General features: G+C 41.9%; 3 protein-coding genes across 3 annotated transcripts in view; 2 read left to right on the forward strand and 1 right to left on the reverse strand.

Moving 5' to 3' along the window:
* Positions 1-4596, forward strand: part of NDP (norrin cystine knot growth factor NDP) — a 7358-nt gene extending 2762 nt beyond the window's left edge. The window contains exon 2 of the mRNA XM_074157720.1: positions 4369-4596. Coding sequence (XP_074013821.1) covers positions 4369-4596 — 228 coding nt within the window. The remainder of the gene's footprint in view (positions 1-4368) is intronic.
* Positions 4597-34638: 30042 nt separating this feature from the next.
* Positions 34639-92181, forward strand: MAOB (monoamine oxidase B). The gene is made up of 16 exons (XM_074159006.1): positions 34639-34746; positions 53667-53761; positions 54677-54814; positions 70411-70515; positions 71250-71341; positions 74233-74374; positions 75579-75728; positions 76372-76531; positions 77948-78044; positions 78832-78885; positions 83044-83101; positions 84095-84192; positions 85290-85401; positions 87088-87150; positions 87577-87737; positions 90685-92181. The coding sequence occupies exons 1-15, from the start codon at positions 34701-34703 to the stop codon at positions 87730-87732; spliced, it is 1566 nt and encodes a 521-aa protein (XP_074015107.1). The 5' UTR covers positions 34639-34700; the 3' UTR covers positions 87733-87737; positions 90685-92181.
* Positions 92182-100582: 8401 nt separating this feature from the next.
* Positions 100583-140243, reverse strand: LOC141471894 (amine oxidase [flavin-containing] A-like). The gene is made up of 15 exons (XM_074158629.1): positions 140098-140243; positions 128111-128205; positions 125287-125424; positions 117997-118101; positions 116642-116733; positions 113492-113633; positions 111515-111664; positions 110046-110205; positions 108709-108805; positions 107072-107125; positions 106091-106148; positions 105564-105661; positions 103976-104087; positions 102444-102506; positions 100583-101947 (listed from the first exon to the last, which is right to left on the reverse strand). Exons 1-15 carry the CDS (start codon positions 140174-140176, stop codon positions 101792-101794), a joined length of 1599 nt encoding a protein of 532 aa, XP_074014730.1. The 5' UTR covers positions 140177-140243; the 3' UTR covers positions 100583-101791.
* Between the last annotated feature and the right edge of the window lie 3936 nt (positions 140244-144179).

Consider the following 144179-nt stretch of genomic DNA (forward strand, 5'->3'; position numbering starts at 1 on the left):
TTTTTTGGCATGATATATTGGTTCCACCAAGCCATCCTTTTTCACTCTGTATATTTTCCCTTTTAGCGCAGCATAGAATTACAGAAGTTAAAAACAGTTTCAGAAATTGCAAGACATATTGCGTTTGCTGTCCGTCTTGGTTAAAAAAGGATTATGTCCACCGTGCTTCTCTGTGGAGGCTGCCAATTGTACCCACATGGGAAGTAGTTTTGTTACATTTGGAAATATCCACCCAATATAGTTTAAGCATTAAAATCCCTCTCGCTTGTGACCTCAGGCAGATGTTGAAAACAGGTTTCCAAAGTCTTCAGAAACATATTCCATTATAGTAACAGAATGTATAACGGAGACACAAAGGAGGGATGGAAGAGGGTAATTTCTTCCTGAAAAACAGTGTTTTCCTTTGACTTCAAGGAAATGTTTGTGTCAGCTCATAAGGTATTGCCTTTCTGACCATACTGGATTCTGCCTGACCTCTGTCATGGAGACCCACTGGTCTTCCATGCGCTGGACCTCCTTGCCCCTGCAATCAGAGCCTCCTAAAATATGGTATTGGAAGTCACAAGTGCTTCCTCCAGATGTGCCCGAAGTGTGCTACCACTGACAGTTTCACACTGAAGAATCCAGCCCAGAGAGACACAGATCAGATGAAGAAAGATATAGCAAGTGTTTGAAGGCATTTGCTCCCAAGGTAGCTCAGGAGATTTTCAGTAATGTCTGCGTGCAGCCAGGCCACAGATACTGTGTGAAAGTCTGTTCCCATGAATCTCAGCCCATCTGCTTTTGGGCCTCAGCTTGTTGCTGAGGAGGACTACAAACACTGCTAATATCAAACCAGTTCACAACTGCTGATTTTCCAGAATATAGCTCAAATGATCAGAGTCAAATATTGCCGCAGATTCAGGTTGCTCTCTTTTGTGGCCGTCCAGATACCCGTGAGACTGCTGACTTAAAGTAAGAAAACCTATTTTTCCCTAGCTGCTCATACACATGGGACTCCCCGTGCTTCCCCCATTGTAGTGTGCCGTGCTTCCGGATCCAGCATCACAAGGTGACAGGCACAGGCTCACATGTGTGGGGGACAAGGGGAGCCAAGAGGCACACATATCAGGTTATAAAGTACCCACACGTTTTTACTATATATACACCCACTGTATTACTGTGCTATGCCATCATAGCATTACTAATTATTTAGGCGATAATCTCTATTGCACTATAGTATACAATGCAATAAGCAGCTGGTGTGATTGATTAAATGGCAAAGCAAAGCTTTTGAAGTACGTGCTATTTCCAGCTCATTTGCACACCTGCCAAAACCCACTGGTGCTGTTCTAGATTTATGAGGAGGAGGAGATTAAATTTTGCTGAGGACTTCAGGTTAGTCCAGAAGTTTAGAAAGCTATCAAAATGGGAAATCTGAATTGTTTTTATCCTGTAAGCTTGACTTGATACCCATGGTACAGTGCCAATTGTAAAAAAATTACACTGTAATGCAAAACTAGAACAAACCCAACACTCTGTGTAATTTTACATGATATGAATACTGACCGTACTCTTACGAAAACTAAGTTGCCAGCAATATTGAAGATTAAAATTAGAGTCTCCACAGAATAAAACATGTTTTTAAAGACAGGGCTTCCTAAGCAATTATAAATGCAGTTGCACATTGAAGAAATACCAACTGCTTTTGCTTTAGAAGGCTCATAAGAAAGGTTCATAAGAAATGTATTCAGACACAGATATTGGCACATCAGATAATTCTGCTCTATAATTACACTTTGCAACTCTTAATCCTTAATCCTGTTCCTTGGGGGTTCGTTTGTTTTTTCCTGGCATTTCTGAAAGTGCCTGCAGATACAAGAGCAGATGCTTGCCATAATAATTCCTTAAGGTAACAGTACCAGAGCAACTATCTGTTCCAGCTCCAGAATCATCAACTGTTAGAAGTCACCCCTATCATACAGCGATGTGTGCTGTCATATTTGGGCTGAAATCACAGAAGCATAGAAATGTTGGTTGGAAGGGACTCTGGAGGTCCTCTGAACCTCCAAAAAAGCAATTTGTGGACATTGCATGTCCCCTGTTGCCACTCCTGAGGAGTGTTTCACTCTGTGGTCTTTGCAACTCCCTTTTGAGCAGTTGCCAGCTGCCGTTGGATTGTTCCTCACCTTTCCCTTCAGCCAAACATATGGGAATAGCCTGTGACAGAGCATGCTCACAGTCCGGTGAACTTGGTCAAAGTCAGGGACCTAGCAAGAGCTGCCAAGATGCTGGGAAGGAAACTAAGTTTTTAAAATGTCCCAATCTACTGTCTTTCCTTTGCAATATAGGCAGGATTAGATAACCTGTGTAGCTCTTCACCAGCTCCCTGCTTGTCAGTATGGGAAGTGAGTTTTTTTTACCAGGGAAAAAAAGTGGATCTTTATCTGTCAGCAACAGAGTGCTAGCACTGTAATAACTGTCCGTTTCCCTGTTCTTGTATAGGCTAAAGCCACTAGTACTAAGGAGCTTGACATAGCTGATACATCTAAAGCTGGGTTGTAGCACAACATTACACTGAAATTTTCTTCCCGCCATATTACTGCTAACAGCTGAAGTGACTTTGCCTATGAATAAGCAGCATCGCAGAAAGGGGACCATAAATTTATACTACAAATCATGAAAGACGGTAAAATTTTTGGAAAGCCACAAGAACTCAAGTTTTAATTAAACCAAGGAAAAAGATGGCACCAACCCCAGACCATCAGCTTGTGAAGACATCTTCCTTGTGATCTGTGTTGACTGAATTGTACTTCTTAATATATTAATACATTTTCAAGCAAAACATTTAGCATGCAAGTATCCTTGGAAGATCCGTTTTTAAGCACTCTACAAAAGATGATCTTTATGGATGATCAGTGCTTTTCCCATGAACACAGGCAGTGTTGGTATTTACTACTTTATACCAGGAATATTCTCTCCGTCTTTCTCTCTCATCTTTCCTCATGACTCTGACTAAAGAGAAAATTAAACATTAGGCATACCTGCTTGAAAGACTTAGAGATTTGCAGCCAATTGATCATGTGTAGTGAAAGAAGCTCAGAAGTGTTTAATGTTGTAAAATATTTGCTGTCACATTTGTAGTTATCCTCTTAGATTGTCTGGAAAAACCAAGATATGTGCAGCATGGTTAAAACATAATTTTCTTCCTTGGATATAGCATAGAGTTATGACTGTTTTACTGCCTATTTTTTCACCTCTGTCACATTTTGACCTTGTTTGGATGATACAATAAGTTCGTTCTGAAGTTTATGTTGGTTAATGAGAATTAGCTGATCTGGACTTAAATAATATTTCATTCCCCATGAAGGTAGAAGAGTTTGTTTAAACTTCTCCAACACTTATCCCTTATCAAGGTGGTAACAGTTGTTTCTGACCACATGATTTCCTGAGCTATAGAAGATCCTTTCCATGTCTTCTGTAGAGCTTAGGAGACTCTATCTCTCTCCTCTGCTCAACAGTGGGTTGTTGGGAAGGGGAGTCGATGACTGCCCATGGACTTTCCTTCCTTAGTGACTCTTGTTGTGCAAGTTACCTTGCTCTGGTCACAACTCGGTGAACTCAGGAGAAGAACCATGGAGCCTGCACTGCTTTTGGAAAAGCTCACAAGTGAACCCTCATGTTTGGCAAGGAGTTCATCTTGTTTGCATTTTCACTGCCTTACACTATGCAGTGCATTTTATACAGATACAGCTGATTAAATTATATATATACACACACATATAATTGCAAATACATATTCAATGTGATCCTTGTAAAGGGAGGGAGCTAGAAACTTGCTTCTTGAGAAGCAATAAACTGAGCATCTTCCTTATATTTCTACTTTATAAGTTTATATATCTAATCATTTGAGACATTCACTGGCCCCAAGAACCAGTTTTGCTGATCACTAGTATATACACTGATAATGCTGGAAAATATCCAACCAAAGTATCAGCCTGGCTAATGATTTAAGGGATTTGGCTGCCACAAATTTGGGGTCAGCAAGTCACAGTTGCAGTCACCATGCCTTGAAAGCAGGGCTGGCTGGGATTGTTTAGAGCCCCAAGGTCAGCTTTCAGAAAACCAGTCCCCATAGTTCTTATGGTGTCAGTGCCTGGGACTCCAGGAGGAGACCCTCTTTTCCTCCCACCTGCGTTACCTCCTCTGCTCTCTCAGATACAGCTTGGAGACAATGCACTGTGTGGGGCTCAGTGCTCTTGCTCAGGTGGCGAGATGCAGTAAGTGAAGAAAGACCAGCCAGACTGTAGGGAGGTGCCCATCTGCCACTGCTATCTGCACTGTCAGCCACAGGGGCATGTTTCCTAACCCATCTCTTTTCCTTCGCAGATGGTGCTGCTGGCTCGCTGCGAAGGGCGCTGCAGCCAGACGTCGCGCTCGGAGCCCATGGTTTCTTTCAGCACTGTCCTGAAGCAGCCCTTCCGCTCCACCTGCCACTGCTGCCGGCCCCAGACCTCCAAGCTGAAGGCCATGCGGTTGCGATGCTCGGGGGGCATGCGGCTCACTGCCACCTACCGCTACATCCTCTCCTGCCACTGCGAGGAGTGCAACTCCTAGAGATGTACCTACTACAGCAGCGAAGGGACTGGGATGCTGCTGTCAGGGAAGGCTCCCAAGAAGTCACCCGAGGTGACACTGATGCTCCCAGCTTATGATTGCAGCGAGGACAGGACTAACCAGGCTGGATTGGATCTGAGGGCTGAAGCATAAAATATCCTGGATGGTGCTGGTACTGAAGTGTGGGCTGTGACAAACGCAAAAGCACAAAGACTTGTTTTTACGAAGCCTTTCTTTTTTCTGAAAGGATATTTTTGTGAGTTACTTCTTTTTCAGGCTCAGCTCTGACTATAGAGAGGTGCTCTTACTTTAAGCCGAGGGCAGCAGGGGAAAAGAGAGGAAGGTCAGCTGGATGACAGCACTGCTCTCTGGGAGTTGGCATTCCGACAGAGGATGGGCATCAGTTCCCACATACGACCTCTTAACCTATCAATTTATTCTCAGTCTCCTAGTTATACTGGCCTTCAAAGCAAACTGTGTTGTTGGCAAGGGTTATCTGTTACTGATCTAGCAGCCAAGTGCTGGATAACTTAAACTGGTTTAGCAGAAATTACAAATAAATCATTGAAAAGTGAACTGGATATGAAATGTAGAGCTGGGGTCACCCAGCCCTAGGCAGCTGAAGTGATTATTTGCAGCATGCAGCTTCACAGTTCAGTGGCTGAGCAACTCCTGAAAAGTGAAAGGTCATGAGACATTATTCCCTTCTAAAAGCCTGGAAATGTGACACATCACATCTGTCACAAAAGCCATTATTCAAACATTAAAAACTAATCAAAGATTAAAATGACATGTACTAAATGGAATCTTTTCTTAACTTGGGTAGACCTGTTGATCTACAGAGCAAAGCCACCAGAATAATGACCAAACCTAGGACTTATTTATATTTATATGGCTCTGAGGCCATCGAGTGAGTACCATTTTGCCTTTTAAAGACAAGCAATCCCAGGCAATCACAGGGGAGTCACACTGACCTGTGGCTGTCTTGGTTGACTCACCATCCAGCTTGGCAGCTGCTTGGAGAATCGTACAACTCTTGGCTGGGCTGTATGCCCATGCATCCTTTGTGCACACACACAAGGATGAAGGAGGCTGTAGCAGGGTTAGCACAAGCTCAGACTTCACCTGCAGGTGAAATTGTCCCACAGCCAAGGCATCAGAGCTGCTGGGTCCTGAAGAGCAGGGGTATCCAGTGCTTCTCTGTAAAAAGCAATTGTGGCCATTATCTGCTTTTCCCTGTAGGACCATTACAGAAAGAAATGCCCTGATGAGCTGAATGATTTTCGGTCATTGTTAGGGTGAACAGATGTATAGATGTCAAAATAACAAAGGCATCCAGCATTTGTTCCATCTATTCAGCGCCATCCAGTCTGCAGCAAATGCCATAAGCAGCAGCTCGGGGAAGCACACTGAGGTTGCAGGGTATCCCCAAGGTCTGCCAGGGAGGGCGGTTGTCCCATGGTCTACACAGGAGTTACTGTGGCTGCTCAGGCAAAGCCGGATTCCTTTGCCACTGCCTCCTTGCGGGGAATATGTATGGGATGTGAAGGCAGGTGACAGACACTGGCCTTGCAAGTGAAATCATGGAGCTAGATGGTTGTGGAAAGCAACAGGGGACAAGTACATCCACAGACACTGGTTGGAGAGGTTTGTGGTACATGGGAAGGACTGTCTCTGTCTTCCAGAGAAGACTTGGAGATGGCCAGTTTTAAACAACACAGAGCTGTGGGCAAAGAAAAGGGTAAATCAAACTGTTAGAAGCTGACGGGCTCAGATTAAAATGTCAAAACCGGGAGTGATGAGCCCCAGTGAGCTCATTAGACTCCACTCGTTGTTTCAGTGCTGTCAGTCATTCTTCTCACATCTGATGCATGGTCTGAACATCAAAGGGTGAGCAATGGGAGCGTGAGCCAGGCATTATCACCAGACTACTTTATATGAAAGATCATATGTGCGTCTTTTTTCCAATCTCTTTCAACCTCCAGCATCTAAAAATCCCATTATCCAAAAAAGCACCACCCCCACTGTTAATTATATGTAGAGAATTCCAGTCCTTATCCAAAACATCAGCAATACCTTTGATAACCAAATAACTATACCACAAAATATGCGTGACCTCTAAGCGTGGGTATAGAGACTGCTGCACACAAGCAATGCTATGCTGTTATTTAAGGAATGGGGAATATTTTAAGGGTAACTGCTATATCCAGCATGTCCCGTCCCCCCGCCCTGGGTTGTGCTGTCACTGGCCTTTTCTGCTGGTGCAAAATGGGATGCTGGGGGACTGTGACACGAAATTTGGGTGACCATTTTCAGCGCTTCTGCATGGCTGTGGGATGTGGCAGAGCAGCATGGACCTGATCACAGTCCTCTGGTGAGGAGAGAGGAGGGCTTTGAGCAGAGACCATGCCTGAGCCAATTTAGAAAAAGAGAATATTTATAGTAAGAGAAGAGCTTGGCTGATATTTATTCCCACATCCCCTCGCTATCATAGTGCCAGAGCTATAATTGCTCAAATCAGTCTCACAGAAGATATTCGTGTTTCAACAAAAGCTTTTTTTTTTTCCCCTCTCACACCCCACATTCCTTCCACTTTTGCTCCATTCCTCTAATGAAATCATTGCCTTGTGACCACAAAGGCTGTTGCCAGGCATAAATGTTGAGGTGAATTTAACATTATCTAATTTAACTGTTGAGTCAAAAAAATGCATGGAAGGAATATAACAGAAATTATGACTGACAAGACAAAACATACTTGTAAATAGCTAGTACTGGATATTAAACAATGAATCAAACTTTCAAATTCTCCTTTTGGCTTTGTCAGGCAATCTTCATATTACCATTTAAAAAAAGGAGGAACTATTCTTCAAAACCAAATGCCCCAAAGTAATTTATAAATCCATATTTTGATACTTTTTAATTGGTATTTTAAGTAAATAAGTGCTGAATGAAGCACACATGAAGTGCTACCCGTGTCAAAATCCAAGAGGTGTATTGAAGCAAAAGAAAATAAGACTTCAGGTGAAAACTAGAGGAGAGTAGTGAGAAAGAGTCCAAATGATGCTTAGAGATGAAATGGCTTCCTGATATCTTAGCCTGACACCACTCTGAATACTTAAGCTTCGTTTTTCAAGTCAGACTAATGTGTAAGTGCTTAAATTGAACAACAAGGAGGGCAATGTCCAGTTGTCCAGATAATGTTGTGGGGCTTTGCCTTTGCTAAAGCACCCTGAGAAGGTATTCTCCTTTTTCCCCCTCACTGCACCTCACCCTTCAGGCACCATCTTCCCTCACAGAAAGGCTGGTTCAGCTGTGACCATCCTGTGGTTTGCTCAAGATGAGATATGATACAGGCTTTCGATACAGGCTTTCATACAGGCTGTCACCACCGTACGCCTGCTTTTTTTTTTTTTTTAATTAAGTTTCTGAGTCCAGTTTGGCTTGCTTTTGAAAGCCATCAGTCCCAGCAGTGGTGGTGTTATATTTGAGCTAGAGGGATTGCACTCATGGAGACCAGGAGGAAACACTAGACCTTTGCTAGTACTCTTTGCTTGTAAGAAAAGCCTTATAATGCGTTTTGTGTCTGTCAGAAATAATCTGTGATTTTCCAGAGTGAAAGAGCCCATGACCTAGCAAATTTTAATTATTCTGCTCCCAGGTACAGTGGGTCTGCTAAGCACTTAAAACTGCATAGATATAAAAATGGTTTGTGGGCTCAAGCCTTATATGAATCACTAAACTGAAGAACTCACTGCTTTCTTGGAGATGTTCCCACTGACTTTCCTTAAATCTCACCTTGTCCTCTGAGCTTGGAGAACTTCTACCAGACAACTGATCCTGAGCCTGACTGTCTCCTGGTGGCCTTTATCAGGACTTTTGTAAGCTACCGTCACAGTGCTCATGGCAATAATGGAGAGGTGAAGTTCACTGATGTCCATGGTACACAACAGCCTGCACTGGGCCTTCACGTGAGCCTTAGTTGAGACCTATTCAGCAAGTCCTTGCAGATCTACCATGAAGCCCTGAAACTCAAACAGGAATGTGTAGATTGCAGCCAGCATATTTTTGTGAAAAAGGAGAAAAATAAAAGATGGGAGCTTACTGTCTCATAGGAATAGCCCTGTGCTCTGTTGCTTTGTGTCTCTCACGTCAGTTTTTAGGTTCTGATATGAGAAAAGAGATGTTCCTGAGCTCCCTTCGGTGGATGAGTGGCTTTTTAGTGCCTAGTCCTACATGTTTAAAGACAGTGGTTTCTTACTGTCTTTGTCTGAAACAGTATTAAACCCTCTAGGAAACACTGTTCTGTTTAGCAAGGAATTTTTCCTCTGACTTGGGCCATAGGTATTTTTGAAAAATCCAAATGCCATTAAAAAGGTCAGGGAGGGTGTGTCTGCCTTTCTTTGACTCGGTAGTTATTTAAAATACAAGGGCTGTGGAAAAAGAAGAAAAGATGATATCCAGGGTAAAAAGTGACTGGCAGCCTTCTGAAACATATTGCATTATAGCTAACAGGTATTGAGACAGATACTCTTTTAGAAAAGTGCAGCAGGCTGTGTGGGAAAGTAGCAGCCCGGTGAGTTTGCTGTGTTGCACATGTACAGTAAGCTGGTTGGAAATCCAAATAGTGATTCTATTGCTTCTTTTGCAAGCAAGGGGTCACAATCTTTATTTATGGTTCAAAAGAGAGAGGACGGGTAATCACTTGTCTGCAAACTATATTAGCCAGCAGGCTAATGCAGTGAAAATGGTCCTTAGTGCTTCTATGATGTGAAGAAGACTTTTTATGTACATCAAGATACAAAAGATCAGATTTCACTAGTGAGAATAAGTAATCTTGTTTGGCCTGCACCAAGAATGCATATTTCAAAATGATTTGATTTGCCTTTTTTTTTTTTTTTAATAGACCATTTGGAAGAGGTGTAGGAATTAAAAACATGTATGAAAAGACAAAGGGACATCTATCATTTGTTCAAGTCAGAATTAATACTTTCTTTAAATGCCAATCAACAGTACAGCCCACAGAAACAAAATTTTAAAGGCAGTTGATCACATTCCCAAGTAATCTACATAAATAGATAAACATAAAGAGGGTGCCTCTTCCATCCAAGGGGACGACTTGAAAAAAAACAACAAGAAAAAAGCTAAAATAAGAGTGTTAGCTTTGTGTTAGTAATATTAGTATTAGCTATATTTAATTTAGAAGGAGAATGGGCAGGTGTCCCTGCCCATGGCAGGGGGGGTTGGAACTCTATGATCTTTAAGGTCCCTTCCAACTCTAACCATTCTACGATTCTATGATTCTATGATAAATTTATCTCATCTTTTTTTTTCTAGGAAGAATTAAAGAGCCAGTCCTAAGTTAGAGCTGTTTTCATTCAAATGCACAACTGCTATGCCAAGCTCTACATGGATCTCAAGACTTCCTAACACAAAAACTAATGGAGGTTAGCACTGATGTTGTGAAGTGTAGACAATCACTGTATAAAAATGAAGATTAATCCAGTGAACAGCAGTAAGTGGTGTGCAAGGATTCATCTCCCCCAGCTCCTTACCCTAAGCACTAGAGACTTCATCTTACTGGCTCTAGTTCTGCATCCAAAATGATTGATACTCAGGAGGAGAGGCAGAAGGCCTGCTCCCCTGAAAGCATCGACTGATGCTACCAGCTCTGTAACAGATGGTGATCAAATCCCCTGTTTGAGCAGAGGAAGGTCTGTAATCCGTCTCCAGTGTCTCGGGTGAGCATGCTGCCATGTAGGAGCTGTGCAAAAGGGAGGTGGCGCAATCACCAAAGCGGTTGTCACTGAATGCAATGCAGTCCAAGTGAGCTAAACACGCTCTGAGCATTGGCAGAAAAATCAGGCTGCTCTTTGGACTTGAGTTTTTTGTATGCCAAGTGACTTTACGCAAATGCAAGTTCCAGGTAGTCCCTGTATAAAAGGCAGAGGTAACCTCTGCTGGTCACAGAGGCTTCTGTCTGAAACTCTGAGGCTGAAAATGTCCCAGGCAGGTGTCCGAGTATATTAGAAATTAGATTTGCAGAATTCACACTGATAATATTGAAAATTCAGTTATGCTCATTTGCTTCATCCCTTTCACCTGCCCTGCTCCTCCTCACCCACCCTACACCTCTAACACGTGGAAACAATTGTGCTGCTGGGATCTTGCTGCTAATGTCAGACACATCTCCACATTGTCACATACAGAGCCTGTCTAAACATTCCCAGCAACTGGGGATGGGATGCTGGAAGAAGAAACCCATGACCTACTGCAGCAAGACTGTGCAGACTTAACCGATTCTAATTTTATATGAGCTAGATTATGTTCAAATATTACCACTCCAGGGACTAGAGTTTCTACTGCCGTGCATATTTTATTCCCTTTGAAGTGCAAGAGAGTCCCTACACTGCCAGAACCCATCCCTGTGCTTCCTAATTTCTAGCATGTTGTTTCTTTGTTTATATTTGCTGCTGCCTTTAATGCCTTGAGCAATGAGGAGCCAGTAGTCCACCTCTCTTCCTCCGTACTCTCCAATTTGGAAACAGCCTCGGGGGGAAATACATGCATCATCCTCCTCTATATTGAAGACTTCTTTCCTCTTTTGCATCTTGTTTCAAAGATTGAATGATGTGCTAATTCTGTTTTTTCATCTGCAGGCACCGTAGAGTTTAGGACACTGGGTCTACCTATTTTGTGACCTAGTGTTGGAAACTCACTGATGACTACTTTGTGATTTTTTCCCCTTAAACTGTAATGATAGATACAGGTAGATGTGTATGTGTACACACACATGCATGCACAGAGAGAGAGACACAGGGAGGGTAGACTGTATTTACTCTAGAATGGGAAAAGCTATAGTTTGTAGCCTTGACTTGGATAATCACAGCTTTGTGGGAAATGATTTATGTTACAGTCATAGAATCATAGAATCATAGAATGGTTAGAGTTGGAAGGGACCTTAAAGATCATCCAGTTCCAACCCCCCTGCCATGGGCAGGGACACCTCCACTAGACCAGGTTGCTCAAAGCCCCATCCAGCCTGGCCTTAAACACTTCCAGGGATGGGGCATCCACAACTTTCCTGCGCAACCTGTTCCAGTGCTTCACCACCCTCACAGGAAAGAATTTCTTTCTGCTATCTAATCTAAATCTCCCCTCTTCCAATTTAAAACCATTACCCCTTGTCCTGTCACTACATTTCCTGACAAAAAGTCCCTCTCCGGCTCTCCTGTAGGCTCCCTTCAGATATTGGAAGGCTGCTATGAGGTCTCCCCGGAGCCTTCTCTTCTCCAGGCTGAACAACCCCAGCTCTCTCAGCCTGTCTTCATAAGAGAGGTGCTCCAGGCCTCTGATCGTCTTCGTGGCCCTCCGCTGGACCCATTCCAACAGGTCCATGTCCTTTCTGTGTTGAGGACTCCAAAGCTGGACACAGTATTCCAGGTGGGGTCTCACAAGCGCAGAGTAGAGGGGTAGAATCACCTCCCACGACCTGCTGGCCATGCTTCTCTTGATGCAGCCCAGGATGTGGTTGGCTTTCTGGGCTGCCAGTGCACACTGCTGGCTCATGTTGAGCTTCTCATCCACCAACACCCACAAGTACCTCTCCTCAGGGCTGGTCTCTAGCCATTCTCCACCCAACCTGTATTTGTGCCTGGGATTGCCATGTCCCAGGTGCAGGACCCTGCACTTGGCCTGGTTGAACTTGATGCGATTTGCATGAAATGAAATCTAAAAATATTAAAATATTAAAAATATATAAAAATATAAAAATCGTTCTTTCAATGAAATATAAAAAAACAATCATACAGAGACATACGCAAATCTACTTTTCTATATTCATAAATATATTTTGATGAGTTTAAACCTCAATAGTGCCATTGCTGTCAGACAAAATAACTGCATGAATGACCTTGAATGCAATAACGTAAAAGGTGATAAACACAAAATGATGCTAGGTCAGCAGCACACCTGGCTGCAACGGAGGCAAAGGGCATTATTGATTCTGCTCCTACATTTTGCTGAGTAACCTATGCTTTTCCCTGGAGGCGGAGCACAGCGTGAGGCTCAGGCATGATTAAATCCCTGCGGATCCCCCCTCCTTTCCTGGGAGAGAGCAGGGGCTGGGGGTGAGCCTTTAGGTGGAGCTCACGTACCGCCGCTCCCGGGAAGAGCAGCGCTGCAGGTCCTGCGGGACACGGCAAGGAAGGAGAAGAGCCAGGAAATCAGAGCTGGTCTTCCGATTTTCACAGCTCGGGTTGATAGCCAGGCTCCTCACAAGCTGAAAAATGGTTTCTTTTGAAAGCTATTTGAAAACGACTTTTGTCCTGCAAAAAGTGTTGAATAGTGCACACAGGACATAAGGCTGCTAGTGGTCCACCTTGGCTAGACTACAATACCAGGGCTGGAGGTGTTGTGTGCACCTGGCTACGAGTGCAGGATGAGTACGATATCAGAGACTCGTTGTGTAGGTCCACACAGCCAGGGAAGCTCCCTTCAGGTCTACCTCGCATCCCAGTCTAAAAGCATCCCACGGACCTTCAGCTCCAGAATGAGCCACAGTATGGCCCAGGAGGAGCACAGGACAGTGGATGCACCTGGCACCTTTTGCTGCATGGCTGCAGTTGGGTTGTGGGATGAGGAGAGCAATGCGGGGGCTGTGTAATTGGGAGGAGGGCCATCGCACAAGGGAAGTGCAGCAGAAAGCATGAAGAAGCAGGCTTCCGGGCAAGTTTTGTGGTAAGGAAGGGAAATTTGGCAGGCTTGCACCTACTGAGAAGGGTGTCCTTCTCAATTTTTCCTATCCCTTCTGTGAGATCTGGCAGGCTGGAGAATGGGCAGAAATAAGTGGAAGAAAGCTTTATCCTAGCAGCAAACCCCGAATAATTGGACTGCAATTAAGTCATATGTGAGGGCTTGCAATTTTCTCTAACAAAGCCAGTCTTGTTAAAGCTGTATTAATTTCACACTGTAAAGGTCACACCAGGCTTGACAAGCAGGGCTTGTGTCAGCTCAGGAGGATGAAGAACCTGGGCATCCTGGAGAGCACCAGGGGATAGCTCCACACAACAGAAGGGGACAGGAGTGGTTCTTAAACCTACAAAACATGAAAAGGCAAAATAACAGCACTCCACTTTTCTTATTACACCTAAAGCTGACAGTAATATCACACCATCCTCACAGAAGAGCTTGACATAATCTCAAATCTTGCATACTATGTTTTTACATTCCCAAGCCTACTGGGATGAACAGATGTTTGGGACAGCAAACTTTTTAAAAAGCAACTTTACACTGAAACTGGCCAGCTGCCAGCTGTAGGATGGTGAAGGTCTTGCATGGATATCAAAGAGGGATCAAAGATGCCAAATGCCCTGTTGAAGCCCTGGCAGCAAATGGAAAGGTTAAATTTACAACAGGTGCCCCCAGCTTGCTGCCCCAGGGCTGAACTAAAAAGTTTAGTGACTAGAGTGAGCCTGGGCTGCAGGGTCAGTGTGCAGATGGCCTGTCCCAACACTGCAGCTAGAGTGATGACGTGTGTTAACAGCAGAGTTGCTCTAACACTCTTGTCATTTCATGATATTTTATGAAATACCATGCCTATGAGCTCTTGCTCCTTCTTGCATTTAACATGAGTTGACATGAGGTTTGGCCAGGGACAAACAAGGTTGATATCACCAGTCTACAGCAACTTCATCCAGGAGAGTCACACACACAGAATCTTCTTGGTTGGAAGGGACCTTTGAGATCATCGAGTCCAACCAACAAAAAAAAACCAACCAAACAAACAAAACCACAACACCAAAACCAAACCAAAACAAACACCCACAACCCCACCCCACACCCACCCACAAACAGACGCAAAACAACAATCTCAGGCACTAGAGCATGCCCTGAAGTGCCATGTCTACATGTTTCTTAAATACCTCCAGGGATGGCGACTCCACCACCTCCCTGGCAGGCTGTTCCAGTGCCTGACCACTCTCTCAGTAAAGTAATTCTTCCTAATATCCAATCTAAACCTCCTCTGCCACAACTTCAAACCATTTCCTCTGGTCCTGTCATTATTCCTTTGGGAGAAGAGGCCAACACCCACCTCTCTACAACCTCCTTTCAGGTAGTTGTAGAGGGCAATGAGGTCCCCCTCAGCCTCCTCTTCTCCAAACTACACATGCCAAGTTCCCTCAGCCTCTCCTCATATGACTTGTTCATGACAAACATATCTGTCTTACAGCATCTGAGTTGATGCAGCTGGGGCAACTAAATGGGAGGCAAAGCTCAGATATTCAGTTGGCAGCCAAGGCTTTTGAAGAGCAGATTTTTATCATCCACCTTCCGCTTTATACTTAGATGATATTTAAGTTTTTACAGCTGAGAATCAGCGAAAGGTAGAAGAGAAGATGTAAAGGGATGCCTCCAAGGAAGAAGTGCCTGCAACCATGCCATAGACAAAGGAGAGTCCAGAAGGGCAAAAGGCATTTTGAAAAAAAACACACAAGAAAGCCTAAATATAATCTAGATCGGCTTTGCAATTCTGCAGCCTGCAGAGCTACTCTTATTTCTTACTTTATTTCAGTTGAATTCTCTCAAATCCCTTGTCTTTACCTGCACAAGAAAAAAAGCCGGATGGTTCTGGATATCTGTAAAATAGGAAATTGTTTGGTGAGCTGTTTTCCAGACAAAACTTCATCAGCTAAAACTACGTCTATACCAAAAATGCTTTGCCATTTTGCAGTCTCTCATACCAGTATCCAAACCTCCCTCTCGTGTATGTGATGAGAGGTTTTGAAAGGAAATCAAGTTACAAGGGAAACAAATTTTAACAGTGTTGCCGGTGCATGCTTCTCATTCTGCTATTACTTTATTTTCCTCCCCAGTCCTCTGTTTTTTCACAGGATAAAGCCCAATTACGATAAATGTATGCGACATAAGTAATTCAAGATAGGTCAGGGTTAGGAAGACTTACTATCCCTTTCACATGACAGATCACTACCCACTACTGTAAGAAGTTACTGAGATCAGCAATAACAAATTCCATTGTTGCAACATTAGTCCTATTTGCACTGTAAATAATACCCTTCTTGGTGGTTTTCTTCTGCATTCTGAAAATGTGTACCAAAACATGATTAGGATATACTGAATACAGCATATTATCCCATGTGTTACACGGAACTTAGCAGGCAGGATTTGGCTCACAGATCAAGGTACCCAGATTCAGGCCTATGTCTAACCTCTCACTGCAGTCGGTGGAGATCCGGTCGAGACTACCAAATCTCAAGTCAATTCACCTGACTAGTCATTAGTATACATCTCTGGGTGAGCTGAGCAGCCTTCTAGACTGAACTGATTGTCCTGACTAGATGTGCATGGATTATAACAGGTTAGATTATATGGATTATAACAGGTTAGACACCTATTGCATGGGTAGACATGTCCTCTCCAGTCTTAATCTGCAAGCTGAATCAACCTGCTATTTCTTTCATCAAAAAAACAAAGAGCAATTCCATTACTGTAATTCATTACTTCTACTATCATTCTTATTGCAGGAAGTCACAGGTACAGATCAATATACTGTACACACAAAAAAAGAAGGATGATTTTAACTCAAAGAACTCAGACCCAGATATAACTGCACAGCAGCTGTGGAGATCAATAGGAGTCACAAGGATGCTCTTAACATAGTCTCTCTAGTGATATCCTCACAAATGAAATGAGGAAACATGGTCTAGATGGAACTTCTGAGAGGTGAGTAAGCAACTACTTTCAGAGAATAGCTACTAGTAAACACCGTCAAAATGGGAGACTACATCAGCTGGGGCCCTTCATATTTTCACTGATGACTGAGATGATGGAATAGGGGAGGATGCTTACTGTATTTGCACATGGTATTAAGCAGGGGGGACTGCAAACACAAGCTAGTATTCAAAGAAATCCTGACAAATTGAAGGTACTGCCTAAAGTAAACAGAAGGGAGACCTGAAAGATGCAGCAGACAGGAAAGAGTAGTCAGCTGCATAAATATAAACCTTCACCGGGAGGAGATACTGGGGTTATGGTAGGTCACAGCAGAATGTAAGTCAATAACATCATGTTGTTATGAGAAAGCTAAATGCAATACTGGGAGGCACTCATGAGGTACCTGAAGCAATCCTTCCACTTTATTCAGTGTTAGTGAAGCTTCAGCTGGAATAGCGTGATCAGTCTAGAGCTCAAGAAAGCACGAAATGGAGAAAGTATAGACGAGAGAAATTCTAATAGTCAGAGGGCATGAAAACATAGCCTATAAGAAAGAATTGAAGGAAGTGTGTTGTATAACCTAGAGAAGAGAAAGCTGAGGGAAAATCTCCTGAAAATATTACAATATGCAAAAAGCAGCTGCAGGGATTAGATTCCTGATATCCATAATGAAAAAATATTCTTACACAGAAGACAATGCATGACTGGAAAGGTGGCAGTTGAGGCCTATCCTTAGGTGCATTTAAGAACAGCTTAGATAAATATTTAGGTATAGTCGATCCTAACTGCAAATGGTGCAGTGAATTAGATGATTTCCTCAGGTCTCTTTCCATGCCCCTGTGTGTAACAGTGCATCACAACCATTTTGTCATAATATCTTTCTCTTGAGTAAGTTAATGACGCTTGACTCCTGAGGAGAGGGTTAAAAAAATTGTGCCACTAAACTAAGTAGACGAGGTCAAGGCATGTGTCCTCATTGCAGGAGCTGCTGCAGAAAAATTATGTCAAAGAGATTCTTTGATCAGGAAGCAGAAGAGGAAGCTGCTGTTAAAACTGAGCTAAAACGACAGCAGAGCTGCAATGTTTTGAAAATGTAAATATACCATGAATTTGTTTCATATAACGGGGCAGCTTGCAGAGGCCTGGCAACATTTGGGTCATTAAAGTGTGGTCTAAAGTAGTGTCTTTGTCCTGACTGTTCTTTGGCAAGAGGAAATCTAGCATTACCTTGCAGCTGTGAGCATGAGCTCTCAGTGCCTGCTGCAGATGCCTCTAGAGCTGTGGTAGATTTAACCCAAAGTCTTAAAATCTGCCTTTACTCTTTTTTCCCCCCACTTTTTCTCTCCAACTGTGACTTGATTCTCTTTCTCCTGGTTTACATTTTTACTCCTGTTCTTGTTTATTCTCTGTGCTTTCCAAAGACCTTAAAATGCTTGTCACATACCCAGGAGGCTTGGAAATCTCTTTAGGCTTGAAGTCAGGTCCTTGACACAGTCAGTATCAACACTAATCCTTCCTCACTATAATGCTCCAGCAATAAACGATATGCTACTGGTTTACACTTCAGTGTCAAGACCATAAGAAAAAAGATATCTTGTTTTTGAATAAAGGAACAGAGGCTTAGGCTTTATAGATATGAAGGTATATAGGAAAGGGGATGTCCAAAAGGAAAGGTGTTTTGCAACCTCAGAAAACAGCCCAAGAGAAACTATTTTGAGTGGAGAAGGTGAGGCATAGGGATATGACATGTAACTACAATGCAAAAAAAGATGTAAATGCTGGTTCCATAGAGAATAGGCACACAGAGCTACGCTGACTATAAGGGCAGTCGTCTCCTGGGAGTCTCTGCTAACAGCAAAGAGCAAAGGTTAAGTGAAGATGTGTGAGGAACATCAGCCTTTCCCCAAGCGAGCTTTGCTGCACATATGCCTCTGCTAAAGCACTACAGTTCTGAGATCCCAATTCAGGAGGCTCCCGGGTAGCTTCTCCAACTTGTTGTAACGCAGTATCACCTTTTAATAACCTCATTTTTCACTAGAACTGATCAAAGCAAGTACTCCCACTTTGAAAAAGAGCTGATTATGCTTTCCTTCTCTTCTCCACCCCTACACACCCTTGAAAGTCCCAGCTGAAGAGGGAGTTATGTTTGCGTATTCCCTGCTTTCCTACCTACTTACCTGTGCTCCTGGAACAGCTTTCAACTGAACTTTCGACTGAAGCAACATTAAAATGCCGTCTCCCGAATTCAAAGGCAAGGTAGCAGGGAAACACCCAAACCACAAAACAAGACCTTCAGTTGCATCAGGAAGGAGTGAGGCCCAATTCCTCATCCTCTGGATTCAGCAGAATACCTCATCATACAATATAAAGATGTTCCACACCATGCTTTTTTCTGGTTTTAGGGTTTGTAAAGTTTCTTTCCCCTCTCTGCACTGACAAACAGCAGCAAGAGCCTGCTGGACACCAGCTCCTCTGCTGCCTTTCAACACCTGAGGCAATAAGCATCTCCATGTTGCCTGGTGTTTAGCACCATCCAGCTGTATTTTACAGGCAGGTTGGAGCATGAGAGGCAGCATGGAAACAGCATGATTGTGGGGAGCTCTTCTCTTTTTTGTACAAGTGTAAATCCTTCAGTCACAGAGACCACAGTTACGTAGACTGCTGGGGAACACAAATGCCTCTCACAGCTCATGAACCTGTGTGACCTGTGGACCATTTTGCCCAATAACTATGATGTGGAATATGACCAATGTCAACAAGGAGATCGGGTGACATTAGCATAGTTTATTTGAAGATTACTTCATCTATAATCTGTCTTGAAAATCACTAAGGTTATGAACTTTTTGGAGAAGTGTACACCAGCCAGTAGAATCCTTTGCCTCTATCTCATTTAGTTGCCATGGCCTTTTCAAATGGCAGCACTGAAAATTTTTCTCTACAGGACATGTGTTCAGGCTCTGAGGCTTCATAGGACTACAGTAATAACCAGAACATATTTTTTAATTGTATTCTGAGGTATGATTTTGATTTTACTGCATTATGAATCATTGCTGAGTATTAGACAAATCTACCAAAGCTCAACACGTAGAGGAAAAAATAACCTTGTTGTGGATAAAACTCGAGATTTTCCATTTTGTTACTTCATACATTTAAACCTGGTTGTTCCATCACTTTCATTATAAATAAAAACAGCTTCTCTGTCTCCTGGCAGGCAACATATGTGCTTCTCCCCTTCTTCCCTCTCCCTCAGGGACTGATACTTTGATGGGAGCACGATTAGACAGTGGAAAAAGAAGAGGAATCTTGCTAGAACACAACCAATGTCAGGAGAATGTAATAAAAGACCACACTGTTCACACGAAAGAGAACAAACAGATACTTCATAACATAGCTGAGACACATCACCTTTTTGCTTGCCTATTCAAAAGCAAAGAGTGACAAATACAGTTTGTCTTACATTGAACACAGATCAAAATGCTAAGATGAAATAACTATCAAATAATGAGGCCTGTGATAAAATTGTTAATTTTATGGTATTCCTCTTCAGTATTTATTTCTGTTACATATGTTTACAAAGATTTCCTTTTGTGGAGCACTAATAATGTTGAAATACAACTAAAATTGCTATGATCTATGACTAATAATAGTGTGGGATAGGACGGGACTAATGCGAACTACAGAATATATGCAGTGACAGCTCTCCTTTGAAATAAACTGTTTGATGCTGTGTGTGGCATGCTTGAATTTTAAGCTACAGCTTGCATCTGGAAGCGCTGGAAGAATTTCTTCACAGTAAGACATTCAAGTCTTACACTATTTCTAGTGGATAGAACTGAGGTATGCACTTCACATCAGCCAGAAAAGGAGAGACATTTATGAACAGAAAAGCCTTCTTTTTTTTTAAAACAGCTCTAATCATAATCAAAAAAATTCCTCTCAGAAAGAGTGTTGTTCTGTACTTAGGAATGAATGATATAATTTTATTTTTATGCTGTATCATTAAGCTGTGCCCAGACATTAATATTCATTTATATTTTATCTTCATTCCTCCATAACACCCAGAGGTTATGGAGTCTGGTGTTCTTTGCTTGGTGATCTCTGGATTTTTCATCCCTCCAGCCCATGTTAACCCTCAGAATTTCTGTAGGCAACTATGCATCTTCAGCACAGTTCTAATTGGAAATACTGTGAAGGTGATGTTAGCTCCATGATCATTTGCAGATCACTTGCCACAGTCTTGCAGAACACCATGGTTTGAAGTCAAACAGTTCTTCAGGATTCACTTACAGAGTACAATTCCTTACAATCCTTACAATTCCTTACAATTCCAGAGTACAATTCTTACAGAGTACAGAGTAATTTCCTTTAAAATTCAGAATGACATTATTTGGTGGCTAATAAGCAACAACATTATCTCTGGAACAGGTCCTTGTTCAGGAAGCGTTTTACAGTTTGGTGGAATGATGACGACCAGCAGGCTATGAATGTTGGAAACTGTTTTAAAGAAATTACATAGTTACTTCCCATGACATCATATTATCTAACCTCAGTCGTTTGGGGAGAGATTATGAAGGCACAGTGCCCCAGAGCCAGGTTCCAAAGTCCTCAAACCCAACAGTGAGTGCCCTGGCCACATATGTATATGTATGCCTGCAAGATTATCCAAAGAGGAACTGTGCTCTGGGTCTGCAGAATCCCTGTGCTTACCTTTATTAGAGTGTGTCCTATCCACAGGTGCGATATCTGTTTCTGCAGTCATTGGTCAATACTCATCTGGAGCTCAGGACGCCCTGCATAGGCTGTTAGCAGGAATATTTTCCAGAGGGGAGTGAAAACAAATTACAGCTATTCCTAATGAAGAAATCAATTAACATCAAACAGCTTTCAGAGTACCTGTGCAAATATTTGTGCTATCTTAATCTCTTGTCACCATTAAGTCCTTCATCTAAGCTTTACCTGCACTTCCCTGTGTACTGTTCACTGCCAAAGCCTTGCACATCTGCAACCTCTTTTCCCAGCATAGCAAACCACTGTGAAAGCAGGTATAGAGATGCTGCCTTATCACAACAAGATGAGAACTAGACACAAAATTTCACAATACAGTTTAAAAGACATGAGCACTGTTAACTTTATAAAGGCTTATGCAAAGGAAAACATGACATGGAAAATTCCAGGCATGCTCTTGGGAGAGAGAAACTCTAGGGCAGAGCTCCCTAGAAGGAGTCCGTTGTGGTTTAAAGCATGACTGCCATCTCCATTCCCATTCAGAGTGGCTGGAAAAACTGTTCAAGTGAACAGCAGCACTGCTTATTTTGCTGGGTTCCTCTACACCTTCTTAGGCCAAAGTATCACTATTTCCTCACATGGATTAGTAATGTGTTCAGTATCAGCACTGCCTGAAGTAGTATGGATTCAGCCACCATCCTGGCTTTAGGAGGCCTCTCTGTCCTTCCATCAACACAGAGCTCATGTGAAACCTGCGAGTTTACCTCTGACCTTTTGATCAACCTGAGTAAATACAGACACTACTGCCCAGTCCAGCTCTGCAACAATTTGCAGTAGCACTGAACCTAGAAGACAGTTTTATGCACAGTGTTCTCCTAGGGGCGTGAAAATGGTCCTGGCTTTCTCTGGGAGATGGCTCAAGGGTGGAATAGAGGGTCTTCAGGGTTTGACTCCCAGGTATATAATTCAGTGGCTACTGGCCAGCTTCTGCAAGATCTCTCACCACTCACCATGGGACCAAGTCTACAGAGCTGTGCAATGGAGCGCTAATCATCCATGCTGCACAACACCTTCTTGAGAGGAAAACCTATACCTGTTTCTCAAGGGAATGATATTTTGTAATGCAGTAAAAGCCAGTGTTCATTGGGATATGGATACTGAGTGCCAGTTTAAAAGATACAGGTACACCAGAGAATCTCACTTTAGAATACATTCCCTCATTAAGCAAGCCTCATGGTTATATAACGTTTACAATCCCAGAGTCTCCTATGCAAATGTCAGGATATTTTTTCAGAAATACCACATGTATTTGCTAATTAATCATAGTGTGTTTACTTTGCTTATCTCTACTGTTTTTATTGGTCAGTCAATCCCGGATGAAATGCTGACTATTCTAATGAGCTCAGGGCATTTGAAATCACTAACCAATATTCCAAAGGCCACTTCTATCTGGCATTGCCTATACATATTCTCCAAGTATGAAAGTATGCAAATATACTTGGTTTATCAAAATCTTACATCAGTGCTGAGGCATTTATTACTGCGAATTCATAAGGCCCGACTGACAGATTGCTTCAATTGCTTCACTTGACTGACATAACTTAAAAGTCACATTTATTTGCCAGAAGAATTACCAGATGAGATATTTCTTGTACCTTTGTCCAGGTATATCTGCACAGGTACCAGTTCCAGAAACCTGTGTGCCTTAGACAAAAGTCTGTCTAACTTCAGTGAACTGCTTGCACATGTTAATGTTCTTCTCATCTAAAATCACTCATGAAAAGCAAACCATTTTTTTCATACCCAGGAATTTTAGAATAGCAATAAAAAACATAAGACAGGCTCTCAGAAAACAGTCCCTGATACATGCATGAATCGCTCCACCGGCTCTGACAGTCACGGAACAAGATCACAAAATACATCGGTGATCAGCAATACCACCAAGCAAAAAAAATGTGGCAGAAATTGCAGATGGCTATAAACTAGCCCCTCACACCACAGCCTGCAATACTAAGAAAATCCAAACAATGAAACTTATTTTGTGACCTATCTCCAAACTGGAAGAGAGACATAGCAGATGAACCAACCTACAGGTGAACTAGCCATATGCACAATATAAACAAGAACAGCAAGCAGTGGTACTGTATTCAGAAAGACGCCATAGCAGTTTCTCTGACCACTACGCTTATACTGCAGATACATGCAAGTAACAGGAATAGACTGAGGAAGTTCAGGCTCACTCAGCCATGGTAGAGAATGACACCAGACAAGAATAATGTAAAAGAAGACAGACCAAAAGGATGTTAGAAAAGCAGGTACGGCTTCAAAAAGAATACAGGCTCAAATCAGTGCATGGTCTGATCCTAGGGCATCGTTTAGAATGTCCTAATAGAACATTCAAAATAAAAAGGATGCCTGTTTGAACAAGCAAAGCAGATGGAAATAGCTTGGCAGAATACCCTACTACAAGTGCCTGCATACAATGAGTTACAAACATCTGCCACCATGAGGTATCAACCATCCCCCAGAAGGGCATGAGAGAAAGCAATGGCCACTGCATAAGAAAAGAGGTAATCAGTCAAACGCACGTGACGGCTTAGGACCAAAATTTTAATCCCAACAGAGAAAATGCAGATGGATCCCCTTGATTTTCTCTGCCATCTGCTGTGAAATGATAAATGCCAGAAGAAGAAGGATCACTGTAGTTCTTCTCCCAAGCATGCAGACAGTAGGGTCAGGTATTTGAACACGACAAGCTTCTGTTTTCACACCACAACCTAGATGGTTGATGATATTCTAGATTCTAGATGATGTTCTGATTCAAGAATCTACTTCATGAAGATAGAGTCAGGACCAGATGAGGACTTTAGGTAAAATAGTTAAAGTTGCTCTCAGCCCTGGCAACTGCATTCAATGCAGTCGTCAGCAACAAGAAACTAAATTTCCTTGAACTGAGGAATGGGACAAGAGACAAGGTCCCCTGGTGCTGTCCAGCCGGTTGCTCATCTCTGTAAAATTAACAGCATTTTAAAATATCCTGTCTAGTACTGACCTCCTCTAAAATCTACTTTTTGTGAAAGACAAATCACAGTAACACTAACTACATGCTGGCTACTTCATGAAACCAAAATACTGATCGTGAGAAATGTGAGAGGAAATCAAATAATATTTTTATATGAAAACTATTGTTCAGTGTCTGTATATGACAGTAGTTAACATTGTGATGTACCTAAACTCAATACATTTTGATTTTATTAAAACTAGAAGATTGGCTTCTGTAGACCTGTAAACATAAAGTGAATGCAGCAGGCTCATTTTGCAGAAAACAGAGTTATGACTGATCCTAGCTGCTTTGTAGAGAAGTGCTAATATAAACAAAACATCTCTGCAAGTTAGGCTTATTAAAATAACCAAGCCTTTCAAAAGAAGCAGGCTATAAAATGGAAGAAAATAAGTGAAGACAGACCTAAATAGAGAGACAAAAAATAGCATGAAGACAACATGAAAAACCATACTTACTGTTAGATCCAGATTCTATGGATTTTAAACTATTGTACATCTTGTAAGTAGATACTTATATATTTTTTTAATTCTCTGGAGGAGGTTTGTCTTTTATGGAAATGAGTTAAAGGAAGCATACAAGGAAAAGTTGATGAGGAACTGGCCTGGGGAATTTATGGGGTAATTAAAGATTTTGGAGAAAGTTTAGGCCTGAAAAGAATGAAAAATGTGTATACAATAAAAAGGAAAAATAACAAGAGGTTATGGAAAATCTACCCCAAGCCTCAAAGATGAAGTCCTGACCCCAGAGGATTTAGCACAGAAAGACTTGGATTAAACTCAGAACTTCACAATGCCAAGATTTTGAAAGTTTAGAAAACACGGAGTGCAAAGGGCAATTATAAGATAAAAACTTGATTCTAGTCCAGCACACAGCTAATGCTGTTTGTGTCTGTGGGTGCCTAAAATCTGTGCTATGACGTTAATAGGCCCCAGTCTTCCTATGTAAAGGAGTTCTCCATGCCCATTCAGGAAGCTGTATCAGCTTTGCTTCAGGGCACTAAAGGGCACTAATGAAAGGCACGGAGGATAAGCAAGACAACACAGGCCTTTGCAGAGCAAGGAGCCAATTCATCTTGAAGTCAGAACCTCCTGCTGCTTCTCAGAAGCAAAGACAAGATCCTATAGTCTGTACAAAATAACCCAAAAGTGGTAAGTTTCCATGGAAGGTTTGTATTGACGCCTCCTTTTCTTCAAGGGTATGAGTATTAGTTAGCACTTCTGTCACCTTCACTGAAGAACTCTATGAGTAGCTCTTTGCTCCCTAACTACATACCTGGAGTTCTAATAATCGGAAAGTTTATCTAATTATTAAGCATCCTTGGAGAGAACTAATTATCTAATTATTATTGGAGATCTAATTATTATTAAGCATCCTTGGAGAGAACCAGCCATCTCAGGAGGAAGTGTGTCCCACCTCTCTTGACTAACTATTCTAGCGTAGTATAAATCAGTCTCTAGACCTACCTATCTCTTTCATTGCCCAAAGAAGGGAGCTTGTTGGCCAGTGCAGATAGTCAACACAAGATGAAATGAATCCTGCCTGTAAAAACTATAACCTCTTAACTTTCTCCTCTTTAAATTTATATTTTTCACTAGCAACCATGTTTCCCAATCTGTAAATTATTTTCAGGGCTCTTCATTGAAGCCACTTCAATTTATATAGGACCATCTTGGACTATAGAAGTGTGCACAGAAGTGTAAACACGTCCCCCTAGCAATCACAGCAGCATTACCACATACACCCATAGTAATACATAATGCATGCATTGTAGCTTCCTCAGTGATAATAACCTCCATATCAATATACGTTAGCCTCTTGTTCAGTATTTCAATGCTTTCCTAAGTTTGCACTGTAGGAGCTTGCAGAGTATCTTCCTGTATGTTTTTTCCTGCAGAAGAATATGAGGTTTTCTACTGAGGCTCGTCTATTTCACCACAGCTAACAATTAGGGAATGAGGCATTAGAAGAAACATGGGGGAAAAGACATAATTAGAGAATGAGGAACCAGAGGAATGCAAACCTAGGAACTCCTTTTGACTCCAGTTCAGGTGAAATAGGTTGGCAGTGAATTAATGAAGGCTAGCAGTGGCCAGTCTGAAAGGGAGCTATCTTTAAAGTGACAGATGGAGACAGTGTGCTGTGACTTCCATAGATGAGAAGCAGCAGGACCAGCATGATTAAGAAAAAATAAAAGGTCACCTGCCATTATTCACTAAGAAAACATTTGACATAAGTGAGAGGCATAACCTGCCTCTTCAGGAGCTTTTCAGATTAGGTTATTAGTGAAAGTCACGGCAGATATTTTTGTTAAAAGGATGAAAGTGTTTCATTTCCTCATGTGTTCTGAGGTATGCCAATGCATGTTACACAGGGCGCTGTCTGTTTAGAGGTATGAGAAGGAATTTCACTGCTATCATCTGCTTCGCATCTTTAGCCTTTGCTCAAGTAGTTCAAGAAAAAAAAAAAAAAAGAGCTCCAACAGACTCTAAACAAGAAAAAAAATATGTATTATATTGCAAACTGTTGTTTTTCAGTTCAGAGTGTATGCCTTCTGGTCACTGCTTGCAAAACACTGATTAGTTTTGGAGCAATACCCTTTGACTGCAAACTTAAGTCTGGCTCTGTCTGAAGCAGGAAGGTACTCATTTGGACTGCTCTCTGCCATTCCAGGTCATGTCCTGCCTGGTGGTCTCTTTTGTGGCATTTAGGATACAGGTGAACTGAAGGACTTGGGAGCACCTCATTCAGACTAGTTTTTCTACATGGACAATGGGGTAACCAGTGCTCCACCTTGCCATGGTGCACACATGGAGTTCAGTTAAGCTGCTGTTGTTGATATTTTTTTTCTTTTCCATTTTTTTTGCCTTCTAAGAGACTTTAATTTTTCTAACACCTTTACACGTACTTAAAATGGTTCTTTCCATTTTGTCATTATCCTTGTCTGTATGGGTCAGCTGTGGATCTGTCTGCTAGGACTTCTGCATGGTGGGAACTGGCATTGCCTGTGAATGAATGCAAAGGTTTTTTTTTAAATTGGTAGAAGTCCATGTCACGGATGCCAGTTGTCAGGCCACAGTACCACACACCTCTAACAGATAGCAGTACTAATACCAACACTATTACCAATAGTGAACATCACAGCAAACCTGACAGTGGATTTCTTTTGGAGGAAAATTTTGCAGAAGAAAAAAATAATAGGAAATGGCACAAATGTAAACTGTGGCTAATGGTCAAGAAGAGACTAGCATAGTACAAGGATGAGCCTGATGTTGGGAAAATAATTTATGCTAGTTTAATTTTTTCCCCCTCCTTTTTCTTTGTTGGCTATATTAGTAACTATGTATATACGTGTATTTTTACCATAATTGTTAGTAATCCTTGAATCAGAATGGTGGTTACATCAGTCACAGATTTGTAAAAGGGGGCTCATTAGGATAAAGAGTGGGAAAGAAAGCTAGAGACTATGAAGTAGGAGTAGCTGGAATAGTTTGAGACAACACATCAACTTTCCTCCACTCCTTCTTGGGGTTTCATTACACAAGCAGTCTTGATGGATGAGTTCTCCTTGATATCTAACGAGGAGACATGTGATCGATTCCTCATTGTGTTAGAGCCTAAGTGGCCTTCCTTCACTGAATAGGAGGCTGCCACTATACCCGTTACAGATGCTTTCAGCCAGGAGGATACTTAAGTCTAAAAAGACAAAGAGCTAATAAAAAGAAAGGCATAATTATTCGGTGGTAGAATGCTGTGGTCTAGAAACTTGTGCATTTGTATTTAATGATTATTGTATCAGCAGGGACCTAACTTTGCTGCTCTTTCTGACTAACCCAAAAATACGCAAAACAGTTTTCACTCGGCTTCAGGGTCCTGATGGCACCACCAGCCCAGACTGCCCCATGTCAGCCCCCTTGGCTCCCCCGACCTGCCCACGGCCGAGGACCCCATGTCAGCCCCCCAGGGCCATCATCCCCTACCCCAGCAACACCACAGCCAGGCTCGGCACCAGCTCCCCGCAGTCCTGCCCTGCCCAGCCATGGTCTCCCCCTGAGCTGGGCCCACCCACAGGCCCATGACCTTGCCTGGCCTCAGTTCATCCCCATCCTCAGGGATGTGCCCAGTGCCTGGGGCTGGGGCTGCCCCAGTGCCCCAGCCTGCTCTGGGATGGGACAGGTGCGGGCTGCCTGGGCATGCACTCCCATGCACTCCCATCTCCCATGGTGGGTCCTGTGATCCTGGCCTCAGGCAGCTGCCAGCCTGGCTGCACCATGGCACTTGTACCCTTGTTCTGTTCTTGCACTATGGTTCTGTGTGCTCAGGAGTAACGTGTTTACATTCACTCACCGCTTTTACTAATGGGCTACATCTTGTAGGTTTTACATTTAATGATCAGTCCTACTTTGAATGGAATCTGACGGATAAAATATTCATTTTTTGCTTATTAGCTCTGGATTAATGTCAGACTGTTGCATGTTGGATTGAAAATCTTGGCTATTAACATTTAGCCTCTCCAGTTAACATTTGCTGCTAATCAAGATACATTTCGGTCATAGCTGATGCTGCCGTAGGGTGAAGGGACAGACTAGACAACCTCCCAAGACTCCTTGCAGCAGTTTTCCTTTATTGGAAAGCCTGGCATGGAGCTTATGCTCATTTAGTTGTACAGTATTTAAAAAGCACTGACATGTGCTTTCAAAATTTCTGCACTGATTGCTTTAGAGAAATTGGAAATTATGTAAAATATATGTTTAAAAATGTATTTAAACCTGCCTGTCTTCTGTAACATCAGTATTCAGCCAACACAAAGATACTAACCAGAAGAACAGCATGACCTAGGTGAGCTGTGTTCACCCTACCTTCAAGGGATTCTCCACCACACACCAATAATGAAGTGCAAGCACCAAATTCGCTGGGTGCCTGAAAACATCAAGTCTCAAGTGTATGCTCATGGCTGATGGAAGATGCAATCTTGCTCTTCACAACCAATCTCTTTGTTATCTTTCTCTTCGCAGTTTCTTGGTGACAGCGATGTCCTAAGGCTGTGTCTAGACTTACCTGTGCCTGAATCTCTGACCATCAGCCTAAAACCTGTAAGGTCCTTGTGCCCTGACCCCAGTTACAAAGGTCTGGGACCCACTGTGGTGTGCCATGGTGTCAACCCAGCCTGTGTGACCTGTGTCCCTATGTGATAGGGGACGGTGGCTGTGGCAGGGAAGGGCTGGAGGCAGAATGAACACCCAGGGCTTGCTGTCATGGACCTGACACAGTGGGAGACTCAAAGAATTTTTCAAAGAATTTCAAAGAATTCCTGGTTCTGATCATATTGCTGTTGCTGAAGCATCCTAGCAATGCAGGTGCTAATATAGCTTGCAGGTAAGGGAGGAATCCATTCTGATGCTTTGATTAAAGGTGATGTCAACATGTATTACCTGCCAGCAGGAACTGTCAGCTATGAAAACTGGATTGTCCTGAAGCAGAGACTTTCCCACTGAATATGATGAAAAGAGACTGTAACACATAACCTCAATTGCAGGCAATATAACCCTCTGTTTCAAACACTCACATAAAAAAAAAAAAAAAAAGTGTTATTGTTTAGACCCACAGGAGGAAGAGAGGGACCAGAGGAATCCCAGGAATAAAGGTTACTTATTGACGACATTGGGAATCTGTGGCATTTGGCATTAAGTACATAGATGTAACTATAGCTACCCTTGCCAATAGCCCAAATAAAAGCACCCACTTCTGCTTTTGGAATACCCTCCCCTACCTTTCAGTGTTTCATATGGGGTTTGAAATAATCTCTAAAACTATTATTTCTGACAGCCATTTGATCACAGAATCACAGAATGATTAGAGTTGGAAGGGACCATAAAGACCAGGTAGTTCCAATCTCCCTGCCATAGGCAGGGACACCTTCCACTAGACCAGGTTACTCAAAGCTCTATCCAACCTGGCCCTGAACATCTCCAGAGAAGGGGCATGCACAGCTTCTCTGGGCAACCTGTTCCAGTGTCTCATCACCCTCACAGTAGAGATTTTTCTTCCTAATATCTCATCTAAATCTCCCTTCTTTCAGTTTAAAACCATTACGCTTCATCCTATCACTACACTCCCTCATAAAGAGTCCCTCCCCACCTTTCCTGTAGGCCTCCTTTAGGTACTAGAAGACTGCTATAAGGTGTCCCTGAAGAATTCTCCAGGCTGAACAGCCCCAACTGTCCCAGCCTGTCTTCATAGGAGAGCTGCTCCAGCCCTCTGATCATCTTCGTGGCCCTCCTCTGGACCTGCTCCAACAGGTCCACCTCCTTCTTATGTTGGGGGCCCCAAAGCTGGATGCAGCACTCCAGGTTGGGACTTACCAGAGTGGAGGAGCAGAATCACCTCCCTCAACGTGCTGGCCACACTTCTGATGCAGCCCAGGATGCGATTGGCTTTCTGGGCTGCAAGCTACATTGCTGGCTCATGTTGAGCTTCTCATCAACCAACATCTCTAAGTCATTTGCCTCAGGGCTGCTCTCAATCCATCCTTTGCCCAGCCCGTACTTGTGCTTGGGATTGCTGTAACCCATGTGCAGTACCTTATACTTGGCCTTGTTGAACTTCATGAGGTTTGCACGGGCCCACCTCTGAAGCCTGTCCAGTCCCTCTGGATGGCATCCCTTCCCTCCAGTGCCACACAGCTTGGTGTCATCAGCAAACTTGCTAAGGGTGCACTCAATCCTACTGTCCATGTCACTGACAAAGATGTTAAACAGCACCAGTCCCACTACTGACCCCTGAGGAATGCCACTCAGAGGTGTCTCTCAGTATGACAAGGTCTTGGAGTTTGATTTAATCATCCTTGAATCAGACAGATTCTTTTCATCAGAGTAAGAATATGTATTCCTGAGCAGAAGTTGAAAAAATGGCATCTTCTATTAATTCAGCCACACCAGTCTCCTGTAACTTTTTATTCAGGTTGTTTGGAGAGATCTCTTTCTCTCTTCTCCATTAACCACTTCTCTTAAAGATTAGGAATTTCTGCATGTAAATGGTCAATCATGTAGCATTGCTTCAGGCAGTGCAAGTATAACTCAGAAAAGCTGTTTTGGGAGGGAGATATTTACGACACTTTTAATGAGGCAAAGGTTCTTGTCTTCCATATCTTCCAGGTAGAAATGCAGTAATAAAAGTTAAAATGTAGATAGTCTCATTAGCCTGCTTTCTTTTGTAAGAAGCTGTGACGAAACGGGAAAAAGGACTTCGCTGAGAGGTTCAAATTAACAATTTATTTGGACTTCACTCCCAGGTCCAATATATCACTATTGCAAATTCTATGTGTACAATGGCGATTACACTATTGCAATTTAAAAGCAATTCGCGGAATACACTATTGCAACCTACAAGTGATCCCGAAAAGTAACAACACAAACCACAAGCGCGCTAGATATTAATACCTTAAAACAGTGCACAAATCATGATCTTAATAGCATGCCATATACCATACGTATGTTTCTTTATCACTTACCCTTTCTCTCTGGTAAGGTCGCTCAATCCCTGGGAAGTTACCCTGTACAGCGTCCTGGACAAGGGGGGGAGGAATCTCCTACAGGCCAGCTGTATCGTTGAAAGATTACCCCCATTTTCCTCCTCAAACCTTGCGGTTTATATTTCCTGATTCTGTGGGGGTGCAGGATTATGCCTGAGTGGATTACACTATCTGGGATATTTACCTCTGGTGGTGTGATGGCTAAGTCTCTGTTGCCAATTTTGTGATGTCTAGCACTCAAAGTCATGGGACTAGTAGTGGGATGGGACTCAGGGCATTTTATTTGTTAAGGGAGTTAAGGCTCCATTCTGTTTCGGTTCTTATTGTGATGCAATCTTGAGACAACCCCGGGCTGAGCCGTTTTTGCAGCTCCCCCCAGGTTATCTCTGCATAGACAAGGCAAGGCAGAGATGAAGCTGAGTCAGATGACAACTCCCTCCACCTCACCTATTGTGCTCTGAAACCGGCTTGGCTGGGTGCTCCCATACAGAAGCTGATATGTATATGGCCTTAATAAGGAAGAGATCACATCTAAAAGTACACAAAAAGGATAAGCAAGCAGCTAGGCAAAGATCTAGAGAACAGACCTTGGGTAAGGCATGAGAGCAATAGGGAAAAATGGGGTAGGGAGCAATATTTTTTTTCACAAATTTTCATCATTTTTTTTGAAGGAAAAGATCAATTTGATCAAAGCAGACTTCACCATTGCAAAATAGAATTGAATGTCTAAAATTATCTGGAACTGCAGTTCCAGATACAGCCCGCAACCACAGTTATGATATTCATAGCTACTACTAATACATACTACATTCATATGAGACCCAAATCTCATATACAATAAAATATCCTAGATGTTAAACACACTAGGTATGGCAATGCAGCTTGCTGCTGACCCCATCAAAAGCAATATATGTACTAGCTAACTGCTTCTTAGGACTAGCAACCTCAGAAAGAAATCCAGTTGAAGTTCTGGTTGATTTCTCACATTCAGAAAATTAGAGGGGAATGAAAAAAAATGTGCACAGACGAGGCAAATAAAAATTATGGCCACTGCCTTCTCCTCTTCCTCTTTTACTCCTTTTTCTTCTCCTTTTATCTAGCCTCCTCTCTCCTCTTACCAGCAACCAGCCTGAACTTCAGAGGTATAAATGAGAGAACTTCAGAGATGTAGCATTCTGCTAAGCATATAAAAAGAAACAGTACCACATGTCCCTTGCCTTGTAACGAATTTCCTCATTTATTCCAAGAGGTGACCTGGCCCCCCATATGATGGTTCAGTCCCTGGCACTCCGACATCCCTTGTCCCTCTGGCATGCTTTCTCCCAGCCAAAATAGAAATTACTGATGATCATGAAGGAATTGCATTCCCATGAAAGAGAACTGCTGCGTGTGTTTTCTGGATATGACTGCTGCAATTATTAATCTAATGGTCACAAAGTAATAAAGGTATCAGGTAAATCAAATGAAAAGTTCATACTTCAGATATGACAACTGTGATAAACTAGTTTCAGCTAGATATTGCTCTTTCTCTAGTTTTTTGTTTTGTTTTGTTTTGTTTTTTCAAATTTAATCTTTCCTTTTACCCAAACTTCCCCTTATGCTGAAATCATGGGGTTTAGTTCACTATTTCTTCAGGTTTTGGGGGCTTTCATCCTAAAGGCTGGACTTCATCTGTCAGTTGGCACACAGCTTGGAGAAAGAGTGGGTAAAATACAAGGAGAAGAGGTATTCAGGTGAAGAGGGCTAGAAAAGGGATCTAAAAAAGGGCGGAAGTATGGAGAGCGCATCTTTAGGGGATGATAGATGAAGCAGAGAGAGATGGGGAGGAAAATGAGGTGGAAGCATATGGAAATTTTTTTAAGGAAGGTGATGAGGGTAGTGAGACATGGGAACAGGTTGCCCAGAGAAGTTGTGGATGGCCCCATCATTGGAAGTGTTCGAGGCTGGGTTGGATGGGGCTTTAAGCAACCTGCTCTAGTGAAAGATGTCCCTGCCCGTGGCAGAGGTGATTGGACTAGATGATCTTCCAAGGTCCCTTATAACCCAAATCATTCTATGATTCTATGAAAAATATAAGGGAACAGAGAATGCTTGTTAGACAGCATACTTTGAAGATGGAGGGTATTTCATCCTGGAGTGTCATGAAGATGCTAGAGCCTTAGCACTGGACATTAAACTTAGTGCCCATGAACAAAGTGTCATTCACTGTGCATGAGATATGTTTGCACGCTTTGACCATCCCTGAACCCAGTTCTCCTGGTGCCACCCTTGTGGTAAAGTAGAAACCTGAGTGATGGAAAATCCTGCTGCGTGCGTAGGGAACCAGCCTAAAGGCTCCAGGTTAATTTGACGACACTGTTGCTTCTGAATGAGCCAGTCCTTTTCCCTGCAGGTGAGTCTGTTGGCGGGTCTCAGCAGATCACTCTCAGTGGGGAGGCCGATCTGGAGGTGCACTGATGCATGTCACCGTTGCACAGCACAAACTGCGGCTGGCACAAGGTGCTGCTCATTGTGAGGTGCTCTCAAAGAAAGCGCTAACTGGACTTCCAGAGTCCATACCACCAGCCTTGGCAGCCACGGGTCCCCTCTGGTGGCCCCGGGGACACAGCAGAGTGCAGAAGCAGACACCAACATTTCCATGGCCTTTGGAGAGCAGAGGGCAGCAAGCTCGGTGGGCTCCGCTCTTCAACCAGAGGTACGAATGGCTCTCTCCCCAAGCCCTCTGCGAGGTAGGAGAGAAAACATCAAGGCACGTGGCTCTCGCCGTGGGTGAGCGGGGCCGGTGCGAGTAGTCAGCCATCATCTGGAGGGTCAGCGGCCCCTCAGCAGGAGCCCTGCTCGCCTCCCCCTCACCGGCCGGCCCTGCGGTCTCCCTCACCGGGCGAGCCCCGGCACGGTCCCAGGGGACACGGCGGGGCGCGTCGCCGCCAGCCCTCGGCCTCACACGGGGCGGCAGGAGGCGGCGCCCATCGTCGGAGCGGAGCGGGGCGGGGCGAGGCGGTGTCCGCCCGGGGGACGGCAGAGCCGGGCCGGAGCCGCCGGTGCAGGGGCAGCGCCATGGCCGAGAGATACGACGTGGTGGTGGTCGGGGGCGGCATCTCAGGTGGGTCCGGCGGTCCGGGGCGAGGGGTTCCTGTCAGTCCCTGGGGAGCCCAGCCTGGGCGGGCGGTCGCCGGGCGGGGTAGCAGCGGCCGGAGCGCAGCCGGCTGGGGTCGCCCAGTGCCCCGCACGCCCGCCCGGCCAGCCGGGGGCAGGCAGCGGCGGTACCGACGGGCGGGCGGACGGACGGAGCATCGCGGCGGCGGGAGAGGCTGCGGTGGTGGCCTCCTCCTCGGCCTGAGCGGGTCTCCTCTGGCAAGCCCGAGGTGCGAGTGCATCCCGACCCTCTGGGGAAGGCTGGCTGAGCCGTCACCGTAGTTCAGGCTGAATGCTACAGGCTGTTATTACCTTTTATGCTATTACCTTTTCTGCTATTATTTTTCCATTATTTTTATTCCATTAATTTTTATTCCATTTTTTATTGTATTAATTTTAATTTTTTAATTATTTTTAATTTTATTATTCTTTTTACTCTTTATTTCATTCTTTATTTTTCATTTTATTATTTATTTTTCATTTTATTTTTCTGGTTCTTCCACTGTCCAACCCCAGCATCCCCCGAACCTGTGTAATTCTCACCAGAGCCCCTGGAAGTTTTGGGCAGGCAAGGCCATATGCGCTCTGCCTCCTCTTCACCGGGTCCAGGGGTGTTAGGCGAAGGCCCTCAGTCACAAGTGACTAATTTAAATCCTGTGGTTCCTTCGGTTTAGAGCAGGTAGAATCATAAAGGAAAAATGCTTGAAATCAGCTGGATCATTTAGTAAGTGTCTAGTTCCTCGTTCAGCACAGGGACGGATTTGAGAGCATGAGCAGTCTGGCAGACATGGGCAGCAGGCATGGAAGCCTTCTTGCGATGAGTGGCAATCTGCTGTTTCTAAACTAATCCTAGCTAGAAGACCTCTGTGCCTGCCCAGAGTGAATCTCTGTCACGCGTTTTGTTCTGAGATACTTGTGTCAAAAAAATTGTGTACATGCAGTAGGGTTTTGGTTTTGTTTTTGTGTTTTTTTTTTTTTTTTCCCTGTGCCTTTGATATATCAAACAGTTGCTTTTTGGCCTATTAGCAATGGAGGTATGCAGTGTGATAGATCCTGTGCTCTATGTCAGTCTCCTCGGTGCATAAAGAGTATGCATATGTCCACAGATCCAAGTAGTATCTTTTGCCAAATTGCAGACAAATTACTCAAGATGTGTTACAAAACATGATTGTAGTCATCCTTTTTTTACATGGCTTTTAATTTCCACTATTTATTTATATATAATTCTAGATGTCTGTTTAACCATTATATTAAGGTGTGCAGCATGCAATTTGAATGACATACAAAATGCAATGAACAAAAGCATTGGCACTATTTCCTAAGGGTGATTCTTTGATAACAAACTGCTGAATAATTATTGAAAGTTTCAAGTATGATTTTGCAATTAGCAAAAACCAACCATCGCTTTTCTGTAAAGCACAGTTCATTCTGAACACAATGTTATGGCTAATTTTTAACTTAACCCGTGTTTCACAGTGAAAGTTGATTACGGAAAATTAACCAGTGTTAACTATCTGCTCGTGCCTTCTAAACAAAAATGTTTCCAGTGGTGTGTTTTTGTACAGCAGTAGTGCTTACAGGTTCCCAGTGTTGAATGAGTCGGAGTGAAAGAGTTAGTGTAACAGGTTTTAATATACCCTTGTTTTTCATGGTTGCCATGGAAATATTCTCATGGCAGGCTTGCACAGCCCACATATGTTTTTCTGAAAGAGCAGTCCGAACAGAGCAGCAGTGCTGTGCCATGTTAAATTGTGTGCTTCACTCTTGGCTACTTGCAGCCAACAGCAAGTGGCGGGGGGGGGTGTAAGGAACCAGTTTTCTCTTTACTCCCTTTTACATCAAATCTTCACCAAAGCACTCTGGATTCGTGCTGTAGAAGCTTTTCTCCTCGCACAAAGGCTGGAAAAATATATATGCACAAAAATTACTAATGACTAAGCACCTCTCCTCAGTCACTTTCCTTTAGCTATGATGTACCACTCCTGATTGACCTCTGTCTTCTGCCCACACACTTCTCTGTAAATCATTGACCTTGCAGCCAGGTGATGAAACTATGGTTTTATATATCCTTGCTCTGATTGAAAATCCCTGCTGACGTGCCAAACTGCAGTAGAGGTCTCTTCTCCTGTCCACTGGAGTGGAGAATATGATTTTTAAAACGGGTTACTCCTTGGAGACCAGGTTTGTTGTTGCTCTGGATTTGATGTGCGTTCCTTCAGAAAGTCACTGTTTTTGAAGCTCAGCCGACTGAGACTCTACTGTTCCTGCCTCTAGGTGAGGAGGGCATCAGTCAGGGCACAACTGTAAAACAGCAGAAAACTCTCGTAACCTTCAGGTGTGCTTGAGTTAGCCGCTACAGCTGTAAGCAAAGCAGGTAATCACAGAAGAAAGAGTTGCTGTGCCCATCTGAGGATGTGAACAAACATGTTGCAGAGAGCACTGCACACTATTCATTTGCAGGGCTCTGACCCTCTTTGGCAGCAGTTCTGCCCATCTTTTTATCCAGATTTAATTAGTAGGGTCAAAAATTTGAAGAGTACAAAACCTGATAATGGAATAACAGTGCAGAGGCTTTCACAACCCTGTTCTCTGAAGGGGCCGATGTTTTATCTGAAGATACCAGTTCCTTTGCTGAATCATTTTCAGTGTCCTTCATTGCAGGTTTGTTGAAAAGCAAAGAATAAAACTAAAGAACTGGCTAATATAAGTGTTACGTAATTAAAATCTACTCAAAATTAATCTTCATTGATTTCTTTCAGGTCTAAAAAAATAGTCTGAGGCTTCTCTGAAGATTTCAGATCACCTCAATACAGCTGATGACAGCAAAGACCTTTAAAGAATAGGAGGGTTTACTAAGGAGTAGATTCTGTTTCATGGGTAAAACTTCTGCTGAAATCCTTGAAATTTTTGTGAATGGTGTAGGTGATAGAGGAATATTTTAAAAGAAAATTTCCCAACTTAAAAATGCATATATGAAGATGCTTAGCCGCACACTGTATATAGTATGCCTGGTACTAAAGAATATTTAGATCAGAAACATAAAAGGTCCTTATAGGTATCATGACAGGTTCTTCTGTTTGCTCAAAACTAGCTCTTTTTATTTGAAGGGCTCCTCAAGCACAGGAATGGAAATGACTATGAGAAAACTATGACATTGTGTCATCAAACTTGCTTATCTTCTTAATAGAGACACCGATGACAGAAATTTTCTTAAATCAAATCTTGGAATCTGTTCAGAGGTTTCATTTAAAAACTTCCTCCACATGTTTTCAAAAGTGCCTTCCTGTCCCTGCTTTTGCCAGGGGGACCTCTTTCCTTTTTTTGTTTTCAAATAAGTTACCAGATTTTATCCTAATGTTATGCCAGTTCTACTTAAGAAAATGCTTCTTCTAAATTTCTGGTGCACAGATTTTACAATCAAAGTGAGGTCAATTGTTTTTATTTTTTTTTCCCTGAAAGGTGAAGCCTTTTCTTAGTTATGTTGAATGTTATTTGAAGTATGCTTAGTGTTTTCCTGTTCACAAGCAGCCTGTCATGTTCCTATAAGTTTAGAACCAAAACCTACTGTAAGATAAAATATTTCTGTTGAAACATTAGGTTTTAAAAATATTTAGATACCTATGATTCTGTTACTGATTTATGACTGTGCTCTGTACTCTTCTTCTTAAGCCTTGCTTTGCATTTGTATGATGATCTAATACACTGTGTAATTACAGTAGCTCTCACTGCCATCTGTGGTGCCAGTTTCAAATTACTTAAAAAAACAAACCAAACCAACAAAAACCCCCCAAACCAGATCAGGTGTTTTGGGGGCTATTATCTGAAGATGTTCGATCTGTTTTAAAATAGACTGAAGCAGAGAAAAAAATTGTTTTTCAAAACAAAACTGGGACATGTTGTAAGAAAAGTATACATGAGACGCATAACTTCCACTAGTTACTTGATTCTTTTTGCTGTCTGGTAGTAATTTACAGTGTCATAATACTCCTCCTTTGAAAAGATAGTTTGCCAAAGGAGACACTATTTTTGGAGAACATTACTAGTCTAGCAGTCCTGTACGAGATGCCCATTTGGAGAGGAAAAACCCCAGACCAAAATGAAACATGAGCATGGATGAAATAGCTGTGCATGATGAAATAGAATGGATCCATCTGTGGGAAGACTGTGCCCCTCTCTGAAGAGTGTGACCACCCTCTCTGTGGTGCACTCGGGCAAAGGGAATCTGGGACATTTCCCTGTCAGTTGGCATGATGAAGCTCTCCATTCACGTTTTCAGTCATCTGTCTCTGTATCTGCCATCAGGGAGTTCTTCCTTTTGTATTCAACTACTCTCACGGCTACTGCAAAGGAGTATGAGACAGTTGGGTGGAGCCTGCCATTTGTCTTGTAGATTCTTCAGAAAAAAAACTTGGCAATGCACAGTAAACAGGACAGAAAGCAGCTGCATAATGTTGTGAAATAGTTTGGTAGCCTAGGCAGCAGGGATAGCACTTGTAATTCACTAACTGATACCTCCTCATTGGTCTGAAAGTTGATTTGATAAGAAGCTTTCCAGTCTACCTGCAGGAGCCATCTCATCTCCAAAGGCTCAGAGTGATGCTTCATTAAGGAAAGCTTTTCCATTAGCTTATTTAACTGTTATAAAAGGGTGGTATTAGGGAAAGTTCATTCAGTCTGTTCAGCAAAATGTGAAAAACACCCTGGAAGGGACAAAAAAGGTAAGTTAGGGTGCCAAAACTTTCGGCAAGGGGTTCCCAGGTAGCTATTATGGAAATAAATGGTAGAGAACCCAAGTTTGTGGGTACCAGTTGATATTAGGGTTACAAACTGTAAAGTCCACAGGATTTTCTTTTTTGTACTGCTGAATTTGTGTATTTTTTTGATAAACAAGATGAGACACAGGAGAGGCTGAAAGTTCTTTGTAAGAAAGTGCAGTGCATTGTTTACTTGGACAACCACCTGCAGTGGTGCTTTTAGTTCATTAGATTTGTCAGAGTCTAGTCTAGCACTTGACTAGAACCTAATCACACTGCAGGTGGTGGTAGGTATTCATCTGCATTAGTGTATTGGTTCGGATCAAGCGTGTACTCTGAGCTAATCTCCTGATTGACCCTACTTATTGCTCCACAGTGTGCAGGCTCAGAGCATATGCATTGGATTCCTTTTTGCATGACACCAAATGGGAAGATGTGTTCTAGGAACTCACCTTTTGAGGTCTAACCCCTAATGGAATGTTCAGCTTGTAGGACCATACAAGAGCTACTCTGAAATAAAGCCCCTTTCATGCATATAGTATGGATACTGGGTATTCAGGATACAACTGTTTTACTTTGCAGATCTTCTGCTGTTCTGCACTTTTTGCGAACATAGACATTGCAAGCTTCCTGTCTTGGGATACTTTTAGCTTTGCAGATCAAAGGTAGTAACGTGGGAAGAGTAAACATTTACATTTTGTGCTCATCTTCCATGAAGACATGGTTAAAAATTATTTACTTGGTCATCCTGACCACGGATGTGCATTTACATCCTCTGTCTCCATCCTTTATGTCTTCTTCTTTCCTACTTTTTTTCTGTCTTTAATTTTCTTGTAGCATCAAGAGATTGCCAAAAAGATCACATTCTGTCTACTTGTGGATTTGTATTTGCTCATTTTACTCCTTGGCACCATCAAGGACAGGAGTAATTTTAAAGACGTGATTCAGCACGCTTCCCCCCACTCTAGCAAGCGACCTTGGTGTCAGCCTCCAGCAAATAGCAAGATGTCAGTCGCCATGGGGATATGAGTCTGGGTCAGATGCTGGTGCCTGCAGTCCTAGAGGCTGTGAGGAGCAGTCCACTGCTCTGTCTCTATCCTGGGGGTTTTCAGGCTGTCTGACATCTCAGGAGTACGCGAGGACTTAAGGGCAACTGGTGAGTGGAGGTAGTCTTACGGAAAGGTGGAGAACTCAGGAAGAAAGCTAAGTAGGCATGTTTGTACTGCCTAAGTAGGCAATGCGGGCTTGCACAGCCCTGATAGTCCCAGAGGTAAACTTCCAGCGCTGCTTTTAGTATCAAAAACCAGCAGAGAATTTGCTCTATATTTATGTATCTTACACAGCAGCTAATGACAATGAATTAGGTCTTATGCATAATTTAGTCAATTGAGAAGGCTTTTCTTCAGAAGTTACTATTCAGTATGTAAACAATCTGGGTGATTTTGGCACATTTCCCACTGGCACAGTTTCCTTCTCTATAGCACAACTGACAGCTGTAGTTAAGTAGTTCTGTTACTTAAAGATAAAAAGCCATATTGTCTCACTGGCCCTTCCCAGAAGAGGATTCGCTTGCTTTTGTGTTTTGTCTCAGTTCCATAGCAGCTACTTCACAGAGTGCACTGATACAATGGTGAAATTTAGCATGGTTATAAAAGTTTGCTGAGCAATACCATAATGGATTGAAGATCTTCCTTTGGTTTTCCTTTACAGAGAATGTGTCTTGATGCACTTACAAAGCTCTCAGTTACATTTCTGAAATCAGTCATCATTCATAGAATCATAGAATAGTTGGGGTTGGAAGGGACCTATAAAGGTAATTTAGTTCATCCCCCCTGCAGTGAGCAGGGACATCTTCAACTAGATCAGCTTGCTCAGAGCCCTGTCCAGCCTGACCTTGGATGTGTTCAGGGATGGGGCATCTATTACCTCTCCGGGCAACCTGTTCCAGTGTTTCACCACCTTCATCGTGAAAAGCTTCTTCCTTATATCTAATCTATATCTACCCTCTTTTAGTTCAAAGCCATTAGCCCTTGTCCTATTGCAAGAGGCCCTGCTAAAAAGTTTGTCCCCATCTTTCTTAAAAGCCTCCTTTAAGTACTGAAAGGCCACAGTAAGGTCTCCCCGGAGCCTTGTCTTCTCCAGGCTGAACAACCCCAGCTCTCTCAGCCTGTCTTCACAGGAGAGATGCCCCAGCCCTCTGATTGTTTTTGTGGCCCTGCTCTGGACCCGCTCCAACAGTTCTATGTCTTTGCCATACTGAGGACTCCAGAGCTTTAGCTGGGCTTAAATTTCTTGAGGAGATTCCATTCATCTCATTACAGTTTCAATCATTTAATTTTTGTATAGCCATTTTTGAACTTAACATTATTTTCCTTCTGGGCTGATAACCTATTTCATTCTTGTAAACTTACGTCAGATATTAAGGTTCTTGCTGCCTTGTGAGGTGGTTTGTCAAAGTGTGATCGTTCATCTAATTGACTAGCTTTATTTCCCTACAGACTAATTTGTGTCTAAGGTTTATAATTTTGTAATGTTGTGTGATCCTTGTTTAAAGTTTTTTTCTGCTGATTTCAGTGGTCAATGAGAATGCAATACAGCATGTTGGCATTTAAACTGTGAATCTCTAGTGTTCTTTTAAATAACCTACCCACACACTTGGATTTTGCACAACCTTTCCTGTCCTGTTAGTTTTCTGTTCGAGCAGCTTGCTTAAAAGTAATGTCAGTGTGAAGTCCCTTAGAAACTTTATTTGCTCTACAATCCATTATTATGACCAGTATTTGGGGCTGGGGTGCTGTAGGGAACAGAAAGAGGAATGGGTGTCAATATCTCAGTTGTGGAGACCCTGAGTTAGCAAAATAGGAGATGCTGGTAAGTGCCTGTCAAGCCACAGAGGAGTTGCATTGACTTACTCAAGAAACAGTGATAATATTATTTATGGGAAGAGCAGGCTTCCAAGGAGAGAAAGAGTGAAATATTTTCAGGGACAAAGCTGCCCAAGGGAATTCAACCCATTTTTTAATTCTCTCCCCTCTCTTCCTCCATCCCCTATCCTCCTTTGTGCTGCCCTCACTGCTAGGCAGATGTTCCCTAGCAGATATGTGGGACTGCTGTACCCCTGCCACCCACAGCCCCACAGGACTCTTCTACCTGGACTTAGTGTTAGGAGGGATGCTCTTGGTGGCATCAGGAGAATTAGCAGCTATGGATAGAGAGCAGAGAATTGCTTAGGGAAAGACGGACATCAGGGTTTTTTTTGTGGGGGGACTGTGTGTGTGTAGAAGAAGGGAGGGCAAGGGACAGGATGGGGACACACAAAGTGCAGACAATCCCTGTAAGAAAGGGTAGTGCAGTCTAGAAAGTTTCAGACCTTGTGAGCTACTTCTGGTAACTGTTGTATATAGCAAAATACATCATAGATGCGCTGATTTTTAACACTGACGTAACACTGAGGAGTCTCTGTGTTCATTAGAGCCTCTGTCATCTTGTGGTTACAAGGATTAGGCTATGGTGGTGACCGCTGTTTGGCACTTCATGTTTCAGGTGGTTAAAGAGTTCCATGAAGTTTTTATTAATTTGAAACCTGTTCATCTTACAAATATGACTTTGTACTATACAAATTCTTCGCATTTTTCAGTTTCAACCATATAACTCAGCTGGGAGTGAGGGAGGTGGGGAGGAAAGATGCCTTTGTAGCCTCCTGCGTCCCAGCCAGCTGGTCTTTATCTTGATGGTATAATTCATATATAAAGCATTGAATGCAGTCTGTTTGGTTGACTGCACACGGCCACAGCTGATCAAACAGCCAGTTCATACTATGCATCATGATTATCTGGATAGCTTGCATATAAACTCGTGTCCTGTTTGCTTGAGTGATAGATCTGTGTTTGAATGCATTAAATACTGGAGCAAGACACCTCTTTTGTTCCAATATGAGTTATTTTTTTATGAGGCTAACTTGACCAGAGGCTGAATCAGTGACTTATGCTAAACAGTGAGCACAAATGGGGAAAGAGTGTAAATTCTTTTATTTTGCACCTTAGATAATTTTCTTTTCTTCTGTGCTTCCTTCACTGTTTTTTTTTTCCATGCATTATATCATAACGGTACAAAACTAATGGTAGCATTTTTTCTTTCATAACACTGATATTTTTATGAACTGTTTGGCTCAAACTTTCTCCTGCCTGCACTTAGAGATGGAGGGAAGACAGTCACTTGAAAATCTTATTCAGGGGTTCCCTTTTGGCCTTCTCTGGATAACATCTATGTTGTCAGCCTTTGGTGTCTCAGCCTGGTTCATCCTGAGCTGGCCATCAAGAAATGAAGTGGTCTTTTTGGGATATCAGCAAAGAGCTGACTGACATGTAAAGTGATTATACAGGATGCTGGGAAGTGGTGGGATTTGTCTTCATTTTTCAGTTATTCAAATAGATAAAATGTTTACAAATCCTTTTAAGCTTTACAAGTGAGTAGTATCTAGCCTGCGTGTTAATGTGTATGTACGCTTAACTATGTATATGTGTGCTATGATGATGATAGGAATTTCAGTGACCAGAGGGTCACTGGGGCATGACTTGGTGGATATTTAAAAGTGCACTGTGATATGCTCAATATAAACCCATAATTATTAAGTGCAACTGGGTAGAAATAGTTGGCTGAAGATCAAGGAAAACATGAAACAAGATGGATAGCCATGGAATGAGGGCATGGTGGCTCTGCTGGGGGCTTTTCTAGCCGCCACAAGAAGTGACCTTCTCTAGATAGATGCCTGTGAGTCACCAGATATTGAGAAATCTGGGAAATTACATGTTATTCTTTAATGTCAAGATGTGAGAATGATAGTCTGTTTATTTTTTAAGTTCACGTCTTCTATTTGATCGTGCATTTTGAGCATTTACTTTCAGGGGACTAAAAAAATGAGAATTCTTTCCTTGAGAACATGCAAGACTTAGCAAAATAGATAAGCTTTTCTCTTCAGAGGCAACTGCTGCATAATTTTGCAAAATTTTCCAGACGTAGCTTAGTCTTTTTTTCCCCACATTTCTGTGTATGGAAGGCAAAACTCTTCTTCAGAGTAAATCTGTCTGGCATTTTGTTTGCTTGTATATCTCTCTGTAATAATAATGCCTAAAAGGATGCTTTTAGTAAACTGCCTATATAGCCTCAGCCAGTTCATTGTGCTAAGCTTTGTTTGTTCCAATGCTACGGTGTTTGTTGTAGTTCTACCTTTTCTTTCAGTTCTCTGTATCTCCTCTACTTCTTCCCTCTGTCTGTTATGTTTTGAGGCAACCTAGGTTGTAAACTCGAAGAAAGGGGTGACCTAAGGCAAAGGAGGCCCTGAGACTGAAGCTGCGAGATAATATTACAGTACAGATGATAATAATAATGCAATTAACTTTAACTCTTCAGTATATCCCAGGGCCATAACAAAGGGCATGCAGAATGTGCATTGTTTGGTTTTTTTTTTACCTGACTGGAGCCTAGAAGCAGAATTCTGACTCTTTCTTTCAAAGTGAGGTGGGCATTGAATGGGGGTACCCTCCATGTGTAAGACATGACAGTGGAATGAACAGAATACTGAATAAATGATCGATACTAGACATGAAATGCTGGAGTGCCCAGTTTCATCAGTCCAAAGTTTAATTGGAAACTTCAATTGTAAAAATGCAGTGGAAACTAAAGAGAAGCCCTGGGCAAGAGCAGAACAGCTGTGGCTTCAGCGCTTGAGCCTGGGCGCCACCGCACTGAAGGTGTTGGATTTCCACCCAAACGCAACAAGCTTTCTTCATGCCATGCTTGGCCAGGCTTGAACTTAAGGTACCACCATTTTGCTCATCTCACTCACAACTGGCCAGACTCTATAGCACTTAACCAGGTGCAACGCCTATGGCAAATGTAGGCTGAATGTTTTTAATGTTGGTTTTAAGAACTCTGCTTTATAAATACTGCTCCCTGCACACTGGATGAATCATCTAGGAGCACTTTCAGGGAGAAGAGATCACAGAAAGTTGGGACTAGAGTTTATGCTCACGTAGAGTCGCATTAACTCATGGGGACACTCATACTGACCTCAGTGACAAGGTTACAGAACCAGTGATCAGACAGAGAAAACCTCATTGTCTAACCTTGTCTAGACAATGAAATGCTAACAGAAATAATTATATTTGCTTATAGAGTGCTGTATCCTAGCCAGAAATGTTATGTCCTTTGTACAAATATTTTAAGTAAATATGCATTTTAAGCAGATAGGCAGATTGATAATGTCTTTTTTTACTCCTTGGGGTTTCTGAAATTGTGATTTTATTATTTTTTTAAGTTCTCTGGTGTTGTGATATTCATTTTAGTGGCAATCATTGCTGCACAGTGATAAAGCTTAGGAAGAGAGAGCATCTCACCCCATGGTCAAAATACTTGCATCAAAAAAGAGTTGCTTTGATATGTTTAACTGTACTGTTCAGCAAATGAAAATAAGACATCGAGAATAACCAAGAGCAACAATTTACAGAGAACCAGCTCTACCATGTTTTTAGGTACTGAACGATAATTCTTGTATCTTTCTTCTATGAGATTGAGTCAGATATCTAAAGTACTTTTGTAAAGGTGGCCCAAATTTGAGAATTTAAAAGGTTACCTTCACCCTGAAAGCATATGGGTGTAGGTGACGGGCTAAATTAATAAAAGGTATTGTCGGATTGCGGTATCTTGTTGTCCTTGTAGCCCTTTGCTTTTCAGAAGTATGGTCACCTAGACAACTCTTGGAGCAATCTGATGCTATGTACCTTGTCTTGCAGAGAACTAAGAAAGCAGTGAAGTGGGAAAAGCGACTATTGTTCATGCTCAGCATTTTTGATAGCAATGTGTCAGCCTGATGTGAACTGAGTTTCAGGCAGTGTGCTCTTACCTATTGCTGCTGTAGTGCTCCCTTTACAATTCTGAGCATGTTCCTTGAATTTGTAAGGGGATAATACTCTTCACAAGAGCAAAATCCCTTGACCTTTCCGTAATGTGAGAAATGTTACAAAAATGCCTCTTTCACCTTAGCTCACCCAGACCCTGGCCAATACTGGCTTTGCTTTTTTTGTTGTTGTTGTTTTGTTTTTTATTTTGCTTACAATCCTTATCTATAATGCCTTTACAGGCATTATTGTCTCAAGCCATTATTTCAATTAAAACATTTTAGCTGGCTAATGATGAGTGACAGAGTTAAAGGTGAGCAGCGCCAGGTTCAATCTCTCAGTAGCAGACCAGTAATCGGATTGTGTTTATTAGAGCAGTCAACACAAACAAAACCAATGCTATTAAATTGCAGTTTCTAACACAGTAATGCAATAAAGAAACTGTGGAAGACTTGAAGGAGAAAACCCACTGGTGGAAAATGGCTGCTAGCTAAGCAGATAAGAACATGCCTTTTCTCTGGTTCTGCTCTCCATCCCTTCAGTATCGCAGCGGTACGCAAACTGTGTTATGCTAATGGCACTGAACTAGCAGAATGTTTTTGGGACATTTCTTAAATGGAGGTCAGAGAACCCTGAGTATAAACAAGAAGGGGTTTTATTTGAATTTTAGAGTAATTAGGCCTAAGCAACAGCAAACAGGATTCTTCCATTAACTGATCTAATTTTTAGATGCTAGGAACTTACCCAGAGGGTATTCCTGGTCAAAGGAGTGCTTTTCTGCTTTGCCCACAATTTACCTCAACTGCTTGGAGCATATTCCTCTTTATTTCTTCATATTGCCCTAGGTCAAACACTGCAACTCTGTGGACCAGTAACAATGGGGTTCTCCTCAAAATTTCTTCTGTAGTGTTAAGACAGCAGGATTTTGTTTCACTGGGTTCAGTGCACCAGTTTTGGCCAAACTCGTTTATCTGCTGTATGCATTTTGTATGTGTTTCTGAGCATCAGAGATGGTAGGTAAGGGTTACTAATAGTGAAAGTTGTGTTTCCTGTGTGTTCCCACAGCATTACCAGCTTATATAACTTTTTGTAGGCTTTGACTGATTTTCTGGTTTTACTTAGTGTTTCAGCTGCTTAAGGTTTTCTGATTTTTGTGAGACTCATCACTTCCATTAAGCAAAGAAATTAAATTCCTGGCCCCTCTAGTCAAAATGAGAAGTAGACTCAAAATCAAGGAGAAGAATACAAATCTTGAGATTTCTAAAATAACAGCTTCAAGATGTTAAATGTCCATGTCCAAAGGTGGTCTGACTAATATTTTTGAATACTTATGTTAAGAAATGCTTGAGTTCATTTACCCTATTGATCTTGAACTCCTTATTTGTTTATATATAATCGATTATGGTATGTTTCCCTTTCTTGCTATCAGTTTTGTGAAACATTTTTACATCCCACAATTTCTGCTTTAGCCCCAGGGCAGAGGACTGTGCTTGTTATGCCATTTCCGAGGTGCATTTTGTGACAGATCCTCATGTTGAGCCTCGTGCTGTGTTTGTTTACTGCCCTGGACCCCAATAAGGTGCTCAGGCTCCGGTGCTGCAGGCTGCTCTGCCCACTGGCTCCGGGTAAAGGAGCATCTGTTACCTGACATCTCTGCAGACAGTGATTTAGATGTGTCTTAACAGGGTGAGAGCAAGGAAAAAATCCTCAAGAAACTCATCGGTTTTGGCTTTATTTACAAGGTTTTTTACGGCAGCCGCTTCTCATCCAGATGTGCTTGAGCTTTCATCTGGCTGCCTGGAGGATGACTTGCAGTGCAGCTGCTGCACCTGCAAATACACTGGGAAAACCAGGTGTTAGCCCCTGTTTGAACAACACGATGTCAAGGGGGATGCTGTCAGCAGTTAACCGAGCTGGTGTAGGGCTTGTTCACACATGTATGTCCAAGTCATGGAGGCACAGCAAAGGTAAAAATCAGCTCCTTGCCTCTTTCAAGTGTTGGATGTTTCTAATCTACACGTACAGTCGATGTTTGGATGCAGAGTCCAAGTGTCTGGCATGTGTTACAAAAGCTAAAAATCCCCTGGGCAGTACTTTGTAAACATATCTTTGGTGTCAAAATAAATAAGAGGAGGAGAGAGAAATATCAGCAAATTTAATGAATCTGAGGAAATCCAGGTGTGAGACATCTAAGTTCTGCAGTAAGACCTGCAAGCAAGTACAGTACAAGTAGGATGGCAGCTTGTCTTCCTGCTCAACAACAATTTTAGTTGGAGAGAGAAATTTTTAAGGTTATAAAGTAAACATTTTTTTGACAGCCATTTTAGAGGCTATTAAATGAATGCCAGTGGCTTAGAGGCTCTTTCTTTGCTCCCTACATGAATTTAAATGTAGAACTTGTAGATGATACTTATAATTACATATATGAGAGAAGAGGTGAGTTTTATTTTTTGTATCTTAGAAGGGAGATAGTAAATATGGGGGAACACAATAAAGTAGTGAATAATACAGAGAAAGTACATTAAGAACTGCAGGAATGCCTTCAGAAATAAACTTTATTTACAGCTTTATAATCTATCCCCTTCCAAGTTATTTGCCCTGTCCCTTGTACACTACAAGGGAACTGGGTGTAGCCCGAGGGAGAAATAAAAGCTTGCTAATTCACTTGCTGTTGTGTATTGGTTGTCTAGCTGTCCAGAGAATGACAAAAGTATCCTATGAAAAAAAAAAAAAAACAACCCAAACTTAAATGGAAGAAGGCACAAGTATCATTTAGAGACACATCAGAGATGCAACTTCCAATCCTGTCCTTTCTAGTGAAATTTTTCTGGAAATGCTACGGTTAAAGGGGTATTTCAGTCAATTTGCTGATTCCAGGCAGAATCAAACTGGTGTCACAAAATTTCAACGAGTTTTTTAAAAATTTACTTTAAAATGTTATTTAGATAGTCAGATGTGTTTGACTGGAGGGCTTCATTGTAGTCCATAATACATGGGTTGAGATGAAAAATGTGAGTCTTGTCATATTTGTCAATTCAAATGTGAGTTTGGATTCTGCCCTAGCACAGAAATCTAAGATTTTCTCTTAAAAAAACCCCACACAACCAAAATCAAACAAAAACTGAACTAGTTGTTCTCTTAATATAAGAGAGATGTTAATGTTAGGAAGTAAGGTTGTAATGAAGCTGTGTAATCAAATGGTGCAATTTAAGATGTTTAGCAGGTACAGAGATATCAATCAGGAAAGAACTAAGTTGGAACTGAGGATGAAATAATTATTGTGATTAGTACACTTGAGTAAGATCTGTGTGAACACAGAGTGCTGCGTGATGGAGAAATGATTTTCCTGGCTTGAACTTGCATTATAAGAATCTGGGGGAGGCAATCTCTCACCAGTATCTCCGCGTGGCTGCGGTTGGGTACCGGGTTGCTATGGTAACGGATGAAGGCTTGGCTGGTTAAACATCCTCTAAGCACACTGGTATTTTCAGTCTGGGGCTTCAAATAAGACCTATCATCTTTGCTTCTTTGTTGTTTGCATTAATTATCTGCCTATCAATTCTCTGAGTGGAACTGCAGGTGAGGCTGCTTAACCATATGTTCTCTGCCATATATATATGTGGCTCTTTGTTGCCCCTTGAAGAAAGCTGACCTACTGGCCTCTGTGAAGCAGTGGCAAAAGTGATGGAGCCCTTATATTGCAACTCAGATCTGATGGTTTTGAAATGCTCCTGGGGAGGAGGGGAAGGTGCCACTGGGTGACAAAACATTGTGTGTGAAATAGGAATAATAACAGCATCAGTTATGTTTTTGGATGAACTTTACATTTGAATGTGGCTGTTTTCCTCACTTGTGAGGGGTGGGGGCAACGTTAAAGATCTGCCTTTTGTTGGTGATGTGCAAGAGAGTGAGAGGTAAGCCGGAGGCAGTGCTGAAATGTGAAACTTGTGAAGGGTTAAACTTCTCAAGAGGAGATCTTACATCACATATGAAGATTTTTCCAGGCTTTGCATTGCATGCTTTGTGTATGGTCTGTTTGTGGCAATTGGAGTATTAAGCACAAGAGAGGCCACTCTGACTCTTGCTCTGGAAAGAGGCTGTGGTTTGTAGGAGTTTCCTGCAGTAATTTCTATTTTCTGAAAAGCAAACCTCAACCTTGTTCTCCAATATTAATGTACTAGTATTCATATCCATTTTAATATGTTTTTGTTGCTGTTCCTGGTGCCTTATCTGTCCTTGTATCACTTTGGCATGGTGCTCTCCCTCTGCAGCATCCACTCCTCTCACTGTTATTATAGTAGTCCAAAAGCCCATCTGGGGTCTTGGGTCCATCTCAAAGGAACAGGTACGGGGTGATGTGGCAGTACTGTGATTTGAAGTGAGAGACTAAAAATAGCAACATTCCAGCCTGTTAATATTGCACTGTAATGTGGTATCTGTGACAGCAGTCTTGCCTTGTCCTGTACTGTGCTTGCTCTGAGACCTAACCTGGTCCTTCACTCTGACCCTCTTGAGCCCCTGCCTTCTCTTCTTCCACCTTTTTCCCTAGTTACACATTTGTGGTGAGGGAGAGGAAGAGCTAGAGACTGGCTGTGTTCCCCGCCTTTGACAGCAATTATCTGCATAATTTCTCTAGCAAACTTTGGACCAGAATAGAGGTGTTATGTAGGTGAGAGAAGTGTGCTTAGTTTGGGAACCCTGTAGACAGCAACTTCCACTATGGAGTCAAGCTCCAAGGACGCATCTCTCTCCTACAGAGATCTGATCTGCTGGAGGATGGTCATGGGGCAGTGAGATATTAAAGAGCCCGATCCTCCCCTCCACATTGGTTTTGATTTTTTTTTTTGTATTTGCATCATCAGGAAAGAGTAAACTGTTATCCATCTCTAACAGGTACATTTGTGGATGGATAGAGAAAAAAAAAAAGATGGCATCTGCCCCAAAATAAACAGTCGGGAGTTAATAGTAGGTAGGTGCAACAGGGTGGATGAAAGGTGCATAAGGAAACAGGGAGGTGGCATCTGGGCTGACCACTGCAAATTGGCTGCATTTTAATTGAATCTAGAGAGCTATCCTTTCACAAGCTTCTCCATCTATTCAGCTCTTGGGAATAAACTGCCTTTGTTCCCAGCTGTACTTAAATGTTTATTCATTAAATTTTAATAAAGAAAGTCAAATCTCATATTCCTTAATCAGTGTTGGTTACTGAATGTTATTAATTGATTAGTCAATGCCTGTTAGCATGATAAGCCAAAAGAAACCTGCAGTGACATCAGCCTTCAGATTATGTATTAATTCTGTAAATTATTAATAACTACTATTGATCCTCTCCCAACTGATGAAATATTTGTCTTTTTTGAAGAGCAACTTTTTTTTTCTTTAACTGATAAGCTATATTTATTTAGGAAGCTTGTTGCCTGTTTTTCCTTCCGGAGCCAATATCTTTTTGCAAGTTTTTTGAAGGGGTGGTCTGTGTTTGCATACCACGACTGTTTTCTACATTTTGTTCTTCCTTGGTATATTCAAATATTTGTGAGTGTAGTCAAGGCCACTGATCCAGCCAGATGTTTTTGCAATATAATTTCCTCAATAAGGAAGTATGGAGAGACCTTTATCAGTGTCATTACTGTTTTTCTCACAAGTACTTATGTGAAAACCCAAGATAAATAAGCCCATGAAGCTAGAAATAAAAGCAGGACAATATGATCTTTTAATGGAAACATCTGCTGCTTCTCTTCAGAAAATGTCAAATCGTTTAGATAGATAGGTCTACACCGTTGTCTCTTTTTTTTACAGATGGGGAAACAAAGGGCTTATGTGATTTAACCAGCACAGTGCGGCAGGTTCACTGCAGTGCTGGGAACAGGACATGGCTCTTACTCCCAAGCCGCTACTTGATGATGAGGATGTTCTGTAGCACCTTTAGTAGCTCTTATTAATATTCTTTCTCTATCCAGGGTTGCTATATTTTCTTCATTATATTTTCATTCAGTCCTGCTATGCTTGCTTTGGCCATCTGTTTTTCGCGCCAGCACTTTTGCCATTTCTTCCATGGCTGTCTTATGCTTGGAACAATCTGCTTGGATGACTCCTTATCAAAAACTACATGTACTAGGACACAGAGAGGAAACTGGTTGCCTTCTGATGGTGACAAGACAGAGAGCCAGGAAGGATTGCTAAATTGTGATGTATGAGTGTGGCTTCTAGCCTGGCCTGTGCTAAACTTTATTCAACACATCCTGTCAGTTCAAGAGGATGATGCAACCCTCTAGAATATAACTCTTGTCGTCCCACTACAAATTCACTCACATGTGGCCAAAGTGAAAACATGTGGCCTCAGTTTATACAAATCTCAGTTTGTGTGCTGAAGTAAAAGGCAGAGATGATCTTAAGAAGTTGAGAGGTTATGAGCTATATTTGCTCCATGTTGTGCACCCTTTCTAGTTCCCTTCATTCTATAGCGGCTTGACATGCTGCAGGGCCTGATGCTAGTATTTTCCTCAGCGGATTTATGAGGATTCATGACATCAGAACTAAAATGAGATGTTCCCTTCTGTATTCCCATTGTTCCCTCTCTTGTTGTCGCAGATTCAAGAATTGCAAGATGGAAATAAAAGTGTATGAAGAAAACGGATGAGGAATGAAGCAGTTTTTTGGGGTACCCTTACCCATATTTTTTCTTCTTGTTGCCACACACAAGCACACATTCTGTCTCTTCTGAGTCACACCATGTGTTCTGCAGGAGAAGAAACCTGTGACCTGACTGTGAGGGAACTTTGCTAATGTAGTTTAAAATATTCAGAGCTGCAAAGCGGACGCTTACAATAAGCTTCAGGAAAACTTTTGAAACTTAGGCCTAATAAAACTTCACTTCTTCCTTTTTTTGTTGGGGTTAGAAAAGATGACATGCTGGTGTTAGGAAACAGAAAGCTGTCCTCCCCAAGTTCTCTGCCTGGCTGGATGACTATCATAACAAGTGCTGGCTTGTGCATCAGAAGAGCTGATCATGTGGTGCTCAACACATGTAAAATTTGACCACAAACTGTTTTAATGTGGCTTCAGTTCCATTTCTTTTTTATTGTTTGGGTTTTTTTTAATTTCCATCTCACCACTCGGCAATGAATGAAAAATTCAGGACTTGGGTGGATAGCTATATGAGTGTTCACATGTCAAGTCACAAAAGCCATAAGGTGCATATACAGAAGTATTCTTTAATCGTTTTTCTTTTTATCTTTTAGGTCTCTCAGCAGCCAAACTGCTGACTGAGTCAGGCTTGAACGTCGTGTTGCTGGAAGCCAATGACAGGGTTGGTGGACGAACTTTCACCGTAAGGGTAATTATCTCCAAACCCATTTATACTACATATACATACATATATACTATACATCTGTATAATTATACAAGTGTATGTGTTTATATATGTATAATATACTATATGAATAGTGTATATAAATGTATTTACTTATCTTTCCTGCTAGAGGACCTATTTGAGGGAAAATTTCTGGAGCACTAGCAGGTGGGAAATTTCCTGATATTGTACCAGCAACTGTAGGGACAGAATATTTCTGTGTGATCTGCAGGCTCTTGAGTCATCAATCCTTTCCCTTGGGAAGGAAAACATGATTAGCTACGTTTCAAATCATTTTGCAGGGAGAGACACTGGAGAAGTCTCTATGAAAAAACAACCATAACAAGCTCCATGGGGAATCATGTAGGCTAGAGGACTGGTAGAAGTGGCTGGGAACTAGAACCACCATGTCTAGGCTAGAACCACTAGAACTAGAATTGCTCCTTTACCTTCTGCCCTACCTGGACCTGGGAGACTCCATCCCACACTACTCGTTAGAAAATCTTAGCTGTGCTACTTCCTAGGACAGTCTGTTTTGAACTAGTCATTGGCGAGATGCCTGACTGAGCAAGAACCTCACATATGTCTCTGACTGTCCTTCTCTCTCTGCCTGCCGGGCTTTTTCCTCTTGTGTTTGTTAAGGCTGTAGTGTAACAACAGGTCAGCTAAGCTGGTTATGAACTCCTTATCTGAGATCCTCAGTAACTGCCACACCAGAACTCTACCAAAGAATTTAAGTTTTCCATGGGGAGAGGAATCATAGCCAAAATACTCTGGGAGTGTTTCATTTAAAGAATTCTTTTGGATTGCTCTTTTAACTTGTATGCTATTTACAAAGGGCTTGTCTTTTTTTAATCCTTTTTTCCCCTCCCTTTTTTTGTGTTGTGTGTCATAAACTAGAATAAGCAAGTTAAATACGTGGACCTTGGAGGAGCTTATGTGGGGCCAACACAAAATCGTGTCCTGCGGTTATCTAAAGAGTTAGGAATAGAGACGTATAAAGTGAATGAAGTTGAGCACCTGATACACCATGTCAAGGTAAGATGCTCTCAAGCATGCTGCTGTAGACAGGCAAGTTGTAGTGATCTCCTTTCTCGTTGTTTTCCATCCATGCTACAGTGGAGTATACTTGTTTAAGTATGCATCATCTGAGTCTCTTGGAGAAAAATAAGTATCTTGGTAATGAAGAACTCATACACATTACTATATGCATGCATATCTACATGTGTAACCTGTAGATGCATCCTGCTAGCTGATGCCTTGGTTCAGGTCTGAGTTCTTAGTTAAAAGCTCTCAAAAAACTTCATTGTTTATGAACAGAACAACTGTGACTCTACGGTACAGGTCAGCTCTCATATACACTGCCCAAGGTATCTGAAAGTCACTTTGAGAAGTCCTAGAAGTATCTTCAATCAGGCTGAAAGTTTCTCAGGATGGGCTTACTAAACCAATGAAAATTATTATTCTGACTGAAAGAAATGTGAGAGGTTAAGTCTGATGTTGTTGACAGGGAAACTAACATGCAGAGTAGTAAAAGACATTGTAATAGTAATTACAGAAGGCCCTGGGAGTCAAATGTTCTTGTGGAGGCAGATCTAAATGATATGTTCATGATCTGAAACAGGACAACTATGGCAAAGCTGTTAAAAAGCCCACGTATTCTCAGTATTCATACTATGCTTTCTCCAAAAGAACATCCTTTCTCCTTTCCTGATATAGAGCAGTGTCGTACTCCCACATAAGAGAAACTTTCTATGTTAGTCCTGAGGAAATTAACATTGAGTTACGAAAACTTAATGGCTTATGAAAAGCCACTGTGCAATGACTGGCAAAATATTTGTAGATAGTAGTTAATGTCTGATCAAAGATTAAAGAAAACATTGACAGATTTAAAACAGCAATAGAGAAAAGGTGTTCTGCCATATGTTTTCCAATTTTTTTCCCACTCAATTGTTATAAAAAAGTGTGTTCTCATAGCGATTTGCTATGGTGACTGTCAACAATTACTTATGCTGTGGTAGAACTGATGGGTACATCCACACTGTTCTGTTTCATCTGCCTCTGGCATCACCCTCAAAGTCAAATTTTCTGCTTGTTCACGCTATTTAGCCTTTCAGAGTCTCTTCAATAGCAATAGGAGATCATGCCATGAGGGGAAAACTTAATGGTAGAAGACCAGGCTGGATGGGGCTGTGAGCAACCTGGTCACCTAGTGGGAGGTGTCCCTGCCCATGGCAGGGAAGTTGGAACTAGCTGATTTTTAAGGTTCCTTTCAACCTAAACCATTCTATGATTGACATGGACAGTCAGGATGACCAGCTCTCAAGACAACCTTGATGTCATAGCATGGGGACATTCCAAAATGCTGCCAGAAGTCACTGAAGCCAAACCTGAAGCTGACACGTGGGCCTGACTTATTGTCAGCTGCTTCTTTGGTAAGCCAAACCCTATTTTCTTTTAGGATCTCTAGGAACCAGCTCGTGGGGGTATATTGTTATTACTTAAGCTGGTTGAAATAGCCTTTTGTTTTCCAACAGGTTTTTAGAGTGAGGAAAACAGAGAATGGCACAAAAGCAGTTTAGACTCTTGCCAAGGACAATCTCTCTTTCTCTTGACCACAAGTGTCTTATCACATGAGTTGCCAGAGGTTGTGTGTAGCCTTTTACCATCATCTATGGATACCTCTTAGCCCAGTGTGGTGAGTGCTGGTGTGAGTCAAGGCTCTCGGCTTTCCTCCCTACTGAACGCTGATAGGACTTGCTGGCATTCAGGGATGTATCCCAGCCTGGCAGAGAGGGGCATGCCTTGGCTTTGTCTGTACGTTGGGTGTAGAAATGGCTTTGAATTGGGACACTAAGTCATTAGGACACAAGTCCAGGGAATCTATGCAGTATTGTGGCTTGTATCCAGAAGTCTAGAGGTGGGGGAAGCCACTCTGCTCCTGGAACGTTCAAGCCATCCAAGCCTGGAGATCTAGGGTGTTTGCTACTTTGGTTAATGCCTGCATTTGTGCAAACAGATCCTGGGGGGAGCTGTGAGGAAGGCTGAGGGCCTGGGCTTCCTCCAGCACTCATGTGTTTGTGTGAAGACCTACTGAGAGATGCTCATAGAGGACAGGTTATGCCCTTACATATGCCAGGGCGATGGAGCATCCATGGCAATTTGATGCAGGCAAGTGGCTCGGTCTGAATGCTGGCAAGCAAGTGTGAAACTGCACTATGCCTTACACCAAGACATAGAAAAAGCTGCCCTGGAAGGGATCCTTGGATGCTGGGATCCTCCAACCTGGGCTTGGAACAATGTCTGCATTGTAGTTAGGTCAGGTTGCTTGGGGCCATTCCCAGTCAAGTGTTTAAAGTCTCCAAGGAGAGACATCCCACGTGCTGGCTGAGGTGCTCCCAAGGCATGCTAAGAGCCCGCAGGTTGGATTCAGACAGTTTGTAGGCTCAGGCTCCCAATGTAGCTGCCTGTAGGAGAGCTCCTGAAGAGAGGAGGGAGAGAAGTGTGTGCCAGGACTCCCTGATAACCAAGCAGGTGGTAAAGAGAGAAGATATTCCACAGTCAGTAGCACCTTCTTTGAATCACCTAATTTCATTAATTTTAAATCTTTTATTTTCTTTTTGCTTTTGTGTTTATACAACTGTGGAAAAGTATTAACATAGTTGAAGAATTACTCACAGTTAAATAATTGGAACATGAGCACTATATAGTAGATGTATGCATTGTTGTGTGGCCAAATCAGTGTAATAATCTTCAGCCTTTTGCATTTCATATACCTGTAATATATTCCTTACAGGTTTGTCACTTTCAGCCACGTGGCTTGACCATGCTTGCCCTGCAAATGGACAATGCTCTTGTGTGCTCGCTGAAATCTAAGCAGGACTCTCAAGTCATAGCTTGCAAACTGGATTCCAAAATAGACAAAGGTCTGCCGCCCTGTGTGAATTTGAATTCACATGCTGACCCAAGCTTTGTGACTGTGGCCAAAAATAATTGAATTCTGGACCACAAAATTCTCTAAACCCAGAGAGGCAAGGAAACCTAAAGGTTTTAATTCTTCTCTTGCTACACAATCAGGCATCACAGTGCATCTTGTAAAATCAGCTGCTGTTTTTACATATACCCAAAGGCAAAATCAAGCCTTTCATAGTTAATTAAATTCATTTTAGAGGCTTTTTAATACAAGTAATATATGCAGCTTCTTTGTACTACAAAATGAAAAGAATGCATTTTGTTGATCTCTGGGTGGGTCTTTGCTAATTAGGCTTTACCAACTTGATTGGGTTGTGTGGTTTTTTCCCCCTTTAATCTTTTTTAATGTTAGGTTCTGTTGTGAGATTATTTTTGGTCTCGCTTATATTGTGTGTGATATCTTCACAGAAACTCAAAATTATATTTTTGCCCTACATTTTTTTTGTTCCTTCTACTTGTTCAGCAGCCTTTTCATGGTCTTTGAAAAGAGATTAGTGTGTTCTTTTCATTTGTGTAAATACTGGTTCATCAGCCTTAGTGAGAAAATTAGTATAGCTCTGCAAGTAGAATTTGGTAGGCAAATTGCTGCCTGAACACCATTGCTTTTCAATAGGGAAACTGAAGTTAGGTTCATAAATCCAGGTTTAAGAAGCAAAAGGAGGACTGAGAAGCCGTCATCTCCTAACAGTCTGCCCATTGGACTGGTAGGCAGATGTAAAACACTTCTTAAAATAAGATAACTTTTTCTTAGCTGCCCAAGAGAGGGTTCAGGGCCCTAACTTAGATAGGTAGGTTTGCAATTTTTGACTGGTGGTGTTTTCCTCACCAGAATGACAGCTTTTTTCATAGAAAAACAAACCAGAGTACATATAGTCCAGGCAATTTTTGCCTTTGCCATGTAACAGTCCCTGGAAAGAAGTGTTGAAATATGAAAACATGTCAATTATTGTAAGGGTTTAATTATCAACATATTTTTTTCATTAATTCAAATTGCACTTCACTTTTGTGCAGTCCCAATAGCCATGCAAACTTCCTGCATTTTAAAACACAAATTTACCGATGTTATCAAATGTAACACAGGTTCCTTTGCTAAGTAAGATAACTGTGGAGCTGGTTTACTCTGCTACCCTAAATCTGTGTAGAGAAATGTTTATTTGTATGACTGGTTTGCCAGATTAATCTTTTTTCGATCTTGATACCTTCATATACAGTAAGGATGATCTACTCTTTGTCCTGCTGTGGTGCCAGCTGAACATCTTCTGATCCCATTTTCGCTGACGGAGAGCTTGCATGAAAACCTGGCAACACAGGCTGGCAACAAGCCTGGCAACACTTACTGGCCACATTAGACCAACAAAGCTTGTTTCTCAAAATCTAGTCATTAGCCTGTGGTGGATTCCCCCACCGTCATTGATGCTCATTGACATTTTTTTCCCAGATGTTTTTTCCAGCAGAACTTCCTATGGGATAATGCCATGATCCTTCCTGAAATTTCAGCAAATTATAGCATCATTGCTAGAACAGGGTAGTAACATTTATTCCTTTTAATCTCTGTGTTGTCTCCATGCAGACTGTGAATAGTGCTAACAGCTGACTTAGGTAGCTGGCTGTTTTGATAGTGTATTGCACCTGAAACATTCCTCCTGTAGTGGTAGTTGAGATAAGTTCTGCTAGTTGGCAGACTTGGCATTGCACACATCCCAGGGGAATCTTTCAGGTTAAAATGCTGGGTGAAGCATGAAGCATTCCCTCCCTACTCGCTGGATAGTTCTCGACAGTGAGTTGCTGATTAATTCATTACCTCAATTAAGTTCCCTGTAAAAGAATGGAGTTTCCTCGTACACATTTGTCTGCCAGCAGCACTGGCTAGAGGTGTCCAAATGCATATCATGCCCTTTTCAAGTTTAGCGCAACTTTCATACAAGTAGAATCGTAGAATCATTTAGGTTGGAAAGGACCTTTAAGATCACCTAGTGCAACTGCTAACCTAGCACTGCCAAGTCCACCACTAAACCATGTCCCTAAGCACCACATCTACACATCTTTTAAATACTTCCAGGGATGGTCTCTCAACCACTTCACTGGGCAGCCTGTTCCAGTGCTTGACAACCCTTTTGGTGAAGAAGTTTTTTCTAATATCCAATCTAAACTTCCTCTGTCACAACTTGAGGCTGTTTCCTCTTGTCCTGTCACTTACTACTTGGGAGAAGAGACTGACACCCACCTCGCTACAACCTCCTTTCAGGTAGTTGTAAAGAATGATAAGGTCTCCCCTCAGCCTTGTTTTCTCCAGGCTAAACAACCTCAGTTCCCTCAGCCACTTTTCATAAGATTTGTGCTTTAGACCCTTCACCAGCTTCATTGCTCTTCTTTGGCCATGCTCCAGCACCTCAACATCTTTCTTGTAGTGAGGGGCCCGAAACTGAACACAGTATTCCAGGTGCAGCCTCACCAGTGCTGAGTATGTGGGGATGATCACTTTCCTAGTCTTGCTGGCCACACTATTTCTGATATAAGCCAAGATGCTGTTGGCCTTCTTGGCACCTGGGCATACTGCTGGCTCCTGTTCAGCCAACAGTCGACCAACACCCCCAGGTCCTATTCTGCCAGGCAGCTCTCCAGCCACTCTTCCCCAAGCCTGTAGTGCTGCATGGGGTTGTTATGACCCAAGTGCAGGACCCGGCACTTGGCTTTGTTGAATCTCATCCCTTTGGCCTCGGCCCATGGATCCAGCCTGTCAAGTCAAGACTTCCGCCCAACTTGGTGTCATTTGCAAACTTACTGAGGGTGCACTCAATCCCCTCATCCAGATCATTGATAAAGATATTAAAAAGAACAGGCTCTGATACTGAGCTCTGGAGAACACCACTTGTGACCAGCCGCCTACTGGATTTTACTCCATTCACCACCACTCTTTGGGCCCGGCCGTCCAGCCAGTTTTTTACCATGTGAAGTTTACACCCATGCAAGCCATGGGCAGCCTGTTTCTCCAGGAAAGTGCTGTGGGAAACAGTGTCAAAGGCTTTACTAGAATCTAGGTAGACAACATTCACAGCCTTTCCCTCATCCACTAAGTGGGTCAGCTCGTCGTAGAAGGAGATCAGGTTTGTCAAGCAGGACCTGCCTTTCATAAATGCGTACTGACTGGGCCTAATCACCTAAGTTGTTCTGTATGTGCCACGTGATGACACTCGAGATGATCTGCTCCATCACATTCCCTGACACCAAGGTCAAACTGACAGGATGCCCAAATCCTCCTTCTGGCCCTTCTTGAGATGGGCATCACATTTGTTAACCTCCAGTCAACTGGAACCTCTCTGGTTAGCAAGGACTGCTGATAAATGATTCAAAGTGGGTTGGTGAGCACATCCACCAAGTCCTTTAGTACCCTTGGGTGGATCTCATCCAGCCCAATAGACTTGTGAATGTCCAAGTGGTATAGCAGGTCACTAACCATTTCGCCTTGGATTTTGGGGACTTTATTCTGCTCCCATTCCCTGTCTTCCACCTCAGCGGGCTGGGTATCCCGAGAACAATTGGTCTTACTGTTAAATAATGAGGCAAAGAAGGCATTAAGTACCTCAGCCTTTTCCTCCTTGGTCACTATGTTTCCCCCTACATCCAATAAAGGATGAAGATTCTCCTTAGCCCTCCTTTTCTTGCTACTATATTTACAGAAACATTTTTATGGTCTTTTACGGCAGTAGCAAGATTAAATTCTCATTGAGCTTTGGCGTTTCTAATTTTCTCCCTGCATAGCCTCACGACATCCTTGTAGTTCTTCTGAGTTGCCTACCCCTTCTTCCAAAGGTCATAAAATCTCTTTTTTTTTTTTTTTTTTATCCCTGAGCTTCAGTCAAAGCTCTCTGTTCAGCCAGGCTAGTCTTTTTCCCTGCTGGCTTGTCTTTCAGCACACGGGCATGGCCTGATCCTGCACCATTCCTTCTTGAAGAATGTCCAGCCTTCCTGGACTCCTCTGCCTTTCAGGACTGCCTACCAAGGAATGCTGTCAGCCAGGCTCCTAAACAGGAGTCCAAGGTATCAGGTTCTGCTAACCCACATCCTTACTTCTCTGGGAATCAAAAACTTATCATTTTGTGATCACTGTGCCCAAGATGGCGTCCAACTATCACATCACCCACCAGTCCTTCTCTGTTCACAAACAACAGGTCCGGTGGGGCACCTTCCCTAGTTGGCTCACTCACTAGCTGAGTCAGGAAGTTGTCTTCCACGCACTCTAGGAACCTCCTAGGATGTTTTCTCTCTGATGTATTGTACTTCCAGCAAACATCTGGTAAGTTAAAGTCCCCCATGAAAACAAGATCAAGTGGCTGTGAGTCTTCTCCTGGCTGCTTATAGAGTATTTTATCTGCTTCTTCATCCTGGCTGGGTGGTCTATAACAGACTCCCACCATGATATCTGTCTTGTTGGACTTCCCCCTGATTCTTACCCGTAAACATTCAACCCTGTTGTCACCATCATCAAGCTCTCAACAGTCAAAACACTCCCTAACGTACAGGGCTACCCCGTCGCCTCTCCTTCCTTCCCTGTCCCTTCTGAGGAGTTTATAGCCTTCCATTGCAGCGTTCCAGTTGTGCGAGCCATCCCACCACGTTCCCTTGATGGCAACTATATCATAGTTTTCCAGCTGCACAGTGGCTTCCAGCTCCTCCTGTTTGTTGCCCATGCTGCGTGCATTGGTGTAGATACACTTCTGTTGGTGTGTTGATCCTGCTATCTTTTTGGAGGGAAATGCCCTAATTCCTACATGACTGTTCTCAGGTGCTTCCATGTTTTTAACAGATCAATAACCCACATGCTGCCGCATGGCTTTCCTTTGCCTACCTCCACTGAGATGGCAGACCGAGGGACATAACTAGCACACCATTCCTCAAACTTCAACGTGCCACCCCCAGGATTATCTCTAGCAAGCCTGGTTTTATCCGTTTCCCCCCTTCAACTCTAGTTTAAAGCTCTTCCAATGAGCCCTGCTCATTGAAAGATTGTATATACAATCGGCATCTCTAAGAAGAATGCTAAGGGGAACCCAGTCTGCACCACGTCACTGAAGGTGAATATTTAGTCTTACATGTGCAATACTTTTAACTAGGACCACAAATCTGCACTAATGTTACTGTGTTACATACTGATCTACAATAGATCTGCAGAAAAATAAATTTATAGGCCTCTTGGGTATCATTCATTTTCAGTACTATTGTGCTTATTAAAATGCAGTTTGCTGTGGTCTCATTCATGAATAAAAAATGTGGTGGTCCTGTTGTATTGGGATTTAATTAGCAGCTGGATAAGTGACTGCTGTATCTAAAGTTATAGAATTTCGTGGCGTTTCTTCTGTGATATCAGTGATACATGCACTGAAGCTAAGCAATATGATTTATTTAAGCTTTTGACCTGCTTCTCTGCAAATCTAAGGGCAGTATCTCCTGGCATAGTCTGTAGTATAGAGCGTAAGAGCTTAAATGGGTTTTTGAATGACTAGATAAAAGTGCTTTCATTTTTCTTTGTATATCTTAATTAGAGTGCAGTCAGAGAATGAAAAGTCTGTGAGACTCTCAGTTGCCATCAATTTAAGCAAGACAAAATGGCATCACATCTTTTGTTTTTTCCCGCTTTTGCTGACAATTTGTAAGCAAGAACTTGGGGAACTGAGAAGAATACATCTTTAAGAAGCTGGGTATCTGGTGTCTTGGAAAGGAAGCCAAGTAATTTGAAAAAAGGCTTAAATTGCTACTGGGCCTTGGTAGTTTCACATGTCATTACTGGAATGCAGGTCTATGTTATTTTAACTCTTTACTAGATAGAAAGACGCAGGCTTTCCTGTCACAAGATGCTGCGTCGTTAATCACACTCGGTAGTAGCCTCAAAAGTGAGTCTGAAATAGGCTGAGGTTGGTGAAACCATCTCCCAGGCTCCCACAAGGGATAGCCTCCACACTGTGAACGAAGAGCAGTTGTTGGCAGGAGTATAGGAAAGGCTGGTCTTGTTTCAGTCCCGTTGGACCTGCCCTGTAATTAATGGGGCATCTTCCCTTTTTTTGTGCCAGCCACCTGGCAGTAATGGCAAGCAGGAGGTTCATAATTAGGCCTTTTTAATTAAAAATTGGATAATATTTCTATTACAGCAGCCTAAAAGAAGCAAGAGTATGTACAGCAAATCTGCAAAGTGATCTCTGTCAGAGGGGACTGTAAAGCCAGGTCTCGCAAGGGGTGTTTGGAAGATTGACTGGAAGACTGGCAGCTGTGACCTAATATTAGCATGAGGATGAAAGTAGTAAGAAAAATGAACTGGAAATCAAGTATGCATTTCTTAATTAAATCCAAATGGAAAGAAACTTCCTCAGTCCTAGCCCTTCTAGACCCCAGGGTCTGTTCCCTAGGAGATAAGGAAAAGGAGCTGTGCTTCCACCTAGCTTATTTAGTTGAGGCTGCTGGGAGAAAAGCTTCAATTGCATCTGATTGTAAGAACTGATTTTTGTTTCCCTTGAGGAGCTGATTGAAGTCTACAGAAAAACAGAATTAGAGAAATGTGTATTTCATACAGGAACATCTGGCTGAGCATACTGGGTTTGACACATCTGTAAAAATTTCTGTAAGGTTTCATTTTTTTTAGGTAAGAAATCTAATAACTCAGAATATCTCAGAAACAAAACTAGTAAGCCCAACACTGTCTTCTACTTTAAAGACAGTGTTTTAGTTGTGAGAGAGCCTGTGTGCCCTGTGTGCTTCATTATGTTATCTGTGGACAGAGCTCTTTTGATGGCTTTCTCCCAAATGCAACTCCTCTTTTCTCCTGTTTTCATTTATTTTTGACCATTTATCTGCTTTTGGGAGGGGAAGAAGGGTTTTTTAAAGACTAATTCTAAAAATACTGATAGGTTTTCTATTGATTTTATCCACTTTGTTGGCAGGTTTATTTTAATTCAGGTATTGAAAGCCACATTCTGGTGCCATTTCAAAGACTATTAGGACGACAGTCCCTATAAATCTGTACTTCATAACACACCTGAATGGTTTCTTTAAAGGTATTCTTTAGTGTCCAAAATTAAAAAATCTGGTTCTAGTAGGAAGGAGGCTTAGTTAACTCTTTTCTCAGCTGATTTGAACAAATAGCTATATTCACTTTTAAATTCAGAGCAGAACTTCAATTTCCCTTTCTAAATCACTTCCGTGGTGTTGTTTTTCTTGGTCTGCCTTTTTGCAGATAAGACAAGTATTCCAGCAATTGTATGACTGATGTTGTAGCAGAGTGAAGATGGACTTTATTTCTATGATATGGCAGAAACAAATTTTTCCCAATTAGCTCATTTCCTTTTCAGGATGCATGTTTCAAGCCAATGTGTCTGGCTATGCTACATTTAAAATGGAATTACTTTTGCTGACCACGTTTCACAAAACACTGGCATTCACGGCTGATGATCTCAAATTAGATATTGAAAGATATTTGGAGGATATTTTGGCGTGTCTAATGGTACAAAGCTACAATAGTATCCAGATTTTCTTGTGCTGCATTTCTATTTTCTAACCTATATATCTTTTTACCTTTAGGATATCTGTCAGTATAGTAACCAGCTGAGTGTATGAGCTCCTGAATGGTTTCTCAAAGAAGGAAACTTCAACAAAGCTCAACACTGTTATAGGCTCCTAAGTGGGCCTGTATACTTCTCTCAGCTTGGTCCAGCTAGTTGACATGTTCTGTTGTGAATTATGATTACACAAGAGGCTTAGTCCCAAAGACACATATTGTTAGATGTTATGGATTTAAAAAAACCCAAAGAACACCTCCAACCAACCAAACCAAAAGGATAGTTTTCCTCAGCGCAGTAGATGAGAAACTTGAGTATCTTGAGTAGCAGGTACAGAGTTACAGCCTGAAGTGATGCTGTGCTGTTTCTCATTTTTCTTCTCACAACTTTGCATCTTACTGTTTCTGTGCTTTATATGAATGATGTTACTAGGATTTTAAGTTGAGAGAACAAGGTGTGTGTGATATACCAGTGCTGTGAATCAGCAGAGGGCACTACATGCCTATAAACCTATGTAACTGTGAATTAACATGCAGAGTGACATCTTGGTGAAGTTAACATTGGTTACTCCAAGGTTTAGATGATTTAGCTGAGGGAATACCTGTGCTCATTCAGTGATGCAGAGAATGCACCACACCATCTCATTTCTTCCAATGAAAGCTGTCTATATAAGATGCTTATACTGTGCTATTAAAAAATACAAGGATCGTTGGCACCAGGGCCTTTAATTCACAATACTGCATCCCACTCGGGCACTACTTTGGGTACATAACATTTAGGGGAGCATGAAGTTGTCTTGTGCCTGGAAAAGCAGACTTCCTGCTGAGGTCCAACTCTACATTGAGATACTGACGATATTTCCTGGCAGAGCGTGTACCTGCTCAGCCAACCATTCACTCTCCCTTTCACCCTCGCAGGAGAAAGCATGTTGGATCCCATCCCTATGATCTCCCAACTGCTGGGGTTGATACTCAAGGGGCTGCTGGTACTCACTTACCATGCTGTGGTTTTTTTCCCCCTGTAATAACCCACTTAAGTCATCTATTAATGACTAAAGACCTGAAACTTTATTTCTATACTAATTATATTACATGGGTCCAGTGTAACTAAGCCAAATGTTGGTTGATGTGAAACAGATGGATGGGAAAATCTATTGGGAATTGTAATATTTGTGACAAACACTGGATTTCTCATGTCCCTGTTTGTTTATTCCTGAGACAGCTGGGTTGCATGAATTTCCTCCCTGTAGTTTCAGCTTCTTCAGTATGCTTTAGCCCATACTGCAGGAACAGGTTTTGTAAGCAGCAAGTGACCCATACAATAGCAGGTGGACCTCCAACTGCTGATGCTGGTGTTCTGGTTTTGGAAGCATTGCAAGCAGCATCATGAAACAGTTTCTGAAAATATATGTATGCCTGTCTTGAATACTACTAAGCCTTAAAATAAAAAAAAAGAGTAAGAAATACTTCTAAGTGTTATAGTACTGCTATTGGAATATGTTGAATGATCAGGAGGTATGGAGAATGCTATTCCCAGCAATATGGTAGGCAAAATTTGCCCAAATATCAATAAGGTTGTTGGTTTTGCAAAAGTGCAAATTCATTAGAAATAGAGCTGAAATGTTTCAGTTTGTTGGAAACTACTCAGAGCTATGTGTAGTCTTTCTTTGGTGCTGCTATTTTTGTTTCTGTGTAGAGCCTAGTCTTGCAGTTTTTTCTCAAAAAAAATTCTGTTTGACAGCTCCTGGAGTTTTGTCTTTGTAGGACGTAAGGATCAGGCCTTAGGTAATGTCTTAAGGAGCTCTTGAAAGTAACTTTCCCAGGAGACTCCCTCACTTTTATGATTATTTTTATTTTTCCAGGTAGAAGTTTGGTCTTGTGCTTTACGAGACCCGTCACCCCAAATTTCTGCACAAGAGACATACCCAAGATTTCCCTTTCAGCAGTTCAAATGCAGTGAAATAGAAGAACGCTAAACCAGAGATACATTTTGTGTGTCTCTTAGGTGCGTGCTCATGAGGAAGCCCCACAGGGAATTCATAAGACTTGAGTTAACTCAGAGGGGGTAATTCAGTTAGGATTGCCTCTGGCAGAGAAGGAAGCTCAGAACAAAATCAATAATTGGAATAACCCATTCTGATGCTGTTCTGGTTTCCTTGAGCACAGCAGGATACAAGTTTCATAAATGTAAATCTGGGAAATGCTAGGTACTTAAAACCCAACTGATGTGCTCTGTCTTTGAAATACCTACATGCTGTTTGCACTGGTGAAGGGTGTCTTCAGTGTTCAGAAGAAGGCATGGTAAAACTGACTTATGGCTGTCATAGGAGTTAGTTATGGAATTTTAATGTGCCCCAAAAGGCTAAAAAGTAATTACCGACATGGTTCAGCTGTTACTAGCTGGGACAAGAAGGTGCTCAGTCTGAGGAGCTTTTGCTGCTCTTTCATAGCCCTTTGGCAGCAGAATATGAATGTGTGCCCCAGTTCAAATTAATTTCATGTTAAGAGATTCCATAATAGTAAACAGATGCCCATGTCAGGACCAAATGCTTCTGATGAAACAAACTCAATGAGTTCATGTCCATCTACAGGGATATGTTTTCCTGATTCCAATTAAATGTATTTTCATATGATTGAGAACAACAACTGTAGAAATGTTTGTTTTGTTCCATGCTAAATGAAAAAAAAAAAACAAACCGAAAACAAATCCTCCATTTTCTGGAATACTTGTGAACCTATAGTTTAATGTCCATTCTTAAATTGAAAATGCTAAGTTTTCAACCTTGGTACCACTGGCTCCTGAAGTGACTGGAGATCTACTCTGGCTATGACAAAACTTCTGATTGAGAACTTTCTAAAATGTGATGTTTTGGCATTTTATAAGATATAATATCTCCTCAAAAGCATTGCAAAATGAAATGGTTGTTTTGCATCTACTTCTTCATATGTCCGTGTACCAAAGAATTAATTTCTTTCCTCCCACACTTTGCTTTCTTCCTAACGTTCATTACCTTGGTGTTTCTGGTAAAGATTCTGTTAGTCCTGCATCTGTATAAAGACTAGGTGAAAAAACAGTTTCCTCTTCACTTTCTCTAACCTGTTGGGGTTTTTTTGTAAACTAATTTTCTCTTATCCTTAGGTTTGATTTTTTGCTTTACTGTTTCTAACTATCTCTCGCTTTGAATTAGAAGTCCTCAAAGTTATTAGGCAGCATTTTTCAAGGTTATAGCTGATTATGTTATTTCTGGACCAAGTTTTGAGTCTTTCAGAGTCCCTTTGTTCCCTTTTACTGTCTCCTCTGGTGCTTGCAAACACCTGCAGGTTTGAATAATGTGCTCCCTGTCCCTTCTTTCATGTTGTTAATAAAGAGGCTAAATCAAATCAAGCTTGACACTTCTTCGAGTAAGTGGTCTTTGGATATTTCTCATCAATAAGACACAGTGGTGGTGTTGTTACCCGGTTATAAATATTAAATCTTGATGCAGTATTTCTTTTGAAGCCAGTGTAAATATTTTTTAGTGATGGGTTGGTGTGGCATTGCATCAAATATCTATTAAAAGTTAGCACTTCTACCAATTGACATTCATGCTGATGCATTGCCCACTTATATTAAATTATGTATTTAAGTTTTGAAAAATCAGCTGTGGCACACAATATGGCCTTTATTGTTTATCTATTTTATGGAGTCCAGAATGCATTGTGAAAAAATGAGTAACTACATAATGCTTATGAGCATTTCTTTGTGAATTTTTAAAGCTGTTATGCTGCCATCCATATAGTCAGCCAGGGAAATCCCATGTAAATAAAATAGTTCTACAAATTACCTGTCTTCTTTCACTCTTAGTTCACAGAATCACAGAATATTTTTGGTTGGATGGGACCTTTGAGATCATCGAGTCCAATCAACAAAAAAAAAACCCCACAAACCACCAAAACCAAAAAAACCCACCCCAAAATCCCAGAACACCAAACACCAAAACCAAACCAAAACAAATGCCCACAGCCACACCCCACCCACAAACAGACACAAACCAACAATCTCGGGCACTAGAGCATGCCCTAAAGTGCCACGTCTACATGTTTCTTAAATACCTCCAGCGTATTAAATACGTTAATGTTTCTACATGTTTCTTAAATACCTCCAGGGATGGCGACTCCACCACCTCCCTGGGCAGGCTGTTCCAGTGCCTGACCACCCTCTCAGTAAAGTAATTCTTCCTAATATCCAATCTAAACCTCCCCTGCCGCAACTTCAGACCGTTTCCTCTGGTCCTGTCATTATTCCCTTGGGAGAAGAGGCCAACACCCACCTCTCTACAGCCTCCTTTCAGGTAGTTGTAGAGGGCAATGAGGTCCCCCCTCAGCCTCCTCTTCTCCAAACTAAACATGGCCAGTTCCCTCAGCCTCTCCTCATATGACTTGTTCTCTAGACCCCTCACCAGCTTGGTGGCTCTCCTTAGGTCTCATTAAGTTCAGCTAACCTTTCTGAATATCTAGTAGTGAAGATATATATATATATAAAATATATAAATATATATAAAAATATATATTATATAAAATATATATATAATATATATATAATCTAACTGTTAAATAGATAATGATGTAATTGGGACATTCTTATTGGCCACACTATCACTCTCTGGAATTTATGGCCAGAGGTGTTGGATTGGAAGAATGAGTCATTATTAGTAAATGCTACATTTTCTGTAGAGCTCGGGATTTTTAAGTTAGCTGAAAGTGGTTTTTTTTTCTTTTATAAGGAAGATATCTGAGCTCTGATTTTAGTGTATAATAGAGCTCATCACAGCTGTTTTTGATTTTGAAAGAAAAAAAAACCCTACTAAATACAATTGACAGTTCAGTCTTTGCATGAGCATTTAGGAGGAAAAAAGTGTATATTTCATTTTTCAGGAACAAATAGCCAGGTTTTCATCTCACTTGAGCAATGCTGTTCCATCTCAGTTTTTTAGTCTGGTCTTAGTGACTCTGCTGCAGGGTATTAAATTTGTGCTTTATTCCAGTGAACACTTAACCATTTGGTGCATCTTCCTGCACATAGAAGCCATGATTATGTATTTAGTTTTTATGATGTTTTTGTTTGTTTTTCATCTTGTAGGGTAAGTCTTACCCCTTTAAAGGTCCATTCCCTCCTATGTGGAATCCATTGGCCTACCTGGACTACAACAACCTATGGAGGACCATGGATGAAATGGGAAAGGAGGTATGGCATGGGGGATTGCAGCTGAACGTCTCTGCTCAGCGTTGTCTCCATGAGGGGCGGAGTGAAGACGGGACTAGGATGCAGATGGGCCAAGCTGCTGTAGCTTGAACAAACCTGGTGCTGGCAAGAGCAGCATCGTGCCATGCATTTTGTTACACACTGATGGTCAGAGCACATGTTATAAGCGGCATCCTAAAGGCCATGCCGCTGAGGCTGTCTGCAGTCATACCTTCATTTTTCTGTGTTTATGACCATTAGGATTTATGCATGTGATTTTTAGCACTTTGTGTGATGATTGAGTAACTAATATTTTAAGAGACTTGTAGACTGCAAACAGCCTTCTCCACCCTCAAATTCAGCTCAACCATTTTAGTTTGTTACCAGTAGTGTATGTTTTCCATTGACTGAGCTACAAGACGTTGAGAAGAGGTTGCTGTTACTTGTATAGATGAATGGGAGAGATGTGGAATAACTCAAAGACATTCCTCAGCAATGTATTTTGCATTTCTAGGCAAAGTTCTTAACTCTAAAATTATTCTCTCTTCTTAAATCTAAAAAAAAAATGTTTTAAAACAAACAAAAAGCTTAAAAGTATCCTCTCTTAAGTTCACTGTATTACCTGCCAGGAATTTACAGGCTGAATTACCATGTAAAGATGAGATTGTTTGTGTTTGTTGTCTCTTCCATATGCCACTCATTCATTTGCTGATGAATGCTCTTCTGCCTCTCCTTAGATTCCCAGTGAAGCCCCATGGAAGGCTCCACATGCAGAAGAATGGGACAAAATGACTATGCAAGATTTTATAGATAAAATATGCTGGACAAAGTAAGAAACTTTTTAATATGAAATATAATAGCTTATATTTACATACCTTAGAGCTCCAAATAGGCGTTACTGCTTTGCAGACATATAAAATTACCACTAGAATACAGCCTTTTAAATAAATGAGGTGAGAAAATCTTGCAATAATGGACCAACACAGCTACCAGCACACACAGTAGATTCTGTTATATTTCCATAACTTTTTAGACTAAAATAAAGATAAAAGGAAAATGTATTTGGGAAGGGTTACTTCTGAAGACATAGGTAGTACCTCCATCTGTTCTATGCACTTACCCTCTCTTTACTGTGTGTTTAACTTTTAAGAGAAAAATGCTCTGGCTACAGAAGGTTTTTGAATCAAACTTTTGATGGAACAACACACATTTATTCAGCTGATTTTACCCAAGTGCTATAAACATAACATTTGTCTTGAGATAGCACTACATCACTTTAACGCCCATCATTCTATTGTTTAACTGCTGCACTATTGCACTATATACCACCCAGGGAAACTGAAAATGCTTCCTGTTTTTATGTATACATCAAAGCAATTTTTCTTTACTTGCCATTCAACAACAGTTTGATTGATTTTCTTTGCACCAAAGCCAAAAAAAAAAATAAAAAATTAACTCTGCCTTGCTGTAAAGCAAGTTGATTTCTACAGCAACCTCTTCAGAATTGCTAAGCGCCCAACACGTGGCTGCAGTGAGCCTGCACGAGCACGGTGCAGAAACCTGCTAGCATCCACTCAAGCTGACACTGTTGTTGAACGGGGCATTTTTATGGCTTCAGCCAGCCTCTGGAGAGCAACGTGATCATTGTTAATGGCCAGTAGGCTCTTATCCAAAAACTTTCAATCTTCTGGCTGTTTTGCTTTAACAAGAGTGACAATTGCTCAAAAGCGTATAGAAAGCCTTTCTTGTTTGTATTGCCACCTATATTTAGTAAAACCAAGTAGAAATGTATACTGGCAGTTCTGCTGGCCATTTGAACCTCTGATTTGGTAAGGAACTATACAAGTAAGCAAAATACCACACACCAGTAGTCATTCAGTATCCAATAGCTCAGGTGACTACAGTCATATTTTTTGAAACTCTGATGGAATAAGACTTGACATTTTACCTGAATATTGGCATAACTGTCAGCCTCCCTTAATTCCAAGATGCTTTTCAGATTTTATATGTGCATCTCTGCTTGATTTGCCTAGTGTGTTCAAGATGTAGGTAACATGCTCTAGAAACTTCCCACCCTGGAAGGTAATGATCCAGAAGGGTAATCTTCTACTATTTCCTCCCCTCTAACAGACTGTACAGATTCGCTTTTAGCTAGAGAGTTGCATGCTGGAAATACCCCAAGTGCTCTTGATTGAAACCATACTGCCCTTTCTAGGTAAAACACTAGGAGAAACTGGGGAGCTGAAATGCTGAAAAGCGATGGGAGTAGGCAGCAGAAACTAGGAGAATTTAACCACCATATAATAGCTTCTGCTTATTAAATATTAATAAATACATATACTATTCTCCCATTAGACAAAATATGTTTCAGAGTTGATCATACTTTACAGTATAGTTTATACAGACAAAAATGGATAAATACTTCCTTTATTATTTTTGTCTGTCAAGAATGAAGCTAGAATGCATCCGTATTTCAGAAAATGCATCAGCTTTTTACCTCAGTGTGACTCTGCATATTTAGAAAGAGCAGAAGATGCCTATTTTCTATGTAGATCTACAACTGTTTGTAATAGTATGTGTGAGTTGCGCTTTTCACTTTTTTTTTTTTTTTCTTTTTTTGAAAGTTCAAAGACTGAAAAAAGAAGCAACTAACAGTGGATTCTGTACTGGCTTTGGAAGTTATTGATTGCTTGATGCCTGGCATATGAAATACCTATCAAATCTCAGTCCCTGTCAATCACAATGCAGTTAAACTGAGCATTTCCTGATCCTGTGCATATCTCTAGCATCCTCCTCAGAGTGAGTGCAGAGGAAATATTTACTTCTATCAGAAGGAATGTTTCCCTGAGCCTTAATTAACTCTGTCTTAGTGCACCCCAAAATCTTGTATAGGTTTATACAGTAATTTTCAGTAGTGCTGTTATGAAAGCACCAACTGTAGGACATAAAGCAGTGATCCTTTTTCAGACACAGGCCACTTTTCTACTTCTGTGTTGATCACCACTGGCTACCAGACCACTGTTTAAAATACTGAGTTGAGCAACCAAAAGTATCCTTTCCCTTTTCTTGCCAGACTTTTGCATGAATGTGTGTATGCTGTCTCTTTACTTATGGCTTCCTGCTTACATTTATTTCCTTCTTGAGTTCCAGCTGCAGCACCCTGCCTGAGCACAGCAGAGGAGCAGACAGCGAGGGGATGCTGGCTAATCCAGAGAGCTGAGATAATTAGCTTAGACAAGGTCCTTAATTTTTTTTATGACAGCTGTTGAATAATCTCTGTGCTGTGTGCTTGAGGGACAGGCATCAGTAAGTGCAAACAGAGCTGCAGATCTTGTATGTAACCCAGGAACTGTGGGAGGACATGATGGTTTTAGAGTGCAGTGAAGACAGGAGGGCTTGCTTCCCTCAGTTCTAAGTCTAGGATGACAAGCTGATTTTGCATTAGTAGCATCAAGTGATGTAACCTTTCATGGGCCCGTGTGTCTCCTGAAGCCTTGATTTGGCTAGAATACATCAGTGTTTGATTAACATGTTTTTGCAGGTTACTTGAAAAATGTCGCATAAAAGGAATTGATAGCTTCTTACTTCAACTGAAATTAAGGAATCCTTTATCTCCAGTGAAAGAAGAGGTTGCCAGACACAGTCTCCCCTCTCCTAAAGAACAATCTTGTCACCCTTCTTCTGTTCTTAAATTAACTCAATTTCTTGTCTTTGATGCAGAGCTGCCAAGAGTTTTGCAACTCTGTTTGTGAATGTTGATGTCACTTCTGAACCCCATGAGGTCTCTGCCCTTTGGTTTTTGTGGTACGTGAAGCAGTGTGGAGGGACAACAAGGATATTCTCAACAAGCAATGGAGGACAGGTACTGTCATCCATCACCTTCTGTGGCTTGTAACAGGCCCTGTTTTAACCTCATTCTTTTGCTTGTTTATTTTAGTTCAGAGTGCCAGCTGAGACGTCCATGATTTTGAGCCAATAGCACATTGATAACTATTTCTACTCATTTACACGTTAATCTGGATTGTGCAAAACTAGTGTTAAAGGCTGTTCCTGTGCTGAAGGCATTGGCCAGGGTTCAGTAGATTTGTGTCTGTTCCTGGCTCTGGTTAGAACGTGTACTTTGCTTATCCATGCTGAAAAAAGGAGGTTTCACTTATGCTTATTTCTGTCATGAGGCTGAAGCAAACCTTACCACTTCAGAAGCACGAAATGGAGATGGCAATGCTACCTGCATGAGTGTGTAGGGTGCTCCAATTTAATACTGAAAGCGTTGCCCAGAGCTGGATTCCTAAAGATGCAAGCTTCCAAGGACTGAAACTATTAAGATTTAAAAATCAGTCTGAAGAAAATGAACACCCCTGCTTAAATACGCTATTGTTCTGAAATACTTGAAATCTGGTACATTAGTGCTGCTTCTGCATTTCAAGAAAGTAAAGACTCTATTAATGGTCTTCTACTTGAGAAGTTCAAATTTTACTAATAGTATTAGGAATAATATTTTTAAAATGCAAATTATTTAATGATAAATAAATAACAAAAATAGAAATATATTAAAACATAAATGTTTAAATGCATAAATATGCACAAATAAGCAATAATTGTAGATAATTAAACTGTAAATGTGTTGAATAAAATATTTGAATTCTGTATTGTGTTAGAGGTGATTTGAGTTTAAGTTAGGTTAGATTATATGCTGCAGGAGACATTTTTGGTGTGGGCTACATCACTTCTTATACCTTATTATTTATTATGAGTATCAGGGTTCCTGCTTCTGATACACAGACCTCTGCAGGGATAAGAATGAACTCAAAGAAAGGTTTAAAAACTACTGATAACTTCTAGTTTTGGCTGGTGGTCAAATATGGGAAGTATTTGAGGAGTTCACTGAAAGAGTAAGTAACATGAATATGTTTTCTGGGTGAGACTGCCAAACTTCCCAAAAATGTTTTGATAGCAACAGAAAAATGGGGTTTGTTTTGAATGCAAATCAAAATGTTTGCCATGATACTTCACAAGCACAGCTCTGCTACAGTCCTCTTGGCTGAGCTGTTGTTTCTGTGTTTCAGGAGAGGAAGTTTGTTGGGGGTTCTGGCCAGATCAGTGAGAAAATAATGGAGCGCCTGGGAGGCCGGGTGAAGCTGAGGAAGCCGGTCATCCGCATCGACCAGTCGGGTGAAAGTGTCATAGTGGAAACCTTAGATCATGAATTATATGAGGTAATATAACCTCTAACATTTAAGCAATGATTTGTGCTGGGATGGCTAGAAGACCTTTACTTTTTCCTTTTTGACTTCTCCAAAATCCTGTACAAAAATGTAGCTGAGATTGAAGTGACCATGACAGAAAGTCACACTTTCTGATTCTCCCGAAGTGATAGCAGTGATAGAGCCTGTGATGTGATGTGATGCCTGAAAAGCAAAGTGTATTCAAACTCTTCCTTTGCTAGCATCTCTTTATGTTCAGTTACCTTCCAAGTTAAAGGATAATTGTAAGGTGAACACACAAATGTAGCTTAGTAATAAACTTTCTGTGAAAAGCATTGCAGGCTTTGCTTCCAAGTTGTAACAGAGGAGTCCAGATGGAAGGGAGACTCCTATAACACAGCACTTCTTTTTAAGCGCTGGAGAAAGAGCAGCTGCCCATCATTCAAACAGATGGCTGTTTATATAATGCTTGTTTGTTGTTTAACAAGCAGGATTTTGCAAGGGTTCAGTTTTGCAATTCTTATGCTAAATGCCAAAATTGCTTCAGAAGATACACCCTGCAGCCTCCTCAGATGTCTGCCAAGATCATTAGAGCAGTACACTTAGGATGAAGTAGTGGAGAATGTATTTGGTTTATGTATAATTTCTTTTCCAGGGCAAATATGTGATCAGTGCCATTCCCCCAGCTCTTGGTCTGAAGATTCATTTCAACCCGCCGTTGCCCCCAATGAGAAACCAGCTCATCAACCGAATCCCCATGGGATCAGTCATCAAGTGCATTGTGTACTATAAGGAAACTTTCTGGAGGAAGAAGGGTATTACATTTTAATTGAAAGGAATAGTAGTGACAGAGGGAGGGAAGAGGGTATATGGTAACGGTGTGTTTAGAGGATTCTGGACCCTAGAAGGAGACTCATACACTTCTATGCCATTTTTACCTTCCCCTATTTGAGATACTTGAGAGATCCGTTGGGATGAGAGGGTGGGCAAGGGGAAAAAAGGAGGTAGGCATGAAAGGAGAACTCATGCATGTTGTTTATTACCTTGTTTGTTCTTTGTTGTCCTCTCCTTCTCCTTCAGTGACACCTTAGTATGAGTCTCTTCCACTTGTACAGTAATGTAAAGGTACAAATGATGTCTGATGGAAAGAGGTTTTATCCCATCAATTAGCAGCCTGCAAAAATTCTGCCTTCTGGATGCACTGGGTGGGATTAATTGATGGTGTCCTCACGTAGACATCCCCAGCTGGGCTAGTCATCCTGAACTCCCTTTACACGTTGAATACTTCCATCGTGATTCCTCAGCTCTCTTTTAGAACTTACTGAATCTAAGACAAACTGCAATGTAATAGCGCCTGTTTCTCATCGTTGGTTATAATGAGTCCACCTCTGTGTTTGTGTATGAATGTCATCCACCATCTTTGTGAATGATTTTAAGAGTTCTGGATCCTGGCATCTTCTGGCTATTAGGTTTGGGATGGATTGGCAAGAGGTGACTCCCATTTCCTGATAGAACCCATAGTTTACGTAGCGTGCTTTGCTAACACCTTTGTCTTTTAAGAACAATTGCTTTTTTTTCAAACACATCTTTTAAGAACAATTGTGTTTTTAAAACAATGTAGGAATATCTCCTATGTCTGACATAAATGTCATATATGAAAGCAACTGGGGCAGAGGCACTTCAACATCTTCAGTATTTGAGAGCAATCTGTTTCTGTGCAATTAATAATTACCTTGCTGACCAGGTTGCAGAATAATTTATTTTTCTATTATGAATTCAACACTAGGAGATTCCTTTCTTGAGTTTCTGTTTTAAATATGCTTGAAAAGTATTGTTAATTGCCAGCACATCTCAGATCTAAACTTTTCTCGTAGAGAGGACCTAGCATTTCTGACTCAAGGCAACACTATGCTGCCTTGCAGATCATCAAGGGAGCTGTGTGCTAATCTTTGTCACTTAATGGGGGTCACTTTCCTAGTTTTTTTTTTGTTCTCCTTTCCTTTGTTTTCATATCTCCCTATATTAGAATCATAGAATCAGAGCATGATAGAGATTGGGAGGGACCTCTGGATGTCATCTAGTCCAAAGCCTTGCTCAAAGCAGGATGAATTTAGATCAGGTTGTTTAGGACTTTTTCCAGTCAAGTTCTGAGTATTTCACATCTTCTTGGAAGCTCATTCCTGCATTTGGATAGATGGATCCTAATTTTTTTTCCACCTTGTGCTTAACAGGGTATTGCGGTACCATGATCATTGAAGATGAAGATGCTGCAATTGGTTTAACACTTGATGATACTAAGCCTGATGGCAGCTTTCCTGCCATAATAGGGTAAGAGAAAAAGAAAGTGTCTAGTTAATGCCTTTTTGTTTTGACTTGGCAGCAACTGAAACAGAAAACCTGCTACTCATGAAGGGAATTACTTTAAAATAGTTAAAGGGTTGAGTTTCTAGGTGTGTGGTAAATATGTTCTATGTTTTTTTTTTAATTTTAAAAAAAAGTTCTCTATGATTTAACTGCTAATTTAAAAAAAAGAAATTCTGTTTTTCTTTTTTTTGTCACTGTCATCTTGCCTTTTTGTGTGGCAAAATGCAAAATTGCAGAAGAGAAAAGGAAGGAGAAGGAAAAAAAGGGGTGATTGCAGAAATGTAAAGATATCTCCAAATATATTGCCTCCCCCAAACCTTCCAGTTCTTTAAATGAAATTTTGTTTTCTAGAATTATATTTTGTTTTGTTCTATTTTTGTTAAGCAGCTAGCAGTCAGAGAGTATGATCAGTATTAGAAAGTTTAATAAACAATGATTTCCAGTTTGATCCCAGGCTTCACTTCTTATTTCTAGGTGCCTGCATTTACTGCTGTATAAAGTTAAGGTCATTGGGAAACAGCTAATACAAATATTCTAACCTGAATCTCAGAGTGGTTCCTTCCGCAGTGAATCCTGCAAGCAGCAGGCAGAGCATGTAACACTATGCAGAGAGGTGAAATGGATATTTTGGATAGAGACCCAAAAGCTATTACTATGAATCATACCATCCCATCATAAAGCATTGGCATTTTGAATAATGCAGGAAATGTAATAACATAATGGAAGTAAATTGTTTGTGGTCTTTCTACAGTTTCATTCTTGCTCGGAAGTGTAGAAGACTGACAGGCCTCACAAAAGAAGAAAGGTAAGTACGAACATTGGAGACCTGTGTGGAATCTGAGTCAGTTTTTTTTTTTTATAAATGACCGCAGCAGGAAAAAAATGCCCCCAATTTGAAGGAAGTTGTTGATAACTTTGTGACACCCTATAGGATTCCTACAAACTGGCAGCACGTGTGGTAGCTAGCCCCTGCCCTTTGAAAGCTCTCTGAGCCTGGTTCTTATTTTCCAGCAGGGCTGCTCTGCTTATGTGACTCTAACAAAAGAATTGATTTGAGATGCTGAATATGAAAGTAGTGTAGATATTCTGCTGCCCTCACTGGAAAGGCTCCAGGGCCGGCCTCGTCCCCCCGCACTGCTACACCTCTGGATTCCTGCAAGTGTACTGAGCTCTTTGAAAGCTTGTCAGAAGGGACAGGTTTGGCCACTGTCCTTGATTTTTTTCTAATCACCCTGGAGGGTCCTTTCAGTGTCTGTAACTTAGTGCAACCTTGAGGCTGCTGTAGCTGCCATGAATACCTCAGCATCATGAAGGGGTCAAAAAGCTGCCTCCAGCTCTCCATCCTCGGTTATGGGGAAAAAATGCCCTTCAGGCACAGATTAAGGTCTTTTTTACTGTCTTCTTGAAACAAATCTCTGCATACAGTAGTGCTTTTTGGTTTATTACTAAAGTAGAATTTACAAAGTAATGAGTTTTTTCCATTGCACTGATTCACAGTATCTGATCAAATTAAAGCTACAAGTAGAGAGTGTGGATATGAGGAGAGCCTTATTTTGACATGGAGAAAATACATTTGTTTTTCAAGAATGCCACAAGGAATACTGTGTCCAAGTAAACATTTTTACAGTAACAGCTAGTCTAACTAGAGAAGTTGTAGTCATCTCAGATTAGCTTTGCAGGTAGTCTAGCTGTCTGTGGATAATGGATCTAAATGGGGTTGTTAATGTCCCAGTCTTTCCAAATGACAGCCTGGTACCACAGAGCACTTTTAATTTTGGCAGGAATGGACAAGGCAGCCTTTTCCTCAGCACTCAGGCTTTGAGACAGACCCCCACCAGGTGACTGATAATAAAAGTAGCGTAGGTATTTTGAAATCCAGTGTGCCCAGCATTTTAAGCCATCATAAATACAGCAAATGGTGTTTTATGCTGTGTGTCAGTACACTAGATACAGCGGAGCATTTGCAGTATTTGAGAACAGCTTCTCTTTTTGTGAAATGAAGGGTTGTCCTGGCTGTTTGCAAGGCACCATGAAGGCAAGGTTGCTTTCCCCTGGGAGTTAAAAGCATTAGCAGAGTTATCTGATTCTGCTGCTGCCTATGGCCAAGTTTTAAACAAAAGGATTTTGAGCTCTTTTCTTTGGAGAAATAAACCTCAGACTAGGAAGGACTTTGCTTTGGTAAAGAGTGGTTGTGAAATATGCCTGGGTTGGTACCTGATAGATATACCCTGGTGCAGGGGTACCTCTCTGGCTTCTGCAGTCCTGGCCACAGCCAGCCAAGGCAGGAGCCTGCTGGGCTACACTGCAGCTCCCCTCCTGCACATAAGCACAAGTGTCCTTGCACTGGAAATCGGGGTCCAGGAGAAGACACAGTACAAACCTGGGTCTTCCTGGACCTTCTTTCAATGTACAGTCAGGGTGCAACCAGTTTGTGATGTTTGGATGGGGCTATGGTGTCTATGGTGTCTGTCCCTTCTGAGGAACAGGCTTCTTGTGGCACCGTACAGAGGATGCATCTTGCTGAGATGCTGTGCTCGCTTATCAACACAAGGTGGGCTCTCCATTTGTCATATTGATGACAGGATAAGGTTTTTGGTAATCCTTGGATATGAAGAGTAGGATGTAGAGTCTGTGGCAGCTGTCCTAAGGCATGGCTGGGAACAGCAGTTGTGGGAGGAGTTAGAAACCATTTTACAGCCTAAACCAAGCTGTAGGGAGTAAAATTCACTGCTGCCTTCCAGCTGGTCTTCCCAGGCCAGGTGCCAATGAGTAATTACAGTGGTTAGATTGTGCCCTCCCTTTCACTGCTGTGCAATGAAGGGGATGGCATCACACACTGCCATGGAATAAGGGACCAGGGAGAAGAGCTGAGTGTCTGCACATGAACTTCTTCCACACCGGGCTCAGTGTAATTCTCAACAGGACACTACCTGTGTAGCTCCAGGCATAACATTCCTGTTACTTAGTGCTGGTGGTAATTTCACAACTGAGTCCAAAGCCAAGAAATAAGGATTTTACTCACTGCACATTCTGTATATTCCATGATAGCATTAACCATAAATCCATAAATAAGTATTTCTTTGAAGTGTTCTAGGACAAAAAGTGCAGATGTTGCAGAGAAATGTCCTCAGTGATAGATTACTGCTGGTACAATTCAGTCCTTTAGAAACTGCTTTTCTATATGTTTTTTTTTTCTGTCAAATAATACCTTATTATTGGTGAATGATTCCTTCCAAGGTTGAAATTTCTTAAGTATCTGAAGATACTCTTGACCTGAAGCTTAATATTTTATTTTGCATGGCTATCTTAAACTAATTTTATCTGTGTTTGCAATGTAGTTAGTAAACAGCAGTGAACTTGCACCTTCTTGGAGCCCTGAGTTGGTTGTACATCAGAATCCCCGCCAGCCTCTGGTATGCCATTTCCAGGCTCGCTAGAGGATCTGCAAGTCATGTGTGGAAAAAGGAAAAGGCACAGGCAGATCTAGAGGTGCCTTCTCATCTCAGTTGTGGTGCTAGGAGGAGCAGAAGCAGAGGGGTCTCAAGGTGATAACTCACTTTCCTGTGGAGCCCCATGGTGTTACAGACCTGCCCTGAACGCAGGAGCTGGTGGGCATTTGTGAGAAGTGGTGGGCAGACCTCAGCAGAGGCTTTGCTGGATCATGCTGTTAAAATGGCTTTATTCTGTTCAGACACTGGATGGGTGCTGGTGGTTTACAGGGCACGGTGGTCATCTTGCTTAAGGAGAGACAGAGAGAGAGGTGGAGAAAATGATCCCTTTTGTTACGGCTGTTGCTGGATTCATGTCACTCCCTGCCTGCAGAGGGATGTTCGTATAATGATCCTGCAGCTTTTGGAGCCCTCCTTGCCAGTCACTGTGTCACCATGCATTTCTACTTCTGGCGCAGGCTGACTCTTGTCCTTCGCCCCAGGGCACAAGGAAGGGGCTGCTTCTTTCCCCTCTGCTGCTGTGGGCTTGACACCTGCCAGCAGCAAAATCACCCCAGGGCCACCACTCTTCCTGAACTGCAGCAGCCCTCACTTTCCTGCTCCAAGCCCCAGCCCACACAGGAGGACGCCTTCTTCAAGGTCTTCCTGTTTGTTATTTTTCTCTCCTCATCCCTTTTCTACAGCATTCTTTGAGTTCAGCTGCTCCTGGATACGGCTGGACTCCTGTATAGCTGGGTTGCTTCATACACCAGTATAGATACAGTTTCCTCACAGGCTTATGTAGCTGCAAGTGTAGCCCATACAGTTACAGAGCTGGGACTGCTGTATTTCTGTGCCCAGCATGGCTGTCTGTGGAGCACAGGATTTGCTTCCAGAAGTAAATGTCTTTCCAGTCTTGTGTTTGTGTGTTTGTTTTTCATAATTGTTAACTATTACTTCATCTTGATCTTCTTATGTTTAGGAATTGGTGCAGTGCGGCGAGCAGTAAAGAATAAGACCCAAAAGCTTGTAGGAACAAACTTAATTGCACTTGGGGTTTGATACAGGATGAAGCATATTCATGGGTTTATAGACTCATAAACTAAAAGAGGAGGAGATTTTATAGATAGAGAAATAAAGTACTGATTCCCTGAGAGCCTCAGGCTATCAATACCTGCATCTTTGTGGGAACAAGCCATAAGTTAGACTATATGCCAAGACAAAAAAGTGCAACGCCTTACTACTTTCTCTTCCTGACAACCTAGAGAACTTTTGGATAATGTATGGATTTGGGCTGCTAGAGGTATCCTAAGGGAACAGCTTGCATAACTGCTGGTAAAACCGGCACTTATGTAGCACAGGAGTTTTGAGTGAGTTATTTCTAGTGATGCAGAGGCTGAACAGCTAGGGTAAATCCCCAAAAGCTGGAACTTCAAGCAGATATTAATGCTTGTTCTCTTGAAACTAGGACATATTAGAGGTGGTTTGCTTTCTCTTTCCTTACACAGAAGCATTCTGTTGCTTTTCTCTTGCAGGAAGATGAGGCTGTGTGAGCTCTATGCAAAGGTTCTGGGATCAGAGGAAGCTTTACACGTAAGCACACAATCTAAACCATGGCGTCTCTTGTCAGACTTGGTGAGCTGGGGAAAGGCAGAATGAAACCGGCATGCAGCAGTGCTCCGGCACAGTGCTGCGTAGCGTTGTGGAAAAGGTACCTGCTGCCAGAGCACTTGCTGCCCTCTGTAGAGGAGTGGAGAAAAAATTATGGCAAGTCTTGGGTTGCGTTTGACAGTGAGGATAAGAATGAGCTTATGAAACAGTTAAAAAGCAGATATGTTCTTGTCCAGCTTCATGGGTGGCATTCACAGTGCTTACCACCGTACATCTCAACTGTCTTCAGATGCAACAGGTTTGCCTTTCCCTCTCAGTCTGTGCTGAGCATGTTTCTTAGCTCTTACTAGTTACTAAGATCCATCGCTGCATGTGGTGTTTATTTTTTGCCTTTCTTTCCCTTGCCTTCTCTTCCCTGTAATGGTAAATAACTCGTAAGATTTGTATGGTCTCACACTTAGTTTGTGAACAATGCCATTTATTCTTTAAGGGCAATTTTACGCGAGTTAAATGTTGTAGACACCAATCTCAAGATGACATAACTTTAAACATATTGATATTGTATGCAGAACCATGGAAGTGCCATACTTTGCATTTTTAACAGTATGTATTTGTATCCAATGTACACATTACAAGTATTATAACTATGTACACCAGAGGTCAATTTTGCTTTACATGGCACAAAGCATAAATTTGTGCTCAAAGCATAACTTTACATTGACAGGTTAAGAGGATTATGTTCTACAGTGGCCAGATTAGCTAGTTTTTTTTAAAAAACTAGCTAGCAGTTTCTAAAATTAAGGCTTATTGTGTCGGATCCATGTTGCATTAAGATACTTGTTAAATGTGCTCGTCTTGTCAGACATTGACATGCAACAAATTATAAGCTATTCTTCTCTGCTGTCTCCTCAGTTCTTTTATTAGCTTCCTCGGGACTTTGTCTTTTCCTTGAGTGAATTAATCTCTGTTTTACAGCCAGTGCATTATGAAGAGAAGAACTGGTGTGAAGAGCAGTATTCTGGGGGCTGCTACACAGCCTACTTCCCACCAGGCATAATGACTCAGTATGGAAGGTACAGTGTCTATTTATAGTGGGCTTCAGAGTAGTAAGATAAGACCAAGTTAATAAATATCCTCATAAAGGGTCATAAATCCTCTGTCACTGTTCGCTTTATACCTCTAAGATCACTGGGGAATATTTTAAACAGATATTATAACCTTCCACTTGTCTCAGTTGGGCTTTATGATGGATGAGTACAGTATCATTAGGGAGTTTTATTCATTTTTTTTATTTGGTGAATACAGCTGACTATGTTATTGGAAGGGAGTTAGGAAGTTTTCACAATCTGTTTAGAAAACTGGCATTGGATTATTTGATGTCGGTGTTACCATTTCCGGCACATCTTTAGCTGGTTTTTCATAAATACTGGCAGAGTTAATTCCTGCTAACACTGACAGTAATGAGTGATTTCTTTGGACTGTTCCTTTCATTTTAGCAGTCAAGGCTTAATACAGTAATCAGTGTGCCATTGTATACAGTCCTCTCCAACGTAAGTTTTTGCATGAAAATAAGATTTACCAAAAAGAAAAAGGCTTACTGGTCAGACCTGTGATTGGACTCAGAGATTGTGGCGGTGTAGCCCTACTTCTGAAGTACAAGTTTTCACAATTTAAAAACACTTAGAACCATAAAGCAGTTGTAATGAAAAGCATATGGACGCCTTAGTATTTAAAGTAATTTTAATTATAATTATTGCAAATTCTGGCAAAAATAGAGTAAAAAATATCCTTTTTTATTTTTTTATTTGCTTGTTTCTTTAGATATCATGGCCATGTACTTCAGAATGATACACTGTGCCAGTAATGCCTAGCATTGATATTTATGACACTGGCTAAAATCGTGAGATAGAATAAGTCTCATCTCAGACTAATAATTGTCCTTTACTCCTACAAGCAGTGTGAACGTTTAGAAAATATGAACACTGGAGTGTTTACTGTAAGAAGTGAAATGAAATGAAATGAAATGAAACGCAGATCCCTCCTCCAGCTCAGCTCACCCAAAGTTACTATCTTTAAGTGCTTGCTGTTATTTAAAACACTTTTATTTGAATATTAACCCAAGAATTTCAGTTATTTTTTCTGATATGACTTACTGCTTTTCCCCCTCCAGGATTATTCGGCAGCCCATTGGCAGGATCTATTTTGCTGGCACAGAAACAGCCACAGAGTGGAGCGGTTACATGGAGGGAGCTGTACAGGCTGGAGAAAGAGCAGCCAGAGAGGTACAGATGCAAGCCCAAATCAGGGAGCACTATCAAATATCACAGAATCACAGAATCGCCTAGGTTGGAAGGGACCTTTAAAAAGATCTTTTGGTTGGAGTCGAAATGGGAACTGAGTATTGACAGCTTCAAGTATTCTGAAATCTTGATGCAAATCCCCTAGAAGGGGATAGACTTCAAAGAAGATGAAGGTTTTGCACTTAAATTTGGAATGCTTAGGACAGACTCTGGGTATTTTATCAAACTCTGTTTCCAGGAATGAAATACTTTCTTCTTTAACAGAAATGCCAAATTCTCACCTAGTCTTTTTTTTTCCCTAAACGGGCATTTTGTTAGTCATTGTACTGAGAGATCATGGCTGTTGGCTTCCCTAGGAACAGCTCAATTCTTCAGCTCTGCAGACCAAGCCAGTCCCTTCCTCAAGTGTTTCCAACAATACCATTGATGCAGTGATATACCATTGAGATAGCCTTACGTAAAGTCATTAAACAACAGCTTAAATATTTTTCTTCTGAGAAAATGACAATTCCTCAAATCTTTTCATGAATATTACAGTTTATGGAGCAGCAGAAGAGATTTCATCTTTGTTTTATGAGCTGAAGGGAACCTTGTGGCTAAAACCTACAGTCATAGAACAGAAATTGGCCTGGAAGGGATCTGGAGAGTTTGTCTAGCCTGTACCCCTGCTCCAAAAGACAGGGATCAACTGTCCCTAAACAGTCCCATTTGTGAAGGTTATCCCTAATTTCTTCCTGAAGACTTCCAGAGGTAGTGTTTCATGACCTCTCTAATACAAGGACATCACAGCAGAACCTCCATAGGTCTCAGCAAAGAAGTTGGCAAGTGAGCTTGACTGGTAAAAATTTTGATGTTTTCCTTTCCTCATGTACTTGTGAAAGGATAATATGTTTAAAATCCAGTGCAAGGGTGTTTCTCATGCTCCTGTATTGAAAAGTTGAGAAGGTCCATGAATCTTGTCTAGAATAAAAGCCCATTGTCAAAGACTGCAAATCTTGTTAAATCTACAAGTGCCTGGAATACAAAAAACATTAATATCATCACCTCCATTTTATTTTACTGTAGAAGAAGATAATCTTGCTGTGTTTTATGACTATCACTTCAGATGATCTTTGCTATCCTACTCATCTCTGGTATCTTTGATATTTTGAATGGTTACTTTTCCAATGTGAAAGTTTTCTTTTTAGTCTTGCTTTTCTCCGGCTGAAAGTGGTGGTCTGTCATCACTCACAGGATTCTGTTCCTCTTCCAACTTCGCGGTAAAATTTGCAAAGCAAGCTACTCCTGGCTATGTAGCTTGCCCATCCAGTAGCTGTTTTATGCATGCCTCGCTGCCATGAGCGTGTGCTTGACTCTTAGTCATATTCACATTACCCTGTTCCCATAGGACTAGTCAAGTTCCAATATCTCGTATGGACTAACTAAGCATAGAGGGGTTTTCCTATTACTGTTTCTGTTTTCCACTAGGAGGAGTGTCTTATTAAATATCAGGCCTCCCCAGAAATGAGTTGGGAAAAGGTCAATTTTTCTTTTAAAATTTGAATACACAGAGATTTATGTACTCAATTGTTATCTTCATCAAGCCATTTTAAAACAAAAATTGAAGCCAGTTCTTTTTCCCTTTCAAAGAATAAATGGTACTTACTAGAGAATGTTATTTATTTTCAGATTCTGTTTGCTATGAGGAAAATCCCAGACAGTGAAATTTGGAAGCCAGAACCTGAATCAACTGTAAGTCTTTCTATAGATTTAATGGCTTATTTTTTATCTGTTTTACTGATGAGACAAAATGTTGTTGACTGTTTTTATTTAAGTTCATTAAACCAAAGCCACAATAAACTTTCCCTTACTCAGCAAAACTGCCCTCCCCTAAACATATTCCCTAAACAGGAATATGATAGAAATTCAGAAAAGGCACCCATCTGACAACTCTGTAACACGGGATTGTGAAGAACTGCGCTTTTTAACTAGGCTGTGAATCCTTTCCATGTGTCTCTTCCTCTTCCCTTTAACTGAACAGAAAATTTTAATACACTGTACTTCTTCACAAAGTGAACTGCTTCAACCCAACTTTATTTCTGCTGCAAGAATCTCTTGATTTATATCCTGCCTCTCACAGTGGAGGCGTTATGTTGTTAATGGATGTTCTCTCCACAGGATGTTCCAGCTTTACCCATCACTACAACCTTCTGGGAGAGGAACTTGCCGTCTGTGCCGGGACTGCTAAAGCTGATTGGATTTTCTACTTTCTTCACTTCTGTGGCTGCAGCAGGATTATTTGCCTACAAAAAGGGACTTCTGGTTCGAAACTGAAAAAGGTGCCAAAGCAAAGCCTCACACTTGAGCGTTTTTCTTTTTTTTTTCAGAGTTTTTTTGGTTTTGGCCTGTACTTCCCTGTCTCCAAAATCAGATCAGGACTGGGGAAGAGGAGAAAACAGTAGAGAGATGAGGCTGGAGGGGAGGGATAAAGGAAGGAGATCATTACTGAAAAGAAACACCTTGAATCCAGGTGTGCTCCAGTAGTTTTCTTTTGTTGTTGAATTTCTAGGATACCTTGTCAAACATTATCACCTTGAGGTTTTCATCCAGAACTCAGAACAGAAGTGACGAAATGAAGGCCTCTATAAAGCCTGTTCTGATGAGATTTCAAGTTGTTTTTACACTTATATCTGAACCAGACCCTGAACTCCAAGTCTTCACAGGCACTTCCATCTCTAGCTGTAAACAAAAGATTTCAGCCTTCCTGTGTGGTAAACTGAGAAAAGAAATCCAAGAATAATTAACTAGCTCATGTGAATTGCTGGTGAAGGTCTTTTTAGTGTTTTTATTTTTCACCCAGATGTCCAAATCCCAGGCAGCACCTACGGGACAAGTCAGGCAACCTTTTGAAGTAGGGGGTCTACATTTATCCATCTGAACTATGCAGGTGTGTCCATAGGTTGTTAGAATTTCCAGTGGCATATTTGTCCTACAGTGAGTTAAAGGACAATGTTTTTACTGCCTTTGGCAATGCAGTTGAATTTCAGGATCCCCAGCTGTGTTCACACTACCTGGAACAGCAGAGCTTGCATGTTCCAGTCGAGTCTGTCCCTGTGCAGGATCAGATGTCTTCTGCCTAGAAAACTGGTGGGCTCCAGACTGTAGCTGATGTGTGCAGAAGTATGGCTGATCATACTGTCAGACCCAAATGTGAATGGGGAACCTCGTGCTAATGTACAGACACAGCCTTTCAAACTTTTTTCACCCTGTCTGACATCTCTTTGCCTCCAAGGTCCTCTTTTAGCTCCCTAAGTTGCTGAAAGATAGCAACAAATAACTTCTGCCTATGCCAGGAAGTTGTAAAGCCATCCATAAAAAACTATTTTATTTATTTTTATTTATTTTTATTATTTTTTTCTTATCTCCTTCTTTCAACTTCTTTCATCTTATCTTCCTTTCTTTGTTCTACTTAAGTTTATATTTTGAACACCTTGAGGCTGTCTCTTGCCTGGTAGGGCAAGATGTAGCATTAGGATTAAAAACTTCCAACAAACCCAAACCCAAAAAACCCAACTGCCCCCCAACACCTGCTTCAAGCTTAACACAGCTTAGCTGGTTCAGAGCTTCACTTTCTCCTAACAACCATGTTGATGGGATTATAACTTCCACTTCTGCCTGTTGCGTTGAACTGACTGTGCACTTTTGGTAACTAATCAAGAATCTAAATCATAGAGAGATCCAAGGGAACCATGGATAGGATAGTCACATGCAAGTGCTTTGCCTCAAAAAAAAAAAAAAAAAAAAAGGAAAACAAAACCCCACCCACGAAAACCTTAGGTGCCTGCCTGTCAACATCACAGTACCTTGTTCTAGGTATTTCTGCTGTTTTACAACTCCCTGACAGAAAACAGAAAGTCACAGGTATAGCTGGGAGCAGGATTTGGTGCACGTGAAGCCTGAGAAAAGTTGTATGTCTGGAATTTTTCTAAGCCTCTTTGCTGCGCTACAACCTGTGATGATTTATATGTAAAAAAAATTACATTGCAGTAAAAAGCCATGGAGGGAAATGTAATAAGGATATATGCAGCAACTGGTGTGAGCAGATGGTAGAAGAACTGTATCACCAGTCTCAAGCAGACTTTTTGGGCTAGCATCTGATCTTGCTTTTGCAGAGTAGTGCTTCATTCTCCAAATAGTCCCATGGAACTACTTACAAAGCTGTAATATTTGTGAGCAGTGCATAAGTTTCTGGCCCTTAGGTTTCATTCTTTTTAACTTGATGTGCCAGTTAAAAATCTTTTAGCAGCAGCTTGGATTTTATCACAAATGAATATCCTCATAATAGCCTCTTAAAATGCATAGGGGAACTTTTCAGACATAAAGATCTTTAAGTCAGAAAACAGTACAGGAGTGTACATATGGCCTTTCTCATTGTATCACATAGAGCACTAATTGGCTGGGACATTTGCCTACCACAGAGTGCTTCTACGTGGCTTTCTCTCTGGGTGATTTATTTGCTAAATGACTTAAGAACCAAAAGCAGAATGGGAACTGTGTAAGTTCTGAGCTTTTGCAACTCAGACAATTCTCAAGCCAGAAATAAACATAGCAACCTAAATTTGGGAAGACATTTTTGAAGTCTTGGCCCAATATTTGTAAGTGCTAGATGGTGAATACATACTTAATATATAAAGAACTGCTGCATTTGCAGATGATTTCTCTGCTAGAACTGCTTGGAATTCAAGTCCTGCTTGTTCCCTAGAAATATTCTACAGGTCTCTAAAGGGGAGCAGATCCATGAGACTAATACAGATAAATTTGTTTCATTCACGTCCAAAATGCATCTCTCTCTTCTTTGCTCCTGAATCTGGCAGAGGTTTTTCCCAGGCTAACAAGAAAATGTTGTGTGCCACGGGCAGAAAATCAAGAAGGAAAAACAGAAGTTAGGTGTAGTTAGAACTGAACTGAATCGTAAGCAAAGCTCTTCATGAGATTGGTCAATTTAACACAAAAGTGTATATGGTTATAAATCTTTCTTATTCTTAGTTTCAAAGTTAAACAAAAATGGAAGAAAACCCCACAAAGCATTTCTCATGTTAATTCTGCCAAAACTAAAAGTAGGTGTGACTTGAAATCTCAAATTAAATTTGGGTCCCCTGAGATTCCTGGCCAAATCTGGTGGAACTGGGGGGTTTGAATTGCAACATGTGTATTAGCACTCGAAAGTCTCTGTCTTCTTCCTTCCAGACTGCCAAAGCATTAGAAACGCTCTCTTTGTCTTTACAGCTGTGTCTTGCTACGATTATGCTGTGGAGTTTATCACCACTATGGGATTAAAAAGAAGGATTTGCTGCTGGTTTCTCGACATCTTCCACCTACAAGGAATATGTGGCACTTTGTGTATGTGGATGCCAGTGTGATGAGAAAATTGATAAATGTAGGTAGAGAATCAAGTTGTTTCCCCATGGGTAGAGGGAACTGTTAGCACTGGCTTACATTTTTAAATTTCCTTTGTGCTAGCCCTTCAAAGAGAGGAATGAAGTCTGGTTTAGTGGGTAACCAGTCATGCTTAATTTATTAACATGTTTGATGAGAAATCTGATACCATGGAAGTTCCAGCAGTTTACCAGCTTCGTAAAATGTATTATAGGAACAACCATGGAAATAATTGTATTTGTCTCTTATAAACTGATTTATGTTATCATGCATATTTTGTAAGGCTCTTAAGAGTTTGCAAAAAAAAAAAAAGAGTTTTTCTTGCTTGTACACTGTTGTGATAGCAACTGTATATTGCAAAGGATGTCGGGTCATGGCGTGAAAATTCGTGTTAACCAAAGTACTTGAAAACTAATTGTATAAACTACTCGACAATAACAATGAAGTGAGCAATCTGAGGCAGACCATGTCTTTCCTTTAACTAGTACAATTTTTTTTCTCAACCCAGATCTTGATTCCAAATAGCACATCTGCTGTCAGTACAACAAAGACATTAATGACAATTAAGAATATGTCTGAGCATTATGCATCACTGGAACCCAAGGCCTGGAGGAGAAGCTAGGGACTTGTATTAAAATAACCTTCCTGTGACCTCAGTGGGACTATTGTTTCACTGAGTTAGACTTTACAGAAGTGCAGAAATTTTAAGGTTTTTTTTTTTGAGACATGAAAGAAAAATATTTTTGAGGAAGAAGGAATTGTATTTCCCCCAAAAGTACTTGGATGCAAAAGGGAGCCAGTATTAAATGACAACAGATCTGCCACTGCTCTCAGGCAAGAAGCAAACCCACTTAAAATCACAGATTGCAAATGCTCCCAGATAAAGTTGACCTATGTTTAAATGGACTAACATTCCCACTCCCATCTCCACCACCTTAAGATCATCTTGATCTTTCAATCTGTTCTTCAACAGAGATAAAAAGAAGATGGCCAAAGCACTCTTACTTTCAAAGTATCTCTACAGTCAAGTCGTTTAGGCATTATCATAGACTGCCGCTTATAGCGTGTTCTCTGTGGTCATGTACAGGTCAGTGTTCAGTGGTGCCTGCCTCTGTGTTTTGGAAAAAAAAAGAGTGACTTCACTTTGCAGGAATATATATGCTGTGTGTGTGATGAATTTGTGCCTTTTATAACCGTAGCATTTTCTCAAGTGCCTCTGTGGTGACTGTATCCCTTGGTTTCCTTCTTAAGTTCCCTTTTCACTAGGCTCTGCAGATATTTTTATCTGACAGCTGTGAACTTTTTTTAACCTTAATTAGGATCAATAAATATTGTCATGTCACATTTACTGTTTGAGGCTTTTCTTTTGTGGAAGCTCCTTTTGACTTGATTGTGATGGTGAGTATTACTTAGTAACACAACATTTTGCATTTCATACTGAAGCCAGTGAGATATTGTCAGCTTTTCTCAGTAAAGAAAACTCTGCAAAGAAGGATAGGATAAAAAAACCCAAACAAACCCCAAAAAAGCCAAAAAAACCCCCAACGCCCTCAAAAAAACAAACACCAAAAAAATCAAACCACATTTGGTAATAATTCTTCCTAACATATTAGATGACCAACTGTCTTGCATTTAGGAATTAGTTTTTATTGCTGAAGGTGGATTTGGAGTGTCGCCATCATGAACTCGGCTCTCTCACAGCACCTTGTTTACCAGAACACGTATGGGGAGGGACATGTTTTAGAGCTGCTCATAAGAGGCAACGGTAACTGAACATGGGAAGAAACAGACCTTGTACCAAACCCTGTGTGGTGTAAACATAAAAAAAACTGGAAAGAGAGAGAGACAAAAATCAGTGGCTTAATTTAATTGAGCAGCTCAGTGTCAGTGCTAGAGAGATAATGTAACTGAAGAACGAACTCGGCCTTGGGAAGGGATCTGTGTTTCACAAAAACGTAGTCTATCAATACTAGAAAAAGTGTAACCATCCTTGTGAAAAACACGTCAAAAGCATGCAGTGCTCTTTGTATAGGCTTAACTTTCAGTATTACTTACAAGTTATAAAGGAGCATAAATACCATGAAAGCAAATATCCTCAACTAATCCTTTCCATGCTCTATAAAGCATCTGTCCCCCAAGAAACGTATCAAGAACCAGCAATGCATTTCACAGACTCTCAAAGCAGCTCACACATGATTGTGACTCTTAAACATTGCTGCCTTGGGTCAGATTTGAACTACCTCTTTAACCCTTTGTTCAGACATATCTTGTGGCGTTCCAGAGGAGATACTGAAATGGTAGTAGTAGTAGTAGTAATATTATTTATTAATTTAAAAAGCTTTCAGTGTGCATGTCAAAGACACTAAGTCTGCCAGGAGGCATTTTGTTATTTCCACAGTCCAGTGTATGGAAAATTAACTTAGACAGATTAATACAGGAGAAATGCATTTTGTATAACATCTATAGAAGATACTAACATGATTTCCTGAGAAACCAATTAGAAATCCCACTCACTGTTTAGGAGAGCATAGAACGTATTTGCAAATGATTTGGCTAAATCATACCAAACTCACTTCCAGTATGGGAACTGAGGATCATTTTTTCCTCTCACCTTGTATAATGATCATAGAATCATAGAATGGTTCAGGTTGGAAGGGACCTTAAAGATCATCGAGTTTCAACCCCCAATTATACCAATCTACTCATCTGAAGCAAATCCCGAAATGTTTGAGGGACTGGCAAGTTTTGCCATCTGCCTCAAGGCAGGATAAATTCCCCTTGGGTCTGGAGAGTTGCCTCAGGAAAAAAGCATCCAAGAATGAAAGGCAAAACTGGCCTTGGCTTGTACAGAACCAAGATACAGTTTGGTATCTGCTGGAAACAAGGGGAGGCTTTCTGTTTAATTTACACCAATGCATTAAGGCCTAAGTTTTTGCCACCTCGTTTGAGGTGCTTCCATCAACAGGGCTGCTGAGACACAGTTCTTATCTGACTGGTCCTCCTCTATGTGGTGAGCTGGGAGAGAGGGGCTCCTTGCCTGGTGGTTCAGCCCATGCAGGACTGGAGGAGTCCTATGGACACCTCCTTCTGTCTCACTCTTCATGTAGGAGGATACCTACATTGATGGAGTTTCTAACTTAAGTATCTCAGTTGTGTGCTTCAAATACATGAGATGAACTCAGGTTAGGAGAAGACATTTTATACCTAACGCGGATGTTTCACTTGTTCTGCAAAGGCATTAATTACAAGGTTAGATGTTTTCAAAGAGCATGATAATTTACCCTCCTAGAGAGAAATTCAGGAGCCAAAACACAGTTGCCTTGTGCCTTTCAGACATCAGAGGGCACCTTGCCCAGCCTCCAGCTACTGTTCCAAAAGGTGGCAGCTCTTCCAGAGGCCACGTGTCCTAAACCAGCCCTGCACAGGTGGTACAGATGCTCTTTGGATACCAAACTAGGCAGCTTCTAGCTCCCACCAACTGCTGATGGCAATTAGGTACTTAATGCTTCCTTGGGTATTTAGCTTTGGAGAAATGCAAACAGGGATAATGCAGGCCCTGTGAATCTAACATGATGCAAGTTAATAAATTGCTCGTCAATAGGCAGCTGCATGTGTAGCATGTTAGTACATAGCTGTCCTTTACACAGGCAGGCTATGCAATGATGTTGTTGGTCATTGGAAAGAAAAACAAAGGCATGATATCCTAGAAAGTTAGAGTATTAGTGGTGTTTGCTGGAAAAGCCTTCAGCTAGCAGCTGAGTGCCAAGTTAAGCTGTAAAAAACATACAACTGATTAGGAGAGTTTGTGACTTGATCTTAGTTCACATGATTTGTAGTCAGTACCAATAAGCTATTCTGAAGCTAGGCTAGAAAAAGCTCAAAAATAATTTTAAATAGCTGTGATAAACTGTGAAACACACACTAAAGGTCTTGTCCACTGGGTCTTTACTTAGTGCCATGCTGGTTCATCCCAGTTTTCCATTCTTCCTGGCCTTGCTGAAAGAGGTAAAGTTGTTTTGAGTTTTTAATGTCCGTTGTAAGTCAGTCTCCCGCTGTTTTGACAGAATATGAGAGATGATACCTTTTCTAATTTAGAAGTAAAGGGTTATTAGCTTTCACCCAGGGTGGGTTTTTGCTATGTGCACAGGGAATTTTCTGTTAGCAATTTTTATGATCCCTCCTTAGTGGAACAGCCCTACCAAAATAATCAATATCCATCCAGTTCCATTTACTCTGGCATCTACAGGCTCTGTAGACTCCCTCCCCACACCCTCACAACTTTGAGGGGGGAAAAAAGCCTCATCCAAATCAAAGTGATCTGTTTGTCTGACCTGCAGCAGGAAGGGCCTGAGCAAATAAATACCAGGGCATAAAATCATTGAACGGCTGTAGTAACTTTGAGGGGCATCTCACTGAGTTCAGTGTCCCTGCAGCAGCAGAGACTCGCTGAAGAAGCGCTCAAGGAAGTGGTATCCAGCAGAAACACCAGCCTTTGGCTGATTGGGTGTGTCAAATGGCTTGGTTCCCTCCTGCACTGCTGCCTAATGGGAGTCAACACTGTGCTCGAATATGCTCTAATGCTTAGATGGGAAGGAGGAGAAAAAAGGAAGTGTATTAATAATGCACTGAGGCATCCTTGTCAGCTCTCAGGCTGTTCACTCCCAATTTGCATATGCTCCAAGTTGTAAGAAAACACTTTGCACCGCAGTGTTGCATTTAGCAGAAATTACATTATAATTTCAGATGTGGAAACTTCTATTCCAGGTCTGAGGCAGTGAAATGTCCCATTGGGCTGTGCAGTCATTATCTTAAACAATTGAAATGCATGCTTGCACTTAATCAAAATCAAGGGGAGATGTTACTCCAGCCTCCACTTGGCAATTCAGCCCAAAGTGGAATGAGAATATTAAACTAAATTAGAAACTATGTTATTTCCCAATCATTTCGTTATGAGCTGGAGCTTGGCTGGAGGGCTTTTTCAGAAGCTGCATATTTGAGTCAACACCTCTATCTACATCCATAAAGCAAACTGCCCCCAAAGAAACTCCTGTCTCAGAGGAGGGGAGCATTCAGGCACGTTTAGGGTCTGTGCTCATACATTTCTCCTGGCTCCTTCGTGCTGCCAAGCAGCAGAAAAGACTTCAGCTGCCCTTCAGAGGAAGTCTTGCAGTGCCATAGGGCCACAGCCATGTCATTGACCTGATTTCTGCCAGGGACCTGCTAGTGCCGGGAAGCAGAGGCTGTAGGGATGGTGTCTGCCTTTCTCTGTTTCCTCCAGTGTGGCATATCGGAGCTTGGAGATGAGTGAGAACCGGGGCTTGAAGCTGGGGGCTTGCATCCTTTTCCGTTAGTGTGTTTCCATTCCGGAATTTGATATTTTGGGTACCCAACAGGAATGGCAAGCACAAGTGCAGAAATACCCACGGAGACCTTCCTGCAAATTGGAGGCTTCTGCCACATTTTTGTTTGCCAGGTGATAAAATACTGCTATTATGTAGCCAGAAGATGGCAGCCTTTATTTCAGCCGTGAGCCCCGCTGTGGCATGCTGCTGTGCAGCAGATAGATAGGCTGCTGGCTTCAGCACAGCTGCCTGCAGCTGGTGTCTACTAACAGTAGTGTGTCCCTATCCCCCACCCCCCCTGCCCAGTGCTAGGCTCTGCCTTTCGTAATTCAGACGGACATCCTGGATTTAACCATTGACTTGATGAAAATGATGGTGCTCAGGCTATAATCCAAGGAGTTTTCAAGCGAACGGTCTGCCATGAAAGTTCAAATGCCAACACAATCACTAATTATGTCCTTTGCTTCACTTTCAAACCCATCTTGAGTGGAAGCTGTCTTGTACCATGAGTGGCAGCAGAGCTCAGTTGCATTTCATAGAGCAAGAGTAACAGTGGGAAGATAGAAGTGGCAAAGGACGTCTGTCTTACGCTGTTTTGTGCTTGGTAAGGTCATAGGCAGTGCAAACTCACACCCCTGTCTGATCCATTCATGGTTATAGGCCAGGGCACATCACATCTCCTGGGCCCCCTGGAAGAGGAGATGGGCAGCTTGGAGGCACTGCTGACCTCTGGCACCCAGCAAGTGGCCAGCACCACTTTGCTGAAGCTTCCCTTTCATAAGAAATGCACTCTCACTTGGAAAACTTTTCCTCCCTGCTCCTCCTTTGTATCCTGGGTTATTCTGTCTCTGCTATGGAAGATGAGCAAAAAAAAAAAAAAAAAAAAAAAAACCACCCCAAAAAACAGGACCCAAAGAGAGCAAGAAACAGAGAACCGAAACTGGGAAGCCAAGCGCCACAAATAAAGAGCAGAACAGCAATTGCAACTGGAGCTGGAAACATTGGTTGCCAAGTGCAGGAGCTGAGTGAGAAAAGAAAAAGTTACAGTTCACTAACAAAGAGCACATTTAATTTCCCTTCTGGATTTTCACCAAGATGAAATTTGCTTTCCCTCTGTTTGTATGGAAAGCCACTGTTGCAGGGATCATTTACAAAGCAAAGTTGTTTGTTTCCAACTGCTCTGTGGAAGAGACACAGCCCAAAAGGAAAAGAACTAACTAAAATCATGTTTCCACAGAAGAGGACTCTGTGGATTTGTCCATTTTTCCATTTCTTGATGCTGCTGTCAGGAACTGGGAGCTGAGCTCTGTGCAGAGAGCATCAGACCAGTCCCCAGCTTGTTCCTGGTGTGGTTTCTGGCTGGAGAAAGCCCTTGCTGTCAGGCAGCAGAACCTGGTCAACAGGACGCGGGAACTGACTGGTGGGAAACTTGCACGTTCCAGCCCATCAGACTGCACAACGTTGGCACATCCCCCTGGGTGGTATTTTTATTCAAATATATAATGCTAATTTGTGCCAGTTGTTGGGCATATGTTTGTTCCTGGGCAAAGGGATCAAGTGTGAACCTGAGGGCTGGATCAAACATGGACTGGAAAGTATTGCTGGTGAATGACTATCGACGAGACCAAGTGCAGGCTGGAACGACTTGCTTGCCCAGGGTGGATTTTGAGGCTGGATGTACTTTTAGCACCCTTGGTGGGTCTGGTCATACCTCCCCTTTTCTCCACGTGAGGAGCATGAATGGAGGGATACTGCCTGACCTGGGAGACGTTCATGTCCACTGCGCCAAAGCATGCAGCCCCTGCAACCCTGCACTTCATCCTCATGATGATGGTCCCTTCTCAGACCTCTCATGTGGTAGGTTTACCATGTGAGAAAGGGGCGTTTGGGTTGTCAGTTCCCACACTGAGCATTTTGGAGGTTGCGTGATGGGCAGGTGACGAGGGAAGGAAAGCCTTGCTGGGCTGATGGTGCAAAAAAGCCAGTCAGTGGCTCTCCTCCCACACTTCCTGCCCGTCCAGGTGGCCCAGCAGCCTGTCGTGTTTCAAGGTCCCCATCCTCATGGGGCTTGTTGATGGCAGCCAGGGAGGGGGGCAGTCATGCAGCCCTGCACAGGCAGGAGCTGCAGCCGAGGGCAGCAGGGCAGAAAGGAGGTGGGAAGCACGAGTCTCATAGGAGTGTTTTTCCATCCCTGGTGCCGATTTCTGTGGCTCTCAAAGGTGTTGAAAGGCTAATTATGCGTCATGCTGTCAGGGGCTTGGGCATAGCTGCTGTGGTATCTGTAAGCAAAACCAGCAATTTAATTAAAAAAGAGGCAGGTTCTCTCACATGTGTCATCTCCACTTGCTTATTTCACACAGCCTGATCTATCTGCTCCGTGGGGCTTCTTATTTCACTGCTAGTATAGAAGCTTAGTCTATTTTTTTTTTCTCTCTTTCCCCTCTGCTGCTCCTTCTGCCAGTGCTTGCTCTTTAAAGCCAGTCTTGGCTTTATTCCCAAGCATTAAACAGGAGCCTTTTCACCTGAGGCTTTCCCATTTCCCAAGCATGTCAATGCAATTCAGCTCCCACCCTGGTGCTGATGGACTTGGTGTGGACCTTGGCCTCTCTCATCTCACTCCTTACTTTGAGAGGACAAAGCATCTCCCACCTCTGCCAAGGGAGTGCATGGCTCTTCCTCCAAAAACTAGGGCACTGAGCACCCCTGGTTAGGGAAGGTCACCAAATGCTTTCCCACCTCATGGCCTGGATGAGAACTCCACTTAGTGCCCAGCAGAAAGAGGTGTTTTGACTGTGCTTCAGCCTCACAGTTTTAATAACAGCAGCAGCTCGCTTGGAGAGTTGTCAGAGGTGACAAACTCAGTCCCATTCTGTTTCAAAATTGGTTTAAGAAAGATGCCTGGCTGTTTAATATTTAAGCTAAATGTTTAATGTTTAAACAGGGAAATTGTTCTGATTGTCAGAAAGGGCATTAAAGCAGGATGGAAACTGGTCTATAATCTCTGACAAATGCTGCCCTTTCGCAGCAGCAGCGTGGTGCCTGGGAGCTGCAGGAGTTTCAGAAATGCCAATTTTAATCAACCTCTTTCATTTCATTTGCCGCTTACCACTCCCACAGCAGTGAGACGTGCTTTTTTCCCTGTGAAGTGGGGAACATTGTTTGTACCCGGCCCTGTTTAACAGTTTGAGACTAGTTCAGCCAAATCGAACTTGCGCTTCAAAACCTGAACAAATTGCAATAGAAATGTGTGTGAGAAAGCTGAAAAGCGAAGCTGGATGGTGTCAGCTCATGGGTGTATTCCAGATGATTTGGGGTCCCTTTTGCATGTGCACACAAAAGCTGTGAAATTCGGATGTCAGGTTTAAGGTCAGCAACAAAATGAATGATTCTAATTGCCACAAACACAAAAGCATGGATGAATATTTTTGAACAGATATAGATAGTGCTTTTTAGGTGGTGGAAACATCGCCCTGGGGGTAAGTGTGTAAGGGTGCAGAACCCTTTCACGCCACAAAAGGCTTGTCAGGAGCGAGCCTGTGCTCCCTCCCTGAGCCCTGGGGCGGGCACTGTGGCTGTGCCAGGCTGCATGCAGGGGGTAGTCCTAGTGCAGAGGAATCCCTGCTCAGTAATGGCTGGAGCTGGGGAGAACATATTCAGCAGGGAGCCCTGCAATCAAACAGCAATTCACATTAGTCATTTCCTCCCTCCTTAAAATGTTCCTAAGGTGGGTGCTAAACCAACCTGTCAAACAATGTGTCAAAAATCCTTTAAACAAGCATTTAATACTACAGCTTAGTGTGTTCAAAATCCAACATTGATGATTCCTACGGAGACTATTCTCTCCTTTCCAGTGTGGGAAACTTGAAGTGCATGTGTAAGTTCAAGGTAGATGGGAAAGCTGAAGCCGCAAATGTTGATGTCTTTATATAAATAATCTGTTCAGGCTTTTTTTTTCCCCCAGAGAAACTGGTAGTGGCTGACTGATCCTCACATAGAATGCCTGTGAACAATGAACAAAGTAGCTCAGGAGACATGTAGTGTCTGTACAGTCTTAACACTGGCACCGTGAGTGCCTGCTCACACCCGATGACAAGGGGCCGCCTGAAGCACCCCTTCCCTCTGGAAATGGCTTCTGGTTTGAAGCCCACCAGCACCTAGGCTGAGATTGGTCTGCACTCATACTGTCTACAAGGCTTTTGTTCGAAAAACCAAGAGGACATATGAATGTAGTTGAAGCAGAGGCCAGGAGCAAGTCATCTTGGGTAGATAGGTATTTCTGTTGGCATATACACATGGATCATATCAAGCAGAGCAGGGGTTTGGTGGCTGCTGCACGTGATTTGCCGAGTGATTTAACACACTAGAGAAACACCACCTTCCATAAACTCACAAAAAACAACACGAGAAAGAATCTGAAGAAAAGTTTATAGAAGAGGTCTATAGGTTGCAGGACTATTGAAAGGCACATTTCACCCATGATGAACAACAGTCGAGTTCATGGTCACATACAATGCTCACATTTCATGGCAAAAAGACCGCATCATGATGGTACGTTGTGAAACATATATACCAGACTTCAGTTAAACACTAAAGTGATTATTTTAAGTGTATCATGTACATAATAAGAGCGGAACAGGCAGATGCATCCAATTACTGTAATTTACAAGGCAGTAATTCAAGCCCCAAATATATTTCTCCTCATTGGAGGAAGGCGGTACAGATTACGAGCAAAACGAGGGGCAGCAAATTGACAGGGAGCCAGGAAGCTGCTGCCATTTGGAAAATAACAGCCAGCACCTGCTGCAAGTCAGAGGGGCTTTAACTTTTCTAGTTCATTTCACTCCGTTTTAACAGCAAACGGCTGGGCTGGATCAGATACTCTCGGGCCAGGAAGTAACCGAGAGTTGCGCCATGGCTGTGCCACACCGATGCAGGCACTCTGCAGAATGGATAAGCGCAGATGTTTGCTTGGTAGCGGGCAGAATAAAGTCCACTCGCGCTTCCTCTCTCACCGTTTAGTGAGTTGCTTCGTGCTAATTACCTCTTTTCAACCAGCTCATGGTTCAGTTTCACGTTGCGATGATTAATAATTAATCAAATGCATTTGAAAATTAATTTGGCAATTCTATGTTTGATTGGCATGCTAATCTCTTCTGTGCAGCAGGGATGTTATGGGAATGACCTCAGATATTCTGAGCTGCTAACCGAGGTGAATACATAAGGGTATTTATTATCTCGTCTGGTAAAAAATAAAGCAGCAAGTGGAAATCAATGCATTCTCCAAGGTCTCTTTGCCTTTCAGGAAAGGTGTGATCTGCATTTTGCCTTGCCTGTATTAGGAATATAACATCGATGTTATCGTGTCCAATCAAAACAAATGGACAAGGAAAAGGCAAATTTGAAAAACAACCCCACAGTTGATTTATTCCTGTTTAGCTGGTAGCAACTGCAGTAGATTTGGTGCATTAATTATGTGGTACTAAAAAGAATAATCACAAGGAGAACAACTTTCGCCCTTTCCAGCTGTCCATGTCACTTCTTTCCAAAAATGACACTCATCCGGTAAAAGAGAAGAAGTGGGAGTATGCCGCCTTCCACTGGATGTGTGGTCCCCACTAGTTTTGAATTAGTAGTCCCTTTTTATAGGCAAACAGCCCCACAGCAGCCACAGAGGTGAAACACACGGTGGAGCTAAGCAGGCACAGCAGTCCCGGCACAGACGGCAGGTTCCTCTCCCAGAAGGTGGTGGTGAACGGTCGGGCTGGGACATCCTGGGGGAGAGAGGAGATGGTACCACAGCACGGTCTCTCTCACCATGTGAGCAGGGATGCGGCAAACATCCCCTGCTAGGTTGGGGAGATCACAGATTTTTCCCCAAGGACCAGATTGGGGTAGGGAAGGAGGGTCAGGGCTGTGAAATGTGTATTTTCTATTGTCCATGGGACAGCAAAGGTGGAGGGACTTGTGACTGGAAGGAGGTTATATTTGGCTTAAAACCATGTCCTGGGACTGAGCAGAACTAGGCTGATTTCCTGCATTTTGCAGTTCCTAATGCTCCAAGATCCTTGCCCCTGGGTCTTGGCCATCCAGTCCTCAGACAGGGGTTATTGTTAATAGTATTGTTAATAATATTGCTAATATTCCTCAGATGAGACCAAAAAAAATGAATGGTGCATGTAAGGTAACAAAAACCTCAATGAAGTAGGGATTGCAGCCAAACTGAGGGGTACACACCTGACTGGGTGACAACGAGAAAGTCTGGTTTACCTTTGACTCTGGCTCTGGCATCCAAATTTCATTCTCTGAGATCCTCCCCATAGCGTGCAATATCTAGAAGAAAAAATTATTTGTACCACATGAGAAAAAAATAAAACCCACACTACTTTCAATTTTGGAAAAGCAGAGCAAGTCAGAGAAAGGTGACATTGACAAAAGGCATAACTATGACTACCTGAAAGTGTTTTGAACCAGAAATTGTATAGCGATTTCTCTGTTTATATCAGCAAAGAGAGAAAAAGGAGGTGTTATTATTAGTTTGTGTAAATATATGACAGCTGGTCATCAAATGGTCACGTGGCTAACCAGTGTTTTAATAATAAAAGGACAGTTTCACAGAGTCATTTGTAGGAAGAACTTCACTCAGAAATCTACATGAACTACAGCTTCTCCAGATGTTTATTTAATTTTTTTTTCTGAGTACAAGTAAAAATGCTTTTTCACACCACAGTGAGAAATAGCAAGGTGAAGTTACTGCCACACACTCAGGACACAAAACAAATTAGGAGTGATGCTGCTTGGATCACAAACTAGAAAGAGGAGAGATACGACTCTGGGGCTTTCCAAGTATACAATTATGAAGCTACCTCTTGGCTATTCAGGCAGTACAAAGCTCACAGAGGATTTTTCTTGAGAATAGTGATGGTAGCAATCATGGAGGTTCTCAGGGGCAAATGAATGTCTCCAGAAGAGACAGCTAACCATCTCTGTAACTATTGCTCACAGGCATGGAGAAAAAGAGAAATTAGGTGACTTGAAACAGCAAGTAATGAGGATTATAAGGTGAATATGACACTCTATCAAATGGAAGCAAAGGGCTGACTTCCCCTTAAATAACAGCTCCATGTCTCTGTCATACAGCAGTTGTAACTGTAATGTACGCCCTTTAATGGGTTTTTTTCCTCTCTCCAGACTGTTGTAAAAGGATTTCACTGTGACTGGGAAGCCAGCCCAATGTGTGTCATTCTGAGGAGATTTAGACATTATCAGAGCTGCCCATTATGAATTCATAAAGCTGAGCTAACAGTACTCTGTCATAAAAGGAGAAGCAGAAGGGATAGATCAAAAATGAGAACAATGCTCAGATTTCCAGATTGCTATACAGGAAATAGCTGTGAGCATTTGTAATGACTTAAATTACTTTTAAAACATACAGTGATTAATTTGTTAGAAATTGTGACAGTATATCTAAGGGCAGCATCAGGTTGGAGGGTTTTTTCCTCTAGACATGAGGTATATGGCATGAACTTCATTTTAAGTCTCCAGTGCAGGAGTACACTGCGTAATGTTCTGATTCAGCTAAGATTCTTGGCTTCACTTTATTCAATAACAAACTTCATAAAGTTTAAAAACAAAAAAAAAAAAGGCTTTGGTTTACATCCTTTTCTGTGATTCTTCCTCATCAATTCTAGGAGGCTCTGCATAATTACAGAGTGTGATACACAAAATCAGATCCTCCAAGCTGCACTTAATCCTTTTTAACCTTCTAATAGAGACGCTGAAAGCAAACTAACAGTCTGTACCTCTCTGGCTGCTCTCTCTCCTGCCTGTACGGCCCCCTCCATGTATCCACTCCATTGGGTAGCTGTCTCCGTGCCAGCAAAGTAGATTCTGTCAATGGGCTGGCGAATGATCCTTTAAAACAAATGGAGAATGTCAGATGACAAGTAACAGGTAGGCAATGATCCTTCTGAAAGCAATTTATGGGCTTTGATGGAGCGCTCAACTTCAGTTCTCCAGAACTTCTGCAGACCTGGCTGGGGAGCATGGTGCAATAAGCTGTCCCTGCAGGACCACCCACTTGCTTCTGTACACAAAACCCAAGATCTCGGAAAGAAAAAATCTAAGGCATAAATCAGCGTGCCCAGTTTCCGTGCAAAATAGTATGAGCCTCATTTTAGTGCTGGGATAAAAGATAATCCTAACAGCCTCCAGAAACGCAGGGCAGCTGACAGATTTATGTCTTCTGCATGGCAGCTTTGTTACTATCCTGCCATTACAATGGGATGTGAATGATGTTTTTGCAGTGATGGGTCACTAATACCAGCTTCTATTTGGAGACTGGACTTGCCTGGCTGTGAGTCCTGCCAAAAGGGGATGGCAGCTGAAGGCCTCAGCGTTCAGAGTTGCATTCCACCCTGTGGGGTCATATAAGCCAGCCCTTCAGCCATGCCAAGCTGCACAAGCATCCCGCTCAACCCAGCCATAGGTAATGAGCTCCCTTTCCCATAGAGAGATGTACTTCCTCTAAGGGCTCCCATCTAACCCTTGATGAGGTTTTCCCTGTCTGCATGACACCAGCTTCCCCAGGTCAGAGGCCTCACCCATCACTACCCATGTGTTCAGAAAAATTACAACCGCAGAGGCTATGCACGGGATGACTTATTCCCACTCGCATCTTGGCACAGAGGCAGGATGTAACTCCATGATGGACATGCTAAGGAGCTCACGCTGTGATGTGCTACATGGTTTGTATGGTCTTTGGCTATGGATACAAGATTTGTCTGGTTGTTCCTATTATGTGCTGAACCATGCCTTCCACACGCTTTTCAGTGATATACCGAGTATTAATCAGTGTTATCTAACACTTTCCTTTTTGGAAATTGCTGTAGGACTACAGCAATTCTGTGTGGAAAGGACATGGGAGGCTTTGCAAGGTGGGAAGAGCAAATGAGTTTTCATGTAAGAGTTTTGTGTCTTCCCCTCGTGATGTGACTCAATGGCCTTCACCAGAACCTGGTGCTCCACCTACACAGTCAGTGGAGACTCTTCATCTGTCCACAATGTGTGCCCTCAAGGTCTTAGAAAACATTAAAGGGATCTACTGCAAACACTGCATAGCAGCAAATACTGTAAGTAACCTAGTGGGGAAAGGTTTCCTGGCTTTAGCAGGTCCCTTTGTGACTATGCTTTGTTTCCTTGAAAGTCACAAGAGAAACTCTGCTGTTACTAAAGTCAATAGCAAGATCCTTGCTAGCTGGGGAGTAGGGGAGTGGAAAGAGGCTTAGAGTTCCCCCAATATGCTACACATGCCATAAGTTTGTTGCATAAGTTATATCATTGTACACAAACTAAGAAATGTAAATTAGAAAGCAAAGCATTCTGTTTTACCTTCCATAAGAATACATTATGCCTGGTGGGAAGTAGGCTGTGTAACAACCCCCGGAATATTGCTCCATGCTCCAGTTCTTTTCTTCATAATGCACAGGCTGTAAGTATTAGCAAATATTAGAGTGAAACAGTAGCAGAGAAATTGGAAATAAAAACCAGATTTCCTCTGAAGAGGGAAAAAACAGGTGAAGGATACGTGTCAAAGGAGTGCCATGTCACCTGGCTAATGCTATCCATCCCCACATAACAAATCTTTGCACTTTTATAGAAGCACTAGCCTCCCGTGGGGAAGTGATGGGACAAATAAATCCATGCACTGCCTTCTCTTTTCTTGGAAAGAGTGAGGTGGGCAGCTCTTTTCTCCCTGCACTAGATGCTGCTGCTCTACCTTTGGGAGTATAAATTGTATGGCACAACATGCAATTTTAGGTACACATTTTAGGTAACAGGAATTTTGGCTTCCTCCTCCAGAGGAAAGGCGTAACATTACTGTACGACAGAGGTAAAAACTGGCATTCATTTCTTACATGTAATGCCTCTTCCATCCCCATTGCCTTGGCATATGCCTCACAGATCTTCTTCTTCCTATATGAAAATAAAATCAGTCAGAAAAAAAAGGTTGAAAGAACCCTCTCAGTTATTGCTTTTATAAAAAAAAAAAAAAAAATCACATTTATTGGACTACATTGGAAAGAAAGTTGAGTTTGGCTTTGTTTTTATGTCTGATTTCAAGATCATATCTTAACATACATATTTCAAATGCTGGTGCCTAAATGTGACATCCAAAATGGACCCAAGGAATGGGAACAGTAGGTTGATTTTGGCAGTGACCTCTAAAAAAATAAATCTTTGTACAGTTATTTAAGGATGCAGAACCAATTCATTCTCACGTTCACTGGTGTAAGACCAGAAGAGAAGCAATATAAATCAATGAAATCCCTACAGATTTACTATAGCTAAGAACAAAATATAAGCTGGAGAATACTACTTACATTCCTAAGCAGAACTCCTCTTTCTCTTGCATGTGTACCAAAATTTTATTTAGAAAGCACTGTTTGCTTATTTCACAGACTAATGGAGAAACCATACTGTTGTAAACATGGAGGTTTAAAAATTTTATCACTCAGTCTTCATGTGAAGGACACCCAAAACTAGGCATGTCAGTACTCCCTATATCCCTGGGGTGAAGCATCATTCACTGGGGATGCAGTCAGGAAATGTCTTCGGAAAAAATCTCAGTTCATGCAGAGATACAGAGCTGGTAAATCATAACATGGAAGAGTGGGCAGGACTTCAAAACTAGGAAATATCCATAACTGGATGGATATTAGCATTAGTGTCTTGGCCTGTTTTTGCCAAAAGCTCAATTTTTGCCCCAATTTCCAGTATTGGTAGTTGCACTGATCATGTGCATATGTGCATATGCACACAGGTATTCACACACATTCCTGTGGGGAAGCATCCCAGAGAACCGACTTCTGAAATATTTACAGTTTCTGAACTCCTACCTCTCTTCCTTACTGAGATGTGCCAGTTTAACAGCCTTTCTGGTAAGGATGAAACTGAAAAGAAAAATATGGCATATAAATATTATGCAGTGTCAGCACCCCAGCTGATTCGCAAGCTCTTGCTTGAAATTACTCTAAAAAAAAAAAAAAAAAAAAAAAGAGACAAGCAAAGCACTTTACCGGTACGTAATGGGCTTGACACTTTATCATCATACCTCATCACTTAATAATTACAAGTCACACGGGTGAGAAGGCCTGTGCAGGGCACCCTGTGGAGTTAATTGAAAGGGAGAGCATGCGTTCCCAGGGGGCAGGCGCAGAGGACTGCCTGGCAGCTAACAGATGAGAAAGTTGCAGATTGCAAGTGTGTTTTCAAAGCTGCCAGCACTGGCCTCATTCTGCTCCGTGGGAATGAACACTCCATCCCCACTGATTCAGGAGAGCAGAGTTACACCCAAAGTGGGCAGAGAGACAACAGCGTCCAGCAAACTAGCCTGCACTGCCTATCCTTTTATACCGAAGTCTTATCCGAAAGGACCGAGACCTTGAGTTTTCTTGAGCTTTTCAAGTCTTGCAGACAGCTGGCCATACCACTGTCTGTATCTTTTGGTGTTAATAACTGATGGGAGCCTGCTGCTCTGACAAGCACTGCACGGTGTCATGGATCAGTCCTGTAAGGACTGGGATTAATATTCATGCAGCTTGAAGGAAATAGATTTGGTGATTAGGTCATCTGACCTTAGTGGAGATACGCAGGGCATGAAGTATATTCCTGCAGTCTTTTAGAAAGTTGCAGAAATCCACAAGGAGAAAGCAGGAAACTGTTTGCCATATGGGGTTTGGAGGCAGCTTATTGCTCTCTGGTCATAGAAGTTTTTAAGCCTTGAACATGCCCATAAACACGTACAGTTCAGCTGAAGTGGCAAGCTTTTCCTTGCCAGATACTTAAGGAACAGTTGCCTGACATTTATATTGGCCTTTTTTGGCAGTCTCACCTCGATTACAGTGGAAACATTTGTAGATATTGTAGATATTCACTTAACCTATTTTAAAAGCCAGTCAATGCTGTTACATATTTTCCCATCTGTGCAAACTACAGCTTTTTTACTTGGCAGTTTCTTCAGAAGCCTGATTTCTTCACTGCACAGCTGCTGCCCCGCTCAACCACCAGCTGATGCTCGTTGGGCTGCCTCAGCTCAATGGGAACACGAGGGAAATGAGGATTTCTTGGACAACTGGATTTTCACTTTGGCCCAGGTGCTAAATACAAGGCCGAACATAAGCCAAACAAAGGCTCACAAAGCTAGGCAAGAAAGGGATTTATTTCTAAATCTACTCCGCAGCAAGAAAAAAAATACATTAACTGAATGCTTAAAATAAACTACAGCTGAATTCAGCAACTCCTTCCCGACCATCTCCTTTTTGTATCAAGCTATTTGTAGCAGAAGCTTCACCTAAAAGCTTATACAGACTAGAGAGGCACAAGAGGCTTGCCAGAAGTACTCTCCTCTATCTGTAAAGACTCTGGGAGTGGGTACCCATGATGTAACCTGGCCATTTCCCCTCTTCCTCCTCCTCCCACTCCTTCATACAAAAAGAAATACTTGTCTTGTAAATACGGGCTAGAAGCTCCTAACCCCATAATGGCAGGGAAAGATCCATCAGGTTTCGTGTCATCTATGGTTATTCCAATTGGAGACTCTTCATCCTCAATGACAAGGGAACCGCAATAACCTAAGAGGGGAAGAGAAACCAAAATGATTGTCAGAGAAACTTGTTGATGATTGTTGTTTCTGATAGTAATGAGCAAGGAAAATTAGCCATAAAAGGAATTGTACAATAATACCTACATGTCTGAAGTGTTTTTGTAACAGTGCTTCTCTTTGCTTCCTTCTGACTCTGGGAAATTTTGTACACAGACTTATAAAAGTCACATTTAAATTCCATTATTACTTAGCAAGGAATTTCTGTGGATTGTTGCAAGTCCCTTTGGCTTTCTATATTGGGGGCAATAAACATTAAAAATAAACAGATCTAGCAAGTTCATTCCATGAATAACTTTGGCCAAAACTACAACAGCAGCAACAAAACCCAGTGTAATTACATCTGGTCACTGATTTTGCTGAAAATAAGACTGTCAGGAATGGTGTCCCATAACTGTAATGCAGCAGAAACACGGGCCGTCTAATCTAGTATCACATCAGTACGTGTTTCAGATGAACACACAAAAAACTCCATATAGATAACAATGTATAAACCTGCCTACGTTTCTTTCTAATCCCAATGGCCAGTTTTTGCCCTGAAACATGCAAAATTATATTCTTAACAGTGAAAAGGTTTCTCGCCCAGTGAAACTCTCAGTATCATTACCTAGGATGTGGAAACTAATCTGGTCATACAAATAGGTCAGGAAATGGTACCAGTTAAAGCTGAGAAACACACGATGTTGCAGTACATGGAAAAAATATCTTGAGTTAAACAAAAAGCTAACCTACTTTTTCCAGTCCTCTGAGATATCAAGTCTGTAGAACAGAGGATTAAGAACAAGGAAAGGTCTTGCTTACACCTTAAGCTCTCCTTGCCATGAGCTGTAAATTCTCTCTAGCTGCCCTAACTCTGTCCCTGGCAGAGAGAAGCACGGACTTACTGCTCCAGGGTCACTGCTTCTGTGCATTGCAGGTTTCAACAATGCATCCTGGCGAAACCTTGCTTGTTCTCTCAGTTGTCCCTCCTCACTAGCAACAAGGAGATTTGGGTTCCAATTTGGGTCTGAACTCATGTCGGGAAAAGGTGTGCACTCAGGCTTGGAGGAAGAGCTCTCCTTTCTAAGGAGCTTTACCTTTCACTTCTCTGTGTGTCTGCTTTGGGGGGTTTGCACATTTAACCCCCTTTTAGATTTATTCCCTGACAGACAGCAGAGCTTCAAAACGAGTGTAGCACAGGGTTCCCCAAATCCTTCACTTTCCCCACATACCCTTCCTCTCCCAGAAGGCTTCCCTGTAGTACATCATGCATTTTATGACACACCCCATAGGCAAACGCTGAATTAACTGGTTTCTCTTTGGCGGCAGTTCCGGTTTGTAATGAATCTTTGTTGTCAGGATTGGAGGGATAGCACTGATCACGTACTTGCCCTGAAACATAAAACATAGTCAGTACAGACAAGGCAGCGCCTCTCACTGAGCTTGGCCCACAGAACACCTTTCAAAGACGCTCTTATCAGTCCTTAACAACTTTCCTGCACCTGACTTTGCTGCTTGGCTTTCCCACACAGATATTTCTAGGTGACCCAAATAAGTCTGCCATTTCAGAAAAAGGAACTGGGGAAAACATGTTGTTTTGTGGTTAGATGATTCTTGACAGCTTTCTGGACACTACAGGACCAGAGGTGAAACTTGGCTGGAGACAGGTGGGGAATGGGACAAGACAGATCTTGTGGTGTAGGTAAAAGTGCATTTCACCATCCCCAGGAAAAATGTGACCCACATTTGCTGAAATTATAAGCTGTTAAAAAAAAAAAAAAAAAAAAAGATAAATCGCTTTTGTGCATGTTCACAGGATACTACTTCAGCAAAAGGAACACTGATAGTGATTTCAGCTTTCCTGAACATGCGCCATCCCTCTCACAGGTCCTGTGTCTGACTGGAGCAATGAAGGACACTGCTTCGAGGCTCAGGGTGACACTATCACATTAGACACTGCTGCTCTCAGGCGCTCTGATGCTGGTGGGGCTGCTCAGTGCAGGAAGCCTGTCTCCTCCAACCTGGCTGCCACTCTGCCAGCATGGAGAGAGAAGCCTATGCTTTAATTCCGGGGTTTAAAAATCCCTGGGGGAGGGAGAGAGTTCCTACTCCAGGACATCCTTAGACATGCTTCTCTGCCAAACAGCCTCTTCCCTTTTTCTTCCAAACACTGCCACCAGTGAGACGGGGATCTTGCAGACTGTGATGGTCCTGCACAAACCCCCGTGGCAAGCTGGACTCCGCATGCAGAAGGGAGCTGCCACCCTGTGGGTGCCATTGAGGGTAATCATGTACTGATGGAGCATTTCACAGCACCACTGCACAAAAGCAAAATCTTACTAAAGGCATTTGAAACGTCTTTTTGTTGTTGTTGTTCTGCAAACCACAAATTTAGATATGAACAGGAATGTTATTTTTCCTTTCTTTGAAATGGTCCCAATGCAGAACTAAAATGTAAAAATACATAATCACAGAAAAAGTTAAGGCAGAAAAGGCAGAGTAATGGCAGAAACTAACTAGCAGAACACCAAGAGGAGACCCAGTCATAAATAAAACTGTAAAGCAGGTTTTACAGAGTGTCAGCGTAGTCTGAGAAATAGACACACACAAATGGATACTTCCTGATTAGATCTGGCTAAGAGCTACAGCAGATGTATTCCTCCACTAAATGCATACTCTACTTTCATTCTGATCAAATTACCTCATATATCTCATGGTTTAGAGTCTCCACAATGACATTATCACCTGTCTGATCAATACGGACCACAGGTCTCTCCAGTTTAACTCTGCCTTTGAGGCGTTCCATTAGTTTCTCCGATATCTGACCAGAACCCCCTTTAAACTTCCTCTCCTAAAATACAAACAGAAAACAAACACAAACAAAAGATCACCAGCATTAATCAAAATGACATTGAATATGACTTTTGCTCATAATCAAGAAACTCCAGGCCAAATCTGCACGTCCTAAGGGTGCATAAAGAGGTCCAGACTTTCAGAAGAGTGAAGGCACAAACCCGAGCCTCAGTGGGGATTGCTGCCTAAACCACTTTTGCAATGGCTTCCTCAATTAGCTGGCTTAAAGATTCTTGAAGACTAGAGAACAAACACGTATAATGCAGGTATTCTAGCTAGTATAAGCATATCACTTCATTAAAAAGAGGTTTTGACTATTTTACCCATCATTTTGCTACCAAAACCCTCATGTGTGACAAAGACAGCAACTTCCAGTTGCTGGAAAGCCTGCACCTGCCCAGAAGCAAGACAGATCTGTAACTGGGTCTGGCCTCGAGTGCAGCAGGCAATGAGCTTTATCTTTCCCTGGGAAGACACAAAGACATTGCTGTCTGGAAAAAAGCACAATCTGTGACATATATTTCCTTGTGATGTCTGTGCAGAGGCTCAGGAGAAGCAGTAACCCTCTTTTATCTACCAGCCACCAGCATTGTATCAAACAGCTCACTTTTACATATAAGGTGCTGGTACTGGCAAGGAGGAAAGGATCCACAAAGTCTTGTGCTGAAAGACTGAAATGGCTGTCTGAAGACAACTTATCATGGCCGTTAAGTCAGAAACCCTTAGCGGTTTTTGCTCAACTGATTTTGATCAGGGTGAGGGGAGAGGGAAGGATGGTAGAAACCAAGACACCTTACCTTATCCAAGCATAAAGAAAAGGATGTGCTCTTCCCATACTAGCTTTCCCCTGTCTGCATGTCTTGTTTAGCTATGAGTATCTTGGGATTAATTTTAATTCTTGCTGCAATGTCTAGCAGTTGCAGACAGCAAATGCAGCTGAGGAGCTCCTGAGGAGGAAGGCACTTAGGTCTTGCTCCTACCTCTGAGGAGCATTAGTTCTACTCACATCTTTCTTGACACACTGTTGTCTATTCTTACCCCAATGGACAGATGTTGATGGAGACTTTGCATCTCTCCAGGCAACTTCTCTTAATGTCTCCCTATCCCAGCACACTTGGAAGGGTGTGGTACTGTCTCCACTTTTGCTGTTGGTAGCTTAAGTCTGAAATGCTGCGTGTGCTTTCTGAGGCCACATTAATTGAGGTAAGAGGCTAGTAAAGGCTGCTGACATATCACATCCAAATTACTTTGACAACCCTCTCTTCCCATTTCTGAAACCATCCAGAACAATCACATGAAACTGTGATGTTCTGCAGGCACCCAGGCACCCGCCACGACCAAGGCAAGAAACAGTCTGAAGTAGCTCATAGAACATGCTGCCATGTGAGATGTGCCAAGAAGGAAGGGCCTTTTGGAATCTACTTCCAACTCTTGCCATTAGAGACTTCAACACCAAAAAAAAAAAAAAAAAAAGTACACTTGCTTTGAACTTTTGAAAACATTCAAATGTGCTAAGTAACCCACAGAAAACAAATTGGCAAAAAAGCAACAAAACAGCAACAGAAGGACTGTGCTGAAGCGAATGCAGGAAAACACAATTGATTAAATTGTCCCAATTTATCCCAAAGCCTAGCTAGTAAAATTCCTCATTGTACAGAGTTAGCCGAGGGGGCTGTTCCATCCCATGAGAACACAGTTGTCTCCGGTGCCACATGAACTTGGTGTTTTGTCCTCTTTTCATTAATTGCAGGGCTTTGACAGGTACAACACTCCACTTGCTCTTTATGGTTTCAAGAGAGGAGGAAGAATATGAGACATTTTGTACCTGGCCCCCATTGGTGATAGAGAAAATCCTGGCTGTGCCCCCACACTGCCTCACGTACCACAGGAACCAGAGAGCGGAGACCTCATGAGGCTCAGACGTGACGTTGACGTTCACAAAGAAGGTGGCAAATTGTTTAGCAGCTCTGCATGAGAGACAGGAGCAGAAACAGGCAGTAAGTAAATGTGACTTCCTGACTGCTTTCATTGTTATTTTCTTTGTTATTCTCGATAAGGGCTGCTTTCCCAAAGTCAGAAAAGCCAAGATGATTTATATCTGTCTCATTTTTCAGCCTGTAGCGAGACTGTTTCAATGGGTTTATATCAGCACCTCCCTCCAAAAGCATTTACCGATTCAGTTTGAAATCCCACTGATTTCACCTTAGCTATTTCTTTAAATAGCTTCCCAACTGCTATTTCTTTCATCATAACAAATATTTTTCTCAACAGGAGAATGCATTTGGTAACCAGTTAGTGAAACTCTCCTGCATTTCTCCTCCTTGGGGAGTTCATCAGGCACATCATTTCCACGGTCTGATGGGTCTCGAGGGACTCAACTAGCCATGCGGCCGAGACATTCCCTGTCTCCCATGCAGCACTGCTGCCCAGACCTCTTGTGAAACCAAGAATCAGACATAGTAAATAACCCAGAGGAACCAAATTGGCAATCATTGCCATAAATATAAGGAGAGGGTCAGCTGTCTACCACAGTAAGTGCTCTGAATATAGACAGAGTTACAACAGCAGGAAAAAGAGGACCTGGCTGTTCACATTTCCTTCGTTTGTGGCTACAGAGCGCTAAGAGAATTGAGATCATTTTGCAAAGAAGGTGAAAGGTCTTTGACTTGGATGAAGTTTCATCAAACAACATGAATTTATAATCATCTGCTAAAGGAAGGAACTTTGCAAGTTATCTAGGCTAAAATATGTAACTTATAAACTTTTATAACCTCATTTCCCTGAGTGTGAAGTCCAGTCACCTCTATTTCATTAGCCAGGTTATGAAAACATCCTGCATGCAAGAACACTTTGCCACAATCCTGAAAGCACCAATACATTTAACAGTTGTAACAGGTTCAGACGTGAGAAATGTGAAAAGAGTCTCCAGGATCAGTAGATGCTGATCTGTGACACATGACAAACAAATCTTCTTTTATAATCTTGACCTGAGTCACACAGAAAATGCTGCAGAAGAGGTTTTCTGTTTAGGGAACTACGGTTTTTAACTACGGTTTTTAACTATGTGTAGAAAAATCAGGCTTGGCTTGAAGATTGAAAATGGCTTTTTACTGAGTTTTTGAATGTGTTTCAGCTGAGCACATCCATTAAAACTGGAATGCCACAAAACCATTGGCAATAGAGGCAGTCTTGCAGAGAAGCATGTTACAGGAGACTTCACTATAAAACCAGTTCTGTTTATACTCCACCAGCTCCCTGACTAAGACGAACAGTAAAAACTGGAAGAGGAAGATCCAGTGCACTTGCAACAGAAAGGGTAGTTCAAAATGACAGAGTTTGCAGGCAAATGGCTCATAAAACCAATTGTAAAGAAAATTACAATGCCACAGAGAGCAAAAGAAAGTCCAAACGGCTGTACCTTGTATCACATGGAGCGGGAGCAAGATTTAAGCCAGCAAAATAAATTTCAAATGGAAAGTTTTGGTCAGGAAGCTGCAGGCACAGTGCTAAACCACAGTCAGAAGGAAAGGGCAAACAGAGCACAGCTGCACAAATGAAAGACACTGAATACAGGGGAGGATAACATTACAGAATAGCACAAGGGCTGGCAGAGCAAGCGGGGACACAAGCGCTCATATAAGCATACTTCTCTTTGCCTTACAAAGAGACTTAATTGAAAAAGGAAAAGCAGAAAAGAGTATTTCCAGTTGTCTTCACTTCATATTGAACATTGTTCCTTTTTTTATTCGTACAGTGTGGTCCCTCATAGACGTATAAAACACACTGGCTATTTTCTAGGTGATACACCACTCTTCCTACCAGATAGGGCTGATGCTCTCTTGGACCAGCTGCTCACAAATGATGAAGACCTGTTATATGATGCAAAGGTAAAGGGCAGCCTTGGCTGCAGTGGTCATCACACTGTGGAGTATAAAATCCTAAGATGAGTAAGAAAAACAGCAGAATTGCAACCCTGGACTTTGGAAGGGCAGATTTTATCCTCCTCAAGGATCTACTTGGCAGCATCTCATGGGAAAGTACCCTGAAGGGCAAAGAGGCCCAGGAGAGCTGGCTGGCATTCAAGGACGGCTTCCCGTGAGCAGAGGGAGGGTGCACTTCAATGGGCAGAACTGAGCAAGAGCAGCAACAGGCTTGATGGGACGAACACGGAGCTCCCAACCAGGCACAAACCAGCCAGGGAGGTGAAAGGCAACAAGAAAGGTTGCCTCCACTGCCTTGTGTCCCTCCAAGGGTTTTGGAGGCCTAGTGGGCACTACTGCTGAAACAAGGAGCAGCATTTGAACTTCTCCAGAGTTCTCAGAGCTAACAGCTGCTCACTGCCCCCCCCCTTCAGGTCTCATGCTGCCCCATCCATAGAGTGATCACCGGAAAACAGCTGCCCTCTGGTACTGTGTGCTGCTCTCCAGTGTGCCAGTGGAACCTGCCTGCTCCATGGTACACATGACACAGCTCATGCCATAAAAGCAGACACATATGATGACTGCGCAGGAGAGGACACAGCCAAGAGTCAGAGGACATCACTCCTCAGCTCCTAGCCTGCCATGGGGCTGGGGAAGCCCCCTCACCTCCTCCTGCCTCCATTTCTATGCCTGTGCCTGCAATGGCCTTTATTCACACCTACAAAGCAGAGTTTTATTTACATGTTGCTTTTCCTAAAGGCACATGCTCTCCAACTAAGTGAAATGAAAGCACGGTGGGACCCTGTGCTCATGGGCCTGCTGAGGCATACCCAAGGTTTCCTCAGCACCACCTGCCAGCCAACCCAAGCTCTGTGTACCACCTTATCCTCTACAGCCTCTCACCCATCGCCTGACAACAGCTCATCACAAAGACCAGCCTCATCTCAAACGCCTCCAGCTCTCTCACCGCCTGTAGCCCAGCTGTACCCCAGAATTTGCCAGTGAGCCACTATCATTCTGCAGCTGGATTTCAAAGTGAATAAAAAGTTATGTACTTGGTCCAGCAAATCTTATTTATCAGCTCTTTCATGGTCATTTTGTCCCATTCTTCAGCATGCGGAGCGTCCCATGGTGCTTCAAGAGGAATCTGAGGACAAAGGCAAAATATTAAAGAAATTATTCAGCACTATGTCATTGCCTGGTCATAGCTAGTAAGTAGCACAGAGTTGATTGATATGTTGTCCAGGAGTTGCTTTTGTCCCCTGCACATGGCTTTAAATTTGGAATAAATTCACTAAATTGAAAAGTTTTCATTCACACCTTGGGCATGAATTGTACCATGATCACCAAATATGGATTTGTCTGACTAGTGAACTATATCCATATGCAGGGACTCATCTGGCCTTTAGCCATCCAGAAGTGAGGTGTCTGTTTAAATTTAGTTGTCTTTGTGTCTTTTAACAGCTGAAGGAAAGATTCTTTCTCCAGTCAAGGATTCAGTCAGTTACAGATAGGTATCTGCAGGCCTCTATGTCTCTCTGTTAACTACAGAGAGAGCAAAAATGTTTAGATATTATTAAATTATTTTAAACAGTTAAATTCTTAATAATAATGCATTGTGAGTACCATGACATGTGAGGACATTATCGTATATTCGAATCTTTAAAAAATATATACTAATTTACAAAAAAAATGTGTAGTATCATGCAAAAATTTGATTCTGCAAAACCACATAAACCCAATGAACTTTGTAGGAATACAGTTAGTTATGCTTGAAGTTTACTGTAAGGTAGAGCTCCTGGTTTGTAGCCGTTTTACAAGGCAACTGATAAATATTTGAAAGACACCATGATGCTCCAGAGGCTACTTTTTGTCACACAGGAAGATCTGCAGTTATACTGCTTGAATTTTGAAGGCATTTACAGCTTAAGAATTTTAGAAATAAAATCCTAAAAATAAAATTACTATGAAGGCAAACAGGAGCTCTGTTTAGACAGCTATAAAAAAGAATCATCCTTACTCAAAAACACTGTCACAGGGGAAGGGGAAAAACCCTTCTCGTGGAATGTTTTTCTCTGGTATGAGAAAGTACATACATTGAGGTTCAACCTCATTTTTTTCAGATATCTTAGACACCTCCAGATCTTTTGTATCCTATCACAGAATGATAGAACAATTTGGGTTGGAAGGGACCTTTAAAGGTCACCTAGTCCAACCGCCTCTCAGTGAGGAAACCCCATTATTCCTGATAGTTCCTGGGCAACATAGATATCTTTCCTGATGGACGTTTCTTTTTTCTTATATTAAAGTTGCAATAAAAAAAGCCTGCCAAAACAAAACCAAAACGAAACCAGATTTACTCATGGTGACACAAGCATCGTAGGAAACAGATGCAATTTACACAGTCTACCTCTTTTCCCATCTTGTCCATGGTCCTCCAGAAGTTATTGTAATCCAGATAAACCAAGGGATTCCATGTTGAAGGGGAAATACCTGTGAAATAGCGTGACTTTCCCTGAAATACACATAAGAATACAAGAAACTGAAACACAACAGAGCATATCTTCATTAATCAAGAAGAAAATATTCTCAGAGTCATTACATGGTTGATCTTTTGCCCCAAAAGACCTATTATTTTTCCTGACATTAAAATGGACAATAACACTTTTTTTTTTTTTTTTTTTATTCGGAGGGGATAAGGAGGAGTACATATGTTCTGAGCAGGCTGTAAAATTCTAGGCTAAGGATACTGAAGCAATGGCCAAGGATGTAATATTTGTTGTTCCTAAGCATTCTTTACTATTACATATGAATGAATCTAATATTTGCCTGCCTGCTGCTAAAATTGCATGCATTTTAAACTTTTAAACTATCTAAGCACCTGTATGGTACACCTCACTAATAAAAAGCAAATGTACCTCTTTATTATGTCAAGAACCTTGGGAGAAACCTAGCCTAAAAAAAAAATTGCCAAAAAGAAAGTTTCTGGCTGCAGGAAGAAAAAAATTGATATAAAAATGGTATCAGTACTTACAATGTGTATGACACATAGCTGCAACAGGAATACAGACTGTTTCAGATAATCCTGTGATATAATGATAAGCGAAATGATCTAACACAGCTGCTTCTTTGTGATAACTTTAATCTCAAAGAGGACTGGATGAGCAGGCAACATTTTCTCTTATTAAATTGCTTTGAACCTTCCCCCATGTAAGTCAACAGCAAAGTTCTCATCAGACTTCTTAAATGTTTGCTCTTCCAGGTGTGTTAAAAGTTTGCATGAGGTCATGTGGCGGGAGGGAGCGAACATGCTAGAACACAACAGGTTTGAGCTGTAATGCTCAGCTGTGTGCAATACATTTTTCAGTGCAATGTATATCCTGCCAGCCCATCACACCTGGCAGGTGGGAGTCACAGGGCAAGCGAGAGGCTGCAGTGCTGCAAATGCATGAAGTGGTGGCCCAGGGACAGGGGGACACAAAGCAGGAGCCAGATGTCCCTTCCCCACACTCAGCAAGAGAGAATTTCTTGGTCTTTCTCATGTAACTGTGTGCATGTGTGTAAATACATACAGATTTCTGATATTCTTCAGAACATTTTTCTTCAAAGACCATAGCAAAAATGAAAGGTGCAAGATGAAACTTCAGAGATCATAGTGAGCTTTCAGATTTGGAAAAAACGATAAAAAACCCAAACTCCCACATTTTGGTAAACTTTTGTCATCCCCAGGGCAGGTACAATAGAGGAGGTGAGTACATGGGTAGGAGACAGAAGTCTTCCTGTGACCAAGACTGCTTGGTCCCTCTCTCCCCAGAGGATGGCTGCAGTGGTGCCCCAGCTCCAGTAGCCTCCTGGGCCCACAGCCCACTGTGTTCTACCTCCTTCCCGTCATCAGTGAGGGAAGCAGCAAAAATGCTTCCCTGTTTAGTCTAGACAGAGTAATCTCTGCTCTGGGTCAAGCAAAGCACAAGCTTGAACATTTACTTCAGATTGAGTTCCGAGTGCTTAGATGTTAGGGTTTTTTCAAAAATTTCCAACGAATGTTGAGTTTTAAAGTCACCAGGATGACTCTGGAGGTGGTTGGTCACCTCTGGACTTCTGGGTATGTAATCTTAATCTTGTGTACCACATTTTTTTTTTTTTCTCTCTTTTATCTCCATTTCATTCTGTTTTAGAGAGTTACATTGCAGGAAGGTGGGGTGGGGATGTTGCTCCAGCCTTCTCCAGGTGCACGTGTGAATGCAAAACACAATTCTGCCATGGCAAGAGCAGACAAAATGCTCCTATGAACTATTGGCAAGGGAATCCTCTGCATGACACTGCCTCTTCCTTTTCCTCGAGCATGATTTCTCATGGCCAGTTTGGAGCACTGTGTCAAAAGAGGCCAAAACCCACATGCAAAGTGATATACTGCATGCTAGAGCTTTCACTGCCATAAACTGATGCTGTATCTAACAAGGAAATCCTGATACAAAGCAGTAATAAATTGCTAATAATTTTCTTATTATTACACAACATTTTGTTTTTCAAAAAGATCATAAAATACTGCTCCTTCAAAGTTCATTTACTGCTAGAGTTTTTATTCTGGTCAGGAACGCAGGTGCCATCAATGTATCTTGTTTGACATGCTTTAACACCAATAATCCTGCCCTTAAGCAGGGATGAGGTGCAATACTGTCAGGCCACCCAGTAACAGGTGAAGATAAGTTATTACTGAAGTTCTGTCATGTCAATATTCCAAGAGGACAAAGGGAAAACATAAGCCCACCGTTCAGGAGTAGCAGGGAAAACTTCCCAAAGATTTTTCCCTGTTTGATAAAAATCTTTCACACAGCTTTTCCATAAGTGATTGTGCTTGTACTGAGCGGTGTAACTTGCAAATACCTATCCTTGGCTTAACTCAAAAAAAGAAGCACTTATTTAAAACAGAAGTCAAAAAAGAACTTCTTCTAAGGCTCCTCTCTTCCTCTTGTTTTCAGCCGAACCTAATCCTTATATTGCTGAAAACAACAGCCCAAGAAAAGTCCCCCTCAGTAACTCTGTCCTGAGCTTTGCACCAAAACAGCTTTTCCAACTCCCAGTATTAACTCTACCGTGTTCAACAGCTACAGGCTCAGGAGCTCCCAAACTATCCTGTTTGCTGCAGGTGAGGCAATTTATGAAAAAAACTTGCCCACTGCCGGCCTACCTACCTACCTACCTAATATTTTCCTCCAAATTTTCCACCTCCATACTAGCTTTAAACCACCATAGTCACAATCTGCTGAGGACTGATCAAGAGGTCTTACAACCTCAGCCACTGGTATGACACATATCACATTGGTATTGATTTATCTTCTATTTGAAAAAAAGAACTATCCTTTCATTACTGATCTGAAAATATTATCCCCATATCTTTGGTCAATGTCATAGCCCAGGAAGATCAATAAGAAAATATTGGATCCTCTGAGAACTATGAAAAGCCAACTGCTAATTAACAGTCTAAAGTTCATTACTTGTTGCTCTCTTCTGCATGCAAAACCCCATGATTTCAGTAAGACTGGAGACCAAGGGCAGGAAAAGCTGGAAAAATCTGACAGTGCTAACACACCTGAAAGAGGCTGAGACTGAATTCAGAGAGCCTGAAATAGTTCACAGACACACTAACTCCTTGTGCAGGGGGGGCTGGACCTATAAGAGGTGGGAGCTGATCAGAGGAAAGCCCAACACTAACAAATTCCAGGAGAGAAATTCCCATTGCCTATCAGAGAGTGTGACCCAAGCAGCCTCAGCCACATCAGTTTTTCAACTCCATCTCCTGCACAAGTATCTCCACAGCGGGGAATAAATCTAGCCCAAATAACCTGGGGCCAGTAAGATATTCATTTGTTTTTAATATTGCCTCCCTGCTGGTCAGAGAAGCTCTGGTGGCATGTTTCACAGAGGAGCTCACTGCAAGCAGGCAAGGTCTTGAAATATTCCATTTTTAAACAAGTTTATAGTGTTCCGGGTGTATTATTTTGAGAACTACTGTTTTCTTAACTGAAAGGAAAATAACCTACTGGCTTTGTTCCCATGCTAAGACAAGGCTGCTTGACTGACCCACAGAGTTTATCTAACTTTTTTTTTTTCATTTCCTGGCGTGTCAAATGCTTTCCCGCAGACTTCAGATTTGAGTCCTGCCGCCTGCCTGGATTAGTTACCCACCACCAATCCAAAGGAAACAACATCCCCAAGCACTGTAGTTCTGTGGTTAGAAAGAAGGCAGAGATGTGTTGTCCAAGGTCTGTCTTTAACCTGCCCAGGGCCACGCTGTGACTGGTAGCCATAACCACAGGAATTAAGCCTAAACTGCCCTAACTGTGACACCACTCCAAGTTTCAATTTGTGCAAAAGAAGACGACAATTTTTCCAATCTTGAGAAAGGCAGGTCTGGCTCCTGCCTGCTGTGCTGAGGATGAGCTACACCCCAGGATTCACAGGAGGAGCATCCTTTGCACCCCAGGGCAGGTGTTGCTATTGCCCTCAGACCATGCACAGCACACACAGCGAGAGCAGCGGCTCCGTACGGTTCGAGCCCTCAGGCGTGTGAGCATCCCTACAGTGTGAGCATCCTTCCCTGCTCAGTCTCTGCAGCAGGTCTAGCCTTCCGAGCACTGCAGTGCCTTTGTTTGCCTGCTATTCCCATGTCCGAACTGCAGATTTAGGGTGATCTGCACAGACTTAGTCACAGACTGACCTGCCGCACCCTAATCTCCTAATCCTAAAACTAGATGAAGGAAAGGAAAGACTTGACAGCCAATGTGAAGCATTGCATGCAAATGCTCATCTTTTGTCAAGTGTTACCTTGCTCTGAAAATCATAATCAAACAAATAAGCAAAACCAGTCATTATTTACTAACGTTATGTATACCAGAGCTCGGTGCTGCAGCCAGAGATTGGAGGACTACAGTTATATGAGTCAGTTAATAACACACCAAGGCCCTAAAGCATTTAGGTTCTAGGGTCTTCTACTAAAGAGAAGGTGAAAACGGAGCACAGCATGACCTTAAAGGACCTCTGTAAGAATAAAAAGCTATCTGCCCCTTCTGGGAAGGGAGAACTCCAGCACATCTGCCTTCTCTCAGTCCTAAAGCATTCTTGATTAATTACGGGACAGTAGCCACAGACAAATTTGGTTGTAAAGAACGTCTGGGGCTTGTAACAAGATCTACAGCTTGAAGCTACAGATTTACAATGACGGGATACAAACAAATTCCTGGCTGATATCAAAGCAGTCCACGTTACCATGCTAACTGATGGGAAAGAAAGAACAAATAAAAAGATAAACAATAGTCACATATTTGGATTTTTCAAATAAACTGTAACTACAAAGGAAACCTGCCCACAAGAAGCAACTTGGTTTTTAAAACTTGCAGTGCATGGAATTTTTCCACACACATATGGGAAAAATTCCTTTCAGAGCAAAGAAGCTCATAAAATCCCTCCAGGGTTTTCCACTTTCCCTTAGCTGCTTCCACTTTCCCCTAAATTAATCCAAGCAGTATCCTGGAAACCTTCAGAATGACTCAAACTTAACTGATTAGTATAGCAAACAAAAATCAAAAAAAATCTCTTAATCTGAAGATGCTGTGGATTATGCTGTGGATTATATACAGTTGAATGACTGTCACAAGAAAATCTAAAACCGCATTTAGTCATTCCTCCAAACACTCTCCCTTCTCGCCTCTGAAAAAACCGCACAGCACTGCAGACTTTGGAGAAATTTCCTTGGGAATAAACATTCCTGTCTGGCCCCAGCTACACGTTCCCGAACAGCCATCAGCTGATAGAAATAGCAGATGAGATGCAAGGAGAAAAGTTTTAGTCTCACTTTTCAAACCTGAAAGGCAGCAGCTGGCCCAAGGCTGACAGCATATTAACCCAAGAAGCTGAACACATCTTTCAGATTAATATTTAATTTCTGGGGCAATGATCCTTTAATATCAAATCATCCCTTTGCTAACACATTTTCTAACATCTAGGAATGGGACCTACTGGAAGAAAACTATCACTATTATTTATTCATTGCCTAAGTCTGTCCACACTGGGAGACCTTAAAGCCCCTTTGCCGTCACCCTGGTCCAACAACTACACCTTCTTGGGGACCCTGGTTAGCTTGGCATGAACATGATGCCAAATCTAGAATTGAACTATAGCCTGTGATCCAGCTGAATAGCTGGTAAGGCCACCTTCTGCTTAGGAACATGCATCCACTTCAAAGAAAACTTAGGAAATTACATGGTCATTAGCAAGGACATGCATAATGTAATGTGGGACAAAAAAAAGATGCAGCTTCAGTGTCAAAATGGATTAAGGGTTCAAATTAATGTAACCCATGAAATACTTCTATTTAACATGCAGAAGATAAGTGCCTTTTAGGATGCTAAGGGATACATGCCTGAGCTTAAATTAAATAGAGTGGGCCAAATACTCAGCTGGTACAAATCAGCCCAGCCCACTTGCTGTAAAATTACACCAATTTTACACCAGGTGGTGTAAAATAATTTTTTTGAGTATCATGGAGAGGCTATGCAGTTATTTAAGATATGACTTTTTTATGAGCATGGCACGAATCTGCCCAACAAGGAGAGGTTACAGAACCAGATGATAAAACTTTGCAGTGTGAATGCATTGCTCTAATCTTAGGAAGAAAAAATGAGAAGATAATAAAAATGAAACCAGTTAAGGATCCATAAGATAGTGTTGCCCCTATCAAATACATCAACTCTGATGCATATAGGCTTCAAGCCTTGTTCTGCCAGAGTCTGGGAAGTACCAAAACTAAAGGATATTAAAAAAATTAAAAAGTGATGGTCTTTGGAAAGTAAAGTAGTTTGTGAGTTATGAAGATAGATGCTTGTACCTCATACCTATGGGTCTTAGGCCTCTCTTCGTCCCTCTCCCTACAGCACTCCCTCTGCACTGTTTTGGGCAGTAGGTCCTGACCAGGACCTGAGCAAAAGTTCAGTGAGCTAAAGAAATAAGACCAGGGCTCCTTTGAAGACAGATTTCATTCCAGATCACTTTAGCCACACCAGTACCTACTCAAGAGTGGCCATCTGAACACCCGCTGCCCCATGTCTCAGTCATCAAGCTTACGGTAAGCTTTGGGAGGTGCCTGTTTCTCACTGTTAGCTAGAGAGGGAATCTCAATGAGTCTCAGATTAGATGTCCAACTTCCAGACACCCATTTGTAAGTAAGATGTATCCCACACTACCGGACCGGGAGGGATCTCATGTGAATCTACTTACATAAGTGGGGCAAATACGTTATGCTACTCCCAGACTAGTCCCTTAGTACTGTTGTCTAGTATCATCATTCAGTAGTATTCAACATTATTATTATTTTTTTCTTATTTAAATTTGGCTTTTATTTCTCAACAAGTATTTTTTGAATTTCAGGCAAAAACTCTTTAGAGGATATGTTCAAAAATAATCAGGTGGCAAATGTATCCCAAATTTTTTAACTGTCAGCCCCATTTTCTGAACACTTTTCAAAAGAAAACAAGAACCATTGATCCCATTCCCAGTAAGTTAAAATAGAATAACAACACTTCAAATGGATGCTTACTGGATTACTAAAAGCGAGCTTTAAATGAAGCCTCCTTTATGACTGTCAGTAATTTTCAAAGCCCAATGATACCTCTAGGTATCTCAACATGAAAGATGCGATACTTACCCCCTTATAATGGATCATGTGGCCCTCGACATTCACTTTATAGGTCTCAATACCCAGCTCTTTTGCCAGTCGGAGAATCCGGTTTTGAGTAGGTCCCACATATGATCCACCAACATCTACATAATTAACTTTATCGTTCTGTCAAGAGAAAGAATACAGGAATCAGAAGCTGAGCAGGAAGCTCCTAAACACAAACATCTAGAAGTAGAAAGAATTATTCCATACTGCCTATCATTGAAACTATATGCACAGAAGAAAATGTGTACTGACTGACTTAAAAGTAGGCAGTATTGAGCTCTGTAATGACAGACACACAGAGATTACAGTGCCTTCACTGTGTCACGCCCGTGTGTGCCATTGGGTTTAACTCTTGTTCAAATTTCACTATAGTTTTCAGTATTGGCTTTTTAGTCTCACAAAACATATGAAGAAACATCCAACCCAATCAATGCTTTGGTTAAGTCTAACCCCACTTTTTCAGAATTCAAGTAACTTTTCTTGTCATTGGAAAAATTTCTCAAGTTGAAACCATCTCCAGCACCAAAGACTTGTTTTCCCTCTGTAGATATCTGCTTAGGCTTAATGCTGCAGATGCTGAGCACTGCACCACAGTATTCAGAGAGTAATCTCCTTTCCAGCACAGCAATCCTTGGCTCTCACCCGGTGTGCTCTGGCTAGCAGCCCCCAGCCATGCCCGCCACTGAAGGCCAGGCTGGATGGTGCTTTGAGCAATCTGGTCTAGTGGAAGGTGTCCCTGCCAATGGTAGGGGGGTGGAACTAGATGATCTTGAAGGTCCCTTCCGACCCAAACCTTTCTATGATTCTATGAGTCTACGAAGGTGCTCCACACAACTCTCAGACCAGCATCACGAGCACTTGGGAGGATGGAAGAAAGCAAAAAGTTTTATGGATGCATACTATTACAAGCGGGCTGATTTCCCAAAATAGTAACTCTTTTTAACACTGTTTATAGTGAGCATTTTAAGCTAGGCATTCGTAGTGTCACAGAAGGATGGTGTTTATGCTTCATGTTTCACGTACAATGATTTTTGCTGAAACAACACTGTTTATCTCTGGTTCCCCAGCAATGGCATCTGACATAATTTAAACCTCCTTTACTTGCAGGGTGGGAAGCAGAGGGAATGTCTGTACTACGTTACCCTGTGACACAGGTGACTCATCATTTCTTTCATTTTCTTTTTAGTGGCAATGAAGACACAGTTCACTTTTAGAAGGAGGAGTGTTATTTCAGATAGTTTTCAGTCACGTTAAAATGTACATCTGAACTCTAACGAAGTCTGGCCCTGCTCAAGTTGCTTCTTATAGGGCTCTTGCTTGCCATAGCTCTTACAGTATGCAAAGTGAGATGGGAATGAGAGGAGAAATCCTTCGACACACACAGTCTCAGATGATAGTTTCCCTCTGTAATGGTAAAGACAAAGCAGATCCTGCTGCAGACAAAGGGTGGAATTGGACTATGTGGGTGGAATTCAATTACCGTAATACAGATGTTTAACACCAATTTAGACAGCCCAGGGTATTCAAGACTTCTGTGCAAGGCTGACAGATTTGACTTACGATCCATGGAAGACCTGCAGTTGGAGGCCAGGCAAGGTATCCTAGGGCAGCTAAAATGGCACTATACACTCTGGTTAGGCACCCAAATCCCATTTGATGGCTCTCAGAGTTTCTTCCAGACCAATTTTAAAGCACCTCCTGTCAAGAGAAGCCCACTGGCATGTATTGCAATGCAACTTGTCCAAACAGAGCTCTATTACTTTACAAAAATGGTGGCAACTTGAGACACCTGACTTCTCTGGGAACTCTACTCCCTGTCTTCACCCTGGCTAATGATGTCAAACCCAGCAAAATCACAGAATGCTTGAGGTCAGAAGGGACCTCTGGAGGTCATCTGGTGCAACCCCCTCCTGCTCTAGTAAGGTCATCTAGAGCTGGTTGCCCAGGACTATGTCCAGAGAACTTCTGAATATCTCCAAGAAGGGAGATACCACAACCTCCCTGGGCAACCTGTGCCAGTGTCGGTCACCCTCACAGTAAAAAAGTGTTTCCTAATGTTCAGACGGTTTGAAAATCCCATGTTTCAGGTTTTGCACATTGTCTCTTGTTCTGCCCTGGGCACCACTGAAAAGAGCCTGCCTCCATCCTCTTTGCACCCTTCCTTCCCTCCATTCTATATACTGATGAGATCCCTCCGAGCCTTCTCTTCTTCAAGCTAAACAGTCCAAGCTCTCTCAGTCTTTCCTCATAGGAGAGATGCTCCAGTCCCTTCATCATCCAGATCATTAATGAAGATGTTGAAAAGGATCGGACCCAGTATTGACCCCTGAGGTACAACACAAGTTACTGGCCTCCAACTAGACTTCAGACTTCATCACCATCCTCTGGAGCAGGCTGTTTAGCCAGTTTTCAGTCCATCTCACCAGTCTGCTCAACCAGCCCATACTTCACCACTTTGTCTACGAGGATCTTACGGGAGACAGTGTTGAATTATTGAAGTCTAGGGAGACAATATCCACTGTTATTCCATCATCTACAAAGTCATTTCATCATAGAAAGCTATCAGGTTGGTCAAGCGTGACTTCCTCTTGGTGAATTCATGCTGACTGATGACTTTGATGTCCTTCACGTGCCTGGAGATGGTGTCCAGGATTAGTTGCTCTAACACTTTCCCAGGGACTGAGTTGAGGCTGACCTGCCTTTAATTCCCTGGGTCCTCCTTCTTGCTTTTCTTGAAGATAGGAGTCACATTTGCCACATTGTAGACCAGCACAAGTGAGAGTCCAGCATCTCATGAAGCACTTACCCTGATAGTGAACGTCCTTCCTCCAACTCTGTTCCGGGCCTCAAGAACCACCACACTGACCCCAGACTCAGACAGCAATTTGGCAGCTGACAAACCTATCAGAATAAGAGAAAGTGCTTTAAAGCAAGGGGCAGCAATCAGCCATATTAATGGTAAAAAACTGAACCAAAGCTTCAAGGTCAGAGATTTCAATACTGTTTTAAAAAATTCCTGAGAGAAGTCAGAAGCATTTCATGGTGTCTTACTACAGAAATCATGTGGCTGCTGCTTAGTTGCATGTTAAAACCATCTCCATAAGTAGCACTCATAGACTGGAGTTTCCTCCTTCAGCTTGGCATTTTAGCATTTTAAAAACAATAAAATCTCAATATTAAGGGACATGCATCTTACTCTTCATTTGTGCACTGCATAAAAAGGCAGAACCCAGCTTGTGGGTCTTGCAGAGCTAAAGTGATAGAAATAATAATATACTAAGTAGGCATGTTCCAGCGAGGTAAGCTTCCAACTACTCTCACTCATCACTTCTCCAATCTATTGTTATCTGTTGCCCTTATTCACATGCAGAAAGTCTGCTTCACTGTCAAGATTCATTTAAAGCAATGGAGTTTGACCATGGCAATCAAACAGGCTGTATGTAGCTACTTTATAAAAGGAATTATGGTCTCAGCAAAAATTATCTAATTATGGGACTTTGTGATGGAGGCACTAGAGACAACTGAAAATTCGATAGGACAGGAGTCCTCTTTGCTTTTGACAAATGCAAACTGAAATTGTAAAAAGCAATTATGAGTTTGTGAAATCAGATTATCTTATTGCCCTGCAGGCCAATTTGGCACTGAAGCATTGTTTCTTTGGAGTTGTTTCCCCTCCTTAAGTATAAGAAAGCCAGCCTTATTGATCAGAAGTTCCAAGATACCCTGCAGTAAGGAGTAATAATATTATATTCATGTTTATTACACTACCTTGAAATGTTATTAAAAGCAACTGTTCATGAGCCCACAAGGAATGTACATTTGAAAAGACCAGAGGAGAGGAATCATTCTGGGCCACGTTAAGTGTACTCATTTATTCTGAAGACAATACAGAATAGCCCATAAACTTCTGTACACATAATTTTTTAATGGGGAAGTGGAACACCATTCACTGGAAACCAGAACTGAGGAAGTTCAAATGTCTTACATTGGCAAAAATTATATATACGATTTCCACACTTATCTAAAAATAACTTTACAGCCTTGTGCCACACCATATTCTTTAGACTGCTGCTGGAGCACAAGTACACTTAATCTTTCCACCTATTTAATATTCTAATTTTTAAAAACGCTAACCATTTGACAGTAAACATCTTATAAATTGATCTGATTTCTTTCAATAGTTTTTGATTATTTTTTCCTGTGTGAAAGACTACAGGGAACATTTTACTTTGTTTTTATATAGTTAATTCTTTAATCCTTTTGGTGATGATGTTTTCTTCCTCAACACAAACATAGAAGACACAAGTCTATAATGTTGGAAACACAACCTGCAGCATTTCTTATAAATACTTATTTCTTTTTATATGAGGAAAAATGATTTTTCAAAATATACAGTGTTTTTGTCACAAAAAAAAGAGGATTTCCTACTTATCTAAAAATAAAATGTTGAATTTCTCTACTCTGTGTAAATACCACTGGACACTCAGGCATGACTGAGGTAGTTCTTTTCTGAGAAAGTTTACTGTAGATATATGTCTTGAAAAAACACATAGTGTGTTTTCACGTTACCCTAGGGACTATGAAGCACTGAAAAATCTGGCCTAGGTATAAAAAAAAAAAAAATTGTATGCAAATCCTCAGTGCCTAAGACCATCATTTCATGCTGTATTCAACAGGTACATTCACGCCATAGCTCTTCAGGAAGAATAATGGTTGCAGCGGACTGGGTTGGAAGTTAAGCTTAATGCTGGTTTGTAGCTTAATTATATGATATATCCACATAAAGAAGGAATGCTAAAAGATGAAGAACATGTGGTTGACTGAGGTTCTCTAACTTCTTTGCTTGTTAAACTGTAGTTCTCACACTCCAGCCTTACAGATTTTATTATTGTTAACCCATGTCACTGTAGACATTGATTAAAAAAAAAACCCAAAAAAAACAAACCCAAAAAAAAAGCCTTAGGAGCTACACAGAGTGGGAAAGGGCAAGAGACACATGGGGAGAGCAGTGGTTTACTGGCAACTGGGAAAGGGCCCGACTCAGAAATAAAATCAATGTAGAATATGTTGATTAAAGATTGTTACTACACATTTATTTGTTTAAAGCATGGAAACAAATTCCTTTTTAAATGGAGGACTAGCAACAACACCCACACACTATGTTTCTCTATATAGCTGTCTGTTGAATGCAATTCTTTAGCTTCATTCTGGTGTGACCAAAGTACATCAGATACAGGGGCTTCCGCAGGTATACCTTAAACTTTCTACAGGACATGAAGCCTACATGCTTTTGATACACAATTAACCTCAAAACAGATTGCGCATTTTCTCTTTATCTTCTCTATAAATTCCATTTTCAATGCTTTTGTTGCTGTTCCAGTACCCTCTATATGACTGGACACCAGTGGGTGACCGTTTTTTTCTGTTTGATCGATGGGGTGAGATTGAGAGAGAGGAAGGAAACAGATCTTCTCCTTTCCAATTCCTTGCCCTGTCTCTGCCTGCTCAGCTCCCCACAGGCCAAACGGAGCTGGCATCCCACCTCCTCTCCAACATCTCCGCTCCATCCCCAGAGGACTCCCCATCCCTGGACACATTCAAGGTCGGGTTGGATATCGCTTTGAGCAACCTGGTCTAGTGGAAGTTGTCCTTGCTCATGGCAGCGGGGGTGGAACTAGATGGTCTTGAAGGTCCCTTCCAACCCAAACTATTCTGTGATTCTATGACAGATGCCTCAGGGGAAGGCAGGACTTTCATATCACAAGGGCCTCCTGCAACGTGAGCACTGCTCTAGAGCCACAGCCTTCCACCATGCCTGGGCTCTGACATCAGCCACAACATCCTGGGATATTGTGGATATCCACAGTGCCCTGAGAGCACACCACATCAGGCCAAACCTGGCACTGGGCTGCAACCTCCCAGACCGCAGCCAAGACTCAGGAGAGGTATTTTAAAAGTCACCTGCGTATGCTGGCATGGCTGTGGCACAGACATGCCTGTCACAGTTGAGGCCGCTGCTGTGCCCCATTGCTGCCTCCACCTCCTCTAAGCGTAGCCTAGAGATAAAGCTGCAAACCACCCCACATCACCAGCTGCACTCCTTCCAGACATCACTCTAATTCTACGAATTGGAAATATACCACTTGCCTCAGGAAGATGAAAGGAGCCTGCCAAAACCATGCCCCATTTGAAGTATCTGGCTGAAGAAATTCACTTGTTATTAGATGAGAACAAACAAGGCAAGATGACTTATACATCCTCCACAAGGGTTTCTATGGTAATCTCACACCAAGCTCCCCCGTCTGAAGTCACCACGCAGGAAAGCTCCGTTCCTATCGATTCTGCAGCGCTATTAAGGACTCAGAATTGCTGCTGTTACAGATCATACTGCCTCTGCTTTCATTTCAGAAAATTGCTATAATCCTATCAAGCAAAGCAGTTTCAAGTGCATCAAAACACTGGATATACCGTTTAGAAAAAGAAACTAAGATGAATTTATGCCAATCTGCAGACTACCAGACTTACACCATAGCTGAAGCACAGAGATGTTGAACAATACTGAATTTTGTATGTAGCCTGATGGAAAATACAAGAAAGCACGTCTCTACCTGATAGGAGAGAAAGGTTCCATTCTACAGGTAGTGCACAAGACTGGCATTTAAGAGACCTGAGCTTGATTCCCAACTAAGCCCTGTCATGTGGGAAGTGTTTCCCTATTTCACAGGGAAACCTTTATAAGGGTAGTGTTTATGAGAATAATTCCAAGTTGCCTCAACACTGGGGTTGATACAGGGTGTATGAGCAGACACAAGTTCTGTAGCACAAATGGTGGGAGTTTTTAAAAAGTTACTTCATCAGAAATGTGACAGTAATTCTACTTTTCAAAATCCACACTCTTTAAATCCACAAGATCAAGCAGATTCACTGATACACCATGATTGGAAGCAAAAATCATCAGCATCTTTCCCAGAGACAGCACTTCTTACTTGATGTATGCTGGACATCTCCAAAATATGTAAGGGCAGTGCCATACAGGGTAACGAAGGGCAGTGAAGGGGAGCTATGACAGTCTGATAGCATTAACTTTTTAACCCGTCAAACCAAGGACACTATGTATGTGCCATATTGAGCACACTAAAACAATGGCAGAGAAAGTTATCTGTTGCTATTGAAAAGGTGACTGATGGTTTCCTAGGTGTCTTGTTTGCCTACTTGCTAGCTTCTTTGACAAAGTGCATTTCCCTTTTATGCATCCACCATCAGCCTGAAAGTTTACCAAAACCAACCTAATACAACGTTCCTTCCTAAAACCCTTGTTAATCGACCCTTCTGTACGTGAAGCAGGATAAATACATTGTGTGAAAGATGACAAACCCATTACTGTAGTGCTCTAGTAAGCTTTAATGGAGTAACATACAGAAAAACTCTTTCTGGAGAATCTCTACATTTATCTGATCTTAAGAAAGGGAATAGTTTTAAAACTTTTTTGCTCATTATTCTAATATACATCAGTAAAGTAAGACAATTATCAATATATCCTCATTAAAGTTCCACTGTAACAGCATGCTAATGCTGTGTTCATTTTTTTACTGTTCCACAGATGGAAAACCTAACTTTTTCCAAACACAACTGAGTAATTGAATTTGGCAATGGCACCTTAGAATCAGCTCTCATTATTCAGCTAGAAGTCTCTTTGCCAAGCAAACATGAATCTGTCAATGAGAGACACAAAATATTTCCACCATGACTGTAGGGTAAAATATCCCTACCTCACCTCTTTCTTCTCATTATACTCCCCCAGGATTTTCTTTTCACTGGAATTTTTGTGCATTTTTTTTGCATGGTATTTAAAGAAGTTTTAAAATAGAGTTAAATGTACTCTGTTACATTAGACTGACTCCAGAGAATTCACTAAAGAACAACAACATATAGAAGGCTGAGAATGAAAGAACTGTCCTCCTTCACAGAGTAGGGTTTTGAAGATTTAAAATTGCCACTGTAAAGGAAAAAAAACCTTACTAATTCAATTGCAATCCCTTAAATTTGCACAAAACAGCATGAATATGCAGTGCTGGTCACGAGTCTACATTCATTCCTTCTTTCAATGTTGCCTAATACCATAACATCACTAACTTTTTGTTTGTCAGAAACTGTATTTTATCTTTCCTTATGTTCTTTCACAATTGTAGTGAATTGTAGTGTAGTAATCAAGTATTGTAGAATACTTGATACTGGGGATGAGGTTCTGTTTATTTATTTTGTCATTTTCAGGTAAATGTTTTTCATCTACATCAATTTTTTTTTTTTTTCCTCTCTAGCAAAAATAATCCAGTTGATTCAGCAAAGATTTCAACCATCAGAGAATAAATATTTTCTATTACAGGGTACATTGTCCAGAGAGACAATTGTCCTGAGACCAAGCCACTCTAACTGGTTTCAATGGCACTACTGTCTAAACGCTTTCAACAGATTCAAGCCTTGTTCTGAAGGGGACAAAGACTGTTTCTCATGGACAGTGTTAACAGAAATGCAGTGGGCAGGAAGAGGGAATTGTATCATGAGGATGAACCCACTCCTCTGTACACACCCATTGGGATTTTCAAGTCCAAAGCCCATTGCAGTAAACATTTCTTCCCCAGAATAACGCCCACCCCTCAAAACAAAGGCAGAAAAAAGTTAACTAGCCTAAGCATGGGGTTAGAAATGCAGCATCCTCCTTCTCCTTACATATTAAAATGAGTAGCACCAGCTGAGATGCAACGGTTTGATACCATCTAGTTAATGGAAACATCTAGGTAATTATGCACATTTTCTAACTACTGTTAATTGTATATTCAAGGTGAAGCTTGACAAGGTCCTGGGCAACCTCATCTAGTTGGGGGTGTCCCTGCTGACTGTGGGGAGGTTGGACTAGATGACCTTTGGAGGTCCCTTCCGGCCTGGACCAATCTATGAATTGTTTTGGTCAGTATGCAGAATAAATTAGTGTTAGCTAAACAGTGAGCTTCAACTAAAAAAGTATGTGAAAAAATGCTGCTGCTAAACTATGACCAATGTTATTGCCACAAATATCAAGAACATCAGCATTAGTATTCCCAGGAAAGACATAATGCCTCTCCCACGCCTGTTTTTGTTATGCTAGGATATTTAGATATCTGTCCTAACTACTTAGCTATTTCTTTTGCTTGCTGGAGTAAACAACACTTAAGAGTTCAGACCTACCTAGCTAACAGGAATACTCTCTCCTACCTTTCAAACCTTTAATCTAAGCCTGAGGCATGGTGCAAAATACACTCCTCAAGGACAAACCATAGGTTTACAGGGCTCTCTTAGGAGTTCCGAATTTGCTAACCTATGAATCACGCTGGTGTACATTTTGGTTTTTGCCAGAAACAAGCCTGACACATTCTTCATTCCAGAGCAGAACCATCTGTGACTACTCAGGTTAACCCCTGGGTTAGACAATGTTTATAAATGATGCATTTATCACAGAAAACCACATGAAGAAGATGATGAGGAAGAAAATAATAATAATATTTCTACATACAGTTACAAAATGATGCCATCACAATCATATATTGGCCAAAACTAAATATCTAGCACTGAGCATAATACAAAGCAGTCTCGTAACCAAAACCCATGCCCCACATCATAAGGTTTTGCATCTTTAGTAGCAAAACATTAGAACACATTATGAAGGAGGAGGCAAATGGAAACTGGTATTTCTGCTTATTTGCAAGTATTGTATAAAACATCCATTACACTTTATACAGGGGTCTGATAGGTTTGTTCCTGCTGTAAGTTTTTCTCAAAATGACAGCTTGCTAGAAATGCATGGGGAACTGAGAGCTCTATGAAACATTGCTATTTATTTCTGTATCCCCAAAGAATGACCTTCAGGAATTTCTGGTACAAAGTGACAATATTATTACCTTTTATCAGCTTTCCTGTTGGATCCAGAAAGAAAGTGTGAAGGAACCAGGTAGTCAGAGCCCAGAGCAGGGCAGATGTAAAGAGATAAACACAGAATACGTTTTAGGAATCAGCTATTGCATTCCTACAGGTCAAATTCTGGTTAAATTTAGAAGTAACACTCGGAAGAAAAATCCACTGAAAAGTACTCCAGATTTACACAGGTAGGACTGATTATATCTTCTACCAGTCACTGTGTATTTGACAGTTTATCTGACACTACCACCCACCAGCAGCTTGGCATGCTGTCAAAACAAACAGAGCAGTATACAACATAAGTTGTGCTGCCATTATAGCAAGCAAGGAAAATCTGCATTTCCTCGTTATTCAGTCTTTCACTCAGAGACCACAGCCAATGCGTAGGTAGCTCAAGTGGTAAGGTTGTCGATCACACACTGTGGAGCAGGAGATGCCAACGCATAGCGCTCTTCCGTGGAGAGGGAAAAAAAAAAAAAAAGCCTTAATAGCGTATCATATGTTTTATTTCAATATAAAGACTAATTACTACTATTTTTACATCTGAGCTTCTCCTACAATTTGTGGCCCTTGGCCTCCTCCATAAGTGCAATAGAAAACAGTGCTGTTTACTGCACGCAGCTGGCAAACCTAAGCAGCTGTTCTGCTGAGCCATGAGATCCCCTTGTTTCTAGCTAAGAACAAATGTGGTTTAATTTGGAAATAAGAACTATCCATGTGAAAGAATTAAAATCTTCAGTGCAAGTTTCAATTGTTGCTGTGTTTCTCTTGTGCTTTGTCCTTGTAACATGATGTGCTTAAATTTCTTCCAAAAGATATTTGCATACAAGTTCTCTTGGACTTGCCTGCTTCTGGACATAATTCTCCATATCTGATGCGTCCCTGGTTTGCATTAGGTAGACAAACAGTCGTAATTCTCCATGCCTTCTTTTGATAAACTGGGCCTTCTGGTGTCCAAAATTCATGTCTAAGGTCAGGCTGGTGTGCGAATGTACCCCCAACTTTCCACTGAAAAAGCTGAGGTGTTTGGCTTACACTCTTTTTTGCCAAATTTTGAACTATTTAAGCTTGAATTTTCAGAGTGTGTTTTACAGGCTCATTATTTTGTGCTGGAAAATCTTGGTCAAAATTGGCTGTTTGTTTCTAAACCTTCAGGAAACATTCTTCTTTGATTTTGAAAACTGATGGCTGCTTTTTTTTTTTTTCCTTTCCTATTTTGGAAGTTTTAGCAGCAACTTAAAATTTGGCAAGGAGGTAGCCTTTGAGTCAACATAGCGCATTTTGTTATCCCTGTGAAAATATGCCCCAATAAGGTCAGTTAGAAAGTTCTGAGGAATTACAGGTCACACATAGGCAGCAGCCATTTTCTAGATTTCAGAAGCTGAAATAACTGAGGTTTCTGTCAAGACTCTCCAAGCATTTCATGCTGTCCAGTCATTAAAGAGCAGTCTCCAAGGAGTGACTGAGCACCCCAGACCTCCTTACAACCCATCTCATATCTCAGAGCACCTGTGCACGCTGTATCTTAGGGCCATGGAGCCAAAATTTGAATTTCCCTGTAATTGTGGCCTTAGCTTGTAGAGCAAGTAATGTAGCTGGGATAAGGACAATGTGTCAGAAGAGGTATGTCAGTGGCTTGGTGCCTAACAGGGACAACTTCTAGAAGCCGTCAACAGAGTAATTTGTCCACACAGAGGATGACAATCTCCTAATCCTCAACTAGTGTAGCATCAACCCCTTAACTCAAGCGTCAGAGGACTCTTTGATGGGATGTCAGGGTTACAATCCTGCCAATTAATCAGACATGCATCCATGGCACATCACATGCTGTCAGCTTGCTATGTTTAACAAATGAATAGATTACAAAGCCTAAACCAAAATGCACCAAAAAAAAATTTAAAAAAAAAAAAAAAAAAAAAAAATCAATCCAAACCAGAATGCCCTCTTCAGTCCAGTAGAAAAACCCTATAACTAGAGAGCAATATTCAAGGCATATAAATAAGAACTCCCTGTGGATATGGGGAAAGCCTTTAACTTCAGGCATCAGTTTATTTAATATGCTCGAATATAAAATGTTATAATTAATATTAACAGTATTACAAGGGACACTATTCATTAAGAATGATACAAACATGTGCCTGGGGCCTTTCCTAGCCACCATCCACATTTTTAACATACATGCCCATGTGAAAAGAGGAATCTAGCCCAAGCTCTGCAGCTCCCTCTCTGTAGGGGTCCAGATGTACTTGCTGATGCAATCTGAACAGTTCAAACACGATTTCACAGGGTACAGCAGGAAAATCTCAGTGGTGGAGGCCACCAGAGCCAAGTTCATCTTCCAAGAGCTTCCCTACTGTGAAGCACTCTTTGCAGAAGCTCCCTCCATCTCTAGATTGCAGCTTCCTACAGGAAGAGTCAATTCTGTGTCCCTGTGAATGGCCATGTATAGACGTGTGTGCACAGAGAGGCCAGAAGCACAGATGAGGAGAGTGTGTTGGGTTGTACAGAAGTCAGATCTCAAGACCATGATTCACTTTGAGGAACAGATAACTCCAAAGGTGCCAGTAAGGATTTGAGCTTCGTTTTGCAAATGTCATACAAATATTTTTAAAAGCCACAATCTCACTGATGGGAAGCTCACACTTAATATAATAAGCAGCTTGCTTATACTTGATATACATTTCATATATTTCTAATAAAGAACTAGTTTATCCCAAAGTTTCCCATCCTTTCTTGCAAGCATCAGGTAATGAGTATTTGAAATACAGTAGAAAGAGAGAAGACAGTAATCTTACCAGATGAGGCAACTGCAAGTATATCTTCAGGGAAATAAGCAGCAGCAAGTCAAGATCGGAATCAGAGAGATGTTGAGGTGAAACCCTGTCCATACTGGAGCACGTTTTGCTATTAGTCTCACCAGAACCAGAATTCTAGATACAGATTACTTTTTTTTTGAGAAAGCAGCACCGTCTAACCTCTTACAGAACTGAGGTGTAGGTATATTGGCACAGGAATGATAACAACAGAGAAGCTGTGTGAAAAGCAAAACAAACCAGGAGCTGATAGGAATTATAGTGCTCAGCTATGAAGGGTATTGTGTATTAAAAATGGATTAATTATGAAATAAGACATTTATTGCCCATTTTTCTAAGGCTGCTTTCTTAAAAAGATGCTTCTTCTAATTCATAGCAGGCAAACACCAACTTCTATGCCACTGTCAATGACATAAGGGTTTCCATTGGCAAGAAAAATGTTTCTGTACCCCAAGAGCTCTGTGACATGTTTATTTGTCTTTCTAATGCCACTGACAAATTTTCAGGGAATGTAACGCCTTGAAATTTCCTGCTTGGCTCCATTTCAGACTCCACACCAGGCTTTAATCCAAGGCATAAGTGCTCTGAAGTAACTTACTGATTCTTGCACTAGTGAGGCAAGATACCACCTAGAAATACTCATTGCATTTTCCAAAACACTGCTACAGGTTGGAAAGCCAGAGGAGCAAGGGACCCTCAAGGGAAGAGCAGCTTCCCAGAGCCCTAAAAACCATATTAAGAGCATGTTACCATACCTTGCACACAGTAGGCGTGGTCAATTCCCTAAGAGCACTCGGTGCGTTACAGGAACCTTAAGGATGACAACCAAATGACTTGTGCTAAGCAGAAAAATACCCAGGTAACTGGTAAAACTAAAAAGCAAGCAAAAGTAGGTCCAAACTCTTTCTTTCTGTCCAGCAAAACTACAGATTATTTACATAATTACATTGTCACAAATAATTATTTAAACATTTACTGTTGTTTCAGCAAATGAAACAATGTAACTTAGTAAATGGTTTGCTGTTTCATGCATTAATTCATTGCAAATTAAAGAAAGGAAAGCCTCTGACTCCCCCTCAATTCTAACAAAAAATAATTTTAAATGGTTGGAGTATCCCTGAAGTCACTCTCTATCCCTGAAATAGCTCACCTTTTCTGAACCATTACTAAAGTAAAGACTCCCTGAAAACTAAAACCCGGCCCAAGCTGCTAACACTTCATTTATCTGACAGGCAAAACAAAGACAGATTTTCTCTAACATACCAACATTCTCATCTTAGGCACCATCAGGTGCCATACAAAAAATGTCTTCTTTTTTTTAAGAAGGAGGATCAGGGGTCTCAATGCACTTGCTAGTGTTAAAGTAGATCTGAATAGTATTTTGGGAAGTACTTGCCCAAGTCCGTTACACCAGGAGAACTTGGCTGTCTACAGAGCACAGCTCTTCTCACGGTAACAAAACTCAACCTGTTTTTACAGATATTCCCAAATGCCTTTCTGAGCATTTATCAAAATAATACAATTGCCATCACTGCAAGAGCCGCCTAAAAAAATCACAACTTCAAAATGCCGTCTTTCTCAGGATACAAAAATCCCAGCCCACATCCCTGCATCCTCCAGCACCTGTGGACATTATAAAGTCAGTTTTTCTACAGACTCTCTTCTGATGAGCACGAAGTACAAACCAATGCAAGAAGAAGTGAGTAAGTGAATACCTCCTAAAATAGCGACCTCGATAATTTTTTCCTTCCCCCCCCACCGCACCCGAAATGTACCCGAAGCCCCTGGGGACCTGGCACCCTCTCTAACCATCGCCCAAGCCTTCAGGCCAGCCGTGGGGACCAGCCACCCCCGGACCTGCCGCACGTAGACCCCGTGCTGCCCAGCCGGGAGCACCCCGGCCCCGAGCACCCCGGCCCCGAGCACCGGTGCTCCCCAGGACAGGGCAGGCTCTGGCACCGCTCCCGGGGCGGGGGATGCCCCGAGGGAGGCCGGCGGATGCGCGGTGGCCGCGTCGCCCACCCGGACCCACCTGAGATGCCGCCCCCGACCACCACCACATCGTATTTCTCGGCCATGGCGCTGCCTCGTGTCCTGGCCGCCGTCTCCATCCCGCCCTCCCGCGGCGGTGGCTCCGGCTCCGAGCCGGCTGTGGCGAACGGGCAGCCCCGCGCCGTCCCGCCCGCCTCAGGCCCGCCCCTGAGCGGGGCTCGAAGCTGCCTCCACCAATGGGCATCGCCCATGGGGGCGTGGCTACTAGAGACCACGCCCCCTTCCCCCGTGCTCACCCCTCTCCCTGGTCCCGGACAGGCCCGACGGGGCGGTGCGGGGTCCCGGCGGAGCGAGAGGGCGGCGGCGGCCGCTCAGAGAAAATCGCCACCAAACGCTGCCTCCGGGTGAAGGTTTCGCCTGGGACCGGCTCGGTGCCGGCTGGGTGTCCCACCATCCCTCCCTCGGTGCACCAGAAGGGCTGGCACCTAGACAGTCGACAGCATCCCTGCTGCAGGATGCGACAGCTCTGGCCGCCTGCACCCGCTAACCCACTGACCCTTTCTTATTTACTCAAACTTAGAAAGTATGCCAGCAGTGAATGTGGGAGAGGGGAGGAGATCCATGGAGCTACGATGCCACAGGTTACAGCAGTATACAAGCCTCCCCTTGTGCTAGCATCAAATAGCGCCGGGTCCACGAGGCAGGGGAGGAAGGGTTAGCCTTTGCATGAAAGTAGCTTCCCAAAGACAATGCCTGAAATAATAACTGGTTGCCAAAATACCCATTTGGTTTGTACTTCTACTATTATGACTCTGAAATACATGATGATTGGGATTTTTTTTTTTTTTGTGCATTTTACAGCTCGTACAATTTTTATTGCCAAAGTGTAAATGTCATCTCTGTGAAACTAAGTAGAGAAAATAGAGAACCTGTCCATCCCCTTCCAAGTAAGCACAGAAGACCTTTACAGTTGACAGAATTACAGAATGTAATGCCACAGTCCTAATGCCACTTTATGTTAAATATTGATATAAGTTCTGAGAGTTGCCCAGTTCTACAATCATATGCCGTACCTCGGTGTGACTGAAGAGCTGAATGAGAGTGCAGTACTACACAGTCGGTGTCCTCAGAAACAGCTTGGTTTTCTTACAGTGGAAAAAATTAGGCCTTTTGGGTTATGCCAATTGTGCCAACTGAGCAAGACATGGACCTGTTGGAGCAGGTGCAGAGGAGAGCCACAAAAATGATCAGAGGGATGGAACACCTGTGAGGACAGGCTGAGAGAGCAGGGATTGTTCAGCCTGGAGAGCAGAAAGCTCCTGAGAGACCTTATTGTGGCATTTCAGTACTTAAAGGGGACTTATAAGAAAGACAGGGACAGACTTTTTAACGGGGCCTGTATCAATAGGACAAGGGGTAATGGTTTTAAGCTAAAGGAGGTCAGATTCATCCTAGATATGAGGAAGAATTTTTTTTATAATGAGGGTGGTGAGACACTGGAACAGGTTGCCCAGAGACATGGTAGATGCCCCATCCCTGGAAACATTCAAGGTTAGGCCGGACAGGCCTGTGAGCAACCTGATCTAGTTGAAGATGTCACTGCTCATTGCAGGGGTGTTGGACTAGCTGACCTTTAAAGGTCCCTTCCAACCCAAACCATTCTATGATTCTATTACAACAGTGACTGCAGGCAGAAGCATCTCTGAAATCATCAGGCTCCATGTGGATTAACAGTCCGAGAGACAGAATAATGGACCTTCTTCCAAAGTTAAATCAGGTAGTTTAAAAAGCAGATTTGCAGTGCTAATTAAGTGTGGACTAGATGCAGACACACAAGTGCCAGGTGCTATAGCAAATAAGAACAGTAAGATCCCTACTGCTCTGAGGGATCGTCTACTGACACAGAAGCTCATTATCACTGGGATTGCTGCTGCTTGCATACCAGAGTAAAATGAGCAAATGAGCAAAGTGTCCCAAAAAATGGGGCAGTCTGAGACTGTGAGACAGATACGTATTCCAAAATGGAAAAATACAACATACTAACAGCTGTCTGCGCTTATTGGGGAAAAAAGTCTTTGCTTCTTGATGGTGATAGGGAAACCCTTTCTCACAACTCTGCTGACGCCAGTGAGCAGGTCACAAGGAATCTGATGACTAAAAAGCTTCACCAAACGGCACCTCCCTCATCCAGAAGCCAAGTTTGGAAGAAAACAACAAAAACATCCTCTCTGATAAGAACAGGAAACTTGTGTGTATCTAGATAACTTGCTGATAGACAAGCTTGCCAAAAAAATCTCTAGTGCTAAAAAGGAGCTGCAATGGGCTTGTGAAAGAGCGATGGAGATTGAAACGGTTTTACCTGGAGCAGTTCTAACAATGAGAGGTGACATCAAAGTGTCACTTGTACACCTTGTGGTTGCCTCAATCCTTGCAGTAAAGACTGAAAAAATATCTAAGGAGCTAACAAGGATTATCTCGGGCGTTCACAACCTGTGAGAACTGTGTAGCTGCTAATCCCTTAGCATCTCTATGATGCAAATAAGAGACCTTGGAATAATTCTACCTCAACTCATAGATCTGCAGACATCTAGGATTTGAAAAAAAAAAAAAAAAAAAAAACAACAAAAAAACCCAAGCAGATGCTGAAATCTTGCTTGAGGACAACAGGATGAATCCAATGGGACATGATCAAGGAGATCTTGTCAACCTTACAACTAGGTCGATCAGAGTTTGCTGCACTTGCAGAAAATATAAGAAGAAGGGAAAGAAGCATGTGATGTGTCATATTGAGAGTGATCCTCCTTTCAGAAGCGTTATGACTACATTTTAAAGAGAAATTTGGAATGTGCTCAGAAATCAGCAGAAAAAAAAAGATTGCAAACTCTATAGTAAAAGAAATTTTATTCCAAATAGATAAAATTTTATTTTGAAACTACGTAATTGTTGCTCAGAACAGAAAATTGAATAATAAAGAAATGCTTGCCAATGTGCTCTATTCCTTATATGCTATAAAAAAAACAGAGAGCAGCACTGCAGGGCGAGCACAGAAAGCTACTGTTGCTGAAACCTTTTCCTAGCAATCTACCCAGTTGATTTATATCTGCTTCCGTGCATGAGTTGTAATAATTTGCTGAGCCTACAGAATGTGCATGATCATTAATGTGAAGGTATAGAAAGTCACAGGACTGCTATAGACTTTCACATTTACCAGGAAAAAACCCTGAAAGTTGCTGAGAAATGCAGTGGACCATCCAAAGCAAGGCATTCACTTGAGATTCACAGCTGTGTCAGCAACAGTAAAAATTGTCTGGTAGCCCCAAGAATGGGCAAAAAGGTATCAATTTTTTTGATCAAAGAACATGAAGATAAATATCTAAAGATAAGTGCCATCACTACATTCTTTGTTGTGCTACAGGTGTTTTGCTTTCAGTTTTGCCAACTACTAATGTGAGAAAGTCAAACTTCTCAGGTCATGTCATCAGTAGTCACAGTTACATGTTATTTTATGTCTACTGAGTACCCCAAATGTAAAATCAGATGTAATTGTTGTGGAAGACACAGATGTTTTACATCTTGATTTCACTGTTACATTATTTTGCCAGTACATTCAATTGGAATTTGTATTGGAATACAAACATAGGGAAAATCCCTGACATTGAAATAAAATGTTTTTGTCAAAATAAAAATCATTATCTATTGTACATTCATGTATACAGCATAATCTTTTAGTTCTTTGTTTTATAAATGTCTTTTGACAGGTAAATAGAGAGAACTAGGTTCTCTAAGGCAAGAATGCATTATCACTGGAAGACAGATTGTCATTATTAAGATCATAATTACCACCACTTAGCCACCTCTAAAGTCACATAATTCTTGTATCTTAATGACATCAACAGAGCTTATCTGAAATATCCTAGAACATGCCATCTTAAGTGTTACTGCCAGCTGAAATTTCTGCCATTAACTCATCATCAGTGTTGATTAGCACTCTACTCTGCAGGCACAAAGATGAGCTTTCCAGAGAGTATCAGAGCCTTTTGCAAAGCTTGATGCACATAAATTTACATCCACAAACATTTTAATTCTGGTAATTATATGGTTAGTACTCTGGGTTACAACAAG

This window comes from Numenius arquata, chromosome 1 (genome assembly GCF_964106895.1).
Source record: "Numenius arquata chromosome 1, bNumArq3.hap1.1, whole genome shotgun sequence".
Lineage (NCBI taxonomy): Eukaryota > Metazoa > Chordata > Aves > Charadriiformes > Scolopacidae > Numenius > Numenius arquata.

Bases quoted from the DNA above. Each gene is read 5' to 3' on its own strand.
- MAOB (XM_074159006.1), top strand. From the start codon at position 34,701: ATGGCCGAGAGATACGACGTGGTGGTGGTCGGGGGCGGCATCTCAG. The intron at 34,747-53,666 runs GTGGGTCCGGCG...TTTATCTTTTAG, and splicing joins GGTCGGGGGCGGCATCTCAG to GTCTCTCAGCAGCCAAACTG. The intron at 85,402-87,087 runs GTACAGATGCAA...ATTTATTTTCAG, and splicing joins GAGAAAGAGCAGCCAGAGAG to ATTCTGTTTGCTATGAGGAA.
- LOC141471894 (XM_074158629.1), bottom strand. From the start codon at position 140,176: ATGGAGACGGCGGCCAGGACACGAGGCAGCGCCATGGCCGAGAAATAC. The intron at 113,634-116,641 runs GTACATAACTTT...TCTCTCATGCAG, and splicing joins AATAAGATTTGCTGGACCAA to AGCTGCTAAACAATTTGCCA. The intron at 106,149-107,071 runs GTAGGAGTTCAG...ATTTTCATATAG, and splicing joins CATCTCAGTAAGGAAGAGAG to GAAGAAGAAGATCTGTGAGG.